Source organism: Lissotriton vulgaris, chromosome 2_1, assembly GCF_964263255.1.
Source record: "Lissotriton vulgaris chromosome 2_1, aLisVul1.2, whole genome shotgun sequence".
NCBI lineage: Eukaryota > Metazoa > Chordata > Amphibia > Caudata > Salamandridae > Lissotriton > Lissotriton vulgaris.
In genome coordinates this window covers 1,488,088,667-1,488,232,845 of record NC_141687.1, presented here as the reverse complement: position 1 = coordinate 1,488,232,845, position 144,179 = coordinate 1,488,088,667, and positions in this window count along the sequence as shown.

Genomic DNA, 144,179 nt, shown 5'->3' with positions numbered 1-144,179 from the left:
GCAGCATAAAGACATTCAGGGGGATTTAGTATCTAACGCAAAAGATTTTTTATGCTGGAAAGGAGCCTTGTTAATATTTAAAGATTATTTTTTTGCTGCTTCTATGTCCCTTTGCTTCAAGGTGGTATTATTGTGTTTTTATCTAGGAACCTAAATCGATATTCATATTTTATGCCTTTGTACGGTTATAATCAATAATATCCCTATAATGGCATAATAATTATATCCATATCTAGTTGTAGCCCATGCAGTCACATTAAGCAAGGCTACTTGCCTGGACTCCTAGAAAGCACAACGAGTTTTCTAAACAAACCAAACCTCCAGCAACCTGGGAAATCCCCATGGCTTTTGTTTTGATTTATCATAGAACTCCTGTGAGCACTGTAAGAACGGCCAGTTCATAGTGACATCTTTTTTGACGTCTTATGTCCAACTTTACGTCAAACCCGGCACCTTTCAGGTATAAATATACCAACGTTGCCTTAAGCAAATACACAGTGGTGGTTTTGGAGCGGAGCAGCTATCTACTTGCCCGAGAGCCCAGCTGATGCGAGAGCCCACGGACGCCGCCCATCCCTTGTGACGCACTGAGAGAGACGCTGTCTTTTCTCCTGCTGAGAAATCCAGCTCTGGTGTTCTCAGCCGCCTTCGCGGGCTGCTGGGATATCGAGTCCTGAAAGAGAGATACCAGACCTCCTGCATTCTATTACCCAGGTACGGAACTGACTAAACACTTAAAGATAATTCTTGAGTCAGATTCTTGGCAAAACCAACTTAACTTAAACTGCTACTTACTTACTCCTTCCCACGTATTAGGCTTAGGTCAGGTACACCAGGGTAGGCGTATTTTAGAAGCACCAGTTGAGTACGTTAGTCAATGTAGATATGTATGTATATATTTTATCCATTATGTTATGGCTAAGAAACAATATCAATGCTTTTACAGTATTATTTCATAATTCTCCTTTTACTGTACGCACTTTACTTTACATTAAGTATTGCAATTATGGCAATTCATTTCTCTTGCATGAGAAGGAAGACTGCTCAATAAATTACACCTTTTATTAAAAACGCCTGTCTCTCTTTTCTCTGCACTCTGGTGAAACTAAGTACGCACGAATGACTGAGTGAAATAACTGTCTATTGTTTTCACACGACTCTAGAGATACACTCTTATTCTGAGGGAGCAAAGTTATCATGTTTTATGGTTGTCAGAAGCTAATCACTTCTTGTCTATCCAGGGAGGTTAAACTCCTCCTCGTTTATTCAAGAAAGTTTCTAGTGACCTCTGAGCTAGCTGGCAAACCTTAAGTCTAATATAGTCAGTAGAGACCTAGTCGACCTCAGTCCTACGTCTACACTGCTGAATATATTATTCCAAAGCGCAGAGCCTATTGGGAATATAGGAACTAAACTACATGGCACCCAACGTTTGGTAAGTCGATAAATCTAACGCAAGAATTTAGAGTAACTCACTTGTGCTTTTTCACACAGACCCTTTTTCCTGTAAATACTCCAAAAGACGTCTGGAGTGGGTGAAAGGTTAAAATCCGCCGGAACTTAGTAGGAAGAGATTCCTATGTATACTTTTTGGTTTAATCAACGTTGAAGGATACAGTGTTCCAAAATATTGTGCACCTAATCTTTGTTCCCTTGAAACTTGATCTGCAACAAAAACCTTTCTGTCAGTAAAATGGGGGAAAGTGAAGGCGAGAGGGAGGCAGCTAAAATAGCAGCTCGACTCCGAGAGGAGGACACGAGTCTCCTACAGACTGACCCAAATGATATACTCATTCCGGTCAACATAAGAAAAACTATAACTCTTATACTTATAGAAAACGACTGACATCACGAGGTGGTACAGTCATATTCGTGGTAGAGGCCCATGAATGTCGGCAGACAGAGGTATTCTATTCATGGATAAACTTTCCAGCAGTAAACACTGTAACACACGAGTTCCACTATTACAAAATAGAGGAACCTCCGGATGAATACACTCCTTTTTAGGAGGTTGAAATCCCATTAAAATACCAAGAGCACCTGCTCTGGTTTAAAGGCACCCTAAAACATAATGATCACATCACCAGGCTCGGTTCACTAGGCAGACCAGGAGCAACGTGGCCGGTTCTAGCCAGCTACACACCACATCCAGACATCGAAAAAATGTCAGACCGGGAACTTTTAGTCCAGCTAAAAGTACTAATTAAAATACATAGACAATTAGTCCAATATGTAATGCGGACTTCAACAGTCCAACCAGCTGTTAACATTCCACAGCTGACCCCTCATCAGGGAAACACAAACAAAATTACACCACAGAACATACAATCATGTCTTTGTAAAACACCCGCAAAACGGGAACAAATTTCATTCTGGCTAGCACAAAAGATAACTCAAATAGAGGCAGTATTTCCGGATACTACCCCTAGTGAGAAACACAGAATTCTGACTATCTGCCTTCCAATGGGGATCGCACCGCATGTGGAGGATTGTGACACTTGGGGCACAGTCTTTGCTTCCATTTACACAAAAACACAAGGTTTTCCGTCCATGGCGGTAATACCAGATGTACTAAGTCAGATTCAAAATGAATACGGTCCAGAACCTGCTTTAACTCTGGGTATGACATTACTGAAAGACTTCATGCAGGTCTCGGCTATATTATTAGCCAACATAAAAGGAGAAGCAGCATCTGTGGTGATCCGCCAGAAATTAAAAGAAACAGATATAGCAGACCAACCAATTGAACTTGCCAGAATCATAGAAAAATCCTACGAAGAACTAGGTAGAGATAGTTTGGGTGGGAAACCGGTAAAACCCCAACTAACTGAAAATCCTGAAAATATATATATTAAAAATAATCTAAACACTCCAAAAAAAGAGCTGGGATGGAAATAAACAATCCACTCCAAATGAAAAAAGATTCCAGTCCAGAGGAAGGTCTCCTCGGCGGAGAGAAAGTTCTCCGGACCAAGGACACAAGTCTCCCCAGAGGGAGCCCTCTGAGAAAAGATACAACCTTAGAAATAGGGATAACTTGAAAAAGCCTGATAGATATCAAGATATTGATACACGTCCCTCTCGATCTTTTCAGACTTCCTCGCAGAAATCGGAAAGAAGAGGACGGTCAGAACACAGGGAAGAGCACGTCAAGTCCAAAGACAAGGAACCTGCTCAAAGTAAAAAATTACTATTTCCAAGAAAGAAGGTAGCCAGTATTAAAATAATCAAACATGCCGAGGATACTGAGGACACAGCTGAAAACGGAGAGTGGGCCCAGACAATGCTAGACAGTGCAGCAGGAGTGACAATAGCTCGCAAGATCCTGATGAATCATCTGGAGACAATGGACACGAATGAATACATTCAGGTGGAAACTGCAGATACCAGAGTTAGCAAACCTCATAAAATATACAAAATAACATTGCGTATAGCGGGAGATAATACTAGGAAAGTAAGGGGTCTGTTTTGGGATAACCTTTCAAAAGGCTATGACATCCTATTAGCTGAGAAAGACTGGCCACCAGAGTTTGTCAGGGAGTGCCCTCATGGCGAAGAAATGATTATGCCTGCCTTCTCAAATCATATTCCAATTCATAAAAAATACACATATGCAAGAAAATGGGCAGTAGCCCAAGCTCCTGCATTATATAAAAATCATGTAGTATGGGATGAAGACTCCCCTCCTCACAAAATCCAGTTAAAATGTCAACCGACTGCACAAAGGCAGTACCCAATTACGCAAGAAGCTAAAAAACAAGTCAGGGAGATCTTAGATCAACTTGAATACCAAGGGGTGATCGAAACATGCACCTCTCAAATGAACAATCCTTTGTTTCCTGTCTCAAAGCCAGACGATTCATATCGTCTAGTCTTGGACTACAGACACCTTATCTCATGTTGCAAGACATTTGCAGTACAAAACTCACACAGTGCAGCACCACTGAATAACATTGTTCGCAAAAAATACAAAACAACATTAGACATCTCTAATGGATTCTTTTGTCAAAACATTGCACCCGAAAGCAGGTATTTAACCACTTTCTCAATAATGGGGTCACAGAAAAATTCTGTCGACTCCCACAGGGATTCAAGAATAGCCCAGGATTATTCTCAGCAAGGGTAACAGAGTTACTACAAATATATGATGATGAAGCATTATCTTATGTCGATGACATCTATCTCACAGATGATGACCTGGATGCTCACTTGAAAAGAGTGAACACCATAATACTTGGGTTCGCAGCAGAGGGTTACAAATTCAACTTTAAAAAGTCACAAATTGCTTATCTAACTGTCCTGTTTTTAGGATATGAATTATCAAGTGAAGGCAAACGCCTAGCAGACAACTTCTTAGAGAAGTGCGCTGTACTCCAAGCACCAAAAACGCTGAAGAACTTACAATCAATACTAGGTTTCCTGAATTTTGGAAGAACTTACATTCTAAATTATGCAGAGAGGGTTAAACCTCTCTATGAATTAATAAAACCTGATTTTAAACCAATCAATTGGACTCAAAAACACACAGAAATTTTGAGATCATTGCAAACAGACCTGTTAGCTAAAACAAAATTACAAACTCGCGACAACACACGCAACCTTGTAATCCGAGTCATCCCAGCAAGATGCAGATTCACGTACCTGACCTCTAATGAGGGAGAAACGGTACCAATAGCTTACAAATCACATTTGTACACACAAGCTAAAAAAACATTCAGTCTTACAAAAAATATTGTAAATGAGGTTCAAACTGCTGTAGCAAAAGAAAGAGCCCAAGCCCAAGGAAAAAGAATAACTGTTTATACAGCAGAATCAGCCCTTGAGGCGTTATTAAGCCCAGTAAATCTAAAAACGGTGGCATTAGATCCAAAATGGATACAGTGGGAAAATTCTCTTGCTGCAGAAGACGTGAAATACTATTTTGACCCGAACATGAAAAAACTGAAAGATCTAAAATATGAAGAAGAATATCCTCTGCCAATCGAAATTCTGCCTCCCCACCAGTACTCTTGTGTAATCTATATGGACAGATTTGCACACCATTACGATGTGGATAATAAATCCTACAATGCATCGTGGGCGATTGTTAAAGGTCGCTGGCTCTGTGGTAAAGTCAGACCAAAAATAACAAAAACTGAATCACTAAGAAAATGTTCGGCTCAGCGAGCTGAAATCAGAACTTTAAAGATGGCTCTTGTAAATGCCGATCGTGAATTCCCGACACTAATAGTGTGCGATTCACATTTCTGCGTCAAATCTTACAATAATGACTTGCAAAACTGAGTTCAAAACGATTACAAAGATGACACAGGTGCCACAATAAAGCATAAGAAGCTTGGGAACATGTAGTTATTTTGCAGAAAGAACTACGAAAGACTCATGTGATACATACACTGAGTCATCAACATGATGGCGTTCACGTTGCAGGGAATTCATTGGCTAATACAGCCACAGCGGAAGCAGCTCAACCGGCTTCCGTAGCCACAAAAAAGCATTCAGAAAAATACATAGACGGGGGAACCATGCTGGCGGTAAAAACGTCTTCAAAAGGCGACTGTGCAGCACTACCCGTGAACTATCCACTCAATTATACATACATAATTGATGCAAACTCCGTTCCTTTTGCGCGAATCCCTAAAGTGGGGGATAGAGTAATTCCAAACACGAACAGGAGAATCTTCTTTATAGCGGACGCACACATGGGGGATTGGGTCTAAGGCACCAAGAGATCAAGGAATCTCTGAAAGAATTACAATCAGAATACTGGTGGCTGGGGATGAGCGTGCAACATTACAAATTTGCAAAGAGCTGTCCAAACTGCAACAGAAATTGCAGTAGCGAACCGACCAGAGTATTGCCATGGCCCTTCTTGTAGTTAGCATAAGGCTTTCTATACGTAAAATCCAGCGTCCCATTAATTTCCTTTTAAGACTAGATTCACTTAAAAATACAGGCCCCAGCGATCGGCTGACGCCAGAACTGTTATAAAAGATTTGCGAGTCTTTATCGGCACATACGCAATTGGCATGCTACATTCTGACCAGGGTCCTGCTTTTAGCTCTCGAGCTTATAAGGAGGCCATGACCAGCATGGGCATTGCATTGCGGTACTCTTGTCCCTTCCATCCTGAGGGAAATGGGATTGTGAAAAGAAAAAACCGGGACATAAAGCAATCTATAACGGCGAGGGTATTAGGTTCGGGTGATGGGTGGGTCCAACATTTAATAAGTGTCCAATGTAGTCTTAATAACCTGCCAAGAAATTCTCTAAAAGGTTTCAGTCCGTAGGAACTATTGTTCGGTACTAGATTGCATATTCAGGACTTAGATAGTCAGACTTCAGTGGTAGAAAAGAAATGCTTTGATATCAAAGATCGCTTGGCTGTTTTACAGGACTTAAATGAAACAAGAAAAGCCCCGAGCAACATAAAGTTAAAACAGCAGCCAACAGCCACTAAAGACAAACCACCTGTCCCAGCAAGGCCTGTCTGGATTCCAAAGATTGGGGATCGGGTCAGAGAGAAGATCGCAGTGAAGAAGGAATTTGGGCCTTCTTACAGAAAAGCAGTACCTGTCTTAGCTGTCAGCGGAACAAGATCAATTGTACTACCGCACCTTGCTGCTAAAAAGGACAACCGAGTTGTATCCATTGACCTGGTAAAACCACAATCATGTGGCCAATAATAAGTAGTAGGCCTAGTGGACTCCCAAGAAATAGCAGAATACCAAAATTTGCTACAATCCAAGATGTTCAAACTGAGAGGCTAATCACATTTGATAAACCTGCAGTGAATAAAAAAGGACTATGCAACAATGCCTTGGAACTTGTGCCTCTTAAAACCCAAATTGAAACAGTTCGTTAAGAAACACCTGTCTACAACGATGTAGCCGCAGACTATGCTAATGAAAGAAAAAATTAAAAAGCAAAGGAAAATTCGGAAGCAATTCCAACAATTGACAGAACTGCATCTGGCTACTTCATCAATTTCGATAACTTTTCTGAAGATCCAAGCGAACCTGAATAAACGCCAGCAACAAAAACTTTTAAAGACAAAGCAATTGAACTCTATCATCAACTCAAAGAAACCTATCTGATTTCTCCATGGATTGAATTTTGGATTGTGTTAGGTCTACTTTTTCTCATGCTTTGGCTCATCATGGTACTTTGTTTGGGAAAATTCATTGAGGGAAAATACAGTATAATGGACACAGCAAGCCAGAACATCAACTTGGTCCTAGAGCCACACAAACCATCTCACATCGAGAAAAGAGAACTATTATCAGTGAATGTCACAGCCATTCCAATACCCGTTGGGGTAGCTTGGGACAAAACGGATTACGAAATGTATGGCCCCTTTGAACTCTTGAAATATCCACATCAGTTCAAGGTTTCATTAAGTGACTTTGTAAAACCAAGTACATTCTCTGATGATTGGGACTTTGAAAGCATAAATAATATGATGTCAGATTTAGTAATGTCAGCAAAATTTACAGAACATGATTACTTACAGGGTTCGTCGAATTATGAACAAATGTATTGTTACAATCACTTTGCACATCACTATTTACATAAATCTGCTCAACCTAGAAATGTTTTTAAGTATAATCAATGGGAACATTGTGCAACTCCACCTAAAAGCAGTTTGAAAACATTTTATGAGAAATTCCCATACTTCTCAGGGTTTAACACAAATGATGCAGAAACGTTTTATTTCAAAATGTTAAATAAGACAGCCATAAAAACAATGTTGACAAATACTAAATTGATCTATTCTGAAACATTTTATGAAAAAATTATTACATTTGGTTTTGAATTCTGGAAAAACAACATTGAAACAAAAACAATCTGGAGTACAAAAGATTGGCAAGTACAAGGTTTAGAAGCACTGTTTAGAGCCTGCATGATCCCAGAACAAATAATATTCTTGAATGACACCGTTCAACAGACTACTTGTCTTGGCCTAGCTAAGATTAAAGACTTAAACAAACCGTCTATTCCAAAGCCCATACCTGATAGTAATAGCACTACTGATATGGAGATAGACGTATCCCATATTTTACACCAAAACAGAACACATCCTGATTGGAAAAAGTGGTTGATCTACCCAAAAGACACAAATAACTGTCAAGATAGATTCCTGAACAAAATACAGGGGTTCAAAATTACCAGACCAGACCCTAGATACTCCCAGAGACAACATCCAGGGATAGTAACAACATGGAGTGTAGGGAAACTATGCCTTGAGTGGCTACAGAAATCCACACTGGCTGAAATTAAGCAACACTTTACTTTACTTAAAAACGGTGCTGACTTGCGTGATTTCATAATGGGACCGCGCAAACAGCGTCAAAAATGTTTCATATCGGCCGGTATATACGCTGCGTACAACGAAGCTTGGAAAGTAATGCAAATGGATCATATTAATTTGGAAAAATCACTTTCTGTTGTGGACAATGGGTTAATGACACTGTCCACCAGAATATATTCACTGGACAGTATTGTATCATCTGCTATAGATATAATAGATCAGGACTTACTAATGTTACAACACGGTCAGTCCCAATTACGTTCTATTGTACAGCTCGGCTGGACGTTGCAAAATCTGCATTCAGGATACGTGCCATGGCACTTAATCAACACAACCTCATTATTCTCTATCTTTAACCTTACTGATAAACAAATCAGTTTGGCACAAAAAGGAGCAGACTATACGATTCTGAGCATTGAAAAACTTGAGAGATTACCATTGACAATGTCAGAAAGACCTGTCATTGAATGGATAATACACGGAATAATTACAATTCCGATAACAACTTTCCAATTTAAATACTGCCGAGAGTATATACCAGTGGGCCAGTATGAAAGGTTGGGTAAAGGGTACATTAAGTCATCATGGAAATTGCCTTACACACACACATGTTATAGTGAAAAGAAACAGAATGTATTTCTTAGTGGTAACAATTGTAAACAATCACTAAGCGGTATACTTCTGTGCCAAGGTATTCATTTGCATGGGGCCTGTGAGGGGACTTCAAATAACCTTTCATGTCACCAGCACGGCACACCTGCAACACAAATAGAGCCATTCTTTAGGCGGCTTTCTAACGGGAGCTATATTCTAATAGTGGACCACAGCTGTTGTGGCATGGTGCCAAGGAAAGCCTATCTCGTAAGTGTTAGTTCCATGGTCACTTGCTGTATGTAAGTATTGTATCCAAACAGCACTCCAGATAAGGAGGCAAAAATTTGGCCTTCTTTGAATATCTCTTCTATTCGAATTGATACTTTAAGCAGAATGAAGTCTGTTCTTTTACAGACAACCGTGCCTTTAACGTCAGCAAAAGAAACGTATGATCTTCTGGTTGCAAGGACAACGGCAGAGATACATACCTTTTTATCAACAAATTGCCCCGTGCATTTCGTGGAAATGCTAAGCCAAATTCTAAATATGTCTGATACCAGTGGTATCCCACATATATTTAAGACAATTTTTTCGGGACTGTTAATACCCTTCAAAACAGTTCTGGGCATTTTTCCCAATTTTGTCCATTCTGTCTTTGGCGGCCTACCAATACTTTTGGGACTCGTAGCAAGAATTTTATTTTTGATCCTTCTGCTCCGATATGGCAAGCCAAGTTGCAGACAAGACTCCAGCATCGATGGAAGAAACGATCCTAGCTACACGCTAACGGGACCGCATAACTAAAGTCCTTGGATTAGCCCGGAGATCTGAATATGACCTGGTTTCTTTCATTCAGACCAATCTGGCAAAATTGCATCCTACCTGTGCTTCGATGTATGCTATGCGGAGAAGAATGCATGTTGGACATCTGTCTTACACTAACATCGGCAGTAGCATTGGATACAGATACTTTGCTAAGTCCGGTAACGGCTCATGCATCGTGTTGTCCCCAGCGGCTACCCATTCTGATTACGGCATTCGTTGAGACTTCACCACTACGATTAGGTGGCAGTGTAGTACGAGATGAGAGCAGCATCACCCAGGTACGACCTTCTATGAGCATTGCTGATCCTGACATCGATGATAGCAATCATTCTCACAACTGCACTGTTGCGGCACTTTCAAACTTGGTCGAAATTTCACCTGACGTCGTAGACCAATTTTTTGCGAGTCTGTCTGAGATGATGTTCTCCCCTGAACAGAAAGAATTACTTTTTAAGCAATGAGCACACAGCGTTCCTCTGAACTCCGAATTCGGCCTTCAGCTATGATAAACAAAAGCTACTGAAAACATTTGGAACTATTTTCTCCCCTGAAAACGAAATTTCAACTTCCAAAATATTTACCTTTTTCTGGCACATGTACTCTGTTTAAAGTAGAACTATTCTTAAAGAACAGAGCTTCTATTTTTAGGAACTCTAGAGACAATATATTACCTCAGCCTCTAGCACATTTACAGCAACTATATTCATATGTGACGAAATGGTCTCAACCTTCCTTTCTGTATTAAGAGCCATTTCATGTGTAATTTTTGAAAATCGTTCAGCTAATATATATAAGCATGTTTAACTGAATGATTACACTGCTTGAAAAGCGTACATTACCAATAATCATTTTCGTGTATTTCGCATACACCATTTCAAATGCAAAAAATGTATTTTGGGGTGGGTTGGAATACACATGCACCTTTAAATGTTTACTATTGCTTAGTTTTAGTAATGATGGACATTAGATCGTGAAGTGGGTATTGTGTTTTTATCTAGGAACCTGAATCGATATTCCTATTTTATGCGTTTGTACAGTTATAATCAATAATATCCCTATAATGGCATAAGAATTATATCCATATCTATTTGTAGCCCATGCAGTCACATTAAGCAAGGCTACTTCCCCGGACTCCTAGAAAGCACAACGAGTTTTCTAAACAAACCAAACCTCCAGCAACCTGGGAAATCCCCATGGCTTTTGTTTTGATTTGTCATAGAAAACCTGCAAGAACTGTAAGAACGGCCAGTTCTTAGTGACATCTTTATTGACGTCTTATGTCCAACCTTACGTCAAACCCGGCACCTTTCAGGTATAAATATACCAACGTTGCCTTAAGCAAACACACAGTGGTGGTTTTGGAACGGAGCAGCTATCTACTTGCCCAGCTGATACGAGAGCCCACGGACGGCGCCCCTCCCTTTTGACGCACTGAGAGAGACGCTGTCTTTTCTTCTGCCGAGAAATCCAGCTCCGGTGTTCTCAGCCGCCTCCGCGGGCTGCTGGAATATCGAGTCCTGAAAGAGAGATTCCAGACCTCCTGCATTTTATTACCCAGGTACGGAGCTGACTAAACCCTTAAAGAGAATTCTTGAGTCAGATTCTTGGCAAAACTTAACTTAAACTGCTACTTACTTACTCCTTCCCACGTATTAGGCTTAGGCCAGGTACACCGGGGTAGGCGTATTTTAGAAGCACCAGTTGAGTACGTTAGTCAATGTACATATGTATGTATATATTTAATCCATTTTAAAGTATCTCATGGCTAAGAAACCATATCAATGCTTTTACAGTATTATTTCATAATACTCCTTTTACTCTACGCACTTTACTTTACATTAAGTATTGCAATTATGGCAATTCATTTCTCTTGCATGAGAAGGAAGACTGCTCAATAAATTACACCTTTTATTGAAAACTCCTGTCTCTCTTTTCTCTGCACTCTGGTGAAACTAAGTACGCACGATTGACTGAGTGAAATAACTGTCTATTGTTTTCACACGACTCTAGAGATTCACTCTTATTCTGAGGGAGCAAAGTTGTCATGTTTTATGGTTGTCAGAAGCTAATCCCTTCTTTTCTATCCAGGGAGGTTAAACTCCTCCTCGTTTATTCAAGAAAGTTTCTAGTGACCTCTGAGCTAGCTGGCAAACCTTAAGTCTAATATAGTCAGTAGAGACCTAGTCGACCTCAGTCCTACATCTACACTGCTGAATATATTATTCCAATGCGCAGAGCCTATTGGGAATATAGGAATTACACTAAAGTATTAGTGGTGCGGATGATCGCAAGTACCTGTAGATTTTGATGCAAAGCCCAATTTACTAAGTGGCCAGCTGGTCTTTGCATCAGAAACTAATGTCTCCTTGAAGCAGGAATTACAATGAAAAGCAAGCCTATTTCTAGATAAATACCAAACAACACAACTGCCAGTACTGTGACTGCTATTTAGTTTCAGTTACCTGCGCGCAAAGAATTAAACTGAGTGCGGGGTGAAAATAGATTTCGCAGATGTAATCACTTTATATTTTAAAGAAAGAATTTTGGAAAGGTTCATTGGTTAGAGTTCACCAAGATTTCACAAAAAGTAGAATACACAAACAATACAAAATCTTATTCATAAAAATGACATTATCATAAAAGACTCATTAATGAAAATACACAATTGTACCTAGTTGAACAACAATTGCATTCAAACACTCACTCTTTCATCCAAACCATACATACACACATTAATATTTACAATTTACAATGTCACAAACAGAAATTTTACAATGAAAAAGGTATACACCATAGAAGTTTTTTTCAAAAATTGAGTAACCTATTTAAAGGATTTCTAGCAATACTATTTACAACTCAAAATCTTATGGTGTAGAAGAACGGTCTATGCGTTTCGAACTCCTGAACAGTGAGGGGTTCTCATCAGGACCTCATAACTGAAAAAGAGAGAAATGAGGAAGACGTCACTACTGTGTACTATTAGCGTAGGTGATTACTAGCTACCACCACTCGTATTCAACCTCTTACCTTGAATGAGAGTATGCACTATAAATGAGAAAACCGGGCGAGGTACCACTGTAAAACAAATGTGGGGAAACCTGTTGTCAGTCAACCTATATCTGTACAACCATCTACAACACGGCTCACAGAACCTTCAAAAATGCTACTTACATATATTCAGGTGGTGAAGTGTATCCAAGGTCTGCAGGGGAAGATAGGGCTAGAGTGAGCTGATATACCTATTTAGACAAAGGGTAGGACAGAGCATGACACGGGAGTTATGGCTTACTTGTTTTGGGTTCCAATGTCGGGCTGTGTATGTTCACAACGCTGGCGGGGAAGCCGCAAGTAAATCAAGGGCCTGTAGACGAAATCCTGCGTTAATCTCATATGTTCTTGGAAATCAAAAAAAGAACTTTGCTCAGTGGTGTTGTCTTTAGCGAACGACACTTACCTTCATGCAGCCGGCGTCTCTGCCTCTGTGTTAGTCTCCGCATATCTCGGAAGGCGAACTCATTAGATGTGCGCGCCCATTGGTTGTTATTAGTCTTCATCCGGGTTTCTGAGAATTCTGGGAGATGTAGTTTTAGCTCGGACCTGCGAGTCGGCGAAGGGCTGACTGTTGTCTATTTGTGGTTAATGAATATTTTGGGAGCCGGACGCGTGCATTGGTGGCTATGGGGATATTAAGGCAAGCATGTAAACAATGCTCGTAGATGTTTTAGTCAGTGGTTCTGTGCATCTAGATAAAAACATGAATTGTATTTGTGCTTCACTTAACAACACACATCCAATGAATGAGATATTTGTGAGTTTATCTAAGCATATAAACATGTACTGGAATGGTATGTTTCCAATACAAATGCTGTGCTAGACAGCGCATACTTACCTCTGAACCATGGTGCAAGTTGTGCATCACGCAAGTCAGTCTGTGTTCTACTGAAGTGGATAATCCCAGCAGCAGGCCAATCTTAGTAGATGTGACTTTCTGCTGTGTTTTATCACTTGCACAATTCAGTGCAGTAAATCTGGTTACTGTGACTGGTTGAACAGACAAAAAGTAAATCTGGCAGTTGATGTTTATTTACAAAAAAAATGAAAATACGGCGGGTGAGTGCAAAATATATATTTCAAAAAAATATCTGAGAAAAATGAAAAACCTCTATTTGGAGGCAAAATTTATGTATTTGTATTTGTTTATTTCTCAAAAAATGGCACAATGATGTTCGCAGATAAAATTTGTACCTATTGTTAAAATATTTAAAACTGTTATTTTGATCACAATTTGTGCAATTTCTGGGGCTGTTTGTTTTGATGTCACTTTTCTGATGCCAAATGGCATTTGCTGATAGCCCCTCTAACTTGAATGGTAGTTCCTGTGTAAGCGAAGCCATATCTTTACTGTCTATGCCTGGCATGAGATTTGGAGATCTGTGCAACTTTTCATTCTTACATCCTATTCTTCTAAGTCAATTGTTTCTTTAGAGCACAGCATTGTTCAGACAATCCGTAACACACATCGTGATAACAAAAGCTCATTGTCACAGTACAATATGAATGTCATTGGGAGTCCCATACTATCGAACTTCAGGAGCAGTATTATCTCGGCTCCTCTGAGGTTCAAAAATACCCCCCGGAATGTGCTCCAAGGACCCCTTATTTGTAACCATTTCTTAGGGCAACCCCTGGAGACATAAATTGGTACCTCTGTCACCATACACCAGTCCATATCCCTGGCCCAGTCCGCAATTCGGGCTGGGCTCGGAGCCCTCCACAGTTGTGCGATATTCTGCTTGGCCACCATGAAACCCAAAGTAACACAAATTCTCTCTTTGGCGCTGAGGTCAGTGGGGTCCCATATATTCAACAAAATCAAGTTGATGTTGCATTGTATCTGCTGTTCCAATACCTCCTCCATCATGATTACTACCCCCTTCCAGTATTTCTGAATTGTCGCACACTCCCAAAGTGTATGGATAAAGAGGCCCTCTTGCCCACATTGTCGTGCACAGCTACTATCTTGGGCGTAGCCAATATGGACCAATGAGGGTCCCGACAAGTATGTTCTATGGAAGATTTTTAGTTGGACCAGTCAAAGTCTGGAGGAGATGGCAACCTCACGTGGAGAAGCCACTGCAGCCCATCACTCCTCATCTTCCAACCGAGCTACATTGTGGTCCCATTTACCTCTCAGGTAGATCAGGGGATCGGGCATGTTTTTATTAAGCTTCTTGTATATGAGAGATATAGCCTTTTCAGGCAAGTCGCCATCTCGTATCCTGTCCTCCAAAGGAGAGAAGTCAGGGAGGACAGTACCTTTTGGGAGAACTGCGAGCAAGGCGTGCCTAATTTGGAGATACCGGAACTGCTCAGAATTTGCCAATTCATAATCTTGCTGTAATCGGGAAAAGAGTATGACATTGCTCGATTTTCAAAGGTCCCCATTTTTGGAAATACCAATGATATCCCATTTGTCGAAACCCAGGTAACGCGACAGCCGACCCATCTGGTCACAATGCCAGAGCGGCGTAGCTTGAGTGAGTTTGCCCTCCCAGCCCAGGTTTCTAGTAGCGTCCCTCCATACTTGCACAGCATATTTGGTCCGGCTCGACAGGGCGGGTGTCATAGATTTTCTGTACAATGCACCCCCAAAACCACCCCCGGAAGGAGACAGCGGTCGATCCAAAAAGCCCGGTTCATCATGCTGTCTATAACTGCATTGGTTAATGACGGCGAGCTGCGAGACCCAATAATATCTTTTCATGTCCGGTAGCCCAATGCCCCTTCAAACCATCCCAGTGTGAGTTTATGTGTGGTGATGTGGGGAGGTTTATGCTCCCATAGCAGATCCTGCACTGTACACTCCAGTTCCTTGAAGTATGACGCCGCGACTGGAAGAGGTGTATTCTGTAGCGCATACAGAAATCGGGGGAGGGACATCATTTTAAATAAGGCCGCGCATCCCAGGAGAGTTAAGGGGAATGACTTCGAGTGCTGGACATAAGTTTTGAGACGAGCGAGCGGTGACCGAAGGTTAGCATCGTAGAATCGAGATAGGTCTTTGGATACCCAGATACCCAGATATTTAAAACCTTCCATGGGCTCAGTCAGCTGGGAACCCAGGGGAAGTCAAGCCGCTGCCCACTAAGATCGTAGAACACCGATTTGGACCAGTTGATCTTATAGCCTGCGAACCTGCCAAAGATGTGGAATATGTCCATTACCACATTAAGAGACGCTGCCGGTGAGGCTAAATGAAGCAAGATATCATCTGCATACAATGATATGCGATCATCCCACCCATATGTCCATTTCAGGCCCTTGATGGCGGAGTCTTGTTGAATCCATGCCACCAGAGTTTCCAAGGCTAAGGCAAAGAGGAGTGGTGACAGAGAACAGCCTTGACTGTTGCCCCTACCCAGAGAAAAGACAGGGGATTTCCGGTTATTGACGACCACCTGTGCCAACGGTTGACAATATAGAAGACTCACCCATTTAATAAATTCCAGGCAGAGTCCTAGTTTGTGAAGCACAGCAAACATGTTCAGCCATTCAATAGAGTCAAAAGCAGCGTCCAGGGATACCACCACAGCGTCCTCTCTGATGGTATCCTCCCTGCAAAGTACTCTGTGTAGTCGGCAGAGGTTAAGAGATGTGTTTCTCGCCGGCATGAACCCGGACTGATACGGGTGTATCAGGTTGCTAAGAACTTGTAACAGATGAGTGGCAAGGACCTTCGCGAGGATCTTGGCCTCACAATTGGGCAGTGAGATGGACCTATATGAAGAACACAGATCAGCTGGCTTACCCGCTTTGTGGATGACAATGATGGTAGCCAGTCTATGATCCTCAGGAAAAATCCCTTTCTCTTTACTTTCTTGATACATGTCTGTGAGAAAAGGAGCAGTCATATTCGCTGTTAACTTAAATAATTCTATGGGGATTCCATTGGGGCCCGATGCTTGCCCCCGCACAGATCATGAATGGCCTTCTCTACTTAAGTCACTGTGATGTCTCGATCCAAGTCGGAGCTCTCCTCTGTGGAAAGAACCGGCATCAGGATATCACGTAAGAGAGATTAAGCCACCTCTTCTGAGTAGGTAGTGCGGGAGGTATACAGGGAGTGGTAGTATCTACTAAATTCATCCACAATGTCTTGCGGAGCGGTAATGCAGGATTTTGTTAATCTCAACTACAACGCGCCATGCCCCATCTCCACGGTCCAGCCAAGCCAGCAACTTGCCTGCTTTATCACCTACATCATAGATCCTACTAAGTGTAGCCCTATGGTGTGCTTTAGCCCCGTCTGTGGCTAAGTCCGAGAACTCTATGATCTTAATTCAGAGCCTTTGATGCATTTCCTTTGAATCCTGTAATCGGACTGCGCGTTCCAGATCCAGGATCTCGCCCTCTAAACGTACCATATCAGCAGTCCTCTCTTTGCGCTGCCTCGAAATTTGTCCCAATACAACACCACGAATACCAGTTTTATAGGCTTCCCAGAGTGAAACGGATGAGCTTACCGAACCCAGGTTTTCTTGGAAATATAGGTTAGATTTACTCATTTTCTTCTCCCTGACGGAGGGGGTCGTGAGATACCATGAGTTAATTGGTGCCAACCTGGTCGATCGTGGGTTCCCCTACTTCCAACCTGCACATAACAGGAGAGTGGTCCGAAATCCCCCTGGCCAAGTTTTGAATATCTTTGACATTGTGGAGATGGTGCGTGAGGGTAAGTAAGTAGTCTATACGTGACATGCAGCGATGGGGACCCGAAAGATACGTGTATTGGAGCTCCATTGGGTGCAGTCACCTCCAGACATCCACAAGTCCCACCCAGAAAACTGTGTATTTGTTTGCGAGAGAGCAGCATGTCCCTCTGGGGCCAGCAGTCCAGGGAATCAGAGACGATGGAATTAAAATCGTCCTGATCAATAATCTCCTATCCTGCAGATTCAGGAGAAGATCGCCTAGATCATTAAAGGCCTGTGTATGTAGGCCTGGTGGAATGTACACTGAGACCAAGTTAAGGGTGGCCCACTCCCAAATCCCAGACAAGGCTACAAATCTACTCAGTGGGTTAGTACAGACCACGTTAACAGTTAAGGGGAAGGATTTATGGACTAGGATGCCCACCCCCCGGGAACCAGAACCAAAAGCGTAGTGTGCTGCCAATTGGAAACCCCATCGTCACAGGGCATTACAACCATTACCCTACAGGTGGGTCTCCTGTAGGAAAACGACATCTGGAGAGTGCCTTTTCAGGAATTGGAGAACCACCCCTCTCTTAATGTTGTCTCCCCAGGCCATTTACGTTCCAGGAGAGCAAGTTGAGTTTCTGTCTATGCATGGTACCCATCACTAATTAAAGATATGTGGTGATCCAGGGAAAAGCTTATCAAGGAGCAGATGAGGAGAGACTCCAAGCATCCCCCAGCACTGTCAACAAGGATAACATCACGATCACCGAACCTGCTGTAACATGCATCTGAGACCGATCAAATATGTCATGCCTAAAAAAGAACAATATCATAACACACACGCAAATACAATCCCCCCACCCACCCCACAGACCCAAAAAACATTCCCTTGAACCCCCACACTGCCTCCCTGCTTGGCGGTGACAAAACCTCCCGCCCCCCAAACTAGCAGAGTTCCTATCGCTCACCCTCTCAAAGACTTACAGGTTTGTGTAGCCTAACCGAGCACCCGTCCCTGAAGAATTATTCAGACGTTAATCATAATAACATAACATGGATATGATAAGAGCAACAGAAAGGACCTAATATACACCTAAGAGAACACACATAAGCAATAGGGGAACAAGCAGGGTTTGAAGCGACCAGTCCAACAAGATTATCTATAACAGTCTGCCATAAGGCGACAAAAGTCTGTTCCAGCTGGAGGAGTCAACACTGTGTTCGCAACCCTTCAACGATGAGGAATCCTCCCACCCCCAAAAGGGAAAGACATACAGACCAGTTATCCGGCACCCCCACTGCCTCATTCAAGTCTTGTGGGGGCGAGCGGCTGCCAGAGACCTCGGGCGTCTCTATCCATCCTCACGCCCCGGAATGGGTGATGCGGAGGCCTGCCATACGCCATCTGTCCAGCCAGTCACAGGCCTCCTCCGGGGTGGTAAAGAACCACATTTTCCCCTTCAATTCCACCCTCAACTTGGCTGGAAACATCATAGCATATTTCAATTCCTTGTTGCGGAGCGCTTTTTTCACATCCAGAAAACTGCGTCATTGTCTCTGTACCTTGAGGGTGAAGTCCGGGAAAAAAGTGATGTGACTGTTCTGATACTCCACCGGCGGGGCTGAGGGGGTACGCGTCAGCTCCTTCTATTTCCCACCAGGCTCAGACTTGTCCGACGTGGCTGATCCTCCTTTGGGGCTCGTTCCCGAGCCCCATCCCATGCATATTTAGTCAATTTGGCCTGGAGGGCTGCTTTTGAGCTGCAGCCCCCTGCCAGGATGTATACGGGTCCCGCCAGTAGGGCTAGAAGGGTGGACTCTATTGGAGCCAGGCGGCTATGTGTGGAACTCTCATAATGGGGCCCGGTATGACAAGGTGACTCTGAAGCGCTGCGAGCCCAGCGCCAGCGCCAAGGTGTGGCCCCAGCAGGCAGAAATAAAGGGCCCTACACGTCAGGCCTTCACCCACATGTACAGTGCACCCAAACAGTGGGGTCTGCTGCAACCCGCTAGTGCAATGTTAATATTTGCCACGGTCCAATATGGCCACCAGACGCCTCAAGCACTACTCCCAGCCACCAACAGGCCACGTCAAATCTGCAGCAAAGGCTGCAGCCCACAGATCCAACTATATGGTGTCTCAGTAGGCCCCTCTCAGCATGCGTGATGTCGAGAAGGGTCCAGAGCTGTGGTACAAAGCAGGCGCTTTACCGGGGTTCGATTCAGGCAGTGTCGGGCAGGGTTCTGGTATCCCCTTTCAGGCACGGTGTGCCACCCACAACCGGCCGCCTCACTTAGTCCCAGTCCCCTTCTCTGTCAAGCCTCCTCACCTGCAGCCGAGAATGAAGCAAAGTGTCGGGCAAGTCTCCAATTCCAGCCCTCAGGGGCCTGCAGCGCTATTTCAGATGGCGAGGTCCCTCAGCGGTGGGCCGGGCCGCGGGCGCCAGCCACGATGCAGGAAGGCCCAGCCTCTGGCATGAGCAGGAGCCTCAGGCGTTAGGCATTGGTGGTCTGATAGTCGGATCCGCCGGACGAATCAGGCCAAAATCGGGCTACCCCGCTACCCCGGGATTGCGCTGTGCTCCGGCGTACAATTAAGCGGTCATGCGGATAATGGATCGGCGGATGATGGCAGGAACGGGCGCAATTGGACGGAGCCGCCTCAAGAAGCGGCCATTACACTTGACGGTTGGCCACGCCAAACCTCTCAGTCAGTTGTTAATAATATAATTAGGAATTATTGACCATATCTGTGGACAAAACCAGCTTTTAATTACCCTCCCTTCCATTATGGGTCCAAAGTGTACATGAGAGCACATAAGGAGATTTCATTAACAGCTTTCATTGCCATGCTCATAACAGAGCTGGACTTAGGCTATTTTGCATATTGGTGGTTCCTGTCTGAGGTTGCATTGTGGTAGCAAAAAAGGATAGACTGGAATGTGGCAATTATAAAAGCAGCAGAATTTAATTCAGCATTCCACTGATCACATTTGTTCTTTCCCCTTGTTGACTGAGCAGCAACATGGTGGTTTATGCCTAGACATCCTGGCGTTCTCTTCACCCTTCTAGGGGAAGAAGGTTCTCCACTGCTGCCAGAGCTTAATTTGTCCTGGTCCTCTCCGGTGCTTAGCACCAGGACATATTTCTCAGGGCCAGGTCTACACTCCATATTGACTCACTTAAGTTCACACGGGTCTTTCTGGTGAACTTAAAATATTTCATACTAAATGCCTCATCGATGCGTGCCTTATTATGAGGCACATTCTACCTCATTGGGGAGGGACTGTCCGAGAAAATACAGTGTAGCAGTGCCTGCCCATGATCCTGCCTAAGGCTGATAATGATCGTTCTCCCCGGATGTAACCACGTCCCTCCTGCCTAGAAAAAGCAGCGCAGCCTACAGGGCAGATCAGCCTTCTCGAACAGGCACCTCCCCCCACGCTGTTACTTCCGCCGCCCCTCCCCTTACACTTCATGCCCCTCCCATGGTCCTGACATCCCTCAAATAGTGGCAAAAGGCGAGCACTTTCTTTTCTAGAGGGAACATTTGAAAATAAATAATTCAGTGGCTCTTAGTCTGCTCCTCCTGAACCTCTCAGGTAATGTGATCTTTCTAATAGATTTCAATTCTGCTGTTAGTCCCTGCTCATGTCAGGTGTGATATGTTTTCTGCCTAACAAATGGTTATTCTACTTACAACCCATAGCAGGCAAATCGGATTTAATCACATTTTACAGGAATTTTTTGCTAATTCAAAAATGTCTCAAAAGATCGCTATAAACTTGACTTATACTGGGCTGGGGTTCTGTTTTTGGAACTGTGTGGGGACTAGAACGAGCATATGTTGCATGGAACACGTAGAGCAAGAAGGGCGATCTACAGCAAGGATGGTTTGCTTTTGAAGAATAAATAATGGCTCCAGCCTCTGCCCGCAAAACACCCGTTGTCTGGCAAATTGTGTCTGCAACACACGTATCTCAAATTAGAAATACGGAATTGGCTCACACAGCCCTTCAGCCCGCTAATCGTAATAAGGGAATCAAATTTAGCTGGTAAGAATGCAGCCTCATCTGTGTGCCACACAAATGGTCAGTACCATGGAAGGCTGTAGAGCTCAACCACCCGTTGTTTGCATAACTCCCAGAGAGAAAGCTGTCTTCAGAATACTGCAGTTTAGCATTTATGGAAAATGCAGTTCATTTGATATGCTTAAAGTCCACCTCATGCATTGCAGGCTGCTGTGTTCTAATGTGCCGCTTTGATTGTACACCTGCATTAAAAGCACACACCTGAGATAATCAACCAATAAGAAATGTATTTCCCACAAAACTCCGTCCTATATTAGTTTTATAGCACTAAATACCCTCCCCACGGTATAATGCCAATCCTGATCTCTTTCAATGTGCACCAGTACAATAATTACATTACTGCTCGCTGAGGGTTATTTGTCCAAAAAGCAAAAAAAATTGTTCTCTACCTAAGGTTAATTTTTTAAGGCAGACTTCAATTTGGGTTCGATTTTATTTTTACATTAGTGCACTCCCTCCACAGGTTATTACATACATACATGCTTGCAGGTGCCTCCTTTCATCTGGTGGAAAAACCTTCCAAATATTCTGTACTTGCAGTTCTTCGGCAGGGTCCTAAACTAGAGGGTTTTTTTGACAGATCTTCAGATTATGGATATGACGTCTGTCCTTCAATTCAAGTGCGTGTTTATCACTAATAACATATTTACTACAAGTAACGGTGCAGCTCATTTTAATACTTTTTGTATTAACAAAAGGTTCAACTAAATGTTAGACAATCCATAAGCTGCATCTCTAAACATACATCCTTAACTGCGGTCAACGAGTCAATAAATTCAGACTATTAGACCTCACCTATTTCTAACATATATGTTATATCTGTAGTCTTCCCACAGTACACGTTTTTTGTGTTTTTGTCATATTTTCACCTCTGACTCGCTTATTTATATGATTGTTTTGTTTGCTGTTTTAGGCAGTTATTAGTAATTAATAGGTTCCTTCTGTATAGTTGTATGTTTTCTCTTTACCTCCTTCACCCTCACCCTGAAGATGGTGTAATCGTTAATCCATTATTATGTAAACCTGCTATATGCCCAAAATCTGATATTCTTTTTGAAGTAACTGGACCTAATGTGGTTGAATGTTTTTTGTCAGTCCCGATTCACACCCCCAACAACCCTCCGATCTACCAACAACCCTTCCTTACCTTCACCACCCTCAACTACACTTCCTTTCCCCACACTTCTGTTCAAAACCTCCAACTGCCTTCCCGTTCACCACCCCCACCCGATTGTCAAAGGCATACGTTTGTTCAAAAGCGAGACCTATTGGCTTTGCCAATGCTTGTCATCTTTAGTTATTTAAACCATGGTGCCAACCAGACATGCTGCACAAATGCTGAACAAGTTCGTAGAGTAGACAGTCAGGGAGTAGTGGGGGTTAAAAACAACAGATCGGTTTAGTATGTGATGAACACAGAACATCTTGGGTAGCTTACGAAAATGTCAGAATGTATGATCTGGTAACTCCTAGGCGATACTTATTGCAGAGCATGTCTGGCTTTCTAGTTAAATTATCCTCTCCGTGTCATCACCACCCGTAATTGGATAACACAGTTTAAAAATTAGACCTTAACAGGTAACAGAGCCCTTTGTTCCACTGCCACCCTTTTACCCTGCTAGCTGACATCAAAACAGGCATTCTTAAAAAATTACGTGTGCCGTCTATGCCTTGAGAAACCACTTCGACTTTTTAGACAAGGTAAGGCAGTACAGAATCTTTCTGGAGATTAATCATGTCAGCAAAAAGTTTAAAACTTTAACATCTGCAGAAGCTCATGCAGAAAAAGTTCTTTAATGACCCTGAAAAGATGGTTCTGCTGCTTCGCATCGATCAGCCTTACGATTGCAATGCGTGACTGGCCTACAATTTGCACTCAAAAACAGAAATTAATGTTATGATAGGAAACATAAAAACACACAAAATGAAACTAGGCAAGCTGTAAGGAACGTTTTGTTTGTGACATGGTGTTTGCACAAGTGCATCTCTAATTAACTGGACGCTAGAAAGAGCAAGTGTCCTGTTTATGTTTAATAGTGGCCGAGAGGCATTTTTCATCTCCATCTGTTTTTGTTGTGCAGTTCTGATACATTGGTATTTGTGGATTCTGGTGTGCCATTGTTATGGCCTAACAATACTGTCCGGTGTGGTAATTGCAAAATAGGCTGGACCGGGGATTTCAGTAGCTTCTTATATGATGGAGAGAGACGAGTGCACCTGAGTAGGGCTCAGGGACATCCACTCCAGTCAGAAGCTGGGAAGAGCTCGAGACCAAAACGGGGAATGCGTTGTAATGTATACTGTGGTAGTGCTAGGGACAAAAAAGGAGCATTGCTGATTCCATGTCAAGAGTAGAGGATGAGGCATAATGGTCACAGCTGCCCACTTTGGAACGGGGGAACCAGGTCCAGCTTCTCGTCTCGGGTTGGCTCAACATCCTGTGATTCTGGGCAAATCACATCATCCGGCCGTGCCTATCAAGCAGAATAATGTGTCCTACTGTAACATAACTGGTGCTCATGTAAACCGCTATAATAATCTGCAAAAAAAAAGGGTGAAGTCCAGATGGAGAGTAAAGGTGCAGTGAGTAGTCTGAGCCTCCCGGGCCATAATCCAGAGAAGAAAATGTCCTCCCAACTAATCAGCAGTGCCAGTTGAGAATGTGTTTGGACCAACTAGAGTAAGTGTGACAGAGGAAGGGAATGTATGCCATGAGAGCAGCAGCACAGGAAGAAGACCAGCATTCTTTTGCTCAAATATTTAAAGATGCCACGTTTCTATTGTATACCTCCCCTTCGGTACTTTTGAATGTGGCAGTTATGTTGAGTGAGAAAAACTCCTCCGGAACCTAGAGGACTGCATCAGCAGTCTTTGTCAAAAAAAGCATATTGCTTCTAGCCAAGCAAATTCAGGATTTAGGGACATAATCAGTGGGCGAAGTCTGAGCACTTCTCTTGCAGTGTTTCTTACATCACGTTTTCTTTTGAGCACATACAGGGGTAGATGTATCAAGCTTTTTTCTTGTCGCAAATGGTGTGATTCGCAAAATAGCAGCGTTTGCGACAAGAAAAACAGGAAATGAGATGTATCATGCAAAAAGTTAGTAATATTAAGGAATCTCAAATTTTGCGATTCCTTAACATTGCACAAGCATTTAGGAAATCGCAAATTGTGAATTCTTAAATGCTATGTATGAAACATTTAATATTAGCGAATTTTGGCTAAGAAATCGCAAATTACCACCAACTTATAGTTTGTGGTAATTTGCTAATTCTCTTACAAATGCACTTTATGCAATTTGTAAAGGTGCCATGTGACGCTCATACATGCCCTTAGGGCATGTATGTGCGCCATATGCTCACACATGTCATTTTCAGGGGTGCAGCAGGGTGTCCTTGAGACACCCCTGCACCCTTGAAATTATTCTCAATTTGCGATAAGCAAATTGCGAATCGCAAATTGAGAATAATTTCACATTCATTCCTATGGGCCCATAGAAATGAATGGGAAATTATTCCTTATTTGTGATTAGCAATTTGCTAATCCCAAGTAAGGAATTTAAAGAAATCGCTAAAAATTAGCGATTTTCTACATACATGCCATTTTGCAATTCCCAAATAGCGATTCCTTAAAAATCGCTATTTGGAAATCGCAAAAGGGTATGTTGATACATCTAGCCCTCATTTGCAAATGTTTGCCACAGGGCAGTGCTGCAAGCCTTCCTTCAATGAGATACAGCTCATTCCTATCCTCTTTTACTGTGCTGGTGCTCAAAAGGCTGATTAGCGCCAACTGAGGCACCCTTACACACAGATGCTAGGGTGTCTGCGTTATAGGGATGATTGTTTTTGTGCAGAGAGGAACTCTTTCCTGCACAAAAACAATCAATGGAGGTGATTTCCTCTATATGTCAACAGCACACATAGAAAGAGGAAACAACGAGGAAAAATAATGTTATTTCTCCTCGTTGCTGCTCCGTAGGCTTTTGACACATTCCCGGGTTTACAGATTATTGTAAATCTGGAAATGTGCAAAATGACATGGGTGTATTGTGGCAACACCCACCGTAAAACCCATGGCACGTCTCCCGGTCATAGTGTGAGGCAACACAGAGACTTGCACTGCAATGCATCACTCCATACCCACAGGGCCATGAAAAGCCACACAGGGTGGCTTTACGTGACCTTGTAGATATGGCTAAGACGTGTGCGCCATCGAAACAGCTCAAAAAGTGACATTTTGGCGGTGCACAGGGATTGTAAATAAGCCCCACATTCTGGCCACAGATGAGATCTCAAACCAGACCAAAAATTGTGGTATAATATATGCACCATGATTTACTTTAGCTTGTATGAACATTCTATGGTTCTATGTCTAGAATAAAAAAGTAACTGCCTTTTCCCTTGGTGTTGCTCACGGTGATTCCTGTTTTTGAATTATTTGAAATAGTGTTATAATTATTTTAATGTTTTTAAAGCCTTAAACTTTTCGTAATAAACCACCTTTTAGAAACTAGAGAGACTTGCACTTATAACAGTCAGTGGCATTTAAATAGCTTTCCATGTTCCAGGCCTTCTATTCCTTAAGCTGACTGGCAGTTCTTTAACTGTGGGCATTTCTATTTTTAAATAGATATCTGTAGGACACAAGTGCATGACCATCAAACCACTGTGTGTGGCAGTTTAGAGCTGCACTGCAGAACAACCCATCCAAGAATGATTGATTATGCTCAGTCAACAGCAACAGTCATGCCAGTTCCGTCGTAGCTAACAAAGGAAAACACAGACACTCCACACAGCATGGATGGATGAACTGCGTGTCAATTCTTTTTCTTAAATCCCATTCTTTAGATATTGATCCGGCCTAAAGAGACCGCTCGCAAGCAAGGCAAAGCAACAAGAGACACATCAAACGTTGCTGAAACAACAGCTTAGTTGAAAACAGCAATGAAAGGGATTTAAACACAATATGTTTCGCTTTTTATTTTTACTGCAAAGAAATCATTTATTGCAGCTCTTGCAACCAAATATTTGCATATTTTCAAAGAGATCTGTAGCCTTTCCCTCAAAAATGGTTCAGAACATGCCTAATAGTGACTGCACAGATTCAATCAAGTTACAAAGTTAGTTCACAGACAATCAATCTTTTTTTTTCATTGTAACATGGGTGTAAGAGTTTGCTAACATTGTTTAAAAAAAGACAAGAGAGGGGTGTGGCCTGTTACCAGCCAAGATGGTCACACATTAGCGCAGCTCTTTGGTATTTTCTGGGGAATACCTCAATATCTGACCATACTCTGCTATCTTGAAATATTCAGAAGATCGCGGAGGACATCGAGCAACTTAGTGGTCCTGAAGTGGTGATTTTCTACCCCTGTGCTGACGGCCAGGGATGCAAGACCTTGTTCCCCATTAAATTGCATGGTGAGGAGCTGGTGAAGGCCCAGGCTACGGCTAGAGCCCCTGCTGGTCTGTGACATATCAGGCCCCTGAGAACGGAGGGAGGCGACTCCGGTGAACAGAGGAGCAATTGCTGTGGTTTTGGGAGATAAGTATCTGGAGCTGAGGAGGGAGTGACACATGGACAGGGGGTGGCTGCATCCTGCTTCAGGTGCCGGCTGAGGAGTAGTGGTGCCTGGGGTGGTTGTACTGGCACTCTGTGGACTCGAGTTGAAGGTTTGAGAGGAAGGAGTAAGACTGCTGACCTTGCTGGCCAGTTGTGTTTCCCCCATCCTCTACCCCGCCGCCAGCCTACACATCTCCCCGGACTTTGAGAGAGGGAGAGCCTGGAGCGGGCTTGGGAGGCCATGGTGGGCCTTGTGGACACGGCATATGGTGAGAGTCGAGGGGTCTCTGAAGGATTTGGCCATAATGGTGGGCTATCTGAAATTGAGCAGCTGAGCTGGAGGGAGTTAGCCTCCAGCGATAGGAGATACTGTAGCTGCAGCAGTGCAAGACTGTGACCTGGGGAGCCAGCTGAGCTTCTCCATCTTACCCTACCGGTCTGCATCCCCACCGGAGCCCTGAGTGGGAGGGACTGAATCAGCCAGACTAAGACAGAGCATGGTGGTGAGGTAGTGGGTCACTAAATGATTGGGATTGGTACTAGGCCTTCTGGATATCACGGATATCAGAAAGACTGGGGGCCGACAGTGTTTCTCCCTCTTCCCCCACCAGCCTGCATACCTGCTGCGGCTCTGAGTGGGAGAGAGACTGAGTCAGGCCTTAGAGGCTGTAATCAGCACGATGAACCTGATGCATGGGGGTGTTATAGGGATGCATTACATGACTGGGCCTTGGTGCTGGGCCATTTGGACAGCACGGAGATCAGTAAGACATTCAATCAATCAATCAAAGACATTTATAGAGCGCGCTACCTACCCGTAGGGTCTCGAGGCGCTTTGGGGGGGGGGGGGGGTGCCGCTACTGCTCGAACAGCCAGGTCTTGAGCTTCTTCCTGAAGGAGAGGTGGTCTTGGGTCAGGTGCAGGTCGGCCGGGAGGGAGTTCCAGGTCTTGGCGGCCAGGTAGGAGAAGGACCTTCCTCCTGTAGTGGCTCTGCGGATGCGTGGGACGGCGGCGAGGGCGTGGCTGGCGGATCGGAGGTGGCGTTTGGGAGCGTAGAAGTTGATTCGGTTGTTGAGGTAGCTCGGGCCTTGGTCGTGGAGAGCTTTGTGTGCGTGGGTAAGGAGGCGGAAGGTGATTCTCTTGTTGACCGGGAGCCAGTGCAGGTCTCTTAGGTGTCCGGAGATGTGGCTGTGTCGTGGGATGTCGAGGATGAGTCTGGCTGAGGCGTTCTGAATGCGCTGGAGCCTCTTCTGGATCTTGGCGGTGGTTCCGGCGTAGAGTGCGTTGCCGTAGTCCAGTCGGCTGGTGACGAGGGCCTGGGTGACGGTCTTCCTGGTCTCTGTGGGGATCCACCAGAAGATCTTCCGCAGCATGCGCAGGATGTTGAAGCATGACGAGGAGACGGCGTTGACTTGCCTGGTCATGGAGAGGGAGGAGTCCAAGATGAAACCCAGGTTGCGTGCGTGGTCCGTCGGTTTGGGTGCGGTGCCCAGGGCGGGGGGCCACCAGGAGTCATCCCAGGCGGAGGGTGAGGAGCCCAGGATGAGGACCTCCGTCTTATCTGTGTTCAGCTTCAGGCGGCTCGTCGTCATCCACTCGGCTACCTCTCTCATCCCTTCGTGCAGGTTGGCTCTGGCGGTGGCGGGGTCGTTGGTCAGGGAGAGGATCAGCTGGGTGTCGTCGGCGTAGGAGATTATGTTGAGGTTGTGTTGGCGTGCGATGGCCGCGAGGGGGCTCATGTAGACGTTGAAGAGAGTCGGGCTCAGTGAGGATCCTTGAGGGACGCCGCAGATGACTTTGGTGGCCTCTGACTTGTACGGTGGTAGGCGGACTCTTTGTGTTCTTCCGTCGAGAAAGGAGACGATCCATTCCAGCACCTTCTCCTGGATTCCGACGTTGCTGAGGCGCTGCACTAGCGTGCGGTGGCAGACCGTGTCGAAAGCCGCGGAGAGGTCTAGGAGGATGAGGGCCGCTGTTTCCCCGTTGTCCATCAGGGTTCGGATGTCGTCGGTGGCGGCGATGAGGGCGGTCTCGGTGCTGTGGTTGGCACGGAAACCGGACTGCGATGGGTCGAGGAATCCATTCGTCTCGAGGAAGGCGGCGAGCTGTTTGTTGACGGTCTTCTCGATGACTTTGGCTGGAAACGGGAGGAGCGAGATGGGGCGGTAATTCTTGAGTTCGGTGGGGTCTGCTGTAGGTTTCTTCAGTAGAGCGCTGAGTTCGGCGTGCTTCCAGCTCTCGGGGAAGGTGGCGGTGTCGAATGAGGTGTTGATGATGTCCCGCAGGTGGGGTGCGATGACAACGTCGGCTTTGTTGAAGACGTGGTGAGGGCAGGGGTCGGTTGGAGATCCGGAGTGGACGGAGTTCATCGTGTGGACGGTGTCTTCGGTGTTGACCGGGGTCCAGGCGCGGAGGGTGGTGGTGGGTGGAGGTCCTGCGGTCGTGGCGTGCGTCGGTTGAGTGCTGAAGCTGTCGTGTATGTCCGCGATCTTGTTGTGGAAGTAGGAAGCGAGGGAGTTGCAGAGGTCTTGCGAAGGGGTGATGTCGTTGTTTCCGGCGTTGGGGTTGGAGAGCTCTTTCACGATGTTGAAGAGTTCCTTGCAGTTGTGTGCGTTGTTGTCTAGTCGCTTTTTGAAAGCCGTTTTCTTGGCGATGCGGATCAGTTGGTGGTGTTTTCGGGTGGCGAGCTTGAGGGTGGTCCTGTTGTCCGGCGTGGGTTCCCTTCTCCAGGCTTTCTCGAGGGCTCGGCAGTTCTTCTTGGAGCTCATGAGTTCGTCGGTGAACCATGGGGCTCTCTTACTGCCGGGTCTGCTGGGCGGGGTCCTCAGTGGGGCGAGTTCGTCTGCGCAGTTGCTAATCCACTTCGTGAGGTTGTCGGCGGCCTGGCTGGGGTTCGCTGAGCTGGCCGGAGGGTGCTGGCTCAGGGAGGCGGCAAGCTGGTCGGCTGTGATCTTGTTCCAGCTTCTTCGGGCAACCTGTTGCTGGTGGTGGTGGGTCGTCGTTCTTCTGAAGGTGAAGTGGATGCATCTGTGATCTGTCCAGTGGAGTTCTGTGGCGTGGCTGAAGGCGATGTCTCGGCTGGATGAGAAGATGGCGTCGAGTGTGTGTCCGGCGAGGTGGGTGGGGGTGGACACCAGCTGCTTGAGTCCAAGGTTGGCGAGGTTGTCGAGCAGGGTGCTGGTGTTGCAGTCGTTGCTGTTCTCCAGGTGGAAGTTGAAGTCCCCCAGGAGGATGTAGTCAGCGGAGGGGAGGGCGTGCGGGCTGACGAAGTCGGCGATATCCTCGCTGAATTGAGTGCGTGGTCCCGGAGGTCGGTAGATCAGGGTGCCTCTGAGGGTGGTCTTCGGGTCCGTGTGGATCTGGAAGTGCAGGTGTTCGGCGGAGGGTGGGGTGTTGTCGGTGCTGGTCGTGATGCGGATGGTGTTCTTGTGGATGATGGCGATGCCTCCTCCCACCTGGTTGGTGTTGCGGTCCATTGCTTCTTAGTGCCCTCCCTGATAGCTCCAAGATTGGGGTGTGTGGCAGTTTGTCTGGATCGGGTACCTCTGCTAAAACACCACCATGGTGAAGCCTTAGAGACTCGGGTTGCACCAAGCAAAGAAGATGGACAACTACTCGGTCCCGAGGGTTCCAGTGACCGCGGTTGAGGGAGGAGCGAAGCTGCTAGTGGATGGAAAGCCTTTCCTTGGGGCCATAATGGTGGTGATTCAAGACTTAAAGGGCAAGCTGGAGCCAACGATAGACAGGATCACCATTGATGTCAGTCTTATGCAGGTTGATCTAAAGAAAATTAGCGAAAACTTAACAACTGCAGAACCCAACATTGCTTTGTTCCAAACTACAATGAAACAACTGGAAACCCAGGTGCATTCTCTTACGCAGCAAGCATCAGCAAGCCGGTGAAGCTTGAAGATTCGGAAGGGAGGACACAAAGGAAAAGCATATGAGGGGTGGGGTTGCCAAAAGGGGCAGAGGGTCAGAATCTGGATCTTTTCTTGGAGGACTTTATTGTTCATAGGTTATGCCCCAAACGTCTATCAAAATATCGAAATTCTTCTCCGTGGAGAGGAGCCCATAGAGTGCCCATTTCCCTCCCAAACCAGGTGCCCCCATGGACAATCATTTCTCGGATCTTCAGTTACTGAGATACAGGTGCAATTATTCAGGCTAGAGCACATGCAAACCTTTGCTATGAAAATACCATTGTCTGCTCCTTCCTTGATGTTTGAGAAGCAGTAAAAAGAGAACTCAGGGAGCAAGGCCTCAAGTACATGATGCTTTTTCCCACTAGACTCCGGGTGATTGCGGGGGTAAAATGTGGCATTCTGGGTCCACTGAAGAGGCCTTGCGCCTAAATTGAGGGTTGGCTTGTGGCTGGCTGGGGCGGTGGGAGAGGACAGGGGAAGATCGAGGGGGGACTCAGGACACAGCACCTGATGATTCTCAGGGGCAGCAGTCTGAGGAGGCAGCGCTGGAATCATCCTGACTGGGACAAATTTGTTCTTTTGACTAACTACACACCTTTGAAATAAGGGGACAGGGGGTTATGCAGAGCCGTAGAGGTCCCGTGTGCACAGACTCAGGAGCCTGGGGGATATTGGTGCAGGGGTTGGTCTGCATGGGGTTAGGCAAAGCTCTGCTGTCAAAATTTGGTTGAAGACAGCAATCTTTTAACCTCTGGCTTTGGATATATGCTCATTTGAGGTGCTATCATATTGTGATTGGTGGGCCAAGCTTGGCGGCGCTGATTTACCACCTCTTTTGTTGTTAGATGCCATTGTTTGGGCAACAGGCACTCTGCAGGTTGGGGGTGATGGGTATTTAGGAACCTATCTAGCAGGGTTGCAGGGTGGGGCGTTTGTTTTAAAGTTGAGGAATGTTCAGTTGCTTTAAGCTTTTATTTGGGTTCAATGTGCTCAATTACAGTACTTACCAATAGCTGATGACACTCCAGGAAGGACCCTGGGTAATGAAAGGTCGAAACCCGTGTTAGGGGCTCACGCAGTCTCTAGAATGTCTCCGTCAGTAACCATATGACGGTGCCTCATTGTCAAAACACTAAACATTTGGTCCTGGAATGCGAATGGTCTCTGTGGTAGGATAAAAAGAACAGGGGTGCATCTATTTATTATGAGAGAAGCCCCTAATATGATACTATCGCAGGCGACCCACCTTAAGGGAAATCCCTGTAAGGAATTTGACAGGTTTGAATACACACCGATGTGCACGCAGGCTACTTAGCGAGTTCTAGATGGATGGGTATCCTATTGGGTATCCTATGCAGGAAGGTGCTGCCTTCTATCCCTGCCGGGACATGGGCTGACCCTATGAGTTGATATGTGGCAGTAATTTGGAGCAGGGAGGGGCGCACTCTAAATGTCTGCTCGGTGTATATGCCCCGGAGATTGCATGCAACTATGTTGGCATTGCAGGGCCCTCTGGTCCTCGAACAAATGTCTGGGACATTGATTTTAGGGGGGGACAGGAACAATGTGGTTGACCCAGAGTTTGATGCGGTGGTGTAGCTGACTCGGGTAGGATCCCAGGCCCACTGAGGGATTTTTTGTTGGCTGTGGGGTTGGCCGATGTCTGGCAGGAGCAGCATCCTGCCACTAGACACTTCACACACCTATCAGTGGTGCATGGGAGCCTGGCTAACCTGGATTACTTGATAACCCACACTACTCACCTGGGTGAGTTTAGGGCTGCCACTTTTGTGGCGCATGGTATATCTGACCATTCGCCAGTGGAAGTGAACGTGACTGACCAGCCAAATACTTTATATTGCCTCCTAGACTTGACTCATGGTATTTGAAAGACAACATGTATAAGAGACCCGGCTTATCTATACTTTAAGGAAAACACGGGGTCTGTAAACTCAACCATCATGTTATGGGGAGCATTCAAGATGATGATCCGGGCCAGATGCAGGCCTCAATTGGGGGCCTCAGGAAAGAGAAGATTTTGAAATGAACTGCTCTGGAAAGACAGTGTGCCTTTCATGAGACCTGTTTGGCTGACGGAAAGTTGCCTTCCCCGCCGCTGCATCATCAGTTGCGCTTGCAGCACTGTGAGTTGAAGGAGTTGGTGGAAGATAGTGCTGGGGCCCAGGATTTGGGCACCCAACATCGACTGTATGAGGTCAGGGACAAGGCCAGTAGGCTGCTAGTGTTTCTGGAGAGAAGAGACACAGGGCATTTTTGGGTCTTAGTAATAGAGGATAATTTAGGGATGCTGCACACTACGAAAAGTGCCATTGCTGAGAAATTTGCAACCTATTATATACCACCATAACTGTCATGTCCAGTTGAGATTTGCTGAAGGATCTCACCCTTCCCCAGCTTTTTGTGGAAGATGGGGAAATGCTAGACAGAGACCTGTCAGTAGAAAACTGGAAGACTGCAGCGAGAGCTTTGCAGTCGGAGAAGGCGGCGGGCCGAACGGTGGCCTGATGGAACTATATATAATTATGGCGGATAAGATTGGGGAACACCTCTTGACTATGTTTCAAATGGCTAAGAGTGAGGGTTCTTCGGCGGAGGACCATAGCACAGCTGTTATAGTGGTTATCCCTAAGGAGGGCATGCCACTGAGGGAATGTGGGTCCTACAGACCAATTGTGTTGCTCAACTTTGATGCCAAGGTCTTGGCCAAGACCCTGGTACTTTGACTGTTAACAGTAATTACATCAGTAGTCCATCCAGATCAATCTAGATTCATGGTCTAACTTTATTGGCTGGGTCCGACTCGTGTACTCAGGCCCTTTGGCAAGTGGCTGTATCGACAGTGCGGTGTCAAGGATCTTTGCCCTGCAAAAGGGTACGAGGCATGGCTGTCATTTGTCCCCAATGCTTTTTATGTTGGGGCTCAAGCCTCTTTCTGCCTGGGTATACCAAGTCTCCCTTAAATAGGGCATTCCAGTTAACCAGGAATGTGATGAAAGAATCTTGCCCCATGTGGACAATGTTCGATTATATGTCACGAGACCGCTTTTCTCGTTTGACAGTGTTCCTCAGATTTTCAGCATATATGGAGACTATTCAGGATGCCAGATCAATTGGTAACAGTCAATATTTTATCCACTGTTGGGAGGGACCCCAAGGTTGACATCGAGATACAGGGTTCCAGTGGGATTACATGGTTTTAAGTTTCTGGGAGCATATGTCACAAGGAAGGCATGGTTCTTCAATGCTAGGAACCTTCTCCCACAGCTAGAACGATTTTGCAGGGATGCCCAGAACTGGTGGACACTTCTACTTTCATTGATGGGCCGTGCTGCCTTATTTAAGATGGTGATCCTCCCGCATCTCCTGTATGTCGGCCAGAATTCACTTTTCAAGGTCTCGCCGGACTTCTTTCAGAAGATGAACTCAGAAATGCGATGCCTGTTATGGAGTGGTGGATGTATAGCAAATGGCAGTGTATGAAGGCGGATTAGCAGAACCAGATGCCCAGAAATATTATTGGGCTGTACCAATGGTTTTGGTTAATGGCTGGGTGTTTGTGGGCCGGGAAGAACCAACCTGTCAGATTGACTGGATGGCCATGGGTGATAGAGGCCACCACCCTCCTATATACGTGGAGGTTGGGTCACACTCTCCCTGTCCATTCCCAGTCACTGGTAAGGGCGTGGAGAGAAGCCACTAAACTCCTGGGCTGGAAGGATTGCCTGACAGAATTGACCCCACTCTGGAACAGTGACCTCTTTTTCTGAAGTGGGGAGACTCCAGGGCTTCTCGAAATGGGGGTTGATTGGCTTTTATTATTTGTGGTATGTGTGGAGGGGACAGGCATTCGTATCTTTTGAAGTTCTTAGGCGAGAATATGATTTGGGGAACTCAGAGTAGTACTACTACTTGCAAATGGGACATGCCCTGTGCAGTCACATCCGGTAGGGGGAACAGTTGGCTGAGACGGCCCTCTTCAAGTTCACATTTTAACAGATCGCCTGACAGATCCTCTGGTGACATTGAAGGTAGTATTGGAGGGAGACCATGGCAAATTAGGTCTTGAGGACTGGGTTGAGGCTGTACAGGATCCCAAGGAGGTGGCTATAAAATCCCGATTTTGGTTAGTTCAATTGAAGATCATGCATATGACATACTGCTCTAGATCATTGCTGCATCGAATGGGGGAAGCTGACCCCTCTCTCTGTCGGCAAGGATGTGAACAGGAGGGTACTTTTATTCCATCTGTTGTGGGGCTGTCTATTGGTATGAGTATGGGGTGTGAGTTACACGAATAATGGCAATGTCATGGGGCAGGAGGTCCTTATGGAGATGAAATGGAACCTACTTCTTATTTTGAGCCAGGAAACCTGGCCATGATACTGAAACATATGGCTTGCACTGGCTTTGGCAGTGGCCAAGCGCAACATTTCGCAGCTGTGGAGGGTGGTCTTTCCCCTGAGTGTAGTTGATTGGGAGGCAGACCTCAATTGGTGTTGGAGAGGAGAGCATATAGTGTACCTCAGTAGAGGTTGGCTGTGCAAATGGGAAAAGGTTTCTTGGGAGGGGTTCAGGGGTCTATAAAAATCAAGGGTGTGATGAGGAATGTAAGTGTACACTGTTGATGGGTCATTTGTGATGTAAGGGTAGTGTTCCGAGCTTGTCAAGCTATGTCAGACAATGTTATTCATATACTGCTGCAGAAATTGAATTGTGTTCTGGGTGACCAAATGATCTATGGAATGGTGAGTTGCTATTATAGTATTTTACTGATGAAGGAGCACTTGTTAATAAAAGATTCATTAAAAAAACACAAGAGAGAACAAATATCAAGGAGTTTGTTCATTGGAAGCACCACATCCCCTGTGATATCCTGCAAGATTTTGCCAGTAGCCGTCCCTCAAAGTGCAATTACCAATAACCACAGTATCAGTAGTTCTGAGTGAACTCTGATTGGGGAGTTCCGGCGAGGATTCTGGATCAGTTATAATGTATCCTAATTTCATTTTTGTGAGGGCTATTACTACCAGATTCTATCTGGATGCAAGTACACAGGCAAAATTGTGTGCAATGAATGCATTGATAATACTGTGCACAAAATCAGTATTAATATTTTCCTACAAAAGGAAAAAGCGGGTACAATAACACCCCACGTACCAGGACAAATTGGTAATTGTACCTGGTTGTAATTGCATAACAACCTAACACAGAATGAGACCTATTGAAAAACCATAACATAGATGAGCCCTACTTAAAAGGTATGGGTTTTCGGATGTTTATTTGTATCTATTGCGATCTATCTCATAGGAATTATTCTGACAAAGCTCCGAGTATATATACGATTCTTAACACCGTCACTACATGCCTTGCAGGTGTATATGTTGTCAACATACATATATATGAACTTAAGTAAAGTAAACCTATACTTACCTATACAAACTTCTTGCCTGTTCAATATTTTGACCCTGAATATTATGTCACGATATTCTGGTATCATGATATTCTGCAGTCGATAATAAAGAGGAATACTGTTAACTGGATGGCAGCAAATTTCATCATCTCCTTGAATATTCTGTAGCCTCCCATTTTCCCTGACACGCAAATATTTACCGTCTTTTTCAAGTTTTAATCATTTGAAAAAGATATATATATATCTAGACACCACTAACCAGTAGGATTAATCTGTTAGGAATGTTGTCCCAAGGAAAAAAGGAAACACATGCCTCTGAATCGAAAACAGGTAATTTATTTGAAATAATAATGAATGTTGCCTAGAGTTTCAATGCAAAATGAATACTGTGGCACATTTAAGGGATCTAGCTACATTATTGTTTGTAATTTCGTTTTGCATCTTCTTTGCTTTGGAGTCGTCCTCATTTATTGTCAATCCTGTTTTTGTTTTTTTCATTTCACACTGACTATGTCTCCTTTTGTGTAACTAAGCAATCATTTTTCTGGTTCAGCACATCGAAAAAAACGTGTTTTATCCTGTTACTTAGGAAAATCTACTTGTTTGAAAAACAAGCCTACTGGACTCATCGCTCATTTACACTGCCAGCAAAAAAAAATCCTCTTTCATTAGCTGTGCCTACTTAATAGATAGATCTCCTATACACTGGTTTCTTTTGTCCCCGATTACACATAGTGGGTGGAGCTTGTGCTTGTTTGCCCAAGTTCCATGCTACATTTAATTCTCGCCAACACTCCTGAACCCATCCAGGTCTACTTTACAGCAACTTAATTTTGACCTAGTTGACAGCATACAATGATACCTACTACTCACTAGGATAGGTAGAGTTTATGACAATCCACTTCTTGCTCACATGAGCGAGATGTATTTTGGTTCAGGATGATCGATTAACACAATTTGGCATCTTGTCTTCAATGTTTTGGTACTTCCTTTCCTAGTTCAGATCAATGGGAAAAACAATTTCTCCCAGGGTACCACTCTTACTTTTAATGGAAAGGGGGATTGGTGGAGCGGATTTGGAAGCAAGATCTGAGGGCTCAGGGTTGGCATTTCCTCTAACTGAAAATGATATATTTGCTCTTCAGCTGAACATCTGAAGCCTCTCTTGCTGTAGCAGCTGCATTCAATTCTTGATGGCTGGTAAGAATTGTTGAATGATGGTGATGCAGCATGATTCTAAAAATTATAACACACAACATGTTGGTACACAGAAGACATACAACATCGAAAGTACCAATTGCACACATAAGACACAGTGACACATGACACCGAGACAAGTATAGTAGAAGCATCGTAAAAGTGTGCTTTAAAATGTGAAGAGATATAAAAACACATTTATAAGACAACAATGGTACATATACATGAGCTTTGATAATGGACTTCAATGCATATATTGCAAATAACATATATTAATGAAAATTGTGATGCTGAGCGAAGTGACCTAGTGTTTCTTTGTGCTCTTTGTTGAAAAATCACCAGTAAGAAAAGTTGATGCAAAAATGGGTTGCAAGCTTGAGATTTGTCAATATGATACTAGAAACTGTAGTTTACGAAATATTAAAAACGAATTTTGTAGGAGGAAATTAGGAAACATGCAGTTATATGAATGTGGTGGTAAATTGTGGTAGTAGGGCATTTCTAATGTTAGCCATTTCCATGTAATAATATTTGTGACAATATATATTCTCCATTTGAATTGATTACATTTCATTATGTTTAAATGTGTTATAATAGCTTAAATGGTCTTTCAAAATGCGTTTTCTCTAATGCTGACCTTTAGCCTGACTTAATAGAATAAATTGTTATTTGCTAGTAAAATGTTACTTATTGGTTCGGGGCGTGGCCAGCCAGCCATCATGGCGGACGCGAACTGCTAGCGCTCCGACATAAGTCCCCTAATTCTCCTAAAGTTTATCGTCTTGAGGTGTCTCCCATGATCACACCAAGCGGGAACGGTGAGAGGACGCAGCGGGGAGCCTGTGAGGCCCGGTGGTTCCCGATTGGGAGGCGCAGGAGAGAAAACAGAGGAACGACTGCAGCGGAACAGCTTCGGCAGCGTAGGCGCGAAAAGTGCTCCGGGACTCAACGGTCACTGGTGGGGCCTGTGAGGGGCTGAGACACTTCCGAGGATGCTGAAAGCTGCCCTGGTGCAGTCCTGGTGGTGCCTGGCGTCCCTGTGAGGCTGACTGGGCGGTGTGTCTGTGGGATCGGCAGGTCCTTTAGTGTAGTTCCTATATTCCCAATAAGCTATGCGCATTGGAATAACATAAATGGTAGTTTAGACGTAGGACTGAGGTCGACTAGGTCTCTACTGAATATGTTAGACTTAATTAGGCATGCCAGCTAGCTCAGAGGTCACTAGAAACTTTCTCGAATGAACAGGAAGGAGTTAACTTTCCTGATTAGACAAGAAGGGATTCGTTTCTGACAACCGCATAAACATGACAACTTTGCTCCCTCCAGAACAATGAGGATATCTCCAGTGTCGTGTGAAAACAATAGATGCTTAGTTTCACCAGAGTGCAGAGAAATAGAGAGACGGGCGTTTTCAAAAAAAGGTGTTATTTATTGAGCAGTCTTCTTTCTCATGCAAGAGAAATGAATTGCCACAATTGCAATACTTGTCATGAAGTAAAGTGCGTACAGTAAAAGGAGTATTATGAAATAAGGAGTATTATGAAATAATACTGTAAAAGCATTTATATGGTTTCTGAGACATATGATACTTAAAACGGATAAAATATATACAGTTACACACAATGATAAAAGTTGACTAAACGCACTCAACTGGTGCTTCTAAAATACGCTTACCCCGGTGTACCTAACCTAAGCTTAGTACGTGGGAAGGAGTAAGTGAGCTTCAGCTTAAGTTAAGTTAGTTTTGCCAAGAATCTGAATCAAGAATTCACTAAGGGTCTAATCAGCTCCGTACCTTGGTTTTAGAATGAAGGAGGTCTTGTATCTCGTTCTCAGGACTAGGTCTCCCAGCAACCCGAAAGGGTGACTGGAAACACTGGAGCTGGATTTCTCGACAAGAGAAAAGACAGCGTCTCTCTCAGTGCGTCAAATGGGAGGGTCGGTTTCCTTCGGCACCCGCATCAGCGGGGCTTTGGGTAAGTAGATAGCCGCTCTGCTCCAAACCACTGTGTGTTGCTTAAGGCAAATGCTGGTATATTTATACCTGGAAGGTGCCGAGTTTGACGTAAGGTTGGACATAAGACGTCACTAAGAACTGTCACTAAGAACTAGCAGTTCTTTCAGGACTCGCAGGAGTTCTGGGACAAATCAAAACAAAAGCAGGGGGAATTCCCGGGCTGCTGGAGGTTTGGTTTGTTTAAAGAACGCGTTGTACTTTCTAGGAGTCTTAGGGAAGTAGCCTTGCCGTATTTGGACTGCATTGGCTATTACCAAATATGGATATGATTCTTATGCCTTTATACGGATATGATTTGATATAACCACATAAGGGCATAAACCGGGAATATTTGATTAGGGTCCTAGATACGTTCACAACACCCACTCCACGTATAATTTCCATCATTACTAAATACTAAGCAATATATAAACATATAAGTATGCAAGTGTTTTCCAGCCCACCCCAAAATACATCAAATGCATTTGAAATGGTATAGATATACGAAATGAGTATTATACTGTACGCTTTCAAGCAGTGGTATCATTCAGATAAAATTTTGTTCATATAGAATGTTGATTGAATGAATCGCGAAAATTACATTCATGAAATGGCTCTTAATACAGAAGAGAAAGGTCGAGACCATTTCATCACATATTTATACAAGATTGTACATGTGCTAGAGGCTGATTCAAAATATTGTCTCTAGAGTCTCTAAGAATAGAAGTTCTGTTCTCTAAGAATAGTTCTACTTTAAGCAGAGTATCATGTGACAAAAAAAGTAAATATTTTGGAAATTGGGAAAAAATAATTTCGCTTTCATGGGAAAAATAGTTCCAAATGTTCTCAGTAGTGTTGTTTATAAAAACTGAAGGCCGAATTCAGAGTCCAGGGAATGCTGTGTGCTCGCTTTTTCAAATATTATTCTCGTTGTTAGGAGAGAACATTACCTCAGCTAGGCCAGCAAAAAATTTGTCTACAACAGTAGGTGAAAGTTGGGCCAATGCTGAAAAATCAGAAATAGTGCATATATGCGATGCATTGCCATCATCGGTGTTTAGATCAGCAATGTTCACAGAAGGTTGTACCTGTGTGGTGCCGCTTTCATCTCGTACTTCACCGCCACCTAATTGTAATGGTGAAGTCTCAACGAATGCCGTCATCAGAATAGGTAGCCGCTGGGGACAACACGTTGCATGAGTCATTACCGGACAAAGCAAAGCATCGATATCCATTGGTACTGCTGATGGTAGTGTAAGACAGACGTCCAACACGCATTCTTCTCTGCATAGCAGACATCGAAGCACAGGTAAGATGCAATTTTGTCGGATTGGTCTGAAGGAAAGAAACCAGGTAGTATTCAGCTCTCTTAGCCGGGCCAATCCGAGGACCTTAGAGATACGGTCTCGGTATCGTACTGCTAGGAGTGTTTCTTCCATCGTAGCCTGAATTTTGTCTGTGACTTGGCTTGCCATATCAGAGCAGAAGGAACAAAAATAAAATTCCTGCTACGAGTTCCAAAATAAGAGGCAGGCCACCGAAAAAAGAATGAACAAAATTCGGGAAGATGCCCAGAACTGTTTCAAAGGGTGCTAACAGTCCCGAAAAAATTGTCTTAAATACATGTGCGATGCCACTGGTATCTGACATGTTTAAGATTTGGCTTAACATTTCTACAAAATGCACGGGGCAATTTGTCGATAATAGGGTATGTATCTCTGCCGCTGTTCTTGCAACTTGCAGGTCATACTTCTCTTTGGAGTAGTTTAAAGGCATAGTTGTTTGTAAAGGAATAGATTTTATTCTGCTTAAAGTATCAATTCGAATAGAAGAGGTATTCACAGAAGGCCATATTGCTGCCTCCATGTCTGGATTGCTGTTTGGATACAATACTTGCATACAACAAATGTCCCTGGAAGTAACGCTCACTAGATAGGCTTTTCCTGGCATCATGCCACAACAGCTGTGGTCACTTATTATAACGTAGCTACCATTGGAAAGTTGTCTGAAAAAGGGCTCTATCTGTGTAGCAGGGGTGCCATGCAGATGACATGAAAGGTTGTTTGATGAACCTTTGCAGGCTCCATGCAAGTTAATTCCTTGACACAGAAGTGTACCACTTAGTGATTTTTTACAATTGTTACCACTAAGAAATACCTCTTTTTTCCCTTCACTATAACATCTATGTGTATAAGGTAAATTCCAGGTCGATTTGATGTATCCTTTACCCAACCTTTCATACAGACCTGCTGGTATATACTTTTGGCAGTATTAAAAATGAAAAGTTGTTATCAGGATTGTAATGGTGCCATGTATTATCTATTCAATGACAGGTCTTTCTGACATTGTCAATGGTAATCTTTCTAGTTTTCAATGCTCAGCACCGTATAGTCTGCTCCTTTTTGTGCCAACGAGATTTGTCTATCAGTAAGGTTAAAGATAGAAAATAATGACGTTGTGTTTATCAGACGCCATGGCACGTAGACTGAACAGAGGTTTCGTAACGTCCAGCTTAGCTGGACAATAGAACATAATCGGGACTGACCATATTGTAACATTAGCATATCCTGTTCTATTATATAAATAGTAGATGATACAATGCTGACCAGTGAATAAATTCTGGAGGACAGAGTCGTTAACCCATTGTCCATTCCAGAAAGTGATTTTTCCCAATTAATACGATCAATTTCTCGTATTTTTTCTGCAGTTTCAATTTGTGTTACTTTCCAAGCTTCATTGTAAGCTGCGTATATACCGGCATATATGAAACGTTTTTGACGCTGTTTGGGAGGTCCCATTATGAAATCTTGCAAGTCAGCACCTTTTTTAAGTAAACTTAAGTTTTGCTTAATTTCAGGAAGTGTAGATCTCTGTAGCCAATCGAGGCATAGTTTTCCTACACTACATGTTGTAACTATCCCTGGATGTTGTCTATGGGAATATCTTGGGTCTGGCCTGTTCTGTTTGAACCCCTGTATTTTGTTCAGGAATCTATCTTGACAGTTATTAATGTCTGTGGGCCAGATCAACCATTTTTTCCAATCAGGAATTGTTCTGTTTTGTTCCAAAATATAGGACACGTCTAACCCCTCATCTGTAGTGGTGTTTCTATCAGGCATAGGCTTTGGTATAGACGGTTTGTTTAAATCTTTTATCTTGGCTAAACCAAGACATGTTGTTTGTTGAATTGTGTCATTCAGGAACATTATTTGTTCTGGGATCATGCAGGCTCTAAACAATGATTCTAGAACTTGTACCTTCCACTCTTTTGTACCCCAGATGGTTTTTGTCTCAATGTTATTTTTCCCAAATTCAAAACCAAATGTAGACATTTTTTCATAAAATTTTTCAGAATAAATAAGTTTAGTATTTGTCAACATGTTTTTCATTCCTGTCTTATTTAACATTTTGAAATAAAACGTTTCTGGATTAGTGATATTAAACCCTGAGAAGTATGGGAATTTTTCCAAAAATGTTTTTGAACTGCCTTTTGGCGGAGTTGGACAATGTCCCCACTGATTATAACTGAAAACATTTCTAGAATTAGCAGATTTATGCAGGTAATAATGCCCAAAGTGATTGAAACAATACATTTCCTCATAATTCGATGAACCCTGTAAATAAGCATGTTCTGTAAATTTTGCTGACATTTCTAAATCTGACATCATATTATTAATATTTTCAAAGTCTCAATCATCAGAGAAAGTACTAGGTGATACAAAGTCACTCAAGGAGATCTTAAATTGGTGTGGATATTTCAAGAGCTTAACCGGGCCATAGATTTCATAGTCAGTTTTGTCCCATGCTATACCATCAGGTATAGGGATGACTGTGATGTTCACTGATGATAGTTCTTTTTTTTTTATGTGAGAAGATCTGTGTGGTTTTAGGACCAATTTGTGTTCTGACTTGCTGTGTCCATTGTACTATATTTTCCATCAATAAATCTACCCAAACTTAAAACCAAGATGAACCACAAAAGGAGGAAAAGTACACCTAACACAATCCATAATTTAATCCATGGTGAAATTAGATATGTTTCTCTGAGTTGATGAAAGAGCTCTGTAATTTTTTCTTTGAAAGTTTTTGTTGCTGGCTTGTCTCCATGTTCACTTGGATCATCGGAAAAGTCATCAAAATTGATAAAGTAGCCAGATGCAGTTCTGTAAATTGGTGGAATTGCTTCCGGATTTCCATTGATCTTTGGATTTTCTTTTGTTACATTTGTATAGTCAGAGGCTACATCATTGTAGACAGGTGTTTCTTGACGAACTGTTGCAATTTGGGTTTCAAGAGGCACAAGTTCCATGGCTTTGTTGCATAGTCCTTTTTTATTCACTGCAGGTTTATCAAAAGTGATTAGTCTCTCAGTTTGAACCTCTTGGATTGTAGCAAGATTTGGTCTTCTGCTATTTCTCGGTAGTCCACTGGGTCTACTACTTATTACTGGCCACATGGTTGTGGTTTCACCAGGTCGATTGATACAATTCAGTTCTCCTTTTTACCTGCAAGGGGCGGTAGTACTACTGATCTTGTTCCACTGACAGCTAAGACAGGTACTGCTTTTCTGTAAGAAGGCCCAAATTCCTTCTTTACCGCAATTTTTTCTCTGACCAGATCCCCGATCTTTGGAATTCAGACAGGTCTTGCTGGGACAAGGGGTTTTTCTTCAGTGGTCGTTGGCTTTAGCTTTTCGTTACTTAGACTTTTTCTTGTTTCATTCAAGTCCTGTAAAACAGCCAAACGATCTTTGATATCAAAGGTTTTTTGTTTCACCAATGAAGTCTGACAATCCAGGTCCTGGATGATCATTCTAGTACCAAACAAAAGTTTGTACGGACTGATACCGCCTAGAGCATTTCTTGGCATGTTATTAAGACTATGTTGGACACTTATTAGATGTTGCACTCACCCGTCACCCGAACCTAATACCCTCGCTGTTAGAGATTGCTTTATGTCACGTTTTTTTCTCTCCACTACCACATTTCCCTCGGGATGGAATGGACTAGGACACCGCAATGCAATGCCCATGCTGGCCATCGCCTCCTTGTAAGCCCTAGAGCTAAACGCAGGACCCTGGTCAGAATGTAGCATGCCAATTGCGTATGTGCCGATAAAGACTCGCAAATCTTTTATAACAGTTCTGGCGTCAGCCGAGTGCTGGGGCCACATCCAAATGAATCTTGTCCTAATAATTATGGGATTGCATTCTTCCGTCTGGATGTCTGCGTATAGATAGCCTGATGCTGTCTAATAGAGGTGTCTGGGCAGGTGTCTGGTCCGGTTCACAACTGCGATCTCTGTTGCAGTCCTGACAATTCATTGCAAAGTTATAAATTTGAACGCTCATCCACGGCCACCAGTATTTTGATTGTAATTCTATTAGAGATTTCAGGATCTCTTGGTGCCTCAGACCCAATCCCATGTGTGCTTCTTCAATCAAGAAGACTCTCCGGTTCGTGTTTAGAATTACTCTATCCCCCACTCCAGGGATTTGAGCAAACGGAACGGAGTTCGCTCAATTATGTATGTATTTCCGAGTGGATAATTTAGAGGTAAGGCCGCATAGTTGCCTTCCATTGAGGCTTTTACTGCAAGCAGCGTTTCACCATCTATTTGTTTTTTTGTACGCTTTTTTGTAGCTACGGAAGCCGAGTGATCAGCTGCCGCTGTGGCTCTATCAGCCAAAGAATTCCCTGCAACGTGAACGCCATCACTTTGAAGACTCTGCGTATGTATCACGTGAGTCTTTTGTAGTTCTTTCTGCAAAAGAACTACTTGTTCCCATAGTTTTTTAGGCTTTATTGTGGCACCTGTCTCATCTTTGTAACCGTTGTTTATCCAGGTCTGCATGGAATTATTGTAAGACTGGGCGCAGTAATGCGAATCGCACACTATCTGCGTGGGGAATTCGCGATCGGCATTTTCAAGCGCCATCATTAGAGATCTTATTTCAGCTCGCTGAGCTGTACAGTTTCTGAGTGATTCAGTTTTTAGTGACCATCGGTTTAAATTTACCCAAGCGCCAGCGGCCTTTAACAATCGCGCACGCTGCATTGTAAATTTGTTTTTCCACAACGTAGTGTTGTGTAAATCTGTCCGTGTAGATTACACAGGTGTACTGTTCGAGAGGCTGAATTTTGATTGACAGAGGACATTCATTTTCATATTCCAGATATTCTAGTTTTTTCATTTTCGGATCAAATGCGTGTTTCACGTCTTCTGTTGCAAGAGAATTTTCCCATTCTATCCATATTGGATCTAGAGCTTTAGCATTTAGAATGCCTGGTCTTGTTACTGCCTTAAGGGCTGATACTGCTGTTAGTACAGATATGCTCTTCCCTTGGGCTAGGGCTCTTTCTTTTGCTACAGCAGTTTGAACCGCAGTTAGAATTTTTTCAGTAGAACTGAATTTCATTTCAGCTTGTGTGTACAAATGTGATTTGTAAGCTATTGGTACCGTTTCTCCCTCATTAAAGGTCAGGTATGTGAATCCGCATCTTCCTGGGATGGCTCGGATTACAAGGTTGCGTTTGTTTGCGCGTGTTTTTTTTAGCTAACATGTCTGTTTGTAATGATCGTAAAATTTCTGTGTGTTTCTGAGTCCAATTAATTGGTTTAAAATCAGGTTTTATTAGTTCGTAGAGAGGTTTAACCCTCTCTGCATAATTTAGAATGTATGTTCTTCCGAAATTCAGGAAACCTAGAATTGATTGTAATTTTTTCAGTGTTTTTGGAGCTTGGAGTACTGCACACTTCTCTAAGAAGTTGTTTGCTAGGCTTTTACCGTCACTTGATAATTCATATCCTAAAAATAGAACAGTTAGATGGGCAATTTGTGATTTTTTAAAGTTAAATTTGTACCCTTCAGATGCGAACCCAAGTATGATAGTGTTCACTCTTTTCAAGTGAGTCTCCAGGTCATCGTCTGTAAGATAGATGTCATCGACATAGGATAATGTCTCATCATCATACATTTGTAGTAACTCTGTTACCCTGGCTGAAAATAATCCTGGGCTGTTCTTGAATCCCTGTGGGAGACGAAAAGCTTGTTTTTTGGTCCCCATGCTGGAGAAAGTGGTCAAATATCTGCTTTCAGGTGCTATGTTTTGACAGAAGAAACCATTTGAAATATCTAATGTCGTTTTATATTTCTTGCGCACGATGTTATTCATTAGTGCTGCACTGTGTGAGTTTTGTACTGCAAAAGTTTTACAGCAGGAGTTTAGATGTCTGTAGTCCAAAACTAGACAATATGAATCGTCTGGCTTGGAGACAGGAAACAAAGAATTGTTTATTTGTGAGGTGCATGTTTCATTCACCCCCTGATATTCAAGTTGATCTAAAATTTCTCTTACTTGTTTTTTAGCTTCTTGCTTAACAGGATACTGCCTCTGTGCAGTAGGTTGATTTTTTAACTGGATTTTATGGTGAGGAGAATCCTCATCCCATCCTACATGATTTTTATATAATGCAGGGGCTTGGGCCACTGGCCATTTTCTAGCAAGTGTGTATTTTTTATGAATTGGAATGTGATTTGAGAAGGCAGGCATAATCATTTCTTCTCCATGTGGGCACTCCCTGACAAACTCTGGTGGCCAGTCTTTTTCTGCTAGAATGATATCATAACCTTTAGATAGATTCTCCGAAAAGAGACCTCTTATTTTCCTAGTTTTATCTCCCTCTATACGTAATGTTATTTCATATAGTTTATGAGGCACGCTAACTCCGGTGTCTGCAGTTTCCACTTGAATGTATTCCTTCGTGTCCACTGTCTCCAGAAGATTCATCAGGATCTTGCGAGCTATGGTCACTTCTGCTGCACTGTCTAGCTTTGTCTGGGCCCACTCTCTGTTTTTCAGTTTCTCGGCATGTTTTATTTTAATACTGGCGACCTTCTTTCTGTGAAATTGTAATTTTTTACTTTGATGAGCAGGTTACTTGTCTTTGGACTTGAAGTGCTCTTCTTTATGTTCTGACCATCCTCTTCTTTCTGATTTCTGTGAGGAAGTCTGAAAAGATTGAGAGGGACGTGTATCAATATCTTGATATCTGTTAGGTTTTCTCAAATTTTCCCTATTTCTACGGTTGTATCTTTTTTCAGAGGGCTCCATTCGGGGAGACGTGCCCCCCCCCCCTTCTGGAGTTCTATTTCTTCATTGGGGAGACCTTCCTCTGGACTGAAATTGTTTTTCTCTGGGAGTGGTTTGTTTATTACCCTCCCACTTCTTCTTTTGAGAGTTGAGATTATTTTTAATGAAAGTCTTTTCAGGATTTTCAATTAGTTGGGGTTTTACTGGTTTACCACCCAAACTATCTCTACCTAATTCTTCATAGGATTTTTCAATTATTCTGGCAAGTTCAAAAGGTTGGTCTGCTGTATCTGTTTCTTTCAATTTTTTGCGGATCGGATTATGGAGTGGTGTGGCTCACTGGTTGGAGGCGGCAGACCCGTAAGCAGAGGACGGCCCGGTACCAGGGTTCGATTCCCGACGCGGCAGGGTCTTTGGCCATGGTCAGCGGACTCAATAATTCTCGCGTCAGTGCCTACTCCAACCATGGTGCCACTCAGCAACTCTGGCCAATAGCTTGCTTAATCTCTACTAACGGCCCCATCAGCACTGGGGATGCTTGTCTTCACCTTGGAGATGCCCAGGAGGGACCATTTCACAGGGAAAGCCAGGATGGGTTCCCCAGCGGTATACAGCACCCGGACGCCCCTTTGCTGGGGCAGCTGTGCGCTTTACAAGTATACGACATTATAGCATTCAGGTCGTTATCTTCATTAAACCATGTAACATTTGAACCCGGTTGATTCGCATCTACTGCAGCTCCACCGGTTTCGTTGTTGTCACCGTGATTTGACATGGTTTAATGAAAGTTTGCAGAGCAAGTTTCAAGGAAACAAAGATTAGGTGCACAATATTTTGGAACACTATATCCTTCAACGTTGACTAAACCAAAAACTAATACATAGGAATCTCTTCCTACTAAGTTTTGGTGGATATTAACCTTTCACCCACTCCAGACGTTTATTGGAGTTTTTACCGGAAAAGGGGTCTGTGTGAAAAGCACGCCTGAGTTACTCTAGTATCTTGCGTTAGATTATCGCCTTACCAAACGTTGGGCGCCATGTAGTGTAGTTCCTATATTCCCAATAAGCTATGCGCATTGGAATAACATAAACGGTAGTTTAGACGTAGGACTGAGGTCGACTAGGTCTCTACTGAATATGTTAGACTTAATTAGGTATGCCAGCTAGCTCAGAGGTCACTAGAAACTTTCTCGAATGAACAGGAAGGAGTTAACTTTCCTGATTAGACAAGAAGGGATTAGTTTCTGACAACCGCATAAACAGGACAACTTTGCTCCCTCCAGAATAAGGAGTATATCTCCAGAGTCATGTGAAAACAATAGATAGCTATTTCACTCAGTCAATCGTGCATGCTTAGTTTCACCAGAGTGCAGAGAAATAGAGAGACAGGCGTTTTCAATCAAAGGTGTTATTTATTGAGCAGTCTTCTTTCTCATGCAAGAGAAATGAATTGCTACAATTGCAATACTTTCATACATTAAAGTGCGTACAGTAAAAGGAGTATTATGAAATAAGGAGTATTATGAAATAATACTGTAAAAGCATTTATATGGTTTCTGAGCCATATGATACTTAAAATGGATAAAATATATACAGTTACATACAATGATAAAAGTTGACTAAACGTACTCAACTGGTGCTTCTAAAATGCGCCTACCCCGGTGTACCTAACCTAAGCCTAGTACGTGGAAAGGAGTAAGTGAGCTGCAGTTTAAGTTAAGTTATTTTTGCCAAGAATCTGAATCAAGAATTCTCAAAGGGTCTAATCAGCTCTGTACCTTGGTTTTAGAATGAAGGAGGTCTTTAATCTCGTTCTCAGGACTCGGTCTCCTAGCAACCCGCAAGGGTGACTGAAAACACTGGAGCTGGATTTCTCTACAGGAGAAAAGACAGCGTCTCTCTCAGTACGTCAAATGGGTGGGTCGGCTTTCTTCGGCCCTCGCAGCAGCTGGGCTTTGGGTAAGTAGATAGCCGCTCTGCTCAAACCACCATGTGTTGCTTAAGGCAAATGCTGGTATATTTATACCTAAAATGTGCAGAGTTTGACGTAAGGTTGGACATTAGACGTTACTAAGGACTGTCACTATGAACTGGCAGTTCTTTCAGGACTCTCAGGAGTTCTAGGACAAATCAAAACAAAAGCAGGGGGAATTCCCGGGCTGCTGGAGGTTTGGTTTGTTTAAAGAACGCGTTGTACTTTCTAGGAGTCTTAGGGAAGTAGCCTTGCCGTATTTGGACTGCATTGGCTATTACTAAATATGGATATGATTCTTATGCCTTTATAAGGATATGATTTGTTATAACCACATAAGGGCATTTATCGGGAATATTTAATTAGGGTCCTAGATACATTCACAACAGTCCCGTTGTCCTTCACCTCCACCTTGAGTTCAGCGCATGCATTCTAGGTTCCTAGAAAATATTACATTCCGTGGTCTATGTTCAGACCCTTTCCCACAGCACATAATTCCATGATACAACAAGTTTCACCCTGGCGTAACCTTAATTCACAATTGCCACCTCTGATGTCACTTGGCATAGATTCAACACCATGAAACCTAAAGCTCAAATGTGTATAGTGAGCATCGCAATCTTTAGCATGTATTGCAATTAGGTACCTGATATCTAGCTGTTTCAGTTCCCAGAAGTGCTCAGATATGCATTCTCTCAATGGTCTCGTGTACTCCCCTCAAACATTCATTCACATTTACAGACGAGTACATAGACAACAAATTTAGGGCTCGATTAGGATGGCGGACAGAAGGACGTCCGCCAGTCTTGAGTGCACGGAAAATGCCTTTTTTCCGTCCGCCAGCCACTGACAGCCCGTCCGCCATATTAGTATGGGAAACACTGCCAAATTCCCGTACGCCGTGGAAGAACAAGCACCGCCGTGCAAACACACCCGACCCCGCGGCGGACATAACCAAACCGGGGAGACTGACGTACTAAATGACGTCTCGACCGTCCACAAGATTAAGATTGCGGAAAAGACACAGCAAAACGCAGTGGAAAAACCACCAGCCTGAACACGGCGGAATCACCTCCGCGGAGAGGCAAATCATTGTACAGATACCCACCACAGGCAGCTCGCCGTCATGGAGCCAGCTGTAAACGCATTTCCGATACTCTTCTTGCTCCACCACCAGCAAGTCATGGAAGGTCGCCGACGATGACGCAGGTAGGCCAACACACCAATCGCTGTCCGAAGGGGAGTACCTGCCTGGGGTGTGACGTGGGGAGGCGAAGGTGCATGTTGTGGAAACAGCATTTACAATACCACAAATATATCAACAATGATAAGAGACAACCAGTAATGACACAGAGAAACCACTACACTGGAGTAACTTGCTTTATTAAACAAAATAGAGAGACACTCCCACAGTAGCCAGGAGCACGGACACTGGATAGGACAGAGCAGGTACATCTGAGGCAGCACATGAGAGGGGCACAGAGCATCAACAGTCCATGGCACAGAACAGAGCAGGTACATCTAAGGCAGCACATGAGAGGGGCACAGAGCATCAACAGTCCTTGGCACAGAGCAGGTTCATCTGAGGCAGCACATGAGAGGGGCACAGAGCACCAACAGTCCATGGCACAGAGCAGGTACATCTGAGGCAGCACATGAGAGGGGCACAGAGCATCAACAGTCCATGGCACAGAGCAGGTACATCAGAGGCAGCACATGAGAGGGGCTAAATGCATCAACAGTCCATGGTACAGAACAGAGCAGGTACATCTGAGGCAGCACACGAGAGGGGAACAGAGCATCAACAGTCCATGGTACAGAACAGGTACATCTGAGGCAGCACATGAGAGGGGATAAGTGCATCAACAGGCCATGATACAGATGAGAGCAGGTACATCAGAGGCAGCACATGAGAGGGGCTAAGTGCATCAACAGTCCTTGGTACAGAACAGAGCAGGTACATCCGAGGCGACACATGAGAGGGGCACAGAGCATCAACAGTCCATGGCACAGAGCAGGTACATCTGAGGCAGCACATGAGTTCGGCACAGAGCATCAACAGTCCATGGCACAGAGCAGGTACATCAGAGGCAGCACATGAGAGGGGCTAAGTGCATCAACAGTCCATGGTACAGACCAGAGCAGGTACATCTAAGGAAGTACACAAGAGGGGCACAGAGCATCAACAGTCCATGGTACAGAACAGTTACATCTGAGGCAGCACATGAGAGGGGCTAAGTGCATCAACAGGCCATGGTACAGAACAGAGCAGGTACATCAGAGGCAGCACATGAGAGGGGATAAGTGCATCAACAGGCCATGGTACAGAACAGAGCAGGTACATCAGAGGCAGCACATGAGAGGGGCTAAGAGCATCAACAGTCCTTGGTACAGAACAGAGCAGGTACATCCGAGGCAACACATGAGAGGGGCACAGAGCATCAACAGTCCATGGCACAGAGCAGGTACATCTGAGGCAGCACATGAGAGAGGCACAGAGCATCAACAGTCCATGGCACAGAGCAGGTACATCAGAGGCAGCACATGAGAGGGGCTAAGTGCATCAACAGTCCATGGTACAGACCAGAGCAGGTACATCTAAGGCAGCACATGAGAGGGGCACAGAGCATCAACAGTCCATGGTACAGAACAGTTACATCTGAGGCAGCACATGAGAGGGGCTAAGTGCATCAACTGTCCATGGTACAGAACAGAGCAGGTACATCTGAGGCAGCACATGAGAGGGGCTAAGTGCATCAATAGTCCATGGTACAGAACAGAGCAGGTACATCTGAGGCAGCACACGAGAGGGGCACAGAGCATCAATAGTCCATGGAACAGAGCAGGTACATCTGAGGCAGCACATGAGAGGGGCTAAGTGCATCAACAGTCCATGGCACAGAACAGAGCAGGTACATCTAAGGCAGCACATGAGAGGGGCACAGAGCATCAACAGTCCATGGCACAGAGCAGGTTCATCTGAGGCAGCACATGAGAGGGGCACAGAGCATCAACAGTCCATGGAACAGAGCAGGTACATTTGAGGCAGCACATGAGAGGGGCACAGAGCATCAACAGTCCATGGCACAGAGCAGGTACATCAGAGGCAGCACATGATAGGGGCTAAATGCATCAACAGTCCATGTCACAGAACAGAGCAGGTACATCTGAGGTAGCACACGAGAGGGGCACAGAGCATCAACAGTCCATGGTACAGAACAGGCACATCTGAGGCAGCACATGAGAGGGGCTAAGTGCATCAACAGGCCATGGGACAGAACAGAGCAGGTACATCAGAGGCAGCACATGAGAGGGGCTAAGTGCATCAACAGTCCATGGTACAGAACAGAGCAGGTACATCCGAGGCAGCACATGAGAGGGGCACAGAGCATCAACAGTCCATGGCACAGAGCAGGTACATCTGAGGCAGCACATGAGAGGGGCACAGAGCATCAACAGTCCATGGCACAGAGCAGGTACATCAGAGGCAGCACATGAGAGGGGCTAAGTGCATCAACAGGCCATGGTACAGAACAGAGCAGGTACATCAGAGGCAGCACATGAGAGGGGCTAAGTGCATCAACTGTCCATGGTACAGAACAGAGCAGGTACATCCGAGGCAGCACATGAGAGGGGCTAAGTGCATCAACAGGCCATTGTACAGAACAGAGCAGGTACATTTGAGGCAGCACACGAGAGGGACACAGAGCATCAACAGTCCATGGCACAGAGCAGGTACATCTGAGGCAGCACATGAGAGGGGCTAAGTGCATCAACAGTCCATGATATAGAACAGAGCAGGTACATCTGAGGCAGCACACGAGAGGGGCACAGAGCATCAACAGTCCATGGTACAGAACAGGTACATCTGAGGCAGCACATGAGAGGGGCTAAGTGCATCAACAGTCCATGGCACAGAACAGAGCAGGTACATCAGAGGCAGCACATGAGAGGGGCTAAGTGCATCAACATGCCATGATACAGAACAGGCAATTACAAACAAAACAGGTGATGGACAGAATGTGGATCAATCTCACACATTCACCCCAGTCCAAAGATCTGGGCCCAAATCCATCGTTTTTTTGCACTCCACACCACCCCGGGTTAGACAATGGCGATATGCAAACCAGCTCTGACCCTGTGCCCCATGGGAACAGTCCAGTCCGAACTACAAAAGCCATGTCTTTCCCAGAACGAATCAAGCATCCGAGGACCGGACCGGTTTCGAGGTAACACCTCTCATCAGCCCGGCTAGCTTGACTCCAGTGGTGTGGAGTGCCTGGGACCCACGTCTGAGCATCCCCAGCGCACTTATGGCGGCAATTGCAAACAAAACAGGTGATGGACAGAATGTGGGTCAATGTCACACATTCACCCCAGTCCAAAGATCTGGGCCCAAATCCATCGTTTTTTTGCACTCCACACCACCCCGGGTTAGACAATGGCGATATGCAAATCAGCTCTGACCCTGAGCCCCATGGGAACAGTCCATTCCGAACTACAAAAGCCATGTCCTTCCCAGAACGGAATCAAGGATCCAAAGACCGGACCGGTTTCGAGGTACCACCTCTCATCAGCCCGGCTAGCTTGACTCCAGTGGTGTGGAGTGCCTGGGACCCATGTCTGAGCATCCCCAGCGCACTTATGGCAGCAATTGCAAACAAAACAGGTGATGGACAGAATGTGGATCAATGTCACACATTCACCCCAGTCCAAAGATCTGGGTCCAAATCCATCGTTTTTTTGCACTCCACACCACCCCAGGTTAGACAATGGCGATATGCAAATCAGCTCTGACCCTGTGCCCCATGGGAACAGTCTCGTCCGAACTACAAAAGCCATGTCCTTCCCCGAACAGAATCAAGCATCCGAGGACCGGACCGGTTTCGAGGTAACACCTCTCATCAGCCCGGCTAGCTTGACTCCAGTGGTGTGGAGTGCCTGGGACCAACGTCTGAGCATCCCCAGCGCACTTATGGCGGCAATTGCAAACAAAACAGGTGATGGACAGAATGTGTGACATTGATCCACATTCGGTCCATCACCTGTTTTGTTTGCAATTGCCGCCATAAGTGCGCTGGGGATGCTCAGACGTGGGTCCCAATTGCCGCCATAAGTGCGCTGGAGATGCTCAGACGTGGGTCCCAGGCACTCCACACCACTGGAGTCAAGCTAGCCGGGCTGATGAGAGGTGTTACCTCGAAACCGGTCCGGTCCTCGGATGCTTGATTCCGTTCTGGGAAGGACATGGCTTTTGTAGTTCGGACTGAACTGTTCCCATGGGGCACAGGGTCAGAGCTGATTTGCATATCGCCATTGTCTAACCCAGGGTGGTGTGGAGTGCAAAAAAACGATGGATTTGGGCCCAGATCTTCGGACTAGGGTGAATGTGTGACATTGATCCACATTCGGTCCATCACCTGTTTTGTTTGCAATTGCCGCCATAAGTGCGCTGGGGATGCTCAGACGTGGGTCCCAGGCACTCCACACCACTGGAGTCAAGCTAGCCGGGCTGATGAGAGGTGTTACCTTGAAACCGGTCCGGTCCTCGGATGCTTGATTCCGTTCTGGGAAGGACATGGCTTTTGTAGTTCGGACTGGACTGTTCCCATGGGGCACAGGGTCAGAGCTGATTTGCATATCGCCATTGTCTAACCCAGGGTGGTGTGGAGTGCAAAAAAACGATGGATTTGGGCCCAGATCTTTGGACTGGGGTGAATGTGTGACATTGATCCACATTCGGTCCATCACCTGTTTTGTTTGCAATTGCCGCCATAAGTGCGCTGGGGATGCTCAGACGTGGGTCCCAGGCACTCCACACCACTGGAGTCAAGCTAGCCGGGCTGATGAGAGGTGTTACCTCGAAACCGGTCCGGTCCTCGGATGCTTGATTCCGTTCTGGGAAGGACATGGCTTTTGTAGTTCGGACTGGACTGTTCCCATGGGGCACAGGGTCAGAGCTGATTTGCATATCGCCATTGGACTAACCCAGGGTGGTGTGGAGTGCAAAAAAACGATGGATTTGGGCCCAGATCTTTGGACTGGGGTGAATGTGTGACATTGATCCACATTCGGTCCATCACCTGTTTTGTTTGCAATTGCCGCCATAAGTGCGCTGGGGATGCTCAGACGTGGGTCCCAGGCACTCCACACCACTGGAGTCAAGCTAGCCGGGCTGATGAGAGGTGTTACCTCGAAACCGGTCCGGTCCTCGGATGCTTGATTCCGTTCTGGGAAGGACATGGCTTTTGTAGTTCGGACTGGACTGTTCCCATGGGGCACAGGGTCAGAGCTGATTTGCATATCGCCATTGTCTAACCCAGGGTGGTGTGGAGTGCAAAAAAACTATGGATTTGGGCCCAGATCTTCTGACTGGGGTGAATGTGTGACATTGATCCACATTCGGTCCATCACCTGTTTTGTTTGCAATTGCCGCCATAAGTGCGCTGGGGATGCTCAGACGTGGGTCCCAGGCACTCCACACCACTGGAGTCAAGCTAGCCGGGCTGATGAGAGGTGTTACCTCGAAACCGGTCCGGTCCTCGGATGCTTGATTCCGTTCTGGGAAGGACATGGCTTTTGTAGTTCGGACTGGACTGTTCCCATGGGGCACAGGGTCAGAGCTGATTTGCATGTCGCCATTGTCTAACCCAGGGTGGTGTGGAGTGCAAAAAAACGATGGATTTGGGCCCAGATCTTCGGACTGGGGTGAATGTGTGACATTGATCCACATTCGGTCCATCGCCTGTTTTGTTTGCAATTGCCGCCATAAGGGCACTGGGGATGCTCAGACGTGGGTCCCAGGCACTCCACACCACTGGAGTCAAGCTAGCCGGGCTGATGAGAAGTGTTACCTCGAAACCGGTCCGATCCTCGGATGCTTGATTCCGTTCAGGGAAGGACATGGCTTTTGTAGTTCGGACTGGACTGTTCCCATGGGGCACAGGGTCAGAGCTGATTTGCATATCGCCATTGTCTAACCCAAGGTGGTGTGGAGTGCAAAAAAACGATGGATTTGGGCCCAGATCTTCGGACTGGGGTGAATGTGTGACATTGATCCACATTCGGTCCATCACCTGTTTTGTTTGCATGATACAGAACAGAGCAGGTACATCTGAGGCAGCACACGAGAGGGGCACAGAGCATCAACAGTCTATGGCACAGAGCAGGTACATCCGAGGCAGCACAAGGACGTGTGTCCTGCACAACGTCCCATGGACACGAATAATGCAAGGGTGTTCACAATGTACATTCAATACACCAACTACAATCACATATCAGTGAAGTGAACTGCATCTCACAGCACAGAATCAGGTGGACTGTGTGACCCAGGAGCGCCGGACACAGTGGCAGGATCTGATACATGATTGGGAGAGATAGCCACAGTACTACTGACTGATACATGAGCCATAGACCCAGACACACCACCTGCACCAGTAACAGGAGTGTGACAAACAGCCACACATCTACTGGCTGACACATGAGCCATAGACCCAGACACACCACCAGCACCAGTAACTGGAGTGTGAGACACAGCCACAGCTGTAGTGACTGACACATGAGCAATAGACCCAGACACACTGGCAGCACCAGATACAGGAGTGTGAGACACAACCACAGATCTACTGACTGACACCTGAGCCATAGACCCAGACACACTGGCAGCACTAGATACAGGAGTGTGAGCCACAGCCACAGACCTACTGACTGACACATGAGCCATAGACCCAGACACACTGCTAGCACCAGGTACGGGAGTGTGTGACACAACCACAGATCTACTGACTGACACATGAGCCATAGACCCAGACACACTGGCAGCACCAGATACAGGAGTGTGAGACACAGCCACAGATCTACTGACTGACACATGAGCCATAGACCTATACACACTGCTATGACATGTCCCTGTACAGTGTCCAACAAGTAACATTCCAGTATCTGCTACATGAGAGTGGCGGACACACACAGTGCCAGTACCTGAAACAGAAGAGGGCACAACTGACACAGTGCTACTACATGAGGCATGACAGCGAACAACAGACACAGTGCCACTTTCTGAAACATGAGTGTGAATTCCAGCTGACCCACTAGGACCACTGAAATGATGAGCCACAGGGCTGTATGGGCCAGGAGGCAGGGTGGCTCTGGAAGCCGGGGACAGCTGTCCTGGAGAGACATTGGTGTGGGCAGGTGGGTGTCTCCGTTTCTTTGGGATATGGAAGGGGGGCACCCTGGACTGGACTGGACTGGTAAGTGGTGTGGCCTCATCAGAAACATAACCCAACAAAGGTGGATCATGTGCTGGTGTGAGTCTGCTCTCTGGGGACATGCTTGACCCTGCTTGACGTTTGCTGTGGCCCTGCCTTCTACCCTCTGCATCATGTGTAATGGGGGATGCAACAACAGTGTACTCCTTCCTCTGCTTCTGCGGGGTGTGGATGGGAGTAGAGGTATGGGGGGACTCCACCGCTGGTACATGTGTTTTATGTTCCTTCTCCAACATCAGCCTCAGGGCATGCAGGGGTGATGTATGCCTGTACTTGATGGTGCTCGTGTCCATGGGAGAACCCTTGGCCCAGTGAGGTGCGTTAGTTATAGGAGTTGTCCTGTCTCTGGAATGTGCCTGATCCGTGGGCGGGGCCCTGTCCCTGGGAGGTGCCCTGTCCTTTGTAGTGTCCTTCTCCTTGGGAGGTGCCCTGCCCTTTGTAGTGTCCTTCTCCTTGGGAGGTGCCCTGTCCTTGGTAGTGTCCTTCTCCTTGGGAGGTGCCCTGTCCTTTGTAGTGTCCTTCTCCTTGGGTGGTGCCCTGCCCTTTGTAGTGTCCTTCTCCATGGGAGGTGTCCTGCCGTTTGTAGCGTCCTTCTCCTTGGGGGGTGCCCTGTCCTTTGAAGTGTCCTTCTCCTTGGGAGGTGTCCTGCCCTTTGTAGTGTCCTTCTCCTTGGGAGGTGCCCTGCCCTTTTTAGTGTCCTTCTCCTTGGGAGGTGCCCTGCCCTTTGTAGTGTCCTTCTCCTTGGGAGGTGCCCTGTCCTTTGTAGTGTCCTTCTCCTTGGGAGTGTCCCTGGGCTTGGGAGGTGCCCTTGCCTTGGGATAATTACTTAAGGGGGATGTCTGTGTGCCATGTGAATCCCTGTCCCCCAGCACCCCTTGAGGATCCTCTGTGTCAACTCCAGGGTGGCTGATGTTGTGTCCTGTGAAAGATTTTCCTGTCGAAGGGGATGGTGTCTGTGGCCTCCATGCCCTGTCTTGCTGCGTGTCCCTGCTCCTTGTGCCATACCCAGAAAACGAGGACTGGTCAGAAATGTCACTCTCCCTTGAGACAACAAGTGGTGTGGAAGGGGGAACAGAAGTAGAACCGTGGCCATGCGACTGTTGAATGGCTGCATACACTGTGTTGGATAATGACTGTACTGTCCTGTGGAGACCAGCAACATCGCCATGCATCCACTCCATGAATCCTACCACCTGCCCTAACTTCCTATTGTGGTCTAGGCATGCATTAGTCATGGTTGTTTGCCCTACACACAGCTGTCGCAGCAGATGTAATGTAATGTAATGTATGTGGTCTTGTAAATCCACTGCTGCCCTGAGGCATCGTGGCGCTGTAGACCGCTCGGGAACCTGTCCTGGCTATCACTGTGAGATGGTCCCTACTGGGTAGCTCCAAGGTGAAACCAGGCATCCCCGGCGAATGTGGAGGGCCGTTGTAGAGATGAGGCAAGCTAATGCCCAGAGTTGCACAAAGGGCAGTTTGTGTCACAGGGGCAGGGGCAGCGGCACCTGCACCAAAGGCCACTCTGCTCCCCTACTTTTGCGAGCACGAGCAGTACTAGTTGCAGTTGGTGGGAGTGTGGGCCCAGTGTGCTGTGTACCGACTGAAGGTGTAGATTGCCCACTCCCTGTGTCTACCAACAGTGCTGACTCACCACCATTGTCCGAAGATGAGGATGATGGTGACTCCACATGTGAGTCCTCATGGACAGTCCTGTCCCCCTCTCCGGGGCTGCTCTCCTCTGCCTCAGTCTGCGTCTGTGTGGTCTCAGATTCCGATGCATTGCCACCACTGACCTCCATCGTTTGTGGCTCAGTGCGCTCGTCCAAAGCTGAAAGAAACATAGGAAAGAGGTATATATAAGTGACCATCTCACGTACAGCACAAAGTAATCAGAACTTCCTTGAATGATGAACGACATGTAGCAACCATCTTGAACACGAGCCACCCCTAGCAGACATTATCATGTCAAAGAACCCAGGGTGCCTCGGAAACATGGACCCCAAAAAACCTTGCAAAGTGCATGCAGACCACCACACATGTGATGCCATGGGTCCACAGACCTCAACGGCATGTCCTGGGACCCTGCACTACATTGCAACTGGTCTGACCACCTGTCTGACATGGATGCTAACGGTCACTCAGCAAATGGCACCAACATGCAATTGCAACACCACATACACACCATGGATGTCACTACTCAAGTCACAAACGCTATCACTGTGCTTATCGCTAGTTTGCTGATGCTGCTCCCCTCTCAACGGGGCAGACAGGTCAGGATGCGTCACTGCAATGATACGGAGCATCAGAGGTGTCATGGTGCGTCGTGTAAGCCGGGATGTAGGTGGAATCTGCCCCAGTGTCATCTAAGCCACATTCTTGCTGAGCCTGGAGATGTCGTCCCAGCGCTTGTGGCAGTGTGTGTGTCGCCTATTACACACCCCCACTTCCCATACATCACGTGCTATGGACCTCCATACGGCCTTGCGAAGGTGCAGCTTGACCTACCATGATGGGAGACAAGAGGGGGCAAGTCAGTGGACAGTTGGCCAGTCACACAGATAGGGGCAACACGTATCTGTCAGCAGCCATGCACATTCCGACATATGTGTTGGGCCCACAGCACACAGCCAAGATTGCAGAAGCCAGGAGTCAGTGACCACCTCATGCACACCAACATGTCCCCCACTGCACTTACAACCTGTCCGGGGGCGCCGTAGAGCCGTCCAAAGTTGCGGAGCACACCGTCCACGAGGACATCCAGCTCCGCTGCGGTGAAGGGACGAGACCGGATCTCTTTGACTCTCGACATGGCAAGATCCCGGAGTATGGCACAACAGCAGCAGTTGTCGGAGTGCTCAGCAGCAGCAAGTAGAGGTGATGGGTGCATGCATCAGTTGTCGGAGTGCTCAGCAGCCGCAAGTAAAGGTGATGGGTGCAGGCAGCAGTTGTCGGAGTGCTCAGCAGCAGCAAGTAGAGGTGATGGGTGCAGGCAGCAGTTGTCGGAGTGCTCAGCAGCAGCAAGTAGAGGTGATGGGTGCAGGCAGCAGTTGTCGGAGTGCTCAGCAGCAGCAAGTAGAGGTGATGGGCGCAGGCAGCAGTGGCTGGGAGCGGTGGATGTGTGCTGCTAAAATCCACACATATATAGGGCCCAGAGCTGATATCAGTGGCACACGTCTGCAGCAATTGGTTTTCCCGGACTGCCTCATTCAAAATTGTCCAATGACTGGACCTGCTGTGGCGGTGTACGGCTTCCGCTACTTTTTTAAATGGCTTACGCGTCCTGCTTAACCTGTTCCCATTGGCTACATGTGCATGGGCCATCACGGGCACACACCGCCATCCGCATGTGCGCGCTACCGCGACAGTGCATCATTCAAAATACATCACTCACTGGTGTCGCAATGGCGGTGCACGCATTGCGCGGGGGCAAGGCAGGCAAACAGATACATTTGAATGTGCAAGTGGAAGTGGCAGTTGATACCCCCCCTTACAGACACATTGATGCACCCACAGTAGACTGCCTGGTGCAGGCGGTCACCCACCGCCTGGTGCGGGCGGTAGGTGAGCGGACATGGCCATCCATGCCAGCCCACCATCAATACACAGGGTGGTCACCCACCGCCCGCACCCTGTGGTAGGTGACCGCCCACACCAGGCGGTGGCTGACTGCCCGCACCAGGCAGTAGGGGAGTGGACATGGCCATCTATGCCAGCCCACCATCGATACACAGGGTGGTCACCCACCGCCCGCACCCCGCGGTAGGTGACCGCCCGCACCAGGCGGTAGGGGAGCGGACATGGCCATCTATGCCAGCCCACCATCGATACACAGGGCGGTCACCCACCGCCCGCATCCCGCAGTAGGTGACCGCCCACACCAGGTGGTAGGGGAGCGGACATGGCCATCCATGCCAGCCCACCATCGATACACAGGGCGGTCACCCACCGCCCGCACCCTGCGGTAGGTGACCGCCCGCACCAGGCAGTGGCAGACAGCCCGCACCAGGCGGTAGGGGAGCGGACATGGCCATCCATGCCAGCCCACCATCGATACACAGGGCGGTCACCCACTGCCCACACCCCGCAGTAGGTGACCGCCCACACCAGGCAGTAGGGGAGCGGACATGGCCATCCATGCCAGCCCACCATCGATACACAGGGCGGTCACCCACCGCCCGCACCCCGCGGTAGGTGACCGCCCGCACCAGGCGGTAGGGGAGCGGACATGGCCATCCATGCCTGCCCACCATCGATACACAGGGCGGTCACCCACCACTCACACCAGGCGGTCTACGGTGTGTGCATCAATGTGTTTGTAATGGGGGGGTACCAACTGCCACTTCCACTTGCACATTCAAATGTATCTGTTTGCCTGCCCCGCCCCGCGGAATGCGTGCACCGCCATTGCGACGCCAGTGAGTGATGTATTTTAAATGATGCACCGTCGCAGTAGTGCGCACATGCGGTTTCCGGGGTGTGACCGTGATGGACCTTGAGCATGCAGCAGATGTGACGCACAATTGCAGTACCATGTTTGCACACAGGATGTTGTTTGTCGGTGTACATTGTGTGTGTAGTTGGCTCTAGTGGCTCATATACATGTGACGTCATACATTCAATCAGTGTCTGCAAATCGTATCATTTTGATTGTGTTGTTCAAGATTTGATAGTGTGCCACAGTTGTGCGGTCTTGGAATATTGACATCTGCTACCATCTACTCCCACACAGGAGGGCTCCAAATGTGCATCGTCCATACACTGTGCTTGAGGACATGGTTGCAGAGGAGGTGATGCGCAAGTACCGCCTTGACCGCCGGACATTGCTGGAACTAGTTGCAAAATTGGAACCACATCTGCAGCCACGCAAGACATATCCCGGAGCAATTACACCCACTGCAAAGGTAATGGCAGCACTTCACTTCTACGCAACCGGTACATTCCAGTACACAATTGGTCATGCCGGGGGGATGTCCCAATCCATGTTCAGCATGGTGCTGCGTTATGTGTTGAATGCCATGATGCTTTACAGGGATGATTACATACATTTCCCACGCCCGGAAGAGCTGGCTGCAGTCAAAGGGGACTTCTGTGCCCTGGGCAACATTCCACACGTAGTGGGTGCCATTGATGGGACACATATTGCTCTGATTCCACCACAGGATCGTGAACCCGGTTATCGCAATCGGAAGCACTTCCATTCACTGAATGTGCAAGTGATGTGCCAGGCTGACAACATCATCTCCCATGTGTGTGCCAGATTTCCCGGGTCCGCACATGACTCCCACATTCTGCGGAGCAGCATTGTCCCACAACTGATGCCTAATCTACGTCAAGAACGTGCGTGGCTTGTAGGTGAGTGTGCTGTGCTGACTACTGTGTTGTATGTGTGCCATGCTGTTGACAACAATCCTGGTGATGATGTTTTTTCTGTCACCACCCCACCTAGGCGACTCTGGGTACCCAAACCGACCGTGGCTGCTGAGCCCCTTAAGGAATCCTACTACCCCAGGTGAAATGCACTATAATAAAGCACATGGGAGGACACGTTGTGTGATTGAACGTACATTTGGACTGCTGAAGTCTAGGTTTAGATTCCTGGATAAGACCGGAGGGGCCCTGCCATACTCCCCAGGCAAAGTATGCAAAATAGTGATTGCCTGCTGCATGCTCCACAACCTGGCCTTGCGCAAGAATATTGAACTGATCTTGGACCCTGAAGAACAACAGGTTGTACCACATCCCATCCCACCCATGTCCAGTGATGAGGATAGTGACGAGGAAGAAGGTGGGGACCAGAGGCGTCAGCTCATCGATCACTACTTTCCCTGAAGGTGAGAGATTGCCTCTTGTGCTGCTTTCCAATGCGTGACGTATGTCTGCTGGAGATGGTTGGATGTGGTGTGTGATTGCTGGCTGTCATGGCATGTTTGCTAATGTGTGTGGGACATAGTTTACCAGCATTGGACCCTGATGTGTGTCCTGTGATCCGCTAACTTTGTGATAAATGTGGTTTGTGTGTTGTTGCTGTACGTTGATTTGTGATGCTTGTGGATCTGTTTCCTGACCTGTGCTTCTTGTTCTCTGATTGTGCCTAGGTCACTCACACCGATCCAGGAATGAAAACAACATTGATCTCGGCACATGCTGATCACAACACAGCCCTGAGTGTTGCAGTGCTTTTTATTTACATGGTGCTGATTAGTGTTTGTGCATGATTCCTAAAAGGTAGGGGTGGGGAGAGTGAGTCAAAGGTCATGGCAGATGAAAACAACGTGGAGACACCACATTTGTTGGTGTCCACCTAGTCCAACAGACCTGTGCCAATGTATGGCAATGTGGGACAAGATAGTTAGACGGGTGAAGGCCAGGGTGAAGGTAGGGTGGAGTCATTTGCGGCCCCTCTTCGAGCGGGTGGATGGGGCATTGTCACTGCTCTATGCTGGGACGTTCCTCGGACGGCCCCTCCGTCTTGGAGCCGGAGCTGACCCAGCTGTGGGGGCAGGATCTTCAGGGACCACCTCCCTGTCAGTGGCCTCAGGTGATGGTGGCGGTGTTGGTGACCTGTCCCGCTGGGCACTTGGGTTTGGGGGAGGTGGTGTGGAGCGGGATAGCCACTCCCTTCACAGAGCAGTTTGCTGGCCCATGATGTCCACCATTTGGCCCATACGGGCATCCATGGACCTCAACAGCTGGCGGGTCTGATCAGAGTCCTGGTGTGCCCTATCCGCCGTAGCCTGCGTCTGGTCATAGCAGGCTTCAACCCTGGCGATGGCTGCAAGGGTCTCAGTGCCAGGATGGGCTGGCTCTTGTCTCCGGACTCTCCTTGCACCTCCACTCCTGGTTGTGCACTGTGGCCTCACCGTTGTGACACCACGTCTACTCTCCCTGATGGTCTGAGAAGTGGAGGGCCCATCATCGTCTGCTGACTCATGGAGGGTGTGACTGGCAGGAGTGGTGGTGGTGGTGGTGGTGGTGGTGGTGGTGCTGGTGCTGGTGGTGGTTGCGGTAGCTGCACAGCTCACAATGGGAGTTGTTGCTGGAGTTACAGTGGCCAAGGTGGTGGAGGCATGGATGGGCTGTGAGGCAGATGTCCGTGGCAGTGTGCTGGGCCCAGCATCGTCCTCTGCACCCGAGCTGTCCTGGGATTCCTCTCTTGAGGGACTTGGCTGTGAGGGGGGCAACTGGTGCTGGCAGGTGCTGGTTTCGCCAGTGAAGTTGCGATCACCTGAGGGACAAGAATGATGAATCAATTCTGTGAACATGACAAGTTTGTAGTTGTTACATTACATCTATGTAGCAAATCCGTTCATGGTTGTTGGTGTCATCATATAGGTGTTGAGGCGGGTGGACAATACTTGGATGTGTATAGTCCTGTCCTGCTATTGGATGGTGCCCCTGTGAAGATGCCTACCTACCTGTGAGTTTGAAGGGAAAGATGCACTGGTCACCAAATGGTGGATGGACTCCATCTTGCTCTGGGATGAGACATGTGGGACTGGTGGGAGTTGTAGTCCTGGACCCACCCACCCCCTCCCTGGAGACATGTGGGACTGGTGGGAGTTGTACTACTGGACCCACCCACCCAAATCCCTCTCCCTGGAGACATGTGGGACTGGTGGGAGTTGTGGTGTTCGCTGCTTGACTACATGCAAGCCTGAGGACGTAGGAGCCTACAATTGTGGTTGGTCATGTTGGGTGCATTTGTGCCCTGGCCTTCACATTTGTGTAACTGTGTGGTCCACGTGCATGGATTGTGGGCTGGGAGATGTCTTTTGGCAGTTGAGCACGGCAGACAATTACAGTGTGACAGTGGTCATTGGTTTGTACTTACCAGCCTCGAGCCCTTCTTCGATTCCTTCCAGGCTCTCTGGGTGCAGTATGCCGAGCACCTTCTCCTCCCATTCGGTGTATGGTATGGGATCTGGGGGACTGCCACCGCCAGTGTGGGTGGCCCGCAGGTGGTTCTTCGCCCTGATGCCCTTCACCCTTGTCTTGAGGTACTGCCACCGCCTCTAGATCTCGTGTTTGGTGCGTGGCACGGCCCCTGATGCATTCACTCTGCTAACTATCCTGTCCCACATGGTGTTTCTGGTTGCAATGGTGGTCTGCTGGACTAGGGTACCACACAAATGTGGTTCCACACGTATGATCTCATCCACCATGACCTTCAACTCAGTCTCTGTGAATTTTGGATTTTTCTTGGGTACCATGGTGTGTGATGTGCAATGTGTGGGTGGTGTGGGGTGTGCAGGTGTGTGGTATGTGTGCATGGTGTTGTGGGGGTTGGTGTGGTGGGTGTGTTGTCGTGCAGGTTGTATGTGTATTTGTGTTTCGCTGTTGTTTCTGGTGCTCTGTCTCCATGTTGATGCTGTGCTGATATGCATAGGATTGTGGTGATGGGAGGCATTACTTTTATACTCTGTGTGGTGGTTGTGGAAAGATGGTTTGTGGCGGTCAGTTGTTCGATGGTGTGGTTGCTTGGGTGCACTTGTTTGTGCTGGGGGTGTGTCATTGGAGCATCTAGTTGTTGGAGGTGGGTGTTCCAGGTGGGTGTTGCAGGTGGGTGGGTGTTTTTTTTTAATTTGTATTTACTATTTACTTCCGTCCGCCATTTTTATGTTGGTTTGACGGCAAGGGTGGTGTTCGTTTGGTCCTTCCGCAGCCAAGCTCTGTTTGTCGATGCTTTGTTTCCGCAGTGGTCATGGAAGGTGGTGAGTTCCGTTGGGATGGCGGGGTGATCCTAATCGTGCGTACGGACACTCCGCAGGTGCTGCAGCGGTTGGGACTGTTTCCGCGGCCTTTGCGTCTTTAATGTGGTTCCGTCCGCTGGCGGCGGACTTTGTGGTGATCCGTCCGCTGCGGTCGATGTGTGTTGCCTTTATTATCCTAATCGCACACGCGGTTTCTCCGCAGTGCGATCAGGAGTATTTTTTCCGCGACCATGGCGGACGGTACCCGTTTCTGTCCGCCATCCTAATGACCCCATAAGTGTTACAATCAATATGAGCACTAATCACATACTACTGTGAGCTGTTATAATTGAACCTTGTAATTCCTGTTGCTGCTAGTCTACATATACTGCAGTGTCCACATTTATAGGAGCCTTTTGCTTTCTTGTGTAACCTGGTTTCATGTATTTGTTGTGTAGAATAGCTTGGGCTGACTATGTTGCGCAGTGTCCTACCTTTACGATACGTAATATTGAGGTGTTCTGTGACAAAGAGCTGTAGAGACTTGTCAGTTTTAAAGACCCATGTTGCCTCAAAATATTGTATATTTTATCTGAATAGGGATGATAGTTAGTAATCAATCTCACACGCATTCTCTTATCCTTGTTTCTGTTCTTAACATCTTTCAGTGTCTCAGCATGGTTTAATCTCTGGCCCGAAGCACTGGCTTTCAAAATCAAATACTTTTTATGTCCATGTGCCAAGAACCTTTGCTTTATATCTGTTTTGCTAAATTTCTGATCCTCACTGCAAATTTAGCCTCACTCGTAATGTGAAAGACAAGTTATGCATGTTGTCATTCAAAAAAAAAAACTTCATAATTTCCAGCTGATTACCTGTTCAAATCATCAGTCATCAATTTATCGACCCCAAATAGTGAATATTTCCATTCCATCTTGATCCATCCGGGGCCCAGATATGCACTACTTCAAACCAACACAGAAATAGGTTAGCAAAAGACGGTGGAAATCTAGAGCCTGTCGCAGTCCCACAGACCTACCGTATAATTCACTATTAAATAGGAACATATTGTTATGAAGTATTGATTGTGACAGAATCATCAGCATCTCTGAGTGTTCCATATATTCAATAGGTCTCTTATACAGAAAATATCTCATAGCTGTTATACCATCCTGATGTCAAATGTTGGCATATATATAATAAAATACCACATCCATAGTAACAAGGCTCACCCCCGGATCCCAAGTCACATAATTCAGCAGATTTTAAATATGCTTAGGTTACCGTATATTGAAAGAAAGGTTTGCTACAAAGTGTTGTAAAAAGATATCTACAAATTCTGAGAGTCTTTTTGTAGGACCCCCAATGCCCACAATAATCAGTCTCAAGGGGGAAAGGGAATTTCTTGTGTAATTTTGGTAATGTACACACGCACAGATATCTTGGTCAGTCTATCATTAGGTAAAAGTATTCTTCATCATTTAACAACCCGGATCCCTGACAGCATTTCAAACTAGCATTAATCAATTTAGGGATCTCTAGGATGGGATGGTGACTCAGTTTCTGATAACATAATGCATTATTCAGCTGTCCATTATCATATTCAGATTAATTAATGACATCCATGTTCACTGCTTTGTCCTCCTCTCTAATAGTCAAGTCCTGATCTAAGTATAACAGTTTCATTGCCTCCTGTTCACCCTGAGTAAGATTAGTCTTATAATACCTGCCTTGGTTCCATTGCAAGTTATCTCCCCATCTATCAAATTCACTCATCTCTCCTTTATAAAAATATCTATATTGTTCCCCCTCAATAGTTGCGGAGTCCGACTAGACCTTTGTTTGAGACTTCTGTCTTAACTTAAACCAGTACTCAACTCTAAGTCATTCAGTACATTATGAATCGTAATCGGGTAAGGTTCACATTATGCTACAGATAATAACATAGGGCCATTTTAACCTTCGGTCCAACTGCCGCATTACAATACCGGTGGTCGGACAACAGTGTGTCAGAGAAAAGACCAATGCCTCCGCCAGGATCTCAGATCCTGATGTGGCAACAGTCAGAATCATAGTCCTGACATGAGGCGGTGTCGAGGTAGGCACTACAGTTGGGATTATGATACCCCTTTCCAACAGCCCTTTCATGTCGGGTAGACCACCGTGATAAAGCTGTTGGAAACAGGTTTTGGGGGCCCCAAACGTGGCCCCTGTCCTTCATGGGCCACAGCAAATTGGTCCTGTGGGCAAGTGTGGTGACCCTACACACCTCCATTTACCAAGTGCCATGCACTACATGGTAAATGGTACATGATGAATGGAGGTGAAGGAGGAGCTAAATACCACTGTGACTTGTGCTGTGGCCCTTATCAACAGCCGCAGCACAAAGCGTCATGGTATGGAGCAGTTTCCGACTGCCTCATGACTGTTGCATTGTAATGCAACAATTGGACCGCCAACTGCAGTCGCCTGACCGCCACATTAGCGGTCTGTGGTCCAACCAGCTGCATCTTAATTATGCCCCTAGTCATATCCCTGTCACCGTGAATAGATAAGTCTCCAACTAACGTATTCTGCACACTTTGTTTATTGACTTTGGGGTTTGTAGCAACTAACTTTTTCTATGTTAGTTGTCTAAGAAATGTATAAATATCTATCTTGGTATCAGAAATATTACAGTGTGGCATTGGGCAGAAACTCATGGCTTCCTTTGTGTTCGTAGGGCGCCCTTTGAAATTTAAGTTGGACAGGGAACAGCTCAACTCCAACCATCCTAGCAGGATAGCCCATCCTGCCACCATCTAGTCCCCTTTGTCTCACTGTCTGATAGGAATACACAATGGCCACCAGCTGAACTGTTAACAGTCATGTGACACAGGGCCCTGGCAACAGGCACAAAATGTTTAGGGCAGGAAAAAGCAAACTTTATAAGAGTGGTATTTTCAGAGATGTGACTTAAAATCCGACTTTAGCATTAAGGGGAATTTTTTATAATAATTTGTTGAGTCCAAACTTGACAGAAATCCACATACCATTTCTATCTGCTTCCAATGCATCCTATAAGATTTTTAGGCCCTGCAATAGGAGTGACTTACATGTATTAAAGAAGAAGTTGTAGACCTGGGAAAAGGTTTATTTTTGAGAAAAGGTTGTCAACCTACACTCCTAACTTATTTGTTTTTTACCGTGATGTTACTGAGTAATCTATTTAATGGTGCGTGGTGCTGTGATGAGGGCCTGCGACTGACTCTACCACTGAAAATCATGAACCTAGGAGACGGAGAAACTCCGTCCAACTTCACAGTGCGCTGCTCACGGTCCCTTAGGTTTCTGTATGTATTTAAAGGTTTAAAAATGTAACACCTTTGCTGCGGCGCGAATGCTGCTGCGGTGCTGGATATTCCATTCTTGGGCATGGTTCGGATGGCCCCCGGCGGTCGTGCCCACAAGCCCACCATGACTCATGACGGCCGGGGGCCGTCATGAGCACCGAAGAGGTTAAGCCAACATCAAAACTGTACTCACAAATTAGTAATTCAATTCTTGTTTCATTGGTTGTTCTGTTACATTAACAGTTTGTCACCAAATTTTTAAAAAAATAAACGCAAAGGTTTTTAACACAAAATCATGCTATTCATATATCGTTCAATTCTGTGATTATGATACAGATGTCAGATGCTGGCATTGTATTTAATCATAAACAACCTCAAACAACCCCAATGCATTTTGGGTTGAACAACCCTTCTTCAGGAGAAAAACAATTCATACATATCATACAATAATTCAAAGATGCTTATATGTTTAGAAGCCTCCTGCCGGAACAAAACAAAAGAATATCAATATCAGACGTATGTACTGTGATGAATATTGTACATCAGAGTGAAACTATATATCTGTGTTCGCAATGATCGTGACCTCCAGTGTACCCGAAATGTGAATTTATTAACTGTGCAAATGTGTAGGTGATGCATGTTAACAGTCGTGACAATTATACAAGGATACCTGATTATAAACGTGAGCAAAAAATGTGTGTACCAGCGATGTGCATAACTCAATTTAAAAGTGCTTGGTGAAATCAAAAGAAGAGCTCTTTCTGTAATCAGTTAAGCATGCAGAAGCCCCACCAACCACAGTGAAACACTAACTCAAATGAGGTCAAATACCTTGGAAACTCGGTGTGCAAAAAACACCGATGACTATAATGTGGCAATCTGCGCAGAAAGCAAGAAGCAATATGTAAGCTTTGTTATACTACTTCAAAAACCTAGACAAAGCGTACTGGTAAAGCGAAATTCTTAACCTCACAGGTCAATATGTTAAACTCGTACTGAGGTTGAATATGTAAAAAAAAACACATATATACTCTGATGAAGGCATAACGGCTTAGCCATGCAACTCTAATGCTAGTAACCAACAACAGCCAGTCTGATCTTACTGCTCCATAAGGAAACACGGTAACAGTCAAATGATCTTACCTCTCTAGTGCTTACAAAGATATTCACAAATTGCATCTACAAAAAGCCATAAGAGATTCATTGGCCTCAAGAATACGGCATTTGAACAAACTTGTCCCCAATTCGAAATCCGTCCTGCATGCTGACTCACCAACACATCACAAAACAGCGTCCATAATCTTACGGACCGCGAGCAGTGTGCTGTGAAGTGGGATGGAGTTTCTCTGACTTCTAGGTTCATGAAAAGGTTTATTTTGCCAGGTTTGAATAGTCAATTTTTAAACTGCACGAGAAGCTTCAATGGCAGCCCTGAGGCATGTTTTCATGTGCAACTTGATTGGGTGGAACAGTGAGTGCTGTAGGCCCACTAGTAGCATTTAATTTACAGGCCCTTGGTACATGTAGTACCATAACATAGGGACTTGTATGTGTTATATGCTAATCAGATGTACTTTAATCGTACCATGTTTAAAGGAGCGAGTACAACAAAAACGAAATTCAGAAAACAGAATTGGTAAAGGTAAATGGTTTGGAGAAAGACCACACAAAGGGTGTCAGGTCAAACAACTATACAAAGAACATTAACATAAACATACAGACTGAAGAATCCTACAACAGCAGCTTTCAGGAGCATTGTTGCAGTCAAACCCTTGTGACAGCAACATCTTTTTTACAGTTAACGTTTTAAATTGAATTTTTAATTTCAGCAGTCCTGCAACTGTGCAAAACTGGCAACAGTTTGAAATATATGACACTGCAAAGACTGTGGCTTCCCAAAATTAAATTCCATACTAGGCATAAGCTATAAAAACAGGTGCATTTATACCATCAAACACAGTATACAACGATATATTGTTAGTTAAGAAAGAAGAACCATGAACAGAATGTAGTGAGAGGAGAATGATTTGTGCCACAATGACTTTCAGAAACGTCTGTACCTGATTTGGACGGTGGTGCTGTAAGGATTCCCAGGTGCTATTGACCTGAAAAGTGGAGGCACCACTTTGAAAAAGAGGGTCAATGACTGTAGGCCCAAGATGACACACCCTGAAATCCCCAGAGGGAGATAGAGATGCTTACTGGGTGGGTTAGACCTTCGGCTCACCTTCAGGACGTCACATTTTGTTACTTCCTGCTGTCAATCAGCAAACAGAGGAAGTCACAGGAGAATGGAGCAGCTGTGGCAAGTATTCTCCAGGAAGTGAAAGACAGTGAACTAGCTGCTCCAGTAAACTTAAGAAGGGGTTAGAGTGGAGATATATTACCACATTGTAGAACCATGCTAAGGAGTCCTGTTCCCAGATGATGGGGTGCCCTAAAATTCCTGACTAATGTGGAAGTGCAAATGATGGGAATGCGATGGAAAAGACATTGGCACTGTGAATGAAAGTGACTGACGGCTGCCTTCGATGGTTACCAGGCACAGAAAGCAATAAATAGCACATTTTGTGGCCAATTTGCACTTAGTGGGAACATGTTGTTGGGGGCTCCTGTTTATAGTGGTTTTGAGGCCTGTAATTCCAGGGGTGTACTAGATTTGTTGCTCATGGATTCTTATGTGGATTCTTTTTCTATTGGTTGCGAGGATTTACCTGAGAGGAGTGCTGAGTTTCAAAATTGTATGACTTTATTTGCACATTTGTTTTCTGAAACCAAGCAAATATACTTTCTAGTATTTGTTATCCAAAACGTCCCAGATTTTAAATGAATTAAGATTCATATAGATTTGCTTCTCTCTCTTGGTGATTGTTGAAATTGGTCTAATAACTGATAATTAAAAAATTTAAACTTGACCTACCCCCTAACACCCACCCCAACAGCTACTTTCTGCCCCTCCACTTAATGTTAGTGTTGCGCTTAGAAATAAACCACTGATTAGTAGAGTAAACTACCGCAAGCACAATGCATATAAGAAAATCCCTAACAGTTACAAAATCTGCTGATTGAGTAAGCAATACCTACACATCCCCGGGATACTCTTTCTTTAATTTGTATTTGCACTCTACACCTCCACCTCTCATATAGCTCTCATCAGTGTCACACTAAGGGGGACATTTGGAGTTTAGTAGATGAATAGGAACTGCCACAATTCGAAAGATACAATTTTTCCCATATTTATAGCGTATTTACATGTACAGACTCTAGTATGGACATCTGTAAATGTTTGATGGTACATCCGCATCTGCCGCACTCTAAATGACCAATTGAGAGTGTCCACAGAGTGACAAAACTAGGCATTTCGTCAATGACGATGGGCAAAGTTTCCTCAGTGCTGCACCTCAGGCAGTGTTTCACAGCACCGATTCTCGACCTATATAATAGCAGGTCAAAGACCCTCAGAATAAAGTCAGATTCTGGGAATCGAGTACCCTGTTGTTCCTCACTCAGGCACACATGTGAGCCTGCCATCTCCATTGTTATTCTGAGAACAATCCATGTGTTGCTGATGCTGTTTTTAGTCTGGTCTTTGTGTTCGATTCGCCACTGGCTTTGTTTCGTTTCTTGTAACTTTGTTTAAAATCGTTTTTTGAGTTCTTCTCACCATTAGCAAACTTTTTTCAGGCTTTAACTTTCGAAAACCTGGATATGCTTTCACAGCACTACTGGCATAGTTCCTCACTTATAGCGCTTTCAAAGCAAATACTTTGTCATTCACTGTCCCTACTTATTAAACCAGTCTCTTTTCCAAAGATTACTTTGATCCAGACAACCCTCGGTGAACTGGAGCTCCTGAGTGCCTGCCCAGGTTCCATGCTACATCAGAATGTCCTCAACATTACTATAATAGCCCAATGCAGGACATGTGTTTTGACTGGGGTGCGAGCATGCAGTGAAATTATACTCTCAAGGATTGGCAGAGTTGAAAACAGTCCACTTGATGCACATTTACCAAAACTACCGTGTGACGATTAGCATACGTTATTCCCATTCCTCACTCTGGTAATATTTCCGGCAATTTCAAAATAGGGAAGTTGTGCTGAATGGGTTGGCCCTCAGTACTTATTGAGTACTGTCATAGTACTGAATAAGTGCAGCAACCTTTTGCTGCCACCTTTTATTTTTTTTAACTTCACCATCTCCACAGTTACTCGTGAAAGGCAACATTTGCGTCTAGTTTTACATCTTCAATGACAAAATAGTTCTGCAAATGAAGCAGATTATTATCTCAAAATCAAGAAAGGAAGAACATGGTTTACCACCACCTTGTCTTTAATCTGGGCCTCCAACAGCATTGAAGGTCCTGCCAGCATCTTCCCATTTAGAAGCACTCTTGGAGGGATAGAATAAAATCACTGATTATTAGGAACAGTTAAGTGCGATATCACATGTAAAAAAGTCAATCAGTAAAACTATGCTGATTTATTAACTGAAATATATGCCAACATCAACCCCTACCTTGTGATGGGACTTCTATTCATACAGTCATGCTCCTTTTTTCTCCTACATTTCATAAATCTCCATGGGTGAATGTTCTAGCTCTGGTATTGAAGTCTTGTTGTTGTACAATATATATGCTCAATTTTTTAGTTCTACCATTGCTTGAATCATGTTTATTTAAAATAAATATTTACATTTTCCCTGCCTGGTTCTTCATTTGGGCCAATTTTGCCATAAAATTATTAGTTGAATAGACAGTCAAATGTATGAAGGATTATTAAACTAGGGTGGTTACTAGAGTTAACTTTGTGTTGGGAAGTTAATATCAATTTTGATATACTTCATGCTGCTCTATAATTTAGCGGAGAGCTTCACTCTAACTGTTTATTACATTTTTATAGCATGATTATGTTGTTGAGATTTTATTTTGTTTTTATGGTTAAATTAACTGAGTTTATACTCCAATATCATTCTATAAATCATATAATAAAAAGAATATGAAACTTAATTCATCAGGCAGGGCATTCTCTCAATGAACGATGCTTCCACTCTCATCTCAACAAGCCTGCCTAGTGTTGTTGGAGCTGCTGCTGCGAGCGTGGGATGCAGGTTTTTCTACAATACAGCACCGCGCATGCTTCCAGAACACCCTCCTTCCTGTGGAATGTCTTGTCCCAGCATAAAAACTGGACGTTTGAACACCTAACATATTGATGTTGCCAATTCCCTCTGACCAAATATATTTCATGGCATGACAACGCGGCAGGGCTATCTGCCCCCTCTCGTTCTGGTTCCATTGCCAAGAAAGAAAAGAAAAGAATAAAAAATAAAAGAAATCCACAAAAATGAAATATAAACAGGATGGACAGAAACATATAAGCAGTTCGACTTGTCTAGTGAGTCAAAAAAGAACAATAAAAAGGCAGAGGTATGAAAAAAGCAAATGGCAAGTGTTGGTGGATATCTACCTAAATGTAAATTGTAGCAGCCGCTTTTAAGTTCCAAAATGGTCAACTCATGTGCGATGTTCCACATAACGCTTATCTAACAATTTTTGAACATAAGAACATGGTGTGTGTGCTGAAGCCCTTCCGTGATGTGGAGTCAAGATCCAGAGTGAGGTTCTGTGGTAGGAGGGGCACACTATATGCACTTTTGTGACTAGGAGGCAGACATAGATGACAACAAACGGATTGTAGTTGTAAGACAAGTCTTTTAATCTATTGGGGGCAGATGTATCAAGATTCCATTTTGCTATTACTAAATAGCGATTTTTAAGCAATCGCTATTTAGAAATCGCAAAATGGAATGTATGTAGAAAATCACTATATTTTAGCGATTTCTCAGTCTTCCTTATTTGCGAATTCACATTTTTCGAATTCCCAATTAAGGAATAATTTTCCAGGAGGCCCATAGGAATGATTGTGAAAACATTCTCAATTTGCGATTCGCAATTTGCTAATCGCAAATTGAGAATAATTTCAAGGGCGCAGGGGTGTCTCAAAGACACCCTGCTACACCCCTGAAATCTACATGTGTGTGCATATGGGCTTGTGTGTGCGTCACATGCCACCTTAAAAAATGCCAAATTGTGCATTTTTAAAAGAATTCGCGAATTAACATCAACTACAAGTTGGTGGTAATTTGCGATTTCTTTACCAAAATTCGCAATTGTAAAATGCTACATACATAGCATTTAAGGAATCGCAAAATTGCGATTCCTTAAATGCTATGGCAAAATGAGGAATCGTAAATTTTTGCGATTCCTTAATTTGCGAATTTTTGATGCATGCCAAAACATGCAAATAGATAGTTTGCGATTCGCAAAGGCTGAAATTCTGCGATTTCGGCCTTTGCGATTCGCAAAAGGCTTGATACATCTAGGCCATAGTCTTTTGAGAGAGTGACTTACCAGCCTCTACCATGTGTTTTATTTGTTTCTGACAGCTACCAACCAGTGGCATGGCAAGGAGGATGGGGGTGGTACACCCTGGGTGGCATGAGTTTTGGGGGCACCCCTCCCCCCGATCCTACTTGCTGGCGTCACAGGGCGGCAAATGCCCTGACCACCAAGGGCAAAAAAGGTCTAGCTACGTCCTTGCAACTGAGTCTTTTGTCTGCATTGAACATTAATATCACGTATTTTAACTTGCCTGCATGCTTGCTCCTGGCACAGTGGAAGGTGATTCGGACAGCTCCGGGTGAAACTTCTTGTGAGATGCATTGCGAGTCACAGTCTCCCTCCCTCTCGTTGCGATAATTCGGGTTCCTCTAATGTTTGTCGTGGAGCCACGGCGCGATCGTGCACCGGGACGTCTTCTGCCGTTCCATTGAAAACGAAGGAACTACAACCACTAGAACAGCCCCCCTGACAGGTGCCCCACTGGTCGCTTCATTCTGCGCAACCTTGGAGCCCCCTCCGGCCCCGTGTCTCACATATTGAGATCGCGAACGCGCTTCAATCAAGAAGCGGCCGCAATCCTTGGTCCCTTGAAGACCCACAACGGTACCGCGCTCCCACTTGGAGCCTACCCCTCACCCTCCGCATAGTCGCTGGGCTCACTTCCTTCCAGATCGCCGCCACCATGATGCACAATCTACTCTCTATTTGAACGGGCCTCCAACAGCACACCTTCAATTAGGGTGATTGAGGTCTAACGCTTCAGCCAACTGTGGTAGTTAGCTGTGAATCAGCCCTCCCCGACCACACGGACACAGCGCAGCAGACCTACCGTTCTCGCGTTGATGCTTTATTTCAGGCAGACAATGGTTGTCCTGATGAGGATCCACTACCTCTGACTGGATCGAAACGCCATCGACATGATATGTGGGCTTAACACTAGTTCACTATTATGTGCCTCAATTTGTTTTGTTCCCCACATATGTGAAGCAAGTGTATTGTAGAGTTTCTCCTTCTTGCTCCACTTTTTTTACATGCCTGAAACACCCTATATGTTTGTATTGTCTTAATGTATGTGTAGCATTGTGGATACAGGGTTGTGTCCCACTGTTTGACTGTTTTCTTCATATTAATATACTCAACTATTGAATAAATTATAAGTCCGCCTGGACTTTTCTGTGGTCATTATAGTGCACAGTGTTGCCTATAATTATTGTAACCGTCAATTTTTATGTCAAGGACCATTGTCTTTCTTGCAATGCAAACGCCATGGGGGCCCAGTCTTCCTCCTGACTTTGTTTCTACAGGAGCACAGCCCCTAGGCCCATTGGGCCCACATCAACAGCAATTTGGGTCATTCTCTCCGGGCCAAAGAAGGCCAGAGTTGTTGCTTCCGATAGGGCGACTTTAATGTCGTTATACGCTTTGTCTTGAGTCGGACCCCACTTCCATGTAACAGAGTCCTTTGGTTAACTCTTGCAGCGGTAGTGTGAGGGTGGTGAGGTCTTTGATGAACCTTCCGCAGTAGTTTATCATGCCTAAGAAGCTGCATACTTCCGTCACGCTGGCAGGGGCAACAGCATTTTTGATTTCCCCCACCTTCTCGGGATCCGGGTTGACTCCCTCCGTGGAGAAGGTATAACCAAAAAACTGGAGCTTCTACTTTAGGAATTCGCATTTCTCTGTATGCAACGTTAGACCAGCATCTCGAAGCCGTAGCAGTACTTGCGTGAGGCGAGCATTGTGTTCAGCAAACCATTTAGCGTGGACCATGATGTCATCCCTTACATTAATTACCCCCGGGACGTCCATTATCAGTTCTTGTATGACGCTCTGGAACACCTCAGCAGCGCTGGATACTCCGAAACTCAGACGAGTGTAGCGCATTAACCCCACGTGAGTTGTGAAGGTGGTTGTTTCTCGACGCTTCATCAAGGACCAGTTGGTGGTATCCTGATCGTAAATCGAGTTTGGAGAACTAGCAGGCTCCAGCCATTTCTCCGATGAGGTCATCAATTGTCGGGGTAATGTGGCGCTCACGTTTGATTGCTGCATTTGGGAGGTGCATGTCAACACAGATTCGCACTGCACCAGGCTGCTTTGATTTCCGTGTGACCACGATGGGAGACACCCACGGCGTGGGAGCAGTGACTTTTTCGATGATCCCAGCGGCCTCCAATTTCTTCAACTGTTTTTTGACCTCTGGCCTCAGGTGAAATGTTATTCTTCGGTGTCCTAGGGCAACAGGCTGGACCGTGGGGTCAACGTGCAAATGAATCTCCTTTCCTCTGAACCTTCCGATGCCTTCAAAGACTTCAGAGAATTCCTCAAAAAGGTGTTGTATGGACTCAAGATGTATGCTGAAAGCAAATGTCACTACCCCCAGATCCTCTGCAGCTCGACACCCTAGGGGCATGCCTTGGCCGTCTTCAGTGAGATAAATTTTGGTGTTGACAGTTCGCTCTCTGTGAATTAATGATGTTTTGAAACGTCCTAGGATTTTCAGAGGGGTGTCTTGACCATAAGCGAACACAGTGATGGCTGACGGCTGTAGCAGTGGTGCGAGAAGCAAGGTTCGGTAAAGGACGGTGGCCATGATGTTGATGGTGGTCCCTGTGTCTACTACCGCTGTGACTTCTTGAGCCCCTACCCTGATGTTGCACTGGGGCAGGCGTCGCGCTTTGCAGGCGGCGGTGCCAATCATGTGCACCTTGTGGACTACCCGCTCTTCCTCCTCATCGTCATCCATAACGTTGTGTTTTGTCTCCCTCGGGCACGGTGTTAACCATTTGCCATGGCTTTCCGTACTTCTTGGCCCTGCATACCTTCTCGAAATGATTAAACCGTCCACATCCCGATCATCTTTTCCCTTTGGATGGACAATCCGCTGGCTGGTGTGGCAGTCCACCACAATATCCACACGTTTTGGCCGCTCCCGCCATGTTAGTGCGGGCTCCTTTCTGCGCTTTGGTGAAAGATGCGGCTGTGGTAGGGAGTGTTCTTCACGGTTATCGTGCGCAGGAGCGGCAGTGATGGGCCTTGTCTGGGTCGTCAAACCAAATCCTTACGGTAAGCCACTTGTAAGGTGTCAGCTAACGCGATCCAAATATGCCCATCGTTGGTTTGGGAGCAACCGGGGGTAGCCAATTTCTAGTCCTCCCACTTGTGTGCACTGCCTGAGGATGGTGTATTTCTGCTTGCATGGGAGGGCGTGTGCTCTGTAGCGCCAGACTGTAAATCACTCCTTGGGCGTGTGTGGGGTCACATTGAGGCTATGGGAGGGGGCAGGGCCTCACTTGCAGCTTGCCTTACTGCTGAGCATTTGTATTTGCTCCCCCCCAACTGTGTCTAGGCTTCTTCCCCTTCCGCGTGGCAGCAGTAAGCCGGCCAGGATCCAGAGCGCACCACGCGCTTACCTCATGCGGGCGCCGCTCACACCCGCAGCAACTCCGGTTGGTCTCGGGGCGCACCACGCGCCCTCTTAACTCGGGCACACCGCGCCGCTTGCGCCAGCTGCTCCGCTCTGCTGCACGCGCACCTGCAGGCGGGCAGGGCAACGCCAGTTGTCGAGTCCGCCCTTGTCAGGCCCCACACAGGCTGCCGAAGACGGGCACGCGGCAGGCAGCCTCCCCGTCACGGGCCACGCCGGGCCACACTCTTCCAGTGCCTCAGCTGACAGGCGTGGTCTTCCGGGCTCCAGGCACCAGGAGTCGGGCAGCACGGGTCTCCGGGGCACGAGCGCCACAAGCAGTCCAACAATCTCGCGGCCACCACTCCGAGGTGCGAGGGCACGCCCACCCTCGTGGCCAAATGTGTCGGGCAGGTGGCAAGCCACGACTCTTGAGGGGCACCTTATTAATTAATTAGGGGATCACGTGTGCATCAAAGACCACAGGAGCCAGAGTCAGTGCTTAACTCGTGGGTATCGCCTCCGTCGCTAACTGGCCGACATGAGCGCATCCCAGTACTTTTATTACTCAAGGGTCACATGACTTCTTACATCACGACTTGACGGTTTCGTCAAGTCGTGATGTAAATCAATTAGATATTAGCCACTTTTATATAGAGGTGGGAGAGCCACTGAAAGCTAGAGCAAGGCCCGAGCCCGAAGTTGGGTCTGGCTTGGCTCGAGGTCATGGTGAAACCTCCAGCTCAGAACAAGCCGAGCTTTCATGTGGATTCCGACTGCCTCTTTTTCTACAAAGGATATGGCATAACAGTCTCCGCTGACCAAACATGGAATCAGGGAACTGGGTTTGAATCTCGCGGCAGTTCCAACATTTTCTGATTCTGGGCAAATCACTTAAACTCACAATATTCATAAACAATGCATGTGTCCATGTTTAATGAAACTTTTGCTCATATAAAGTGCTCCTTTTGCTCTATTTTAAAAACTGCACTGGGAAGTTAAAACAAAGCCTTAACTTAAGGAAAGGCAAATAGATAGTCATTTATTCGCTAGTTTGTACAAAGTGAAACCAGAAAAAATGCACAAAATTGCTGCTTCAGTGCTTAAATTGTGTCATCTTATGCAAATGTTTTATTTCACCAAAACTTTTTTCTTCATTATCACGTATACAAGAACTTAACAAAATGTGGTTTCGGACTTCCAGTTGTACAAAAATATCACTTTTAATAAGTACTTCTCAGTACAGAACTATAATGTGCCCGATAAGTGTCAATGTGTCCACATTTTAAAGAAATATACTTTTTGGAACTTTAAAGAGACTTTCCTATATGTTACATCATGTTTCTTGTGTGATTTACACTGTACATATTTTCGGGGACAGGCCCTTTATGGACTCTAAGATACGAGCCAGACCCTTGGCTCAGCTCAGGCTCTGTTCTCCCTATTAATTTCTTGGCTTGTCCAACTCTACTTTTACATAAGGGTTCCAACCTACTCTATTGGCTCGAAAAAAACTGTAAAGCTACAAAAGTTTCTCAAATCAAACCAAATGAACATCATTCCAAACAATATGGTGGTCTGTTTATTTTTGTTTTTCGCCTGGAACCTGAATCAACATCCTAATTCAACTTCCGACCTTCACCTCTGTAGACCAGTGCTCATAGAAAGTGGAACAATAATTGCCAGATCCTAACAGCAGTTGAGGGATTACGGGGCATATTATCAAGGGGTTTTATCTCTGCTTTTTTGGCTTTAAAAGACAAGAAAGCGGAGATAAAATTATCTCCCTATTACCTAGCTGTCGCGAACACCAGTTAGCGACAGCTAGTAGGAGATAGAGACCATCTTGTGCCCCGCTTTGCATGTCAGAGATATTTATCACTAATGACATGCAAAGTGGGCGTGCCAAGATGTTAGCGACTGGAAACAGTCGCTTACATCGCTATCTCCTATTACCAACTTTTGGAGATATTCGCGCTAAGCGCAAATATCTCCAAAACCTAACACCTGCCCCTGAGCAGTTCTTAGCCATGTTATCCAATGGTAGGTGGATAACATGGCTAAGAGCATTAGCTCGGTAATGCATGAATATCGCTAACTTTTCAGCGATATTCATGCATTTCGGCCGATTTTTATCGCTTAGGAGATAAACCTTGATAATAGCAAGGTTCCTAAGCGATAAAAATCGCCGCAGCTCGGCGATAAAAATATTGCCGCTAAGCCAACATAGCGATAATTATCACTAGTTGTTGGTAATATGCTCTTAATGTATTCGACTCATCATCTCCCATGTTCTCCTCCAACCTCATTCAAACTTCTTTTGCAGCCCACAAGAACAAGAGCTACTGAAGCAAAGGTTTCGCCCCAACAATGTGCCAATGTGTTAGAGAGCTTGATAAAAAATCACTTTGTTAGATCCAGTAGTCTGTGCATTGTCTACCTAGAGCTTGGTACGCTGACGTCACAAAAACATGTCTCTGCATTGCTTGAGTTAACGAACGTGAAACGTCTTTCTCAAATATAATTGCTTTAAACACTTACAGAGTCACCTTCCGCCTGACTTTAAACCGAGTGCAAACTTTCATGCAGTGTACTAGTACAACTGCAGCATTTGCCATGTATAAGGTGACAGTCACTATTTTACTTTTATCGAAATTGAATTAAGATAGAGTCTAAGAGTGTTCCTGTTTCAGCTCATGAATTACAGCATCACTTTACTTAAAGGCTCCCATTAGATGACATATTAGTAGTATCGCTACATTAGGTCACACATATATTTGTGACTTCATATTGAGCCAAATGAATCACGCGGGTATAAATTACCTACTGATGCATTAAAAGCTATTAGGAATGGAAGCCAGATTGTTATTTGCATTAGATTGCACATCACGGCAGGTGTAAACTTTTGTAGCTCCAGATATTAAATCAATTTTGTGCCATTGACTCATCTGTAAATTATAGTGAAAGGCCCATTTTTTAATGAAGTGTTTAGTTAATGCACTGAATACACCAGCGCAGTAATAGGACATGCTAACAATGAACATGCCGGGATCTATTCTTGCAAGATGTAACTAATTACAGATCGATATTTAATAATTTAAGGTGTTGTGTCATTATTGTCTACCATATTTGTGCTGTTGATTTCTGCTACAACTTGAAAATTAATTAACATTCAAATTGTGTTTGGTGCATGTGACTACTTTGGCATTATTTTCGCACATTTGTCTTGCACAATAAAATCATTCATTCCAGGCATTTTGTTTCTTGCTCTCGTGTACTTTGTCATCTAACTAGTACATTGCATTTCATATCTAATAATTCCTCTTATTTTTTGTCCTTCTGCCACAATAGAATAATTCTGTGCAGAATTTCCGCTTCTGTTTTAATATCTGCTTCTGAGAGGTACTTGGGCCCTTATTTATGAGGCCTTGCGTCAGTTTTGCGCCGCCGGTGCGTCACTTTTTGTGATGCACCAGCGGTGTAAAAAATGCGCCTCGTTGCGCCATATTTAAAAAGTGACGCATCTAGGTAGATGCGTCACTTTTTAAACCCTCTGTACCACAATATACCTGCGTCAGGTATAATGTATGCAGAGGGGGCGTTCCCCCGCAAAAAACCTCGTAATAGTGACGCAGTGAAATCTATGAGATTTCACTGCGTCACTTTTAGGACGCTGTTGCGTCAAAATCTTGCGCCTGCCTCACAGCAGACGTAAGACTGACGCAAGCCCTTTCACATGGGGCTTTCCCCATGTGAAAGGACGCATTGCTGGAGTTGCGTCACTTTTGTGACACACTCCAGCAATGCGTCACTTTTGCGCTTACAGATACGTCAGAAATACTGACGTATCTGTAACTCCTTGCAACATGATGCGTCATACATTAAATATGACGCATCAGGAATGTCTTAAGGAGTGCGCAGTGAAAAGTGACGCATCGCTGTTTTCACGCAGCGATGCGTCACTTTTCATAAATGAGGCCCCTTGTCTTTAGATGCTCCAAACAGGAATGTCTTAAGGATTTTAGGGGCCCTGGGCCAAACATATTTTAGGGGCCCTTGTTCGGACCAGCTTTGAATTTATGATCCAGTTTCAACTCTTTCATGCTCTCTTTAGCCAGTTCACTGCCAGTGCACAGGCACACTCGTTCAAATTCTAAATGTGTTTCCATCTAATATTCAGGGCTAGTGATGTGTGTTTCCAATACTGTAACACAGCAGTACCTCACTAATATTCCTTCAAATAATCTTTGTGACCCCCACCTCCCATTTCTCATACGTGAGGTATTGTTGTGATCTAAAAGAAACGTTTTTATGGATGTTGCATGAAACATAAACACAACATTTGTTGGAAATATGTCTGTAATAGGCTCTCACACATTACCCATAATAAAAATGAATTAAAGGAAAACGCTATTGACCACATTATTCAAGGTCACTAGGGTAGGACTCTTTCAGGGGGCCCCGGGCCAGAGTCCACTTTGCCCATGCCTTAAAACATTTCTGGTTCCGGACAGGAATCTAATCACAATGCTTTCAGGGAACCTTTGGTGCGGCTCTGTCTTCAGCCGTCCTTACTCTGATTCCACTCAAGGGTTTGGCCTCAGAAACAGTTGGGGTCGATTTTCAGAATTCTCCAGATCTAAATAGGATAGCCCAAAGTTGGAATTCTGAGTTCCTGAGTCTGGACCTAGCACTTTGAGCCCCTGAATATTTTAAAGATTGGACTACAAATTGTCATTGATCATTGGCTAGGATGCCCTATAAGTACAACTTTCAATCACCAGCTCATCAGAACTCAAATGGACTTGAGAGAAGAAGAAGACGAAAAACAAAGAGGAGGAGGAGAACATATTTTTGCGGCAAAGCGGAATATGCTTTTACTTGTAATCTCGCTTTTGATATGCTGAAGTGTCACACTGGTACAAAAGGGGGTGGTGATGGACGGAGCATCTGAACCAATCAAACACTCACATCCAGTCAACAGATCTGGGTTTAATTCATCGCCGTTCTTTAGCTCACTCTGCCACCCCAGTTTAGACATGGCCATATGCAAATCAGTCTGACCCTGTGCCTCATGGGAACAGTCCAGCCCGAACTGCCAAGCCATGCCTTTCCTGGACCGGAAACAAGCTTCCTAGGACCGGTTTCTGGCATTACAGCTGTATTCAGCCAGGCTTGATTGAATCCAGTGGCAAAGTGAGCAAGGGACTCACTTCTGAGCATACCCTGCCAACTTATGGCGAACAAAGCGGTACAAAGGGGGGTGGTGATGGACGGAGCATCTGAACCAATCAAACACTCACACCCAGTCAACAGATCTGGGTTTAATCCATCGCCGTTCTTTAGCTCACTCTGCCACCCCAGTTTAGACATGGCCATATGCAAATCAGTCTGACCCTGTGCCTCATGGGAACAGTCCAGCCCGAACTGCCAAGCCATGCCTTCCCTGGACCGGAAACAAGCTTCCTAGGACCGGTTTCTGGCATACAGCCGTATTCAGCCAGGCTTGCTTGAATCCAGTGGCTAAGTGAGCAAGGGACTCACGTCTGAGCATACCCTGCCAACTTATGGCAAACAAATTGGATTCAAGCAAGCCTGGCTGAAGACGGCTGTAATGCCAGAAACCGGTCCTAGGAAGCTTGAATCTGGTCCAGGGAAGGCATGGCTTGGCAGTTCGGGCTGGACTGTTCCCATGATGCACACAGTCAGACTGATTTGCATATGGCCATGTCTGAACTAGGGTGGCAGAGTGGGCTAAAGAACCGTGATGGATTAAAACCAGATCTGTTGACTGGGTGTGAGTGTTTGATTGGTTCAGATGCTCCGTCCATCACCACCCCCTTTTGTACCGAAGTGTCACACCAGCTGGCCTCCTGAGAAGAAGACTGAAGAGAGTGGCTCCTCTATCTCAGAATCATTTCACCAGTGGAAGGATGACAGAGTGGATTCTGCTGGAGTCCTGAGTAAAGAGAGTGGATGAGAAAGCCTCACACTGTTGAATTGTGACCTTCCCCTCATGCTCACAGAAGCTATAGCAGTAACCAGTCAGTTTCAGAGCATCTTCAAAATTTGGCACTTTAGCAAACAAACTGTCCAATCTCGAAATCAACTGCAGAGAACGACTTTACTCTATATATAGTAAATATATAAAACTAAATAACAGGGACAAAAAAGCATGCCATAGATACTGATAAATCTTGATGTACTTTGCTACCATTATAGAGATTTGCTGCTGAGACATATTCACCATCCATAACCATACTAACCATAAGGTATCAACAACCAAGAACTCTAAAGGTTACACAAGTAGTGAGCTGATTATTTTTGCATCAACTGTTTTAGTTTATGAGCATCACATTCTAGACTATGAGAGCAAAGCTACAAAAGTACTAATATTACAATCTACTAACCCCTAATGTTTTGTAAAATAAAATTACAGTAATATATTTTTATTTTTCACCAAGACTAGTTAAGAATTCTTGTTGGACCTGGCCTTCTCTGCAGGAACACTTCCAAACAGTTTGCCATACCCCCTCCTTTTTATTTTGAAGCTCGTTTTGTTGGCTGTTAGGTCTCTGTGTACTTTACTACTTACGACGGCTAAACAGTGCAAATGGACTTGTGCTCACTCGTGTACACATTATTAAATTGGCATACATGCAATTGGCATAATTAATTTACTTGTAAGTCCCAAGTAAAGCTGTATGCCATATACCCAGGGCTGGTAGGTTAAATGTTAGCAGTGGGCCTGCCACATTTATTGTGCCACCCACTAAAGCAGCTCTTGACAACATGTCTCTAGCCTGCCATCGCAGACTGCATGTGAAGTTTCAAACTGCCATTTCGACCTGGCAAAATAAACCTTTTGCCAGAGCCTACATTTACTTTTTAATTCATATAAGTCACTCCTAGAATGGGCCCTGACCAGCCCATGAGGCAGGGTGCTTTGTAATAGAAAAAAATAGAAATTACCTTTTCAAGTTTTACATGTCCTGGTATTAAAAAACGTGTACATTTGTTTTTCACAAAAATCACATACCAAAAGGACTGCCTCTCTCATAGGATAAGTGTGGGTCACCTTATCACAGTTAATGTGATAACATTTGTGTGGCTGCAGGTACGACTATCATATGTGGTGTCTGGGGAATTGTAATTTAAAACCTGCTTTAATGGTAAAGTCGGATTTTAAGTTGCAATTCAGAAAATGTAACTTTTAGAAAGTTGACATTTAACCATTTGGTGCCTGTAGCCTGTATCCCAGGTCACATGACTAGGAGTACTTGGCAGTTTGCCTTTGTGTATTCCTCCAGACAGTATCACAATAGAGGGTCTGAGATTTGGTGGGATAATAACATATTCGCAGAACAAACTTTTTTTTACATTCACTATATGTAAATGCAAATGTGGACCCACTGCCATGGACATCATTTGGAGTTGGTCAGGGGTTGCAGCTATGACCTCTAGCTTGCTCCCTGGTACGCCTGGCACTTCCTTTGTGACATATCACAGAAAGGAGCATACGAGGGAAAACGAACCAGGAAACCCTCCACTCATAAATTTAAAAAACAAAGGCCTGGTTATATACTAACTCATATCTATCTGATTTTCAAATGAGAATCACACTGTACTTCTCCGGTGAAAAAAGACTGACTATCCAGTCATGCCCACCCTTATGTGTTATTTAGGTTTGTAAAATCAACCATCCTAGATCAGGTCAGGAGCCCACCATTCTATAGTCATTAGAAAGGACTAACAAGGTCTAAAAAAGTGTGAGGTGGGTGAGGAAATGCCTCACATAACAAACACCCATGGAGCTGCTGGTAGGTACTCACCAGTTGGCTCACTCTGTCATCATTGGCACTTTACTGACAGTAAACAATGTGACCTAACTCTAAATTATGTGAAAAGTGAAAGAGACAGGTGTATAAATTAAAGTGATATCTATCTAGCATCTACAAGCCCCGTGGTGCAAGGGAGGTCATTTATACTCTCACCAGGTTAAAATTGAGTTGCAGACACCTGTCATGCATATACTTTATTTTTGATAGGATCATTTTAGCCTGAACGGCAACATGTTTCATTGCCGATATAATTGTGGCAATTTGTATCAGGGCACAGGGACTCAACTCCACCTCGAGAGTGCACCAGAGCTGTAAGGGTTGATTAGAAAACAAGAGAAGGAAAACAGAGACATAAAAATTAAATCAAAAATAGGATGAACAGCATTACATCCCATCAGCAACCATTCCATTCTCAAATGTTTGATGTAAATAGTGTAGTTGTAAATAGTATAGTTACCGGGTAGTTGCAAGGCGGACTCTTACCAGGAAACCACTTGAAGTAGTCACAGTGGTCATGGCTCCCCACAACACAAACTCAAACACTAATGTACACCTGGACGGAGGAGGAATTAGTTGAACAACCGTCAACCTCAAATAACACAATGGTTAGGTTCGGCCCACAGATTAGACAGAGTGAGAATCTGGGTACACTTTTGAGGGCTTTTTTAGGCCAAGGACAGTGGGGAAACTGCAGAGGATGACAGAGAGCTAGGGGCAGGGGCAACAAGAACAGCCATGCCAGGTCTACTCCCTGTGGATAACATGCTGCAGGGGAGGGTACCCCAATGAACAACAAAGGGGCCATTTATGATGCAGTAGGAGCCATTCCTACGGCTTCGTAATCATCTGTTCGTATTCTTTTCCAACCAACCCATTTGGATGGAGTCATTCGAAAAAAATCCAACCTGGATTTCTGAGTGGCATCCGACTGGCTCAGGAAGCCCGTCTGCCATTCAGAACGCTTCCTGTAATCCAAAGGGCGGCTCTTTCCTCCCGAAGCATTACAATGTTGGATTCCGACAGCTTTTCTGTACTGGCCTTCAGGACACAGAAAGGCTGTCGGAAGTCGACTTTGGAGGTCCCCAGCAGGGCTCCCATGGGTGCACGGCTCCGGATGGCAGCCGCGGAGGCACCTATGGTGCCCCCCTGCTGATCCCTGCACCCCATGTTAGGCGCCTTGATGTGCCTGCCATGGGGTGCAGGGATGAACTGCACCTTTTCTTTTTGCAATGTGAGAATGCATTCCGTTCGGAATGCATGCTCCCATTGTAAAGAATAGGATTATGACTGAAGAGTGTTCACTCGCATCCTAATTGCTGGATTGGGACGGTCCACAGCAGGACGATCAGTCCCACTAACTGAATCGAAGTCAGACTGACTCAGGTCCAGCCATCATCGAAATAGGCCCCATAATGTCAAGACCGCTTACTAGTGCAAGTACTTCCACAGGAGCAGATGCTTAATTTTTCAAATCTCCTTTGCTACTACAAGCCCATGCCTAATTTTAAAACCTAATTCCTGCCACTGCCTGAGGGAAAGGGGAATGGGAAAAGAAAGAGAGACTGCCTTTAGGTCCAGTAATTCTGTCAGAATCTTCCCGCAACAATTGGATTGGTCTTTTACTCTGCTCTATGACAACCACTCGCATCCAGGGGAAATACTGTGATGGAACCTGTAGTTGGGGAGACAAGATTTTGAGGTTAGAACTTCCTGCCTAACTTCCTCATCTCTCACTCATGCTCTTTCACATCATACTTTTTCTCTACCTAAACACTGGCCAGGCTTGCACCTTTCTGTAGTAATACCAATGCCAAGTAGATAGTCTTTGAAAAATTCACTCTATGCTACCATAGAACTTGGGTGACCAAGAGAATGAATTCTGTTAGCTGTTCAGAAATTTCAAATGAAGTCTGTAATCAATGTCTTTAAATCTCAAAATCTTACAGTCCTTTAACTGGTGATGTGGAGTCGTATTCTGCTATCTTGAGTCACCAATAATTAATCTTCTTTCTCCAGAAGATAACCGGAGACACTAATCTCCAGAAACAGAAAAGTCTTGGTGTGCACACTGCTCCTCATTAGGAGGAGCCCAAAAATATATTGCCTCAATTTATAAGCAAGTGCAAAGGAACACTAGAAATTCTCCTCAGAGCAGGCGTGAATCAGAAACGCTGTTCTCCTCACAGAAGTTTAGTTGAAGTGCAAAGCTATTACTCGCGCTCTTCAAAAGCACTGTCAGGCTGAAAGGATCAAAATAACTAGAACGCTGACCTCAGACTGCATGGCGGCCTCCGTGTTGGGTGAGTGTTGTTTTCTGTGATACCATACAGTGCTTGAGTCTTTGCAACAGAAGTCAAGCTTGTGGCCGGCTCTTTAGCCAACAAGGATACAGGGCTATATTGCGTCTTTTCAGACCAAGTGGTTTTAACCACATGCAGGTGATTGATTTTCTGACAAATAGTGGAGAATCTATCTGACCACAATCTATCTTCAGCTGAATTTCAAGTTCTGAATAAGGGATTAGGATTTGTCCCTACCCCTCAACATGGCGCTTTTAAGTTCAGAACTGAGTTTTCAGAAGTTCTTTGAGAATAAAACGATGGACCCGCCTTCGGTGTTCTCTACCAATCTTCACAGACCATCATCGTTCTGCTCCCCAAACTCTTCTATGGGATTTGAAGTAACAGTTTCTGAACAACTTGTTCTGAGGGAAATTATGGCTCTAGAACAATCATATAACCATCATGTATTTCAGAATTTGACTAAAGCAGATTTGGAAGCTATTAGGTCACTGCAGAATAATGAAAACATAATAATAAAACTTGCTGACAAAGGTGGTGCAGAAGTGGTACTCAATACCAAGGACTGTGAAGCAGAGTTAATGATATTATTAGGGGTTCGTACTAATTGCAAACCTCTTATGAGAGATCCCACTAGTAAACTTCAGGGAATTATCAGGGAGATGGTGACAGAAGCTAAAGATAAGAAATGAATAACTCTGAAAAGGCAGACTTTTGAATAAATCAAACAATGCAGATTCCAGCTTTTTATATTTTGCCCAAAATTTATAAGGCCACCCCCCTGGATGCCCTACAGTTTCCGGGGTCCAATCTCTACTTGAACCGTTGTCGCAATGGTTCAAGTAGAGAAACTGTTATTTTTCAGCCCTCATTTTATCAGGATACTACAGGCAATCTAACCACTCTGGAGATGATGGAGTATGAACACTCTAGCCAATTTTTGGTGATAATCGACAGAATAATTTCACACAGGTATTCCCCAGGATGCAAAGCTGGTGGCCGCAGTGCGTGCTCTTGGAGAACGTGATTGGTTCTATGCTACTCCGCCTTCATTTGTTTTCAAATGTATTGAGTTAGCCTTGACTAGAAACTTTTTTATCTATCGAGATCAGCTGTTTTTACAAGTCTCAGGAAATCTATGGGGGCAACTTTTGCCCCAAGTTTGGCCTGTATCGATGTCGGACAATTCGAGAAAAATTTCACTCATCATCTTTCTAATCCTTTTGTATAGCACCTAACTCTATGGACGAGAAACATAGACGACGTGCTATGCATATGGTCAGGCTCTGAAGATAAACTACTTGATTTTCTCCATTGGTTAAATGGTGCTGATAGATGTCTGCATTTCACTTGTATGATTGATAGACACATAGCTGTATACCTTGATTTAAACATTACAACCAGGTTTCTCAAGCTTTACACAACAGCCCATCAGAAACCAACGGATAGGAATTTGTTGTTTGATTACAGATCTTTTCACCCCAGGGAACTACGGGATAATCTCCAGGCGGGCCAATTTTTTCAATATAGAGGAAACTGTACTGAGACTAGAGCATTTGTTACACAGTCTGATGCACTAGCCAAATGCCTTGCGGTGGAGAGCATACCCCCCTAATATTATTAAGAGAGCACAGAAGAGAGCAATGGATATCTCTGTGATACCTTGTTAGAGAGGAATACAAGAATGAATAACAAGTGTCTACTGGAGGTTACTGCTTTTGACCCTTTATCTACAAAAATCAGACAAGTCGGGCCCGATTCACAGAAGTAACTTAAGACAAAATCCTAAACTTACTACTTTTGGTATTCACAGAAGTTAGGATTTTGTCTTAAGTTTGTCTTAAGACAAACTTAAGACAGACATAAGACAGACTTAATCTAGGATTTTGTCTTAAGTCTGTCTTAAGTCTGTCTTAAGACAAATTTAAGACAAAATCCTAACTTCTGTGAATACCAAAAGTAGTAAGTTTAGGATTTTGTCTTAAGTTAGTTCTGTGAATCGTCCCCGTCATTAGGAAACAGTGGCACCTACTGGATGTGGAACTCAATAAAATACCCCAGCCACGATTTGCTTTCAGAAGGGCTAGCAATCTCAGGGACCGTTTAGTCCATTCACGACAGAATGGTTATCAGAAACGAGAAACCAGTGTGCCTTCTGGACATTTCCCTTGTGAGAGTTGTACAGTTTGCAGTCTGACCCAGGCCTCTAGGAGCAATATTTTTCTGGATGGAAGAACGTGGTCTCAGAAAAAATTTAGCGACTGCAACACCAATAATGTAATCTTTCGTTTGACTTGTAGCTGTCGGCTCCATTATATTGGCCTAACCTAAAAAAAAATTAAGACTAGGATCCAGGAACACATCAGTACACTTAAAGCTGGGAAACATACTACACAGCTTATCTGCCACTTCCAGGAGGTTGGGCATAACTGTAGGGACCTCAGGTGAACTGTCCTAGAAAGGGTGACAGGAGCATAAAATGCCATGGAGAACACACTAGTTTACAGATTTTCTCTGAGAAGTCAGAGCAGGAGGGGTTGAATGAGTCGATTAAGTGGCATAGGGTGGTAAGATGAAAATGCTACAACTGTCTATAGCCTGTATGGGCGACCCTGTTCAGATGTATTGGACCAAGAAACAAATGAGCCTGTACCACTGTATGTTTTGAGCTTGTTTCTTATCAGCATGACCTATCATCAAAAAAGGAGCCTAGAGGGTGAAAGAGACTACGGGTTTCCCTCCACTCACAAATTACAAACACAAAAAACCCTTTCTCTAAGGAAAATTGTATTAGGATAGAGTATATTGGTCGCTTTGGTTTCCTACTCTGTGAAGTGTATATATCACATACATCTTTTTTTTCTATAACAAACCCCCTATTCTTTCTTTGTGGTTGTTTGCAACACTCTCATTTAAAAAGGCCCTTTTTCCACTGACAGTCCTCCAGAAGGAAATAGTGACCGAACTATAATTTAAACATTTCTCAATCTATTCAGTACACCAATAAGCTTTTAAATAAGCACCATGAACCTGTGGTAATTATTTTCTGTATACTGCAGTAAACCTGCATATGTACTGAATCTGCTTTCACAGTGAACATATAGAAGGTAACACCAAGATAGCAAAAGCCCAATATAGTTCCAATCTTGATTGATCACATTGTATGCCATAAGAGTGGCTTACATTTGGTTGTGAGTGGGAACTGAAATATTTTGATGTCACTATTGGAGTATGAGATGAGAAGTAAGATTGTGAGTACCTGGTGTGTATTTTATGGATATCAACATGCCCTAATCTGGTTTTATGACAGTGATCAGGACGAGATAGAAAACTGACCGGGGTACATGGTTTGCCACCCTCTGTTTCATGGTTAGTCCTTGATGTGAACCATGAACCAACGTGAAGAGATATGTTGCTTTTGTGTAAACATGATTAGGATGAGTGGGGCTTAGAGGTCCTCCCATTTAGGCACTATGGATTCATTTGTTGTGCTTGCCCTGTATCAACACCATTCTAAGATGACGCCCAAGATCAGACATAACATGACCTATGCCATAGATGTGTGCGTGCTTGGAAACATCTTCTGATGCATGGGCGTGCACACACCTTTCGGTACAGGGGACTCCCTGGCTTTTCTGGGGACCGGATGTCCAGAGACTTTTAATCGCAGGACAAATGCTAGCACCCAGCCCGGCGATGAGTCTATTGTGTAAATAATATGAACATGGATTATAACATTGGGTTGGAATATATGGATGCTTTGATAAGGGGCGTATTCGAATTGTTAGATTGAAGTGTACTGGCAGTTTTCCTCTTCACTCCAAGAGGTCCCAATCACAAGTATATGATACAATAATTATATGGCGATTTGCAATAAGGTGGTTAAAGATTTTTTCTACTAATGGCAACGTGTACACATTTACTTCTCGGTGTGCATTTGTGTTTGCATTTTTGTTGTGGGGGGGCGTGTCCCCCTGTAACTACTACCGTTGGTTTGCTGGTAACAGTCCAACTATACTATTTACATCAAACAATGGGGAATAGAATGGTTGCTGATGGGATGTAATGCTGTATATCCAATTTTTATAACATTTTTATGTCTCTGTTTTCTTTCTCTTCTTTTATATTCAACCCCCACAGGTCCAGTGAACTCTCAAGGTGGAGTTGAGTCTCCATGCCCTAATGAAATTAACACAAAATCGGCAATGAAGCATGTCAGTCATTCAGGTTAAAATGGTTGAAACATGCCATTATTATTTTAACTGAGTTCAAACACTATAAAAAATAAAGGATATGTATGACAGGTGTTCGCAACTCGATTTTAACCTGGGGAGACTATAGATGACCTCCCTTGCACTACAGGGCTTCTAGATGCTAGATAGATAACACTTTAATTGATACACCTTTGTTTTTCACTATTAACATAATTTAGAGATAGGTCACGTTCTTTAGTGTCAGGAAAGTGCCAATGATGACAGAGTGAGCCAACTGGTGAGTCCCCCCTGTCGCTTCATGGGTGTTGCTCATGTGAGGCACATTCTGACCCACCTCACACTTTTTAGACCTTGTTAGTCCTTTCTAGGAACTAGAGAACAGTGGGCTCCCGACCTGATCATGGATGGTTGATTTTATGAACCTAAGTAACAAATATGGGTGACCATGCCAAGATCGTCAGCCTTGTTTCACTGGAGAAGAAAGGTGTGATGCTCATTTGAAAAACAGCTAGATATGTGTTAGTATGTAATCAGGCCTTTGTTTATTAAACGTCCTCTGTGACCCTGGCCTCAGAGGAGACAAATTTGCCCTCTCTGAAGCCAGGGGTCATTAAGGAAGTGCCAAATGTAGCAGGGAGCATGTTAGAGGTGACAACTGTGACCCCTGACTACCTCCAAATGATGTCCATAACCACTGCCTCCACATGAACCATCAAAAAAGTTAACTTTTCTTTTTCAGTAAATTCATGTTTCCTTTAAGGAAATGAACTGGAGTAAAAAAACATCAAGGATATGGTGATTTTCGGACCCCAGCCGGCCACCATCTTTGCCATGGTACCCCATCGAAATGAGTCATAATTTGCACCCTACATAGTTAATATGTACAAGATATGTCAGGTTTGGACCCACAGCAATTTGGATGTTTATGAACCGACCTATTAGTACATGGATCAGGTCTTAAAAATCTTTACTGATCTCATAAACTCTAGTCGTAGTTTGCAACCACAATTTATGCTGCCTTTCTAAAGTCCCAGACCCTAAATATATAGCCACCTCATCAATTAACAATGTTCAGCAGAGTGAGCTGGGGTTATTTTCTCCTTTTTTTAAAAAATGCTTTGAAAAATGTTCTTATTTACTAATCCCATTATAAGGAGTTGGTAAAGCTTTTCCGTCTGCTAAGATGGTATTCTGAATGGATAACAAGTTGGTATCTGGAAGGGCCCGGTTGTAGATGTTCCTTCCAAATGGTGAATACAAATCTACTGTATCAATCTTTTGCAAATAAAATCTGATTTAAAACATTGATATTTTACTGACACTTTAAAAGAGGTGGTAGCCCATTCTCAAAATTAAAGTTTCCATTTGTAGCCTCTTCCACTTTGTGAATGTAAAAATTACTGCTTTGTTCAAGAGGAGGCAGTTGTTCTTTAGGAAGCATCTGTCTCGAAGAGGTGTAATTTTGTATTCAAAGCCTGTCCACCATTTTTAGTAATTAGGTATTGGCTTAAAACCCCATGGGTGGCTGCATAGGAACACTCAAGTATCACACATGGATTTCCTCTTTGACACAAAACAATATGAAGTAGTGCTAACCGCTATTTGCATTACAATGTAACAACTTTCCAGTGCAAAATCACTTTTGGACTAGAAAGTAATATTTTATTTAGACTTTAGACCTGATTTTATCACTCATTGTGAATAGGTATTGTGGCAAAGCCATGCCAAATCTACTCCTTACAATTGTCTATATTTTTGTAGTGCTAGAGGCACACTTATGGTTTGACATCACGTGATGACCTTTGACTACAATAATTTTAATTGACTTTGGTGAATTACCTTATCCTAGCATGAATGTACGACATCCTGCATGTGCCTTTTTTCCCTTGAAGATTTCATTTTGCAGTCTTAACCCCTTCGATGCATCGGGGCGCTTTGGGCCGTCCGACGCGCCAGTGCTCAAGTGCAACCTGGACACAACACATTTTCATAGGGAAAACAGACCCTTTTGTTGCAAAGTGCCTAGCTGTAGGTTTTGAACACTATCTTGTGTGGCTCTCACCAGGTTCTGGTACCCAGAATCCCTTGCAAACCTCAAACTTTGTAATAAAAAAAAAAAATGTTCTCCATATTTCTGTGATGGAAAGTTCTGGAATCTGCTTGGGACCACAAATTTGCACTCACACTGCATTCTCCAAAGTCTCCCAATAAAAATTGTCCCTCACTTCTGTGGGTGAGTCAAGCACCCGCAACAGGCAAGGGCCTAAAATTGATTGTGGAGACATAAAAATTACCCAGCACAAAATGACCTGGTTTGCAAGGGGGGCACCTGGGTTCTTTGCCCTGGGCTCAGCAGCCATCTAGGGAAACCTAACAAACACAACATATCTGAACACTAGACACCCTGGGGAGTCCAGTGAGGTATGACTTGTGTGGATGCCCCAACGATTGTCTACCCAAAATCCCCTGCAAACCTCAAATTTAACCGATAAAAATGACATTTTCCTCACTTTTCTGTGGGAAAAGTTGTGGGCTCACCGGGCTGACATTCCTACCACCTAGCGTTCCTCCAGGTCTCCTGATAAAAGTGGTACCTATCTTGTGTGGGTAGACATAGTGGCTGCGCCAGGAAATGGCCCAAATCTTACTGTGGAGCCTTCAAAATGTTCTATCATAAAACCTACCTGGTTGTGCAGGGAGGGACCTGGTTTTTTGGCCTGAGGCTCGGTGGCCTCTTGGGAAACCTACCAGACCCACACCTTTCTGAAGACTAGACACCCAGGTGGGTACAGCGAGGCATGGCTTGCTTTGACCTCCCAACGTTTTCCTACCCAGAATCCCCTGCAAACCTCAAATTTAGCTGAAAAAGTTCGGGAATCTGCAAAGATCCACAAATGTCCTGCTACCCAGTGTTCTGCCCGTCTCCCTATAAAAATGGTACCTCACTTGCATGGGTGGGTCAAGTACCTGCGACAAGCAAGGGCCCAAATCGTTTTGAGGAGACATCAAAATGACCTATCACAAAACAACCTGTTTTTTTTTTGCAAGAGGGTCACCTGGGTTTTTGGCTCCAGGCTCGGTGGCCATCTTGGGAAACTACCAAACCCACATATTTCTGAAAACTAGACACCCCGGGGAGACCAGCAAGGTATGGCTTGCATGGACCCCCCAATGTTTTCTTACCCAGAATCCCCTGCAAACTTTAAATTTAGAAAAAAAAACACATTTTCCACATATTTGTGTGTGGAATCACTGTGCCGGTACTAATGTCCTACCCCACAGCGTTCCCCTCAGTACACAGAGTCAGATGAGACCTCACTTGTGTCGGTGGGGCAAGGGCCTGTGACTGGGAGGAGCCCAAAACATAGGGATTAAGGGAAAAGCATCAAGAATTCTAATTTTTAGTCAATTCTGCATTGGACACCCACACAAACGAGGCATCATTTTACTCGGGAGACTACGTTACTCGACCCACCCACGCAAGTGAGGTACCATTTTTATCAGGAGACCTGGGGGAATGCTGGGTGGTAAGAAATGTGTGGATCCATGCAGATTCCAGAACTTTCCCACACAGAAATGTGAGAAAAATGTGGGATTCTGCATAGGAAAACTTTGGGGGGTCCACGCAAGCCATACCTCGCTTGATGACCCCGGGTGTCTAGGTTTCAGAAATAAGTGAGTTTGGCAGGTTTCCCAAGATGGCAGCCGAGCCTGGGGCCAAAAACCCAGGTGACCCCCTTGCAAAGCCTGGTGGCTTTGTGATAGGTAATTTTGATGTCTCCTCAATATGTTTTGGGCCATTGCCTGTCGCGGGTACTTGACACACCCATGTAAGTGAGGTACCATTTTTATCAGGAGATCAGGGGGAATGCTGGGTGGTAGGAAAATTGTGGATCCACGCAGATTCCCAAACTTTCCACCACAGAAATGTGAGGAAAATGTGTTCTTTTTTGACAAAGTGTGTGGTTTGCTAGGGATTCTGGGTAACAGAACCTGGTTAGAGCCAGACAAGTCATCCCATCCTGGATTCCCCTGGGTGTCTAGTTTTCAAAAATGTTTAGGTTTGCTAGGTTTCCCTAGGTACCGGCAGAGCTAGGTTTCAAAATCTACAGCCAGGCACCTTGGAAAAAAAGGGTCTGTTTTCACTGTGAAAATGTGGTGTGTCCATGTTGCGTTTTGGGCCATTTCCTGTCGCGGGCGCTAGGCCTACCCACACAAGTGAGGTACCATTTTTCTCAGAAGACTTTGGGGAATGTGTGGTGGGTGGAATTGTGTGGGTCCACGCAGATTCCAGAACTTTCCACCACAGAAATGTGAGGAAAATGTTGTTTTTTTTACAAAGTTTGAGGTTTGCAAGGTATTCTGAGTAACGGAACCTGGTGAAAGCCAGACAAGTTAACCAATTCCTGGATTCCCCTGAGTGGGAAGATTTAAAAAATGTATAGGTTTGCTAGATTTCCCTATGTGCCGGTAGAGCTAGGGTTTAAAATCTACAGCTAGGCACTTTTCAAAAAAAGAGTCAGTTTTCACTGTAAAAATGAAGTGTGTCCACGTTGCGTTTTGAGCCGTTTCCTGTTGTGGGCACATGGCATACCCACACAAGTGAGGTACCATTTTCATTTGGAGACTAAGGGTAATACAGAATTGTTGAGCAACTGTCATTACCTATGGACTTTCAATGTATTTCTGCCTTCCAGATGAAAGACAATGTGTAAAAAAGTAGTCACTTTTAAAAATGTCCTATAATTAGCATGGTGGTATGGGTACCCACAATTTGAGAAATGTGCAAATAGCTACTGTTTATAAACTCTATGTTTTGTTCCAATTTCAGAAATACAAAGGTTTCTTTCATCCTGATTTTTCACTGCATATATTTTCCCAAATGAATTGTTAAATACCTGGTACATAATAAAAAACCATTGCAAGACACTGATCAGTTATTGGCTCTGGGTTCCTCGGGTTCTTGGTGAACATACAGGTCCTACATATCCTCACAACCAGAAAGGTCCAGTGGATGTAACAGTATATTGCTTTTAAACATCTGTCATAATGTGAAGAATTTACAGGTGAAAGTGTTAGCAAAAATGGCTGCATTTTTCAACTCTTTTGCAATTTGTCCTATTTGCAACTGTTAGTTTCTATAAATAAACCTTGAAGGAACTACACAAATGACCCCTTGCTAAATTCAGAATTTTGTCTACAAGTTACAAATTTATAGATACCCATTATCCATTATTGCTTTCATACCTATTTCTACCATTAACTGGAAGAAGGTAAAAGCACAAGAAATAGCATAAATAGGCTATGTCCCAGTAAAATGCCAAAACTGTGTAAAAAATATTGGGTTTCTGACAAAAGTCTGTCAGTCTCAGAAATCTGGGAAAATGGTGTTTTCAGCACCACAAACCATTTGTTGATACCATTTGCAGAGAAAAAACAGACGCTTTCATTTACAACAATTTTTCCCCAAAAAACCTGCTGTATTTTGGCTAATTTCTAGGTCCCCTCAATGGAAATCCACAAACCCTGGGTACCTTTAGAATCCCTGTGATGTTGAAAGAAAAGGACATAAATCTGGCGTGGATACCATATGTGGTCAAAAGTTACAGGGGCCTAAGTGTGAACTACCCCAAATACCCACAAAAATGCTTAAGATAGGGCGGGGGAAAGGCGTAGCAGCGAAGGGGTTAAAATGGGAGTTGTCACAGAGTAGAACAGCCTTGCCAAGAACAGTACTTGTGGGATGTGCATTTGAAAGCAAGAAAGAGAGGTGTGGAATGTAATTTTTTGTCTCAAAGTGCAGTGTTAGGAGCAGTGGTGCACAATTATGCATTGTATTGTACATTGAGAAATGAAGTGTGTGATGCTATAGGCAGTGGTGCACAAATGTGCATTGTGTAGTACATAGGGAAGTATTATGAAGTTCGTACTATTGGCTTTGACATGGCCTCATGTCATCCTGAATCCTGACTCTTTCATGCTAGAGCGTTCTGCATGCAATGGCCTACAGAGTATTGCAAGTTGTTTGGGTTAATCAGGTTAAAGGTTGTTTTGTTTTTTGAGAAGAGATTGTTTAATGTACCGAAGGCTTTCGTACGCTTCATTAAGATAAAGGCTGGAACATGTAAGAATGTAGCAGGAAAGTGGGAACTCCTTTTGCCCTGGAGTGCTTGCATGAAAGCTGGCCAATTCCAGTAAGTTTCCTTGGCGCAGATGGAAAGACTCTCTAACCTTCTAGTGTGTTTTGAGACTGGAAAGGTAAGACACTTGGCAGGCAGTTTAGGCGCTCATATGTGGGGCAGATGTGTTGTTACATAAGAACGGAACCTGAGTGCCAGTTGAGAGTTCATGTCTGGCTGTTAACAGGCTCCTCCAGCTTGAGTTGAGTTGGCAAGTATGTCGAGTGTACGATCAATGAGGTGATTTGTTTCTGACTTGTGCCATTGTGATGTGTGTCCAGTGGCTGTGGTCATTTGAGGTGTTTTCTCTGTGATATGTCAGTGAGTCAGCGTGCACATCCAAAGTAATCATTTGATGTACTTAGTGTATATATCTTTCTGATTTCTTGCAGGAAGTCCAGTATTATTTGCTGCTTGTTTATTTATTATTATTATTCACATGTTTAACAGTTACATTTGGCAAGTCCATTATTATTTTTACATGTAAATATATATATTTATATACTTTTGAATATTGCTAATTTGACACCAGGGAAAGCTGTTCCGTTAGAGAGCATTGCACAAATAAAACTCCAAGCCTAATTCTACAAAGAGAGTCTTTGATGTGTTTCATTTTATAAAGTGAAACCCCTTTTCTTGGTATTGTGTTTTATGTCTCCTGCTTCGTCGTGTTTGGGCCATCGTGTCGGAGTGGGATTTTTGAGGGTGTAGAAAGACAATTACCATGAATAATTAGGTCTTGGGATTCAAGATGATTTTATCTTACAATGATTAGAACTTTTCTTTTTGACATTTATTATAATTGATTTTTTTATTGATAATGTTTGTGCTTCATGAAAGATGTTGCATTGTTATGTTTATAAGTACTTTAACTATTTTTAGGAAGCAATATTCTATGATACCTTTAGTAGTTTTTTTAATGGTTCTTGACAAAGACAGAATCTCAGCAGCTAATATCTGCTGGTTATTGCGCTCAGATATTCTGACAACAAGTTCAAAAATATCCTGAGCAAAATTGAAACTATACAGTCATGTGGGGTTTTCCATCTGCTACAGCAACACGATTTGCCATGCTCAAGAATTTAAAACTCCGAAAAGGTTTCAAGGTTATCAACTGTGTTACACTTGGATCTTTGAAACAAAACTGTAGGCTTCAATCGGACACTGGATTAAACTACCTTACTGGGTGTAGCCACCTGACTTCCTCCTCTGGATCATTTTAATTTCCACAAAGAAGTCTAAGCTGTTTTGACTTTGATGTATTGAGAGGTCAGCCATAAATTGATGGAGTGACTGTCTAGCTAGTCCCAACTTTCACCATCCAAATTTAGAAGTGGATCAACTGATGCATCTTCTGTCAGAAACCAGTAACTTTGGGGTTCAGCCATCCGAGTATCACAGAGTCACAGTAGCATCACTAACAGGGTTTGCATTGCGAGACAGGTGGTCGGCCTACGCAAGTAAGAAAAGCAATGACTTAGATGAACAGAGAGTAGAATGTCCAGTCCCTTAAGACAATTACTTTTTTCCTTTTCATAAACAAATCCCTGATATGGGTGTTTATTTCTGAAAATAAAATAAAATGTTGAGGACTTACAATGAATTAAGCAACAATGTTAGTGCCGTGAAGTCAGTTCCTCCGATCACACCAAAGGAGAGTGCACTTTGTTGTATACTTGCTATGCCACTGGAAAGAAGTGGCACCCGATTAAAAATACCTGAAAGGGAAAAAACAGTCTTAAGTTGCTCGTTTTATGGTTCGAGGGGACGTGGCTTGGCATTTCGGGCTGGCTGTTCTTATTGGAACAGAACAAAAGCCGATTTACATGTGGCTACATTTATTCAGAGGTGGCACAGTGAGCAAAATAAATTATGGAATGGGATGCAACACTTAATGCATGCCAGTATATTAAATCCGTCCATTCATCACTTTTTGTATTCTTGATCATAATGCCCTAAGTACGATTGGCATGCCATCACTTACTCCTAAAGCATATATCTATTGAATATTCACAAACTGAAAAGGATTTATTAGGAACGCCTTCACTTTTTTACCACTTTCTTTGAGGTGTAGGTAAAATATTAATGTTTTGGGACCGAATTTCAGTTGCAAAACATTATACATACCATAAGGAATCGGCATTTGGTAAACCACTTCCAAATCCAGATGCTTTATGGTTTCCAAATTCCATTTAATGATCAAAAAACCTTTTCTGAATCATTAAATGGGATCAGTACATTTGGAAAAGGGGTTTAGAATGCACAAACCCTCAGATTTAAAGACCCAGATGGTTTGAGAATGCTAAAACCATATGTACACCTGGTCCAAAATTATCTAGAGGTCATAAAGCTACAGAAGGTGTTCCCAGATTAGATAGACACATTTCAAATTATCTTGCAGATTAAAGAATATTTCTTTACTATATTCAAGCCTTATTATAGTCAAATCTAGTCATCTCAATTAGCCAAGTATCAATGGTTTTCTATCCACCAGCTAACATCTGTCTTGGCATTTTTATTTGAATGTAGCTAGTGATTCAAATGCAGTTATCATTAAAGACTAATAGCTTATCGTAGGATATAATAACATTGTTAATAATTTGATTGACGTTTACTGTTAAGTCTTCTTCATTGATTTAAGACCTGGAATTTTAGGTACATATGAAGATACTTCGTATAAGGCTCCAAATATCTCCACCAATTTCCTGACTCAAACAAACCAACCGTTTGCAACATTTGTGGGGGTGGTTTGTGCTTTCTTAGTTACATTCTGTTGCCATTGACCCATTCTTCTATCTGTAAGGTGAATGTAATTTTGGAGAAGTGAAAAGCATCTATTTATGAATGTAGTATCAGCATCCAATGGGTGTGGGTCCCATTTTCGTTCTTTTAGTTGTTGAATTGGGGGACTTATGAGGTCAGATTAATTTTTTTAAACATTTTTGTAGGCATGGGCTTTAATTCACTAAAATCTCCGAATGTTTAGCCGATGCCATGAATGAAGCATGTACCCAATTTCCGAAGTCATCAGCTCTGGCTGTTAGACCACACCTTGGCCCCATTGACTTTTTACATAGGTAAAAGGGTAGTAGCCTGCGGTAACAGCTGCTCCCCCTAACTTGCCATTCGATATTTATAGCACTATAGTTTGTATACCTGGGGCCTCATTTATGAAAAGTGACGCATCGCTGCGTGAAAACAGCGATGCGTCACTTTTCACTGCGCACTCCTTGCGACATTCCTGATGCGTCATATTTAATGTGTGACGCATCATGTCGCAAGGAGTTACAGATACGTCAGTATTTCTGACGTATCTGTAAGCGCAAAAGTGACGCATTGCTGGAGTGTGTCACAAAAGTGACGCAACTCCAGCAATGCGTCCTTTCACATGGGGAAAGCCCCATGTGAAAGGGCTTGCGTCAGTCTTACGCCTGCTGTGAGGCAGGCGCAAGATTTTGACGCAACAGCGTCCTAAAAGTGACGCAGTGAAATTTCATAGATTTCACTGCGTCACTATTACGAGGCTTTTTGCGGGGGAACGCCCCCTCTGCATACATTATACCTGACGCAGGTATAATGTGGCGCAGGGGTTTAAAAAGTGACGCATCTACCTACTTTTTAAATATGGCGCAACAGGGCGCATTTTTTACACCGCTGGTGCGTCACAAAAAGTGACGCACCAGCGGCGCAAAACTGACGCAAGGCCTTCATAAATAAGGCCCCTGGTCTCTGTGGTACTAAAAACATTAACGGGTATAGGAATTAAACAAGTCTTTCTTCTACTTTAGTCTTTAGTTTTGACTATTGCCCATCAGTTAGCCCCTCAGCAGCAAGCAAGAGGCTACTGAGGGGCAGAATGTGGGACAATGAGTAACCCAATTGGGGTCAAACTATGTGTATCATTTCAGCTCCCTGTGGCATTTTAGTGATTTGAAATGTATGGGGCATGGATAACTTGATGCATACTAACGGCAGTGCACACAGGCTAGTTTGGTGCAGCGATGGTTAGTAGCTATGATTGGCTGAGTGAAGTACTAATTTGTGTGTTCATGTATGTAAATGAGTGTTGTCTCAGAATCTAGGGTTTGGGGTTTAGAAATAGATGACGTCATGGCCTGCACTATGAATGTTATAGTTACTTGACACCAAACTGACTTTTAGACAAAATGTAAGGCCATTTAGCTCAGATGTTGTGCAAATTCTAACATCGTTGAGAATTGATTGAAGATTCAAAAAGATTCCCTCCATACTATTATTTTAAGTATGTAAGATCTTATTCAAACAGAACGTTTCTTCTCACAGCACTGTTCTTATAAATGCAAACATTGAACGATGTACTTCTGACTGACAAAAGCTTCCCAGTTATTTTCACTGTGGTTATATAATGACCTCAAAGGTTGTGGTTTTACAGAACCGGTACTAATTTTCTTGATCTGTAATTTAGAACTATGATGGTTAAGAGATACCTTGAGAGTAGAATACGGTCCAACCATATGCAAATCAGTTCTGACCCTGTTCCCCATGGGAACACTCCAGCCCGAACTGCAAGGCCATGTCCTGATGTGGGTTCCAGGCTCACCATGCCCCTGGATTCAGGCTAGCTTGGCTGATGAAGGGTGAAACCCCGAAGCCAGTCCCAGTATGCTTGTTTCTGGTCCAAAGAGGATCTGACTTGGTAGTTTTGGCTGGGCGGTTCCTGTCAGGAAAACAATTGTGAGTGCCCTCATTTGCCTACCTAAGCAGAAAAGACTTAGATTTGCCTGTTATCCCAGGTGGTTGAGACATCGTCCTCATCTGTGGCTGCTTTGGTGGAAACTGTTGCTTTTAATAGCCTTTACATGTTTTAAGACAATCCAAGATGGTGGCCGCCATTCAACTAGATTTGAGCATTCTACCTTTCCAGCAAAGCTCTTGAGCTGTAGTGTACCTCTTGTGCACGCTCTCTGTAAGCCGCGCATTTTAACTGTCAACTGACGTGGGAGAGCAGGGTCCATCCTTCGTGTTTGCACTTAGGAGAAAAGACTTGAATCAATATGTCCCAACTTTTTGACCCCGCCTTCGGGGAAGAGTGTGCACACCAGGGGTACTCCCGATTTTAAGATATAGCGCTTTCATTCAGAGGATCACTATTCCTCGTCAAGAGTCGAGATCTGGAACCTATTGTTGGACTGCTCGAGTACAGTAAGATTAAAGTATCTAATGTTTACAGCGGAGGTTAAGGCTAAATGTCTTAGAGACCATTATTGCAAATTTTGTCAGTTCATGAGAAAATACTTTGAACTTTCAGTCTCACTGAAATTCTATTAGTCAACAGAAAACTTCATTCCTTTATATAAGCAATTCAAGACTCAGAAGTTCTAAGGTTATTCTCAAGACCATCATTTAGAGAACAGCTAGCCTATCAGGACTTCAGGTACTTGAGAAATATCACGAGTGAGTCAGTGAATGAGAACTGTTGAGTGGAGTTAAGAGTTGTTTGAAGTTTGTTTAACTCTTGTTCAACTGCAGGTTCTGTCAAGGTGCTTCCCAGAGTTGAAAAGACGTGCACATCATGCTTCTATAGACCATACCCAGAGAAATGAAGGTCTGGCAGACTCCTGAGCCTGAAGATGGTCTCTCTTTGTATTCCCATTCCCCTTTCCCCCTGTCGGTGTCAGTGCGAATCTATATATTTGTACTGGCAGCTGCGGTTGGGACTTGGGAGTTAGTCGTCTGCTCCTGTGGAAATCCAGCACTCAAGGTAAGAGTCTGATAGTTCTCATGTGATGTGATGTGATGTGATGTGATGCAGCATTTATATAGCGCACTATCACTCCACTGAGCATTTTGGCGCTTTGACTCCACCCAGCTGAAGGTGTCCACAGCTGTACTGTCCCCAAAGGAAGGAAGGAAGATAAATTCACCTAAGTACTTTGCATGTTGGGTCCGACAGGCTATATATCCAGTTTTCACGGATTTCCAAAACCCTTGTTCGGGTGTGATCTCACGAAGCTGGTGGGGTAGTTTATTCCACGCCCTAGCACCAATCACTGCCAGGGATTTCCCTCCCTTTGTCGCCAGTCTAAATTTAGGGACAATGAGCAGGTTGGCTGTAGCGGACCTAAGATCACGAGAGGGGTGGTATCGCGAAAAACTTTTGCGAAGATACATCGGACCCTGCGTGTGAAAGGCCCTATAGGTAACAGTCAGGACCTTAAATAAAATGCGTTTGTGAATTGGGAGCCAATGGAGGGCATCTAGTGCAGCAGAGGCCAAGGACTTTCTAGGCCATCTAAGTACCAATCTAGCTGCTGCATGTTGGACCATCTGAAGTCTGTGCAGGGCCGATTTGTTTGACCCTGCATACAAGCTATTGCAGTAGTCCAGTCTTGATGTAATTAACGCCACTGCGACCGTGCGTCTGGCTGTAAGGGGGATCAGGTAAAAAAAAATTCTGAGGCCCTTTATGATGTTGAAACAGGCGCCTGCTACCTCCCTTGCTTGCTGTTTAAACGAAAGGGCATCATCAAATTTGATCCCTACGTTTCGTGCTGCCCTGATTGTGTTTGCGGGGCTACTGCATCCTCTGGCCACCACATCTGAGGAGACAAGGGGTTGTTAAATCCGAACGGTAGAATTTCCGTTTTGGTGGAATTACACTTTAGGTGATTATTTGTCATCCAAGTGAATGTCGCAGATAGGCAGTCTCTCAAGGTCTGTTCAGCATTGGCCAAGTTCTTATCCAGGACTAGGACTAACTGCGTATCATCAGCGTAAGCAATGGTGCTGATGTCAAATGAAGAGATTAATGTGATCAGGGGGACCATGTAAAGATTAAAAAGTGTGGGGCTCAGACTTGAGCCCTGCGGTACCCCTGTCTTCAATGCCTTTTCCTCAGAACAAAACTGTCCCAACGTAATTACCTGACGCCTACGTGTCAGGAAATTTTTGAGCCACTTTAATACGGTGCCTGCAATGCCCGCATTGGCCAGGCGATCTAAAAGGATAGCATGGGACACCGTATCAAATCCTGCAGATAGATCTAAAAGGATCAGGACAGCCTTCTTGCCCTGATCCAGTGCAGCTCGTATGGTCTCGGGTGTGAACAGTAGGGCCGACTCCGTCAAATGATGGGCTCTAAAGCCCGCTTGATTAGAATGAAGAATGTTATTCTCTTCTAGGATTGCCGTAAGCTGCTTATTTACACAAGTTTCCGCCAATTTGGAAAGGGCTGGAAGGAACAGGGTCAAGACTGATTTGCATATGGCTGGGTCTAAACTGGGGTGGCATGGTGAGCAAAAGAACAATGGATTTAACCCAGATCTCTTGACTGGGGGTGAAAGTTTTGATTTGTTCTGCATTCCGTACATCATTTGTGCGACTATTGCTTTCTCAACCTAAGTGCGCTGGGAATGCCCAGACGTGGGTCGTGGGCTCACTGTGCTACTGGATGCAAGCTGCCTGGCTGATGAGGGGTGAAACTGAACCTAGGATGCTTGTTTCTGGTCCATGGAGATCCTGGCTTGGCATTTGGGGCTGAACTATTCCCGTGAGGCAAAAAACCATACAGAGAGAGGCCCCTCACCCATAGGGCTCTAATAGGACTGTAACATCAACGAATAATTCCTTTTGGGCATGTCACCTACCAAACATCCGTATCTCCACATACAATCTCAAATCCAATTGCTCCTAAAACCTCAACCCTGAAAATATTCACAGTAAGTTATAAATAACCTATATTAAAAAAATATATTCAAAAACGGACATAAATTCAGTGCAATAATTTAAAAACAGATGATATAGATTGGAAACATCCAACAGATCGTTAAATTCGATATTCCATTGTATCATAACATAATACCACTAATATTGGAGACAGACTTAACATATCATTCCAAATTCATAATAGCATATTAAAACCGCACACTAGATAGAAGTGGGAAATTTAAAAAAAGAGACAAAAGAGATAAAAAAGAGAGGAAGAAAAAGGTAGCTATGACAATGACTTAATGTTTCTTGTCCATTGACCAATCAGGTGCAGCATGTACAGCCTAATTTATTTCCACCATGCCAATATTTCCACCCAATTCATTCTGTTCCAAGCATTAAAGCATTTTGGTGGTATCAGCCCAGTATGGACCACCTTTTTCAAGACTCGATTTTCTCCTCTTGGTATGATAAAATAATCAAACGTTACATGTATTGAAGCGGCCCCACTGTAACTTTCTTAACATTATCTTTAAAGATGGTGGCCTTCTTTGTAAATATATATAAGATATAATGCATTGTCCTTATATATTTTTATATTCCTGTACGATCTTTTCCAACTAAAAAAAAAAACTGACTAGGTTCTAGATCTGCCGTATTATTTCCGAGAGCACCAAACAAAATATTTATTCTCCCCTCTGAGAGGATGAGTCTAAGTATCCCTTTCTTCTCAATTAGGGCTTCAGTGATCTGCCTACAGTAATTGCCCCTTCTGGTAGCGATGTATTCCACACGTTTATTTTGAAAGTAATCTCGGTTGGTTGGACACTCACCCCCAGTCACAGATCTGGAGGGCTTGCTACTCCACCAGTTTCAAGCTAGCGTGGCTGATATGGGGTAATGTCCCAAAACTAGTCCTAGGATGCTTGTTTTCCGGTCCAAGGAAGACCTGGCAGTTTGTGTTGGACTGTTCCTATTGGGAACAGGGTCAAGACTGGTTTGCATATGATTGGATCTAAACTGGGGTGGCATGGTGAGCAAATGAACAATGGATTTAACCCAGATCTCTTTACTGGGGTGAATTTTTTTATTTGTTCTGCATTCAGTCCATCATTTGTGTGCCTTTTTCTTCTAGAAAGTGGCATTTCTCTGCGCTTTATGATTCTAAGCACTATGTTTTTATTTAATATTTAAAATGTATAACTTCGGGTCTATTTACTGGATATTTGTCATTTTGATCTTGTTTTACTCATGACATTATTATCTATTGTTTCTAAACATGCGTGGAGTATTTTTGTGGTTGTTTCATTGTGTTTCTGTGTGTGGGTTTGCGTGTGTGTGTTGCACAAATACTTTACAAATTCCTTTAGTGTATATCTAACTTACCGTGACCAGAGTGGTAGCTCCTGCGTGTACAGGCTGCATACTCTGACAGCTGGAAACTCCATTTCTAAAACGCTGTCTCTATCTTTCAGGGGCATTGCCAGGTAGGGCTCCAAGCTAGGTGATGTTGGTACCTGCAGATAATCTAGGCATCCTCATCTCTCTTTCCCTACTTCTAAGGACATATTTGAGATGGCTCTTATACCTTGCAGTAATGTCACTAGGCATTAAAAAAAACACTGGGTCGTCCCAAAGAGGCTCACGTAACCTTAATGTAAATGAGCCAGGTAATATGAAGGCCCCTGTCATAAGCAAGACAGTCTTTTAATATATCCCTGTTCCGGGAAGCCTCAGGGTTGCACCAAATGGAACACCATAACATCAAGGGGGCAAATGGATCACATCAACAACATATGGTAGACCAAATTCCTCATGAGTAGAATAAATACCCCAGCAACACCCCAAAGATATTTCTACACACTCTGTTTTTCTCATCCTGCAGTTGATTTACAGCCTTGTGTCCCTATAGACCAGAGCCATAGGTATGGAAAGTTACACACTTCATTTTATGAATCTCAACATGAGCCACTATGGGCTTGGTGATTATTTTTGAAGCCAGGCTGAACAAAAAACCCGCTGAACTACGGAACTTAGAACATCTCTGCAGAAGACAGGGGCCCCAAGTCCCTCTGGAATCAAACATGCCCCCCAACCAAACAGGAAAAGTCATAGATTCAGATAATGGGCATTCAATGAAGAACAAAACAGCACAATTTCAGAATCTTTGGGCAACAAGACTAATAAAAGTCTTGTCAAGATTTGTGTGAAGGCCCAGTCCAACCATAAAATTATCAAAAGTGTCCAACAATGACTGAAGACCATTAAAACTGCATCATCTGCATAAAATAGAACTGCGATACGCCATCCACACATGTCGGTATGTTCCTACCACCCTCATCCACGAGGGCCATGTTCAAGCCATTATTGTACAAAAGAAAAAGTATAGGAGCGGGAACACAGCCTTGCCTGACACCTTGCCTCTCTGCTGAGGAAGCATCTGCTCTGCAGCTAGGGCTGCGTAATATTGCATTTTGGATGCAGGCCAATTTTCTTAAACTTAATGGGGAGAAAATGAGGTTTTGATCCTGGGGAAGAATAAAGACTTTTGTGGCCCCCAACATTGGCCCATTGAAATGGTTGCCGTTCCTCAACCTTCTCACCATATTCACAATCTAAGCTTCATAATAGACGACTTATTGAAATGGTTGCTGTTCCTCAACCTTCTCGCCCTATTCACAATCTTGGCTTCATCAAAGACAACTTATTATCTATGAAAAACCAAGCAGTAAAGGTGGCTGCAACTTGTTTTACCATACTGAAATGGCTCAAAAAGATTATCTGGATGCTTCCCAGCTCTACCAAAAGAACCGTGGTCTAAGCTCGTATCACTCAAGAGTGGACTACAGCAACATCCTCTATTTGGGGGCAAATAAGGAGGTAACGCGCAAACTACAGGTAGTCCAAAACTCTGCCGCCAGATTGATCTGTCAGGTTCCCAGAACTGCCTCAATCTCAGGCTTTCTGCTCGACCTTCATTGGCTCAGGGTGGAGAGCAGAATTACGTTCAAAGCCCTGAACTACATGTTCAAAATCAAATCTGGAGCGGCCCCTCAATACCTGCAGGCTCTGGTTCACCCCTACTTGCCCTCACGTGTGCTCCACTCTGCCGCTCAGGCGAAGTTCTATGTATCTAGAATCAGACTGTCACGTATGGAGGGTCGATCATTTGCCTACTTAGACCCCACTTTGTGGAACTCTCTACCTACGCCACTTTGCAATGAAACTGTATATGCAAATTTTCGTAAAAGCCTAAAAATATGGCTGTTTAATTAATAATCATTCCCCTCCTTCTGCTCCTTTGTAGGTGGCACCGGGAAACCCTTTTTTGGTAGCAGTTGCGCCTCAAATTAAAAATTAACATAACATAACCTTGATCTAGGGTAAAATACTCAGTACACTCGCCATTCTGCCCATATCTAACTGCAGTACTTTCCTATATCCTTGATTACCCCTATTGATTTTCCTTTTTTATGCCTTGCATCTCCCCATTTTCCCGTTAGTATCTTCCAATGAAAGCACTCTTCTTTTGGGCATTTGTTGGGTTTTGTCTTCCGTTTCCTAGAATGTATATATGTAATTCCTTCTGATGCAATAGACTATATGATTGGATTGACGTTTTGGACACCAACTGATGTCAGTTGTGGTTCCTCCTGGCTCATCCTAATAATCTGTTTCTTGGAAATAGAGAAGTAAATTACCTGAATTCTGAGCTTCTTTTCACTGGTAACGAGTTCCTTCCAGAACTAGCCTTTTACGCTTGAAGTCCAACTCTTACTGCTACTTTTTGGTGACTCCTCTTGTGCAGCATGGGTATTTTAATGAATTGTATCCAACGCATACATCGTTAGAAGGAGCACCTTTTAGTTAAGGTGAGTCTATCTAACATTCATATGCAATTTTGAGGGACCCACAGCTTTGCTTTTCACAGGTACTGTACTCTACTATCAGCCTCACCATTTAGGTCCACAAATAGTCATTTTGCCCAACTTGAATGTCCTTCACATCACAATCTCTAGACTGTGTGCCACCATCTTATGTGGCATTTCCCCTTAGCTACATGTCAGTGACCCCCCTCATTTTTAGCAGCACCACTACCTTGTTTTTTAACTTCATATCCATGGCAGCAGTGTTAAGCTCACCTCAATGGACCATACCAGTAATTGAAGCTTCCGTTGTGACACCTTCTGTGAGGACTGAATTTCAGCACATCGGAAATGCGCACATCGTTAGGTATTGCCATATTTTTTTTTTTGTGCATGTTTCTGAACTTTACATGGGTTATCTTCAGCTGTACATTGGTGATGCACACACCTTATAACCTTTGAGACGCTCACAGTTTTTTTTCAATATTGACTTTTCTAGTCTCTTCATTGTTCATTTAGCATAGTACAGCACACGGGTGATACGCTCATCAATACCCTTCATTCTATTTTGTTTCTGGCAATTTTTTTGTGTGACATTTTAATTGCATCTTACTATATAGTGTATTATGATCTCAAATAAGTCAGACTGTTTTTCTTTTTTTTTACATAATGCATCAATCTGTGCTACCTTTGTCTCTATTTAGAGTAACTCCTGCTGCTTTTGACACGAATTGTGAGCAGTGAAAAGAAGGATTTGAGACATATTCAGATTCCATTGACGGTGATTCATTTACCCAAATGTTGGCTGTTCTACGTCATTGTTGGGTCCTGAGGTCACACAATTTTGAAGCACTCTCCTACAGAAACAGTTCTGGGTGATGGCCATATCATCACTGAATATCCTTCTGGCATCAAGTATCTAGAGGTTAGATTCAAGGCACACAAATGTGTGAATATGGAGATACACAAATTTGGTATGGACCTTTTGAATTCAGTGTGTGTTTTGTTGAAGCTTTGAGAATTTTAGTTGGCATGTGAGTATGAGGAATTCAAGAAAGAAATGATCACAGTTAAATTAGTTGAAAAGACTTTTAGTAAACACAAATCAAGAATCCTTCCTATCTACACCTAATCCAACTTTAAAGAGAGCCATAGAGATTACTTCTATTATAGAATGTACCACCTCGTTTATGGAACAAATGGCTGTCACTGAGAAAAAGTATTGAGGTCAAAGTTGCTACCCATGAACAACACTCAAAAGAAAACAGAAAAAAACTAAATGTTTGGTAAGAGTACTAAGCATTTGGAATGTTAAAGATGTGGGCATTGCTTAATGTTATCCAGGCCATTTTCACATTTGTTCTGAATGTAAAAAGGACATTTCAGAAAAGTGTGCAGATCTTTATCCTCAGTTTCAACTGCATCATCATCATCATCAAAAGCTACATCCAAATACATCATAAAGTAAATAATTATGACAATGTTTCTGTATCTTCTGATGGTGATGTTGTATTGAGCGTTATGAAGTCCTTTCAGAAGGAAAATGACTTGATCAAGGTGTGGGATTAGGAGTATCTTCTTAAGACATGAAACGTCCATTTGGTTTTATTTAGATTTGTGATGTAAATCAAGGTCATAACTGATTCGGGATCGCCTTTTGCCCCAATAGGAGAACAAATATGGAATTACCTATTTAAGGAAGTAAACCTGTGGATTATGGTGGAAACTCATTGAGGTTGTAGGAGAATATGATGTATTTTTAAGATTTAAAGGTAGCATTTTTAATGGGGTGGACTATGTAGCAAAAGATGATTTGTATGTCTTAGGATAGTTTGATTAATGAAACCTTGATATTATTATGGAACTTAATAATCCTGAGCAAGTTGTAATGAATAAAGAATTCTTTCAGATGTATTTATGGTTAATGATTTTTGGGTTTGCATGTTTCCTGAAGCATTTGGAACGAAATTGGAATTATGCCACAAAATATGTTTCAAAGACAATGCTCAAACAAAATCTCACACACTTTGTTAAGAGCCATTAGCTTTAAATTCTCAGTTAAAGAGGGAATTAACCAAATTGTGTATTCAAGATGTTATAGAATAAATTCAGAGTTCAGAATGAGTTGCTCCTCCTGTTTTAACAAGTGACACCAATGGGTTTCCTTAATTTGAATGCTAAAATTTGGATTGATTGCCATTCTCTTATCAATATAACAGAGATGATGAACACTGTGAAGCAGAATTAATTTTTCACTTTATTAGTTATGCTTTCAGAATATCATCAGATTGATTTACACCCAGTTCTAAAGTATCTGAACTTATTTATCTCTCCTAAAGATGCATTTTGGTTTGGCTTTGGCATCCACAGTTTTTCAAAGGGTGATTGAGGGACTGTTTAAAGTGTCGCAGGTGTGGTGGTTTTTCAAGATTATGTTTTAATCTTTGGAGCTCGTCAAAGTGTATATGATGAGGGTCTTAAAAGTGTTTTAACAACTTTAAGAAACAAGGATGTTACACCCCAAATCTGATAGATGTAGGTTTGGTGTTTTGAGTATTGATTATTTAGGCTACCGATTATCTACTAAACGGGTGGAACCGAAGAATAGTTTGGTCAAAACTAATAAAGGGTTTGCCACTCCATTGAACAACATCCAGGTGAGATCTTTTATGAGGTAGTTGGAATTTTATGTCAGGTTTATTCCACAATGTGTGAAGAAAACCTCCAATGTACACAAGTTCTTGAAAAATAATGAGAAACTTTTTAGGAGTGATTTATGGAATCATGTTTTTTCTTGTGCCAAAGGCGAGACATCCATTCTGCTAAAAACTTTTGATACATGTGATGACATCATCAATATGACTGCTACCTGTCAAAGCGGTTCTTGTGCTATTCTTCTGCAAAGACATGCTGGTGGAAAAGAAGAAGTTGTCGTATTTGTTTCGCGAATTTTAAGAGGTTTGAACCCGAAAATTCGGTCATCGAAACAGAGACGCTTTGGTTTGTTGGTGAGCCATTTCTCATTTTAAAACATTTCTACAGGAATCCAAGTTATTTTTTCAAGTTGATCACAAACCCCTTGATGATTTGCTTTCCACCAAGGGTGAAGATATAACTACTCCCAGGTTTGCACAGTGGCAATCTAGGTTGCAAGAGTGAGAATACAAGGTAGACAATATCCTTGTTCAAATAATGTATTTGTGGATTGTCAATCCCAACTTCCCATGGAACAAGCTAATAGTGATCAGTGATCGTAGTCATACCAAAATTGGTGGTTGGAGGCCATGGATTTTCATCAGGACAGGATGAAGGTAAAGTAGCACATTGTGCAAGGTTGTCAAGGAGTCTGTGGTGTGGTATTACCATATTTCAGAAGTGCTTTCTGTAAAGAATTGTCTACTTTTTTTAGCTGATTTGTTGGTGGTTGGTAATGGTGTGAGGAACAAACTCTTAGCTTTAGCTCACTAAGGTCACATTGGTATTTGTGAATGAAGAGATGAATAAGGGAAAATGTTTGGTGGCAAGGTTAAGAAAAAATGTTTGGAGCATTATGTGTGATTATGCAGGTTTTGTGCCATTAGTGACATATCTCAGGTCACTGTTCTCAGTCCAGTAGGGCAGTTGCTGTTCCTGAAAATTTGGGGTAAATTACCCATTAATATCATTAGACCAATTGTATTGTAGGATGGGTTGTATAAGTATGGCATTGTAGTAGTAGACTTTTACAGTTGTTAGCTGGAGTACAAATTTGTTAGTGTGGCCAACAGCACAAGTATATACATTTATTGGAGTGACTGTTTGCTAGAGAGGCTATTCCTGATTAAATATCACTAAACATATTTGTATCATTGCAGAAACAATGGCCTTGTAAAAGGATTCAATAGGGTTATTAAGGATAATCTTCATTTGTCATGGGACAATGGTTTGGATAGCGTACAAGAGATCCGAAAGTTGTTGTGTGCAGTAAAGCTGATACTAGTGTTTTGTGGTTTATGTTGCTTAGGGGTAGAATGCCGTCTTCCAAATTTCTGAGAGCCTGAATGGATGAGTTTATCATGTCAGATGTTAAATTGCATCTGAGTCAAGAGCAAGAGAGAATTCACCCCGTACAAAAATGATGTAAGGAGGAAGAGTAATTTTGAAGGTGTCTGTGGAAGTGTGTGTGACACTTAATTTTTGCCTAAGGGCGATTGAAGTGTTTCTGCTCCTAAATGAGTGTTGAAGGTGAAGAGGTGTAGGGTGAGGTTGGATGAAGGTAAATGGCAGAATAAGGAGAAAATGCTTAATATACCACCACCTATAATGTGTGGTGATAAATAGGCAAGTAGTAGAAATAATTATTGTGATGCATGTAGCGAAAATTATATTTGTGATACCTAGGGGGAAATTAGTTGGTGAGTCCTGGTACACTCAAGTCATAAAATAGGATGCGTTTTCTAGAAAAGCTTTTGAGATTTTGTAACGATTTAATCCCATTACCGGTGTGTCCTGGTATATATAGTCTCAGAGCAAGTGGTGTTTAGCCACATTTTTGAGATTTTGTAAATATTGAGGCCTGATTTATAAAGGTAAACTTACACTTTTGTGTAAGTTTAATACTTTTTGGTATTCACGAATGCATTTACTAGTAATAACTTTATGACTGTAGAGTCTCGGTACTTGGGCAGAGACTCTGCACTTTGAGCAAAGGCTCCACATTCAGGGCGGAGCACTCAACACAGAAAAAGATTGTACAGACAGAGGTGTAAGGCATAGGCCCTGACTCAGAAACTAGATTATGCACTACAATTTGTAGTACCACAAACAGTATTACAAAATGCAAATCACAAATAATTTGCAGATTCTCAAGCCTCCTCTTCTCCTTTAGGTATACGTGTGCAGGTCATTTAGAAAACTGAAATGTTTGGTCATGAACAAAGGTATATTGAAGTACTCAATGAGTGAGGGACACATGGAACTCGAATGGCAAATGGCGATAATTGTGGGATAAACATGAGGGGAATCTGGAGGAATAAGGAATCATATGGGAGCAACTTGGAGGAGATTCTAAAACTGATCCCATCTACCCCTAAAACAGAGTTGACAGATTTAGAAAAATACATTTTAAGTAACATAATCATGTTATTCTACATGGGTCAACATTAATTTTCATTGTTATTGTGTAAGAATATTTCAAATTAAAGTGTAATATTAATGACTTACCTTTTCTGTACTTTGTCATAAAATCTACTCAGAAGTGAAATGTGAATGCTAGTCATAAGTTAAAACCTCAAACATAACTCACATATCTAACAGTGTTTCAAACACTTCCTTCACACCTGGTAAATGTTTACTATTTCCTCTACCCCATTTCGCCAGAATGCAGTTAGCTCAGCAGCTAATCACCACCAGGCTGTATATATTTAAAAGGAACAAGTAGAAACAAACACTTTCAGACCTTCCGCATGTCACTGAATGTGTTTGTGGGTTTGTCCATTATTATATCTAGATAATCTGAGGGAAAGAAGGAGGAGGAGTGCTGAGAGGATTTTTAGGCAAAGGATTAGCATTGTTGGGATATCGAGATTTTGCTTCCCATTTGATATTATTGTAAACATGGCTTCTGAGTGAAAGCAGGGTCTTTATTCTGATACATGACTCTCCCAGACTCCCACCCTAGCAGCTCTACATTTTTTTGCTACTGGATCTTTTCAGAGGGTGTCCAGTGACATTATTGGCATCTCACAGCCAAAACAGTCCTGATGTTTGCATCAGTCCTGAGATACATCTATACAAAGGTCCATCACTACATATGCATGCCACATACACAGGCAGGAAGTGGGAATTGTATGTAATTTCCCACTTCCCATGTGTGCTAGGTGCTATTTTTGCACTGATGTAGCACTTCAGGTGCCTCACCACACAGCACACACTTTTAGCAACAGACAGCACTTACAGCCTGCAGACTGTGGGCCTGATTTGGAACTCAACAGATGGGTTGCTCCATCACAACGGAGAGGGATATCCCGTCCACCAAAATATAAAACCCATTACAACCGGTATTTGTATTTACTGTATGTTTCAACATCATTGTTGAGATCATGTCGGTATGTCTCTTCTGTACATAGGATAATGGGTATAACTTATGCATACAGATGTAGACATCCAAAGTACGTGAAGCACCATTCATAGAGCATTATTCCATCACACGATTATTGGAACCAATCCCCCTCTTTTGTATATATTAGCCTAAGAATATTGCTATTGTATATAATTGTATATATGTGCTGCACGCCTTGCCTTGTTAAAACGAGATGATTTACACAGTGCCCGTACAAGTTGCCGAGTATTTATAATGCGCACAATTGTTAGACCCGACTTGTAAACAAAACACCCAAGTCCTTTCCTCACTGCGACTGCGCACGCTTCTTACGTATCATGTTATAACCATGATGACGTGACACTGCGGAACACACACTCTCTGTAATCTCACAGAAGATCGGAAGAAGCGATTCAGCTAAACCAAAATTGCGCACAGGTACGATAGAGATCTTTATCCTAAACGGAGATTTTGAGTAATTTCAACACTTTGATTACTTTATTTAAATAGCGTTCTCTATCACAGGCATTCACCTGAATACTCTTTGCACTGACGGGATTGACCGCCATATCTAAAACAGGACGACTGCCCGTTGTTATACACAGTGTGGTAAGTCTAGCGTTTGGGTTAGCCCTACTGTGTCCTTACACTATTTACACCTTCTGACGTGTAGTTAACTGTGTATCCCTCTGTTTACTTCTCGACAGTGCCCGGCTGGGTTCACTGTAAGAAAATTTATTTTACTTCTTCACGCATGGGTTACACATTGGAAAATACCCCACTACAAGGTACATTTCTTATCCCCTACCCGTGAATACATAATATTCATGGCGACTGCACATAGAGTTACTATTTCACACATTTTTTCTTTTAGATGTCCCTCACTGCCCAGTCCTGACGAGACCCCTACCTTAAGGGTCGAAACGCCGTAGACGTAATAGGAAATGAACCAGACTAATACAGTGTCTATGATTGGAGATAGCCGCTGTTTAATAATTGGTTAAATAATTGTTTTTGGTCAATTTTCCTTCCCTGTAAATATTCACAGCTGAAACTTGTATAGCTCACTCACTTTTACACGTTTTTTCTTCGCTCGCAATATCACTTGGGGCACATTGCACTTTGATATATTGTGTGTATGTCGCAGATATAATTGCAGTATTATCTGTCTTGGTTGAAATACAAAAAACATTTTAAACTGGTACAATTGTGTTTCTTTCTTTTTGCCACCCTCTCTCTAATAATTGACTTGCCATTGAGCTTGTTACATTGAACAAGTATTATACAAATAATATGCCACAGGAACCATTGTTTTCTGTATAAACGCATTACCCTGGTTCCGTTGTGAGTAGGGTTTCCCTTGTTCTCTTTTTCACTGCTCTGCAGGGAGGCAGGACTGGGACTATGTTCACCAGTTGGGGCATCACACGGGGGTGGCGGGGGTGGGGGGTGGAGGGAGGGGGGAGTTGGGGGGAAGGGGGAGGGGGGGACAGGGCAGTCCTGAGAGGGGGTGCTGTGGGGAGGGCTGGGGGAGGGGGGCTGTGGAAGTTTTGGGGAGCGGGGGCTGGCTGGAAGGTTGTTTGAGGGGTACCCCTTGTCCACCTTTTTCTTTTTATTTATGTTTACTCCTTGCACACCACTCAGAGTTCCGGAAGCAACCCTGACATATGATGACGCACTCCAGACTTAAAGTCCTGTCCCTAAACGTGAGAGGGCTCAACAACCCCATTAAGCGCCGGGCGGTGCTGTCCCTCCTAGAACACTCCACAGCCGACATCTGCCTTCTCCAAGAGACACACCTGTTTCCCAAAGACCAACACCGACTTAAAACCCGAACTTGTCCCACACAACTTTTCTCTTCTTCTTCCAAAAAGGTGGCAGAGGTAGCAATTTTGGTATCCAAATCATTCCCGGGCAAAGTTCTCCAACAAGAGGTGGAATTAAAGGGACAACTGCTGGTATATCGCTTCCTTTTTTTTTTTTTACTGATTGCCCATTATATCTTTTATTAAGCAGCAGAGAATAGTTGGTGCTCCCACACAAAATAGAGGGTAACTGACTTAGAATCCACAAAGCATGGAACATTAACATAGTACAAGATCTACATAGAACATACCACTTAAAGTGAAAGGCGCAAGCAATAAATATGTGAATACAACATATCCTCTTCCCTTCACTCTATAATAAAATGACCAGTAAGGAGAGTTAAACAAGGAAAAGAAGTAAAGGAAAAACAATGGAAATTAAAAATAGGAGAAAAGAACAGTAAGCCAAAAGTATCAAACATTATACACATTGTAAACAAAATACCACATGGTAAATATCAAACCCCTTCACAGAGATAATCCTTTAAATAATTAAGAAGACATCTGCGTCTCTGATCCCTCACACCACAATGCTTGGAACTGTTTTCTAAAGATACCATGTCATTTCCTTTTTTTTTTTTTTTTTTTTTTTTTTAATTTGGCAAGCATGTCACAAAGAAAGCATTATAACAGAAACATATTTTAGAGTGATATCAGGGAAAGATCAAATATACAAAGCAACACAGTATTCTTCAAATAATACAACTTCAGCCTGACAAAAAGACAAATATACAAGAAAATCAAACAAAGAACATTCCATATTTAAACTTCACAATCACAAAAAGTTCATCTTGTATCCTTTAAAATTTATACAAAGTTAGCCCAAATCCTTTCCATTTTATCTACTGACTTTCGACTTCTATTCTTAGCAAGAACCTTTTCCATGGTATATATTTCATGTAATAAGGTTAACCATTCTGTCCTATGAGGTGGATTCAGTGAAATCCAGGCTCTAGCTACCACCAATCTAGCACAAGATAGCGCTATATTTAGCCAACTAATATTGTTGTTTCCCCTCTCATGTAAAGAAAGTAAGACCATAGGTGCAGTGAGTGAAGAACATATCAGTTGTTTTTGGTGTAGAGTGTTTTCTATTTCTTGCCAAAACGATGCCAACGCAGGGCATGAATAAATCATATGTATGAGATCTGCTGCCACCAGATCACATTTAGGGCATTTGGTACGATCATTATTTTGTGACCATTTAGAAATTTTCAGCGAAGTATGGTAAAGTTGGCTGACCGTCCTATATAATTGAACCTTTAAACTCGAGGAATGAACTATTTTATTGATATTGACAAAAGCATTTGATATGTTCTGTGGTGTCACATTAATTCCTAATTCTAACGTCCATTTTTGTGACAATCTAGGGCAATCATCCGCGTTATGCTGAATTAGATGTTTGTATCCCGTACTAATTAGCGATTTCTTTTTTGTACTATACAGACATCCCCAAATATCCGAGCTTGTAATTTTTTTCAGATTCATTTTCCGTAATAAGTAATCTCTAACTTGCATATATTTAAGTATCATTTCCCCTGGCAAAGTATAAAGTAATTGTAAAGTCGAAAACTGAAGAAAACCATCAGGGCCATATAAGTCTCCCAATATCTTAATCCCATAGATGGCCCAATCTCTCCCGGCTTTATCATTAAAAATACCAGGTAGCCCTGGATTGTCCCATAATGGTAGGTCTGTATGAAAAAAGGAGGTATCACAAAATTTCATAATCATGTTAAAAATCACTACCGAGTCCCTTGCTGTCTTAAATTTAACTCGTTTGAAAAAATTCGGGTCTTGTACTCTTGCTAGAAATTGAGATGAATTTGTGCCTAACATAAATTGATCAAAAAAAAGGTTTGGTTCTTATTTAATAAGCTCCTAAGCCATCCTAGAAAGGATGCAAAAAAGTAAGACTTAAAGTCCGGAAATTCCATTCCTCCTTTCTCTAGGGGTAATTTTAGTATCGCCATCGATCTCCTAGGTTTTTTGTAGCTCCAAACAAAACTGCTGCAAATTCCTTCCAGTTTCCTAAAATATATATTATTAACTCGGAGGGGAATAGAACGAAAAAGATATAAAAATGTGGGCAGAATATTCATTTTAATCAAGTTGATTCGACCCAAGATTTTCAGTGGAATTTTGTGCCATTTTTTAAGCACCGTTGTAACTTGTTTAAGTAAGGGGTCATAATTTAATTTGTTTATTTCATTAGTTTTGGAAGAGTTTTTCACCCCTGAGTACACAGCCGAGTTACATAACCCAGTGACTGGTTGGTTAGTTTGATAGTTCATAATAGTTTGAGTTTTATTAAAGTTTAATTTGTAGACTGAGATATCGCCAATTTTTTTTGCTTCATCTGTAATTCCAATTAAAGCATCTGTTACATTTGTAGTGCATATAGCTAAATCGTCTGCATATGCTGTAATTTTGAGAGTTTTGTGTTCGTGTTCTACCGGTGTTCTCTTCTCTTGATTCTGCAGGGCGTTAATGAAAGGTTCCATGGAATGAGCAAACAGCAGGGGTGAAAGTGGGCACCCCTGCCGAGTCCCCCTTAATATTGCAAAAGTTGATGAGAGTAGCCCCGCATAACTAATTTTAGCATTAGGATCCCTGTATATAGCCTGTATGCTTCTAAGAAAACGATCTTTAAACGCAAACTGCATTAGCACTTTCCACAGGTAATCCCACCCCACTCGGCCAAATGCTTTTTCTGCGTCCAACAGTATCATGCCGAGTGGGGTGAGATTAGTAGCAGCTATATCAAATGCCGTAATCGCCATATTGACATGAGCTGTGGTATCCCTTCCAACTACGAAACCATGTTGTTGTTCGTTAACTAAATGCGGCATAAGGGGTGCCAATCGTTTTGATAATAGCTTAGAATAGACCTTAGCATCAGTGTTTATTAAAGAAATTGGCCGATATGACCCACATTCCGTCGGTGGTTTCTTTTTTTAAAAAAAAAACATAATTTTCGCAGTTTTCCAGGATTCCGGAGCCTTACCTGTTGTGCCTATTGAATTCACAACTAGACACAAGAGGGGAAGTATTTCTTCCGCACAGATTTTATACAATTCAATAGGAATCGTGTCCTCCCCTGCCGCTTTATTGGATGGAAGTGAGAACACGGCTAAGCGTAGTTCTTCTATTGTATAGTTCTCTTCCAAGTTATCTAGAGTATCCTGATCTAAAAATTGTTTTACGGGAAGTTTATCATTTAGGTAAGATTGGATCTGATCTGGGCTGACCCTAGTCTCTGGAGTGTATAATTCTTCATAGTAGGAGGCAAATTGCTTCATTATATGTATAGGTTGCGTATGCAAAATATCATTGGGGCCTTTTATGAACTTGATTAGTGTTGATACTTTCCTACTCGATCTCCACATTCATATTGTGAAATTTTGTATTTAAGTATCTTACAGCTGTTTTTTTCCCTGAGAGAACTTTTGATATCTGTACGTAAGATCAAGAGTTTATTTTCCAGAAGTAATATATCGGACCTATTCCTAGCCCCATCCCTAAGACTATCAGCTAGTTGTTTTTCGATGTGTGAAATATTATCTGTCAGTAACTTTGTTTCTTTTTTCTTGTTGCGTTCTGTTTGAAGACATATTGTTGAGCTATTCCTCTAATGAAGGCCTTGCAAGCATCCCAAACTGAAAGAACACTAGCAGTGTCATTTTTATGTGTAATAAACTCCTTTATATGTTTTTTAAGGGAAGTTACAAAAACCTCATCCGATAATAAATATCTTGGAAAAGTGAAAGAGCGCCCTTCTTTACCCTTGAAACTAAACCAAATGTAAATATTATGGGATTATGGTCAGAGGAGATTTTTGGCATAACCTGCATATATCCCCTACTCACTAGTTCGTCTGAGGCCCAAGCCATATCTATCCTGGAGCATAGTTTATGGGGAGATGAATAGTATGTATATCCAGGTATGCCTGGGTAAAGGCTACGCCATATGTCTTTTATGTTATGTATTTTTGCTAGTTCCAGTATTGCTGCTCTAGTTTTACGCATGCGTAGCCCTGTCCCTTTCTTGGTTGCATCCTGTTGATAGTTTAATACACAGTTAAAATCTCCCATTAAAATAAGCTCCCCTTCCCATGATAGTAATTCAATATTCAACCAATCGAATAACCGTGGCTCGTCTCTGTTAGGACCATAGATGGCACAAAAAACATAGATGCTATCTTCCAGCCAAATTTGCATTATTGCCCACCGCCCTCCTTTATCTGCGGCAGTTTTGATAACTTCCCCTTGCCAATATCTTTTCTTTAAGATTGCAACCCCTCTTATTGGAGCATTTAAAGTTGTGCAAACCACCAGTTCATATCCCAGTTGATTCAAAAGTTTTTTATCTTTAAAACAAACATGTGTTTCCGTTAGCATAACCAACTTTGCATCATACATTTTCAATTCTTGAAAAACTAAATTTCTTTTGGTCTTATTGTTCAGGCCTGATACATTCCAAGCAAGACAACTGCAGTGCATCATTTTATGTAAAACAAATCAAAAAACGCTTCCCCTTTCTTATCACTCTTTAGAGTTTTCTTTCTTGCTAATAACATTATATCTTCATTTTGACTTGCCATGCCAATTTTAATTTTCTGCCCTCTCTTTCTCCCACCCCCTCTCCCCAATTCTACACACCCCCCTCCCCGTGCCATAGGAAAACACCCCCCCTTTATACCTGCTGCCGTTGGTATGGCAGCCTCTTGAAGGTGCAGCCACCCGCCTACCTCATCAAGTATATCATTCCCCCTTCAACTATCATCAATTTATCATCAATTTATCTTTGATTGTCAAATTGGTCGGGCCCATTCAGATAACAATCACATGGAGTTGACACTCCTGAATATAGTATCTTGTAGCTTATGCGTTAGTGATTTTTTCTAACACCTTTTCTGCCTCCTTAACCTGGTTGAAAAAATACGTGTGACCAGCTTTAATAACTTTTAAGCATGCAGGTTCTTGGAGGAAAACCTGAGCCCCTACGGCTTTGAAAGAATCAGTTAATTGACGCAAGTTCCATCGTCTCTCCATGGTAGTTTTACAGAGGTCAGACCGAACAAAAAAAGTCACATCTTCAGTAACAATGGGAGAATTGGGTTTCGCTTTTAGAGATACAGCCTGTCTCAGTAGAAAGTTTCCAAAATAAATCAAAAACGGGCGAGGAAACTTATTGTTTCTGTTTCTGTTAACTAGTGGCAATCTATGAACTCTTTGAAGCTGAGAGTCCCAGTCCCAATCTGCGAGAACCGGGAATGCACGTTGAAATAATTTGACTATCTACGCCCTGGGATCTGCCCCTTCAGCCCCTTCAGGTACCCCAAAGAGTCTAAGATTTTGTCTTCTTTGTCTATTTTCCATGTCTTCAATCTTAAATTGTAGAGCCCGTATCTCATCCTCCTGACCGGAACTTTTCTGGTCATATTTGACCGAGGTCTCTTCTATCTGTGCAACTCGATGTTGTAACTCTTCCACTTCTTGAGTTATCGTATTCATTTTGCTATTGACTTCAAGTAAGTATGATTGAGTTTTAGTATTGTCCTCCTTCAGTTGCATAAAGTGTTGCTGTGCTTCTTGCCTCTGTTCGGTCAGCATATTTAGAATTAAAGCCAAAGAAGGGGTCCCCAACGGTGTATCAGGAGGTAATACCTCCTGTTGTGAATCATTCAGATCTTGCATGACATGATCTGTTTCTTTAGCTGTTTCTTCAGCTGCCATGCCAGCAAGATCATTTGGATTGAGAGCCATTTCATTAGTTTCTTCTCTTACGATAGTGTCTTGTTGAAGGTTCTGTGGTCCCATAGGAGCCTCCATAATTGATTGACTTGGAGGGATGGACGGGGTTACATTATCCACATCTTGATTATCTTGTAATGGAGTTGGTGGCACCGTGGAGCTGTTTCCTGATAAACGTAGAGCCATTGATTTTACCCCTCCCTTAGCTTGTATCCACTTGCGTAACGGGCTGTCGTCAATAATTGGTTTGCCTTGAGTATTAGCATGAGTTATGGCAGAGGAAAGAGTAGAAGGGTTAGTGTTCTTCTTGTTTCTTAATTTATTTTTAGCTTTCCATCTTCCTTTTTTCCGTGCCACTGTTTTCCAATTATCCTGTGAAAAATTCCCCTCATTGTCCTCCTCTTCATCAATCAGGTCCTCATATTCATCATTCGACTCTACTTGTTTTCCATTGCATCCCTCTATACCGTCTCCAGAACATCCCTTAGCTGAGACTAAATTATGTGTGTCTGTTGCCTCATCCGCCAGGGTTTCATAGTTCACCTGAGTAGGCGTAATATTAGCTGCATCACTTCTTAAGCCCTTCTCTGTGTCCGTATCCGAGCTTCTTATTAGCTCCGTATCTATTGGATCTAGGGCTTGTACCTGTGACTGTACTTTAGCTAAGTATTTTTCTCTATCTTTATCTTTATCATTATGACCAACTGTTATATCTGTTTCAGAGCGTACTACAAGCGATTCTGTAGTCGCCACATCAGTCTCAGCAATGCTAGCGTCAGTTCTTACAACACTCTGCATATCAGTCGCCATAGCCACATTGGTTTCCTTGTTTGTTTGCATAGTATCTTTAATGTTAACGCAGTTTACTGCGGCCGCTAGGTCTACATCTGTATTAGCACCTTTGGCTTTGGTAGCGTTGTTTTTATCGCTAGCAGTAGGCACTAGGGATCGCAATAGTTGTTGCTACCGGCCATTGTTGCGGCTTTCTCCTGTCTCCCGGTAGCGAACGAGTTCTGTGATCCCGCTGCGGCTCCATCCTTCCCATGGGGCTTGACTGGGGTTTTCACTTTGTCTGCCGCCGCCGACGACGACCTCTTCTCTGCCACTGTATTGTTAGCAGCTGAGGCTGCTTTTGAAGCACTCTCCTCGGGATTTGTTATCCCTTTCGTGGTCCTAGTGCTCCGTGGTTGGTTCTTCGGGGCCATGTCCGTGCTTCGAACCTCTGTACTAGGAGCGTATCCCATAGCTGAAGAGCCCTTCAAGTCCCGTTCGTTGAGCCAAAGGCCGCTGGTTACGCGTCCTGCGCTAGTTAATACACAGATTCCCAGACCCGAAGAGCCGAGCCAGGTCAGCAGGGTCCAGCGAGCCCAGCGTGTGTAGCCAGTCTCCGCCCACAGCTCGCGTCTACCGCTGCCGCGACCTCCTGCAAACAGAAGCCGCATCCAGTTTCGACTGTACCTTCAGTTTTCAGAGACGATTTTCCAGGTGAATCTAAAACCGTTTCTTTAATTGTCAGTCAGGGTTTCATTTAGGCTTTTCTCTCTATCCGCCGTCAGTGAAGTGGTGGGAGCGGCGTTCTCGAGCTGCACCAGGTGGCGTCTTCAATCCGCCATCTTGGTTTTCCCTGGTATATCGCTTCCTAATAGCCGGACTAACACAACTAGTGGGATCGGTCTAAGCGCCCAACGAGGGGCAGGAAACATTTCTCCAGACAGCATTAGCAGCAGCCACAGCTAACATAGAACGGGATTTACTGATTGGGGTTGACCTTAACTTTGTTTTTCATAACACAGCAGATCGCTCCTGTCAGAGGACAGGTCAAGTGGGGGCCCTCTCCAAGTCTGGACACACATATTTCCGGGACCTAGGCCTCACTGACCTATGGAGACACCTCCACCCACGCAGCACTGCCTACACTTACCACTCTGGGGCACATAAGTCATACGCCAGGCTAGATTACTTTCTCTGTACTTCCCCACTGGTATCGAGAGCGCAGGAAGTAGATATCCTGCCGGCCTCACTATCTGATCATTCTCCAGTGGAGGCCACATTCCTATTACCGGCAGCACTGACTCCGCAACGACACTGGCGACTCAGGGAATCCTTCCTCCACACCCCCTCGACAGTAGACGGGATCAAAACCGCTATCACACAATTCCCGACACACAACAACAACACCGACACCACACGAGCTACTCAGTGGGCTGCCCTTAAAGCGGTCTTAAGAGGCAAATTTATATCTATCGCCATGGCCAACAACAAAGAACAAGTGCAGAAAATGGCCGAAATCACGCAATGGGAGACGGTGCTAAAGCAAATGCACCAGCGCACGGGGCGGGAAAGGAGGATGCTAGCCGCTCTAAATCAAGACGCATCGGAGTATGCGGCCCTCAGTCTTCGGCGAGCCTACTACGCGGAGGGGACAGATGCGGACAGCTACTGGCAAACAAGCTGCGGGAACAACGTCAGAGGCACGGGATGCTGGCCATACGAACGGGGGGAGGCGACCTTGTCTCGGAAGACGCGGCAATAGCAGAGACCTTCGGGACGTTTTACCAGTCCCTCTATGCTGGGGAAACCCTTGACCTGCAGGCGGGCTACACTTACTTACAAGGAGCCATCTCCCGTCCCTGAATCCGGCCCACGCAGACTTCCTGGATAGATCCATAGGCTTAGAGGAGGTGGTGTCAGCAATCTCCTGCTTCAAACTCGGGAAATCCCCCGGCCCGATGGTTACCCGGCAATCTTTTACAAAACGTTCTGCCATCAGGTAGCCACCCTGCTGCAGGATCTTTTTAACTCCTTTCCCCATCCTGGCGCGATTCCGGCAGAACTCTTGGAGGCAGCGATCTTGGTCATACCGAAACTCGGCAGAGATACAACCCGCTGTGGTTCGTACCGACCAATCTCGCTTCTGAATATTGATTTCAAACTCTATACGGGTGGTGGAGCCGGATCAGGCGGGCTTTATACACCAGCGTCAGACGAGTGACAACACCAGGAGAGTCCTACACCTCATTGAAGCAGGGTTGCGTAGGCGACCGGATTGCATGCTCCTCACTATTGATGCCGAAAAGGCATTCGATATGGTGAATTGGCCCTACCTGGAACAGGTCCTGCATCTCTTTGGCCTGGGGGACGTTCTTTGCACCCGTATTTTAAACTGCTACAGACAGCCCAACGCCACAGTATGCGTTATTGGGCATACCTCCCCTCGCTTCCCGATTGGCAGAGGGACCAGGCAGGGATGCCCCCTTTCCCCTATTCTGTTTGTCCTGTATATTGAACCGCTAGCAGAGAGGGTCAGGCAGCACGGTCTCATCAAGGGTATTCCGTTCGGAGGAGACACACACAAAATCATTCTTTACGCAGATGATATTTTACTCTCCCTTACAGATCCCATCCAATCGCTACGTGCACTTTTTATCGAACTCCATAGTTTTGCACTAGCTTCTGGGTTTAAAATCAAAACAGACAAATCGATCGCCCCTAACGTTTCTCTGTCGCCCAAGACGCTAGCCGCGGTGCAAGAGAAGCATGATATACAATGGTCAGGCACCACAGTTCCCTATTTGGGAGTCTTCCTAGGCCCCAATATCCCAGCTACGATGGGGGCAAATTATACCAGACTTCGCACGCAGATCCGCGAGGAACTCCGGAGATGGAAACGCCATTCCCTTTCCTGGTTGGGGAGGATAGCCGCCTCCAAGATGACTCTCCTGCCACAGATCCTTTACCTGATTCAGACTCTCCCCCTTCGGCCTCCGAAAGGCTGGATCCACAGACGCAGTCCAAACTGGCGCGCTTCATCTGGCAAGATCACCGACCGCGCTTTAAACAGGTCATAGCAGTTCTCCTAACCTCTACGCATCCCAATTCACGGTCATGGAGGTGTGGGATCGAGTTGCCACCAAACACGAACTGACATCCTTCCCTTCTCCCTTGACACTGCTATTTGCCAACCCTGACTTCACCCCGGGCCTCGATCCGAAAGCATTTGCGAACTGGCGACACTCTCCCTGAAAGGCGCTGGGGAACCTATTTAATTTGGAAGGTATTCTTTTCTTTCAACAGATAAAGGAGGATTACGGCATCCCGAAGGGGGACAGGCTAGCCTATCTGCAGGTAAGACATTGGGCTCTTCACCCCGAAATTAGACCGGGAACACAGCGACATCTTACTCCCTATGAGAAATGGCTGGTCACCCGCACTTCCGAGAAAAAAATAATCTCTGATCTGTACCAACACCTCCTCCTCACAAACATCCACATATATCACGTGGGCCGATGTCGATGGGAGCGGGAACTTGGAAGGGCCCTCACACACAAAGAATGGAGAGGTATCTATCACAGAGCACGGCATTCCGCATATCATGCCAGACTGACTGAAACCCTGACCAAGATGGCCACCTATTGGTACTACACACCGGAGCACCTTCATCAAGCTGATCCCCGCATTAGCGACCGTTGTTGGAGAGGGTGTGGGGAACTGGGCACACTGGAACACCTACTCTGGAGCTGCGACCACATACAGGGGTACTGGGACTCGATATTGGATGACATAGACTCCCACCTGGATACCCAACTTCCCCGGTTCCCTGCCTAGATTCTACAAGGCTTGCCTAACGCCCTGATGTACCCCCTGAAGTCACGAAGGGGGCACCTAATCGCTATTGCACTAGGGGCGGCCACGCAAAATATTCTAGCACATTGGAGAACATCACAGGCCCCCCCACATACAGGTTGGCTGCACAGGTTGTGGATGGTGCTTGGCATGGAGAAGCTGTCCCTGGTACAGGCCGGGCGGGGGGATGAATTCCCAGAGTTTTAGCGGCCCTTCTTCACACTTTGGGTGCTAGAGATATTCCCTCTCCTACGCTGAAATATGCAAAAACCCATTGTTCATGACAAAGCCAGCTCGTCATCCGTGTAGCGCAGGTAAAGCCCATGACGAGCTGGCTTTGTCATCAGCACTGAAGGGGTTAACACTGCTCACAGGGGAATTTCGGGAACTGAGCTGTCCGCGATACTTACATCTTCTCCGGCTGCCAGACGCCCCGATTACGGAACAGAAGGCATCCAAGCGCAAACAGAAAACCAGACACTGTTGCTTCTCTCATTTCATTTTCTTCTTTGTTGTGACAGAGTTATCTTTTTGTTTTGTGGACGAGGGGGGAGGGAGGGGGGAGGGACATGTTGTATTGTTTAAAGGTGTTACATACGACCCACATTGCTGACTGGCTCCGATTGACACTGCATATGCCTATCTTTCCCACACTGGAGCCTGACTCGTTACGCTTGCATGAAATATTGTGGTCCTATTGTTTTGTTCTTTGTGAAATCTCAATAAAAGATTTAAACCATAAATATGACAGAGGGTCGCAGTATTGCAATGTTGTATTATCTTCAACTTCAGATGATTTTGCATATGGACTCTATATCTACTTACATTGTGCAGACATCCCACAAGTGTCTTAGTGGAGGTATATTAGGGCACACATTTTCACACAAGCTATCATAGAGTGCACTTTTTGTCCCCATAGTCGTAATGCAGATGTCTTGACTGTGGTGTGGGGGGTGCTTGTACTCACTTGAAGTTGTGTGCAAGAGTATAGAAGCCTGTTGTGTGTTGCAAAACATTGCTATACAACAGGGCTTACACATGCCTCTGAACCCTCACCAATATAAAAATCCAGGAAACCTGGGTGTTGGCACAAACAAAGGGCACGGTATGCAGGTACATGATCAGCTGGCAAACACTTTGTTTCTCTTGCGCTACAAGCTTAGTAATGGCCTTTATGTGGCTTCACAGCCTATTGTCACTGATGACTGATGGACATTTAAGACTTTTTCATAATTACAGAGCTGTAATAAAGAGTTAAAAGATACCCTATGAAAAATAATGTGTGACATGTTTTGGTCTATAAGGACGAATGGCGTTAAGGACTATATTTCCCCTGGGGAATAATAATTCTCCAACTTCGAGGTGACCTCTGGCCCAGTGGACTTATCTAGCTTTTCCAACAACAGTCATCACAATGGTTCATGTCCATGCATTGAGAAGGTGAGGGATGGCTCCAGGAACATGATGGAGCCTTACAAGTTTATAAAAAAATTGTTATTTTGCCATTTTAATGAAAATATGTTATTTTGGAATTACAGGCTTTCAGAAAAAGAAACAATAATGCATCTCGCATTGACTTTAGGTGCCATGGTGTGTGGCTTATTTTCTATTCTTCATTGGCCCTAAGAAGTAGGTGTTATATGGGGTAAAAGGCAGTGAACACTTCAAAATTGTCCACTCACTCTAGATTGGGGGGCAGACAAATGGCAATAACTCAGATGGGACTTAATGGTTCAATCAGTTTGAGCTTTTTGTCAGTGATGGAGACGGAGTAGTCTCTGGAGCTGACATAGTGAGTTTTTGCATGATTAAATATGAGGTGTATTACCTTCAGTTTTGCCAAAAGGGTAGCATGACACAGTTGTGCCAATGTATTCTCTTCATCAAACTCTAAGGGGGAAATATAATAAACTTTACTTTAAAATAATCTGAGCCAAAGCTGCAACATTTCTAAGGTCCATGCATCTTTATTTTATTAGGCTAAACTTTTTCACAAGGAACTCTGGTACTTGTAATTGTGATTTCACAATTGGGTAAAATTGCATTTCAAGTGCATTTCTGAAAGTAAAAAAAAACTGTGAGTGGCATAACGTGTGACCAAAAGACCTAAAAAAATGTGAATGCTATACTGTTTTTTTGTCTTGACACTGTTTCCCATTAGTATGACAGTTGGAGATGTTACTATATTCTAGCAAGCAAGCTTTTTGTTTGTGCTGTTTCACATAACTACTATGGGCCTAATTACGTGTTTGGAGGTCCAAGCACCGCCAGACCCATTGTGGTGCAGTAGTGGCAGTCCAGCTACTTCTGCACTGGCAGTCCAACTGCCGTGTTGCAACTTGGGCTTTTGGACCATTATTGTACCGCTGATTCCTCCAGTGAACCACCGTTCCCTGGCGGTGGCACAAGGGTCAGGGGCTATGTAATATACAGTTGGCACACCTGCGGCACTGACAAGAATATTACAAGTTTCAGGACTGCCAGAAGCAGCGGCCGGTACAGGTAAGTGCGTGGGGGATGGTGCCGGAGGGGTGTTGACAGATGATGTGATAAGGCAAATAAAATAAGTAAATAACTCCCATTCCTGTTGTCTGTCGACATCCCCAAGCATCGCCCCGTACCGCCCCACTGTCTCACCGTGCTTACCTGCACCCCCCATTGCTGACTGCCAACGCGTTCATGGAGGTCTTTTCCCTGTTCTTGCACAGCATGGACTTTCAAGTCCATGTCGTGCAGGAAGCCTGTGTGGTGTTACCATGCCAGTGTCTCCTTCAAATCACCCACACCTTTGAAATACGTATTGCAGCAGGATGGCTACGTCACCCACCCACCAGACCAGAAAATATGTCATAATCTGGTGCCTGGGTGGCAGCGACCTTCAGCGGAGTGGCGGCGCAGCGGTTGGCACATTAACACCACCGCCCCGCCAAAAGTCGCAATTGGGCCCTATGTGCTATTTGAAAAAAAGTCAAGGCTGACATTGTGTAACTTTACATAACTTCATATAATATATACAGATCAAAAGTGAATTACGTGCACATATTTTCTGAACAATGTAAGGTATTGTTCAAAATATTACTAAGTAAGCACATTTGATTTGCAATGTGCTGCACAAAGAGTGCTTGTAATGGAAACAGTGGCTTTACCCATGTAAAAATATGAAGTTCACTTGGGTAAAATACTTCACATGTGATAAAATATTTTTTTGTGAATAAGTGATTAGCATTTCAGCTAATTCACAGCTATTATTTTAATTGCACAGGATATCCATTACTTAGGTCAAGGTACTACAATGTCAGCTATTGGTATGTGGATATTTCTCTTTGTACATAATTTGTTAACCACATATATATCTGTTTATTTACATTTTCCAGTGGAGTGGGCTGACCAAGGAACATCACGATTCAGAAAAGGGGGTTCAGAAAAGGGGGTGGTGATGGAACATCACAGCAGGACTAGGGGCAAGACAGAAGTTCCTCAGCTCGCAGGTGGGCATGTCCACTCGACACTACCAGTGAGAAGGAGGAGGAACAATCCACCAGAAAGAGTAGTGCTCCCGCTCCGAGAATCACTAGTTCATCTGAAAAAAGAATCCAGGTTGAGGCTGAAGAGACTCAAGGAGGGGAATGAAGAGAAACACCACCATTAAAGAGGAGGAAGTAGTTGTGCCTCTACTTGGCACACAAAAATAACTAACAGAAATGGTGTCCCCAGAGTAGGCCTCAACACCATATAGGTCTGTCCCGAGGCCGTCCCTTGCTCTTAAGGCCCTCATTCCACAGGAGAATGTAGCTGCACCCCCTGCCACTACTCCACCTCCCAGTGCCCATCTAGAAGACCATGAGTTCAGGGAGACATATGCCTTGAAACCTCATAAACCTCTTGTGAGTACCAATCCTCTCTGTCCGGGTTTGTTCCTGTGACTGGACTCAAGGTGGTAATGACAGCAATCTAGGATAACAAGACATAGATATCTCTAGAAATCTGGGTCTTGAAGCTAGAGGTCCTGTTGCCCGAATAGATACTGTTTGGTCAGCTTGAATCCTTGACTGCCTCCATCATTAACTTCGCTGCAGCCATTGTGTCTCCATTGGATCCCAAACCCACCCGACCTACTGTTGTCCAGTCTCCTGCTTTGTCTACCCTCACTGTTTCCCCTGCTACCCCTTGTGTTGTCTCTTCCCATGGGGAATATGATCCTACACCAGCCATCCAAAGTTTGTCCTCAGAGGAGGAGGAATTTCACATTATAGTGAATGAGAAGAGTGAGGAATGCTAGTGGCTTTATCCACTAAAGCTGGAGTATAGTTACAAAACTATAGGTGATTTGCGGGATGGACATTATCATCTTAGTTGACTCTGGACTCTTATGTTTTAACTTTGGATGATTTAGTTTGACCCTTTGGATATAGACTGGTTCCCCTGATGCTTAGTGATGTGTTATTTTTATTTTGCCCAGTCACCTCCAAGTTCCCTTGCCCATTCCACCTGAAGACTTTATTTATGTCTGTTTCTCCCATTCCATCTGACAATGTTTATTACTTATGTTAATATTGAATTTAATTTTGAAAAATAAGGAAACATATTTAAATGTTATTTTCACAAAATGTCTCTGTTATTTATTCTGCATATTGTTTGTTGCATTCAATGTGATTACCTGTAAATATTTTGGTATTTACCATATGCCTGAAATATGATTACTTGTAACGGAAATAGTCTAACTGGTATACATGTAGCGCTCAGAAAACAGCGATATTGAAATACATGTCCTACAACGAGAGAACTCATTTAAAAAAAACAAAAAAAACAACACCAAGTCATCTCAGGGCAGAGTGTGCGATTAGTGCACATAATTTTATTTATATACAACTGCGAGCATAGAAACATGTTTATAATAGGTACGGGGATACCTCTTAAAAACTTCACAATTGTGGGGGTGAATGTGTACGCATTCTGGGTGGTTGGCTATGTGTGTGTGAATCTGTGTGGCACCTGCGTGTGCAGGTGGATCAGGTGGCTGTGCTGGTGGGACCAGTGACTGTAGAAGTGGGAGTGACATTAGCGGTGCAGTTTGGGATAGTTGTGTTTATTGTGAAGGTAGACTTTGCAGCATTTTCATAATTCCCTCCATAATCTTCATGGCCAAGGCATGGTGTCTTGCACTCTCTTTTTGATATATATATTTGTATTTGTTTTTGGAGCATCCTCATCATGTCTTGGCAGCATTTCACAATATTATCCAGGAATTGGTCTGCCTGTCAAGCATCTAAGAGAGTCCTTGAAATAAGTCTGAAATGTCAGACACAGTAGCACCTAGTGCACAAATATCCTGCTGCAGGAAAAATTAATTTCCCTTTGGCCAACATGAGCGTCTGTTCTGCATGGGATGCCCTCCAATATGACTAGTAGATTGACCAGCAGAGAAAGGGGTGGCATGTGGAATATTGTGGGGAGAAGATTCATGCATTGTATCTCACCTGGGTCTTCTCTCCTTCAGATGTTTGAGAGTAGGCCTGAGATGCACCTTCATGGTAGGAGTGTACACATTGACCTGGGTTGTGAGGGCTGTGAGGACTTGATGGGTCAGAAAATGTTGTGGCTGAGTGGCTGAGTGGCTTAATGCTGGCAATCCTCAGAAGTGAAGTAGGAGGAACAATGATGGTCGGACTTGTATTAGCCTTAACTTTTTTAGGCTTTGGGTGAACAAAGACCTCCTCTTCATCCATGTCCTCCTCCTCGACCAGCTCCCGTTCATCTTCTTCTTCTCATCTTATTCTTATTGAGCAGTACTGGCCGCAGATGTTGCTTTGCTGCTTGTTGTAGGAACAGATTATCTGCTCAGATTTTCACTGGTCTCCATCTGTACATAGTTTGGCATCATCGAACAACTCATTGTTTTCAGTACCTAAAAGAAAAAGATTACAACAGATAAAGGACATCACTTACGAGTTTAAGTGCTACAACACTACATATGAATGTTCTACTGTGTTTTAGGTTACATGTGATATGGAGTTTGTAGAAAGCAACATATGATGACTCAGAGATTAGCAGTGGTGTAATCAGCAAACTCATGCTCACCAACTCTCGCTACAGATCTGTGTGGTTTGGATAGCTCCCAAGAGGTCAGCTGCTGAACCTGGCTGCTTGAGTTTGGGATGAACGAAAAGTCCCTTGATCCAGCAGCTTCAAAAACAAGTTCAACTCATTATTTTCCAGATTTATTAATAAGTCAACATGTAAACGGAATCAGAGATATTACACAAGGTATTTGTGGAAATTGCACACCTCCATAACAGGATTGGAAAAGGTTGCAGACTGTCAAGCTCATTTCTACAAGAATTAGTTATTTTATAGAGTACACAATTTTGTATTAACCTACATTGGCACACTTACCTCACGGGCAGATGGCAGAGGGCCTAATTGCTTCTGCCAGTATGTCTCCTGATACCCAAGATGTGGCATCTTCAGTGCACATAATAAACAACTTGGTTCTGACAGCAGCTGTAATGACACATACACAAACATGTTGAAGCAAACACATTTAAGATGTAAACTAAGTGTATATACTAATAGAAGACACTCTGACAAACATTGAGCTAATCCACTTTAGAAAACACAATATGAAATATTTCGAATCAACGTGTAAAAGTTACATAGAAAAGTTGAGGCATACACTCACGCTGAATAACATGTTACAAAGGCTTCCAACCTTTTAAAGCATAATCATGTATATTGAACTTGCCACCAACAGGGATGTTTCACAAAACACATAATGCAACCATTTGACACAATAAATCAGAAATGTAGTCATATATGATGGTAATAAGTTAGTGAAGTTACCTGTGTCTGCCATCCACGGGCTTTGTGGTATCTGACCAGGTGTGATGTTGTTGTAAGAAGCAGAAGTCCCTCTAAACTGAGATGGGGGCTAGGACAACGTCTCTGAGCCAATAAGAATATGAGAGCATTTCTAATGAATGACAACATTTTACATGTAAAACGCACTTTTACAGGAAACTGTTCAATACAGAAACCAGGTAATTAACATGACAAACATATCTTCTGCATTGATTACATTTTGAGACAAAATGGAAAACACTCCTGTCAAAATCGCCAATGGGCCTACAACAACTTCTATCAGGCTTTGACGATTTTTGTAAACAAAGAGGACTCTGTATAAATACAGATAAAACAAAGTACCTCATCTTGAACCCTCCGCAAAAACTTGGCCCTCCGCCAACACTGGGCTCCGTGGCATTGGAAAGGACTAAAACCTTCGATTATCTGGGCATCAGGTTGGTGGATTCCATGAAATGGGACCAGCATTTGTTCAAAATGCTGTTAAACTTAAAAAGAGTAACCGGGACCCTGCTAAAAGAGCAGAGAGCAGCCTCAACCAGACCCATAGCTGCAGTTTTGGACATCTACTCGGCCAGAGGAGTAAGCGCCGCCTTGTACGGGGCGGAATTGTGGGGAATGTCGAACTTGAAAGACCTTACTCGAGCTGAGAACACCTTCTTGAGAAGCTTGATGTCCCTTGGCCCTTCTGTCCCCATCTTGCCTCTGCAATTGGACATGGGCTGTCGGGCGATTGATGATCTAGCGAAGTTACGCCCTTTGCTTCTGTGGGCCCGCATCTGGAGAGTCCCTGAACTCTCAAGTTATGCGGATGGACTACGGGAGATACTAAGATCGACAGGGTGGGCTAAAATAAAGTGGCTAACGGATGTCAAAGCTTTACTTACCAATCTGGGGCTGGAAGAAGCATGGTACCAACAGACAGCCCCGCCCAAATCAACAATAAAACAGCTTTATTGGAACTGGGTGACAAATAGAAGGAATTCTTCCACCTCGATTTGCAAGTCGACCAGACATTTTATGGAGTCCAAAGATACCCCCTTTAGAGAACTGTATTTGGACATTATCTCAGCCCCTTGGGAAAGGTCGCTGTATTTTAAATTTAGAATTGGTCTTCTCCCCGTAATGGAATTTACCAGTCATTGGAAAATACCATACCAGACTGCTCCGTGGTGTCCCTTCTGCCCACAGCGCCAAGAATCTGTCCCCCACCTTTTATTTGAGTGTCCTGCATATAAAGTCCCACGGTCAAAATGGCTAAAACCCATGTGTCGCACATTGGGCACATTGGGCACTAGGCATTGTCACGTGGCCCTAAGGATTCTTCTTTCGGACACTCGTACCTTTTACGCATGTGCCACCTCGAAGTACCTTGGGTGGGCATGGAGAATTCGGTCAAAAAGACTCAGACAAATTGTTTAATTACGTTTTTAACCATGGTCTGTTTTAAATTTATGCTTATTTTAGGAAATTTATAAATTTATTTACAGTAAAAACTTGCGGTTTTTAAAAAAAAATATGCACTGAAACGAATTTTAATTGTATGTACGCTTTTTAAGATATTGTTATATGTCGAAATAAAGCCTTTTTGACTTGACTTGACTTGAAAACACTACTTGTTAGATTATTTACTTAGACGTTCTTGCTGGTGGTTGTGGGTGAACTGGCCATTGATGCCAAGCTCCTGCAGGTGCATGTACCTCTGCTCCAGCTGAAGGATTCACTCCAGCTATATGTGGGAAAATAAGATAGAAAATCAAAAACGGTTACATCAATTTATGTTTAATTTAATAAATGAAGCAAACACAAGATGATAGACGGAGCACTGAAACTTTGCAGACACTCATCCCCAGTCACAGATATGGATTGAATCCATCCTCATTCTTTAGCTCACTTTGTCACCTCAGTTCAGAACCAGACATATGAAAATCACTCTTGACCCTGTGCCTCATGGAAGCAGTCCAGCCCGAGTTGCCAAGTCAAGTCTTCCCTGAACCAGAAATAAGCATCCTGGGACCAGTTTTGGGGCAACACTCCTCATCAGTCACGCTACCTTGAATCCAGTGGCAAAGTGAGCAAGGGACCCACGTCTGGGCATACCCTGCCAAATTATGGCAAACAAAGCAAACACAAGGAGATGATGGAAATAGTCCTGAAACCTTTCAGACACTTACCGCAATTCACAGATCTGGGATCAATCAATTATCGTTCCTAAGCTCACTTCACCACCCCAGTTTGAACCCAGCAATATGAAAATGAGTCTTGACCATGGCCTCATGGGAACAGTCCACCCCGAACTGCCAGGCAATTGTCCTTTGTGGACCAGAAATAAGCATCATAAGCAAAATAAGTGAGTAAATAAAATGTGTGCCTTTATCATAAAGATCTATATACTCAAAAATTATATGATTCACTTGCAAGAGACAGCTACTCTCACCAGCACCTACTCTGCAGAGAGACAGCAAAAACAATATCCCACTAGAAAGAAAAAAACAAAACCAACTACTCAAAAGACAACAAAATACACGAGCACAATTGCAAAAAGTTTTTGACACACAAAAAACAGAAGCCAAACATACTACTATAAGTACACCATTTAAAAAAACACATTTATTCAGAGAAATGAAAAACATTTACATTGTACAAAAAAAAGTCTCTTACACAAACAGCAGAACCACCAGTAACGAAACCGCAACTTGGAACAGTCTAAAGAGCAAAAGCCTTGACCTAGAACAAAAAGGGAGAAATACAGCATTACAATTGCAATTCACAAGAAATAACACAATTAACATTATAACACGCTATGTCACTACCCACATGGAGGCAGAAATGCCAAATAAACGGGCAGATCGGCCTCCAGGGGGGCAGAATAAACATAAAAATATATATGTCCCCTGGAAGCGACCCTTGCCAAGGGGTCGCTTCCAATTTATTAAAAAACAACTCCCTGGCTAATGTGGGCTTTTCTGCTCCACCCCCCCCCCCCCCGGCAAGAAATAGCCAAAGAATCGGCCGATCTGTCCCCAGGGGGGGCAGTAAAAGTCTTATTTGTCATTGGATCCTGAAGCATATGTGCTAAAATAATGAGGACATACTGAAAAATCTTTCTTCTCCGCTTTTTAATTGTACGCCTAATTGTTTCTGTATATAGTGTACAGTCTTTATCACCAACCACCACATGTCACTTCTTCACCAACAGTCACGTATTTCATATTGCAATTGAAATTGTAAATTGCAACAACCATAAGTATCTCATTTTTTCTAAATATATTATTGAATTTCTGATGTCTTATAAAGCGCACTATTGCCGAGGCGTCTTGGCATTAAAGTGAGTGGAAGCCGAGCTAACGCTGAAGATCTAGAGCTCAAGGAAGAGCCATGTCTTTAATAATTTACTAAAAAGAGACCTGTTGGGCTATAGTCTGGTCAGAATGGGGAGGGAGTTCCCCAGTTTAGCCGCTTGATACAAGAAGCCCTTTCCACCAAGCCCTTTCTCTCCAGGCCTGCCTGATGTACATCAAGGAGCAGATTTACAATAAAATCATGGAACACTGCACAGCAAGTAATGTTGCTGCAATGTGTTGTGCAAAGGGGAGAGAGCAGAACAGTACCATGCCTACTAAGTTGTGGTATTTTTCTCCTCTCTTTCCGCCCTGGCACACATTTGGCTGCCATGCTCCAATACAGACACCCTTGCACCGTAGTGCACATAGTGCAAGCATGTCTCCATTGTGGTCAGCATAGCCTGTGTGCAGGAAGGGGTGAATTCCTGCACAGAAGTTGCCCTTTAAGGTATGTTCTCTTTATATATGTGCTGTGGAATGCAGCATCCAACAGAGAGGAAAAAATAAGGAGAATCGAAAATATTTCTACTTGCTATGTCTGCTCGGGGAAACACAGGATTTTGTTGTAAATTTCCATCTAAAAACTTTTTGTAGTCAGGAATTTGCATCAAAACCCATTATTAGTTGTGTGGAAATGCATATGTACCACCCATGCAATTCCTCCTCGATGCAAAGTAATGCAAGGCAGTGCACATCCCTTCATTGCTTTGGGTCACTATTCAATGCAAATCATGATTTGTGTTGGATTATAAATACCAATCCAACACTTTGAGTCAGTCTGCGTTAAAAGAGTAATACAATCCCAACGCAAACGCTTTATAAATCTGGGCCCATGTTTCCACCATGGATGCCCTCAGGAGCAGCATTAGGATTGGCAAGGAGGGGCTCAATGCTGCGAAGCAACTCTTGCTGGTTTACCCACCGTGATAGAGCTGGTCGGGGTGAGATGTTTTGTCGCTGTGCTGTGTAATCCACTGCTTACAGTGCACTGGTGGAGTTCTAAATTCACTTGGGTACTCCCTTCATACCCGAATTCTCTATCCTGCTGCCCCTCATATCTAGTTCATGGGACTGAGGAACATAGTAAAGCAACCGAGTACCCTTGGGGGCATCTGCACTGGGCTCAGTCAGCCCCTCTCAATCAGCTTTGGAAAAAGATGGTCAGACACCAGCTCTGCCCTGACCCTCACCACATTCCCAGTCGCAAAGATATAATTCAAGACTTTTTTTGCAGATAGAGGGAACCTGAACCAAAACATTTGGAGCATTTTGGATGAGCACCAGGTACATTACACAAGGTCACATTCATTTTTTGGGGGGGCACTGGAAAATTAAGGTGCATATTAACTATTCTTTCATGCTACATGGCGCTGCAAGGGAACTTGCTGTGCTGCATTGCATGAAAGGAAGAGAGTGGGAATGTTGATATGTACAATAATATGGAAAATGTTTGCTCTCTCCTTGCACTGGCGCACTGTGTGCTACCTTGCACAAACGCAGCCACCCTTGCACCATAGTGCAAGAGTGCCTGCGATAGGGGCAAGATTATTTTTGTGCAAGAAGGGACAAATCCCTGCACAAAATCAATTATTTGAGGCATATTCCGCTCTCTATGTGTGCAGCACATATGGGAAGAGGAAGTAAAAAGGAGAAATAAAGATATTTCTTCTAAGTGCAACACTGTCAATTAGGCACACCATTTTGACGCCAGTCCAGGTCGACAAGCCTTTATAAATCTGTGTTTACAGCAGAATTAATGGCTGAATGTATGACTGTGTCCATGCTCCACCCATGTAGTATCTACCCATTGCAAGTTAATGCAATGCAGCATGCTGTGCTGCCGTGCCTTACTTTGTAATTACTAATCCACGCAAAGCTACACAAAGTGACTTTGCATGGCTTAGTAAATGCCAAGCTTTATTTTGTGTTGGGGCTGCACCACATTAGTAATGGAACACCATAGTAAATCTGGGTCTAATTGATTTGCCCAGAATTACAGGATGCTATGTTGACACCAAGACTCGAACCCTGCTACCAGGTCGAAAGTCGGCAGCTCTTACCATACTGGTGATTGAGCACTGGGCCCTAAAATGTAATCTCTTAGTCAAGCTGTTAAAATGTTTTACCCATTGGTCGTATGGACCTTTGTTAGCCAACGCAATGCAGTGAAAGGGAGGAAACATCAACAATACATGTGATGCAAATGTGACTCCACATTAAGGACTGGTCATCATCGAATATGGTTTAAGGGTTTTATTTTGGATTGCCAATCAATTCAGTATAGACACTGACAATGAATAAGTCAATAGATGCATTAATGCAATAGGTAAGCTGAATTATTTCAGTAAGTTAAGGAGCAATAATATGACATATCGAATTGCGATAATCAGGTGTTCCATAAAGAAACTTTCCTTCTCTCTTCTTAACATGGATCAAATATAGGATCTATTAAGGGTCTCTAAATTGAGAGCATAGGAAAAGAATGTGTCAGCATGACCAGTCTTCAGTAGAAGACCAGAGAAAAGAGAAATATATGTTTACCATAAATCCTCACGCTTGCAAGAATAGGACAAGCAGAGAAATCCGTACCTCTCTAAGTCTAATGGGATTCTCTCCTAACACACTAATTGTGAGAACACAAATTTAAAAGTAACAAGACATTCAGAACATTCTTATCTCTTTCACACCACCGGGGTCCAATCAGGTCACTATTTGAGTGCATCTGCAACTTCACTCCAGGTTCACATCATGACCATTGTCTCTCCACATTCACTGCCACATTTCTCTTCTTGCCTCTCTATCAGCCCTCTAATACAGACAATATGCTTTTCTCTAGCTATCGAAAACCATGATGATAAAACTTCAAGGAAATGAGAAAACATGATGGCAAAGTAAAATCATTTCACCAGCGGCCTGTAGTCAGGCTAATATAACTAAGCATATAATGTGCATTTTGAATACATAAGTATACATGCATGTGCAATTCTAGGAGTAAATGTAAGACTTGAGTAAAAGGAGGACCTATTTACGTATGCAAATATAACTTGAAACGTAAGTGAAAAAAGTGAATGAGAAATACATGCTTTCATTGTTTATACTAAAGATTAGTAGGAACATATATAAATCTCTAGTCTCTACTGGGAAATCATTTCAGTAATGTGTTTTAATGCTTCACACACGTTAATAAAAATTAAGGCACACAGTAATATAGGTTGCAGCTTTGTGACGTGCACATTAGGGGCCAGATGTAGGTAGACATTTACCAACCGGTAGAGGCCGATTCGGCCGTTACCAACCGGTAAATGGCTATTCTAGATGTAGGTGGCCTATTTTACCGATTCGGTAAATTTACCGATTCGGTAAAATACCGAATCGGTATTTTTACCGATTCGGTAATTTGGAAATGTAGGTGGGACTCTTCTGAGTCCCACAGGCCTTACCGAATCGGTATTTTACCACCCAATCCAATTGGATGGTAAAATACTGATTCCAGGTGTGCATGCACATGTGTGCATGCACACCTATGGCATGTGACAGACTGTGTGCCATATGTCACACATGCCTTAAATCGGGGTGCTAGAGGGTGTCAAAGTGACACCCCCTGCACCCTTGCAAAATATGGTATTTACCGAATCGGTAAATACCGATTCGGTAATGCCCATTGATTCCTATGGGCGTCAATGCCCATAGGAATCAATGGGCATTACCGAATCGGTATTTACCGATTCGGTAAACACCGATTCTTACAGAATCGGTAGTTCAAT